The sequence below is a fragment of the Aphelocoma coerulescens genome, chromosome 1, assembly GCF_041296385.1.
Source record: "Aphelocoma coerulescens isolate FSJ_1873_10779 chromosome 1, UR_Acoe_1.0, whole genome shotgun sequence".
Classification (NCBI taxonomy): Eukaryota; Metazoa; Chordata; class Aves; order Passeriformes; family Corvidae; genus Aphelocoma; species Aphelocoma coerulescens.
The window spans coordinates 72,969,326-73,113,504 of NC_091013.1; the positions used below are offsets into that span (position 1 = coordinate 72,969,326).

General features: G+C 40.7%; 2 protein-coding genes across 4 annotated transcripts; one reads left to right on the plus strand and one right to left on the minus strand.

Moving 5' to 3' along the window:
* The first annotated feature begins 19,738 nt into the window (after positions 1-19,738).
* On the plus strand, positions 19,739-24,856 carry GPR12 (G protein-coupled receptor 12). Its single transcript, XM_069030509.1, has 2 exons — positions 19,739-19,818; positions 20,403-24,856. Exon 2 carries the CDS (start codon positions 20,415-20,417, stop codon positions 21,417-21,419), a length of 1,005 nt encoding a protein of 334 aa, XP_068886610.1. The 5' UTR covers positions 19,739-19,818; positions 20,403-20,414; the 3' UTR covers positions 21,420-24,856.
* Positions 24,857-53,611: 28,755 nt separating this feature from the next.
* WASF3 (WASP family member 3) lies at positions 53,612-119,362 on the minus strand. 3 transcript variants are annotated; one of them, XM_069013055.1, is made up of 11 exons: positions 119,307-119,354; positions 115,420-115,460; positions 100,194-100,284; positions 76,664-76,806; positions 70,346-70,480; positions 67,335-67,488; positions 66,344-66,461; positions 61,708-61,883; positions 58,832-59,095; positions 56,891-57,246; positions 53,612-56,183 (listed from the first exon to the last, which is right to left on the minus strand). In XM_069013055.1, the coding sequence occupies exons 4-11, from the start codon at positions 76,794-76,796 to the stop codon at positions 56,026-56,028; spliced, it is 1,494 nt and encodes a 497-aa protein (XP_068869156.1). In that variant the 5' UTR covers positions 76,797-76,806; positions 100,194-100,284; positions 115,420-115,460; positions 119,307-119,354; the 3' UTR covers positions 53,612-56,025. The 3 variants fall into 3 exon arrangements, with proteins under 3 accessions (XP_068869156.1, XP_068869168.1, XP_068869146.1); XM_069013067.1 differs by lacking the exons at positions 61,708-61,883; positions 115,420-115,460 and adding an exon at positions 59,767-59,933 and having other exon boundaries at positions 119,307-119,362; XM_069013045.1 differs by lacking the exon at positions 115,420-115,460 and having other exon boundaries at positions 119,307-119,362.
* Positions 119,363-144,179: the final 24,817 nt, after the last annotated feature.

Sequence of the window (144,179 nt, forward strand, 5' to 3'; positions counted from 1 at the left end):
TACATCTATTTAAAGTTTGCAATAATAAGAAAATAAATTGTTTCAGCAAGAAAAGCTGATACTACTAAAGCTACTGATAGCTACTGCAGATATTTGCTTGCCTTGTAAAAATGATTGGGTCAAAGAACAACTCCCCCAGAGGGAAAAAAATAGAGAGATCCAAATAAAACCAGAGACATAAACAGAAACATGCATCACATTTTTATCCTGGCAACCAGCATGAGGGTTCAACAAATCTGCACCAAATGACATCCAGCTCAAGGTCCAGCACTTTGCCTTTATCATTTAGCTTTTTTGATTAAAGCTTTGGAGTTTTTTCACTGTCATATTTTAAGTGATTGGGACATGCCTTTTACAAATAAAAATGTCCATTTTTCTTAAAAATGCTGGATTTTGCTGGCTGGCAGGTCACATGTATTTCAACAGAAAAACTGGCACTGTCTTCTTACTCAAGTTGACTACATAAAACAGCATCGATCAAACCAAGCAAAGCCCCATGGGAACAATGGACAGGGAAGCACACACACTCCAGAATTTGCTGGATTATTTATAAAATATGATGACTTTAAATAGGCTGTTTCTATAGCAGCTCATGGATCCTCTGTATATCTGAGATTTGTGTTGTTTCCTTTTTATTTTTCATTTTATCTCCTGGGTTTCTTAAAATATAAGTTGGATATTTCTGCTTGCTTGCCTTCCCTCCCTAAACACCAACAAAATTTCTGGAATTGGCACTAGCACTCTGGATGCATAAAGAAGCAACTTTTCAAATTAAGCCATGCACAATTTAATTTCTCTTGGGGTCTTAATAGTCACAATATCTTTCAATAAGGTACAAACCTTCACTTAAAAAAAAAAAAAAGGCTTCAATTTGTATGTGTCTGCCTTATTCCCCTACTAAAGACAAGATCTCAAATTCTCAAAGCAACAAAGGTAGAGGCAGCTACTTAGTTACCTGAGTTTGTTTATCATCATTGTTTACTATTTATATCCCAGTGGCATTGTATTATACACAGTGCAATATAGATGAAGACAGCCCTCTGCATCACATAGCTTACAGTCGTAACTGTAGCTAATAAGAAAAAGGAAGAGCAGGATGGTCTCCATCTCTCTGCCTCAGTTCATCACCTTTAAAAGAATGGTGTTTGTGCTCAGAATTCTTGGACATGTATCTACCATGGAAAAAAGTGATAGTAAAACTTTTAAGTAGGTAGAGACTTTTAGAGACTTCAAGAGAGACATAATTTCTGCACTTCTAGCTTCGCTGTTGTGTGTGGAAAACGCAACATATTAGTTACAAATGTGGGATGCATGTTCCTGGGAATCCTAATGGCTGAAAGACAGAGGGAAAATAAGACAACCACAATTTATTACTAAATAAACAAAAAAGTACCTCATATTATGAAGGCAATTATCACAAACTTTAGATGTGCAAGTCATGGTTTCAAATATTTGAGGTTGCAGGCTTTGCCCCTGCATTCTTCACTGCTGCCTCTGAGTAGAGCAGCAGTCTAATCGACACACTTCTTTATGTTATTCTGCAATATGTCAAGACCTGCATCCTTAAAATCTGTAGGTCTGAAAGTATGAATCAGCAAAATTCTCAGCTTTTTCTTCTCCTGTCAGAGAATGGCTAAACAAACTACCACTGTAATCTGAGAAAACAGGCAATAAACACTCAATGAACATGGAACTGGTTGGTTTCTAGTTTACAGGCTCTTGCATTGTGCTCCCAGCAGCAGGAGGATCAGATATGGTATAGATAAAAAAGTTATTTGCAAAAATAATTCACAGTTCATTTATGGTGGGAATTGTTTATTTCTTACCCCTCAGGAAGTTTCACTTGGTTGGTTAAACAAGGATGAACAATTCTTCATTTAAGGACTTGCATATAGGAAAAGGATCTTATACTTCATAAACCCTTTTTTTCGTCACTTTCTCTTTTCCCCTTTGCTATGCAACACTGTGTCTTATGGGCTGCTATTTAGTTAGGAGAAGATAGATGTACTTTGCTCCAGAACACATCACTATGAGGAAAAGCCACATAAACACTAACTGTGCAGAAGAAAGGACTGAAAAAAGCAACTAAGAGTCAAGCTGTGTGATGAATCTCCACAGGAAACATATATGTAATTAATTAAACATTAAAAGAGAAGCCTAAAAGCTGCCAGCTGGGTCATCAAGTAACAATAAAAAACCAATAAAACAATAAAAAAACATCCAAGAGGCCAAATCACCGAGTGAGGGCAACTTCCCTGATCAGCTAAACCAGAGATTACTTTCACTGCTACCCTAATACATCTCGAGAATTTGCAGGATAAAATCTGCCCAAAAGCGTAATTCTCCCTCCTTCAGAACTTTCTCAGATTCTGCCTTTCATATGTGAACTGGGTCCTCCCTCACCAAGCCACTGTGGCCTTAAATGCCTCCAGACTGAGCTCTATTATGTACTGTAGCTGAGCATACCTAGTAAACAGATACATGAGCCAAACTACTGATCAGGTGTATAAAAACCTGCTGCCCTGTCATCTCCCTTCTCACACATACCACCTGTTCTCCAGTTCATCTGGTTTGGGGTGTTTTTTCTCCCATTCATCTGTTACATTTTCCACTGCCTTCACTGGTAAGCTCCGTGCTACATTGTTGTATAGCAAGTAGCACAAAATTATATCTGCCAGCACTGAGCTATTAATCAAATTAGCAGTAGTGGGATAATAAGAGGACCATGGCTCAGTACAATTTTCACCTGAACCAGCTGAACACATTTACCTAAAGGAAACAAAGACTGCTATTCCAGCGTTTTATGTATTCAGGATTTTTATTCATGGCACAATTAACCATTTCTACCCTTACAGACAGTGCTGGACAGTTTTATTTGAACAGCAGTCTGTCTTTCCTGCACTGACCAGTAAAGCACTGACCTCTTGGCAGGTAACAGCAGACAGGCTTGCTTTTGCTCTGTAGTGGCGACAGCTCCCTGCAATGCTGTAATGAGCATGCTGTGACAACCAGTAATGACACCAGCCAGAAGGTAGTCTGAAAAACACTGCAGTAATGTTGAAGTGAACAAAATATTTAACTCTGCAGTTTCTTTACAGAGAACCTGGCATTGAATCTACATCAGCTGCTTGCTGAAAGCAGGACCCTGTGCAGCCACACAGGGCTGGGCCGGGAAAGTGCCCACTTCAGTGTGCAAAGAATTGTGTGTAAAGACTGGAGGTTTTGGTTCCTTCTCTAGAAAGGAGAAGAGTGTCCCTTCTATGCTACACATGATGTGTGTTTGCACAGATAGGTATTAAAATATATCTGCATAAACTAATTGGGGAACCACCTGCCTTTCTCCATCTCTCCCAGTCAAGAGATGTACAACGCATGTACATCACATAGCCAAGGTGCCAAGTAAACAAGTGGAGTATTTGTAACCCTCCCTTTTTACCTAAAAGAGCTTAAGATATACATATTTTCTTTCTTTTATACTTCCATACTACATTTGCAGGGAGGAATTTCTCCTTCACTGTGTCTGGAAATCTTTGATTTATGGAGGAACTAACCATTTCTCTTAAATTTGACCTTAATTCTAAAGCAATCTGACTGAACAGGGGTTGAAAAAGGCTGATGAGGAAAACACAGCAGCTTTCTAGAACCTCTGTCCATCCAAGCATTTCACTCAGCATTGGCTGTTGTCACAGCCAAGTAAATCCCAATTACCTACTCCCTTACCAGCTCAAGAATGTATCCTACAAAAGATGCATAATCAGGAAAATAACCAACTGCTACATTTAATCTCTCCATTCATGCACTCTGTACATACCCATCCAAGGCATTGAATCCCAACAACCTTAAAGTTAAAAAATACTTATTGATTTCTGGGTTTGATGTCTAAGGCAGCACTTCATCAGAGGCCTGATCAAAATAATATAAACAGAGGGAATAAAAAAGGACCTCCAAACTCCAAGGACTGGCTGAATTACCCCTTATAGCAAGTTTGTGATCCTTGTTTACATTTTTCATACAGAGCTACTGGCACTTTTTGAAGTTCAGTTTACATCTTGACAGCTCCAGCTGTCAGGTCAGTGCTGCAGACCAAGAGAAGCTAAGAGGGTCAGGGCTTTCTCTCAAAGTTCTGCTTGTTTCAAAAAGTCTGTAGCCAGTTATACAGAAATGGAATGCTGCCTTCATGAAGTACTGCAGCACAGACCATTTCCTTTTAATAAGTGAGGACATACAGCCTTCTGATATTTTCTTTCTCATGTATTCCATCCCATTTGTATCAGATTTCCGTTACTTTTTGCATGGCTCTCACTGAAGTTCTTCAGACTTCTTTCGTTCTCATTGTATAGACAGAAGAGCAGATTGCTCTGTAATAAAATGCACATGAAATAAAATGTGCTTTCCCTGAACCACACAGCCCGCTCCACGGAGAAAGAAGCTAAATGCCTCTGCATTGCCAATAGGCACCTAATACAAAAGAGAGTATGCAGAAGAGAAGTAACCTGCTCTACAAACTACTGGCACAGATACAAGTATTACTCTGTGCAAGTATCCAAAATGCAACACTAGAGTCAAATACATATCTGCCTGCAGCTTTGCCAGAGTTACAACAGCAATGCTTTTGTCTCCTCTGCTTTCTTTAATCAGTGTCACATCCATTACTGAGCTGCAGCAAAACTGACATATCAGGAAACAATGTCCGGCTCTTGCTAATCAGAAAGAGAGCTGCAAGTCTTGCAAGGAGAGACTGGTTTTAAATCATGACTAGGAGATTCTGATATTGAAATACTGGCCTTAAATATCTGCTCCATGGGGAGTTACTGCTGCACAATAATTCTGAACTTACCAGTTGTTGAGCTGCAATAAGACCAAAAAAATGAGCGATGGGTGACATAACGCTAAGTGACACGGCACCTGGAATGCTGCAGCAAATGCAGGAGTGCACTCACCCATGAAGCACACCACACCAATATTCACCCCCTACACACAGCCTCTATTATCCACTTGGAGGAGGAACCAGCTTCAGACAGCCCAGCTTCACCAGAGGTCCACTCCTACATACACAGAGAGAAAGTTACATGGGTAACAGCAGCAAAGCCCATCTCTCCCAAGAGAGACTTGGGAGGTCACCATCAGATTTGCCACTTCATGCCTTATTTTCTTTCTTTGGCTATAATGACTCATACTGGGACATTTCATTGAGTCACCTTCCATGCAGTGTGTTAAAAAAAAAAAAAAGGTCAGATAAACTTAGGAAAGATTTCTGAAGTGCCTCTCTCCAGCTTAAGACACTTTTTGATTATGCAGCTTCCTATCTGTTGTGAGATGATATGAGGTCATCATGATTCATTCAGGCTGTCCATGTTTCACTACATTCACTGTTGGAAATGGCACTCCAGAACACAGATGCCCTTCAAATTCCACAGTCAAAGGAAAAATTTCCACACCATATTTAGAAAGTCTCAAATCCCTCTTTGCTGTGGCCCTTCATACAGGAACTTCTCCCAGGGATGGCTGTAAGATGGATTGCTGCTTATTTTTTAAGGTGCAGTAAGACAGTTTAAGGGTTTGTCCTTTCTTTAGAAGTCTTGGTACTATACATACCATTATATTTTTGCTTCTAAATAAGCCTGTAAAAATATGTAAAAATTCAGATTTCACACATTTTATACGCAAAATCTCTCTATTACCAAATGGTAGCAAAAATATATTTGGTAAATGCAAAAGTACAGGACGTCTCAACTAGATGGAGGTAGAAGCTCTCCTTTTTGCATGAGATAAATATTAATATTCATATAAGCTTCTATTATGATTCATAAATATCTCAGAATTTTTAGCATCCTCGTGGCAGCTTCCTGAGGCATGGTAATGCTGCCATGTCTGCTCCAGAGAGGACAGGCTGAAACACTGAAAGACTGAGGTTCACCTCATTGAACTTTTAGTTTCTCAGTCTGAATTATGAACCTGGGTTCCCTTCATCATGAAGCAAAAGAGAAGCCATCACTTTCAGAGTGACTGGTCCTTCCGAAATGAAGACATTTGAAATTACACTCAGACATTAGCTAACCTTAAACTAGACACATAGAGAAACTGAAGGGCTAGAGGGTACAAGACACAAACTTTTTTCCCATGCACAGGGACTTCGTTTACAAAGAAAGTATGCAGCAAAACATGATTTTGACCTCATATTTCTCAAAACTCAAGCCCACATCTTAACAGTTGAGTAACATAAGACAGTGGGCAAGACAGTAAAATAAGCATTTGCTAAAAATCTTCTTTGATGGATTTGATGCAATAAGGAAATTACAGGATTAGTTTAATCTATCAATAATTCTATAACACAGCTATTACAGATGCAGACCCAAGTAGCTTGTTTGAAAATGCTTGATAGCTACAATGATGTATGAAAAAATTGACATATGAGAATGGTAAATCTAGTATCACAGTTGAATACTACAAACAACTGAAAATTGCATGCAGCAAGTCATCAAACACATAGGTGGATCATGCAGTTGTTTATTCTTTTGAATCCACTAGAACAGAAAATGAAGAAGTAAGGTCAAAAACCAGCCTGGATTTCTGGACTAAACTAATCAACTAATAATGCGGATTTAAGGAACCATCTTGCTCATTTGTTGAATATAATTTTGGGTTTTTTTACTTTGTTTCTATTTACTTGAAATATTCCCCTGTCACAATTCTTTCCTGGAGCTTTGGCATGAAATGTGTCATCTTTCAAGTAACACAAGGGCAGGAGAAATGAGCTAGCATCCAAAGAGAAAGGAGAGAATGAAGCCACAAGAGCATAGTTGAGTTTTAAATGTGCTACAGTCATCTTATAAAATTCCCATCAGTTTGGCTAGTTACACTGCAGTTTTTCCCCACTATTTCTTTTCCAGAAGAAATGAAGTGCGATACTGCAGGTTGTGTTCAAAATCAACTGCTATTGCTGATTTCAGTAGAGCTGTTTGGAGTGTAAAGCTAAGTGCAGACCTGTGGTCCATCTTGTACAGCTAAATGAAAACAGGTGTTTAGAAGAGACAGAAAAAGCGTGGCCAAACCATAGGTCTATTCAAACTAGTATTAAATGTATTCCACATTTTGGAAGCGAGTCACAGCCAAAGTGGTTTGGGTTTTACATAGTGAGTGATTTTATTTATTTCACTTTTACAATGATTTGACAATAACCAAGGTAATCAATTATGAATTTTAGGCAAAGTTCTGATTTCTGCTGGGCTTGATTTGGCATGCTGTGGTACAGCTGAGAAACGTATGAGGAGTATTCCTTCTTTTTCTTTACCAAACCTGGCTGGTTTTCAACATTTGTATTTACTCTGAAATCAATTCAGATTGACTCACTTCTAATGAGCCCGCTCCTAAGCCTACTATTTTAAAGAGGAACCGAAATGCTTTAAAATAAATTCCAAACTTTGGTTACTCTGCTAACCAGAGTTTACCTACTACACAGGCAAGGAAATGTCAAAGCACTGAAATAAAAGACCAAAGAAGTCAGTCTGTAGAATCAGTACACGGCTACACCACAGCAGCTACAGAACCAAAAAAAAAGAGCACAGCAGAGTGTTCCTATGGTTTAGATGAGTAGTTCCAGGCAGCTTGTCAATACACTGGCTGTACAATCTCTTGTGCTTTTTTTACGTGATGGAAAGGCATACACGAATATTTAGGTCAAATAAATAATATATATCTCATAAATAGTACAAACCAGCAGGTGTGACCTTGGAGGTTTCACTTTAGTGGACAAACATTTGTGTCTTAAAAACAGAGACAAGTGTGTTTTAACCATTTGTATCAAGATGTGCTGGTTTGGGCTGGGGTAGAGTTAATTTTCTTCACAGTAGCTGGTGCGGGGCTGTATTTTGGATTTGTGCTGGAGACAGTAACAACATGGGGATGTTTTGGTTACTGCTGAACAGGGCTTACACAGGGTCAAGGCCTTTTCCACCTCTCACCCCACATTGCCAGCAATGGACTGGGGCTGCACATGGAGTTGGGAGGGGACAGAGCTGGGACAGCTGACCCCAGCTGACCAAAGGGATATCCCAGACCATGTGGTGTCATACTCAGCATACAAACTAAGGGGAAAGTTGGCTGCAGGCCGCTGCTCAGGGACTGGCTGGGCACTGGTCCTTGTTTTTTATGTGCATCACTTGTCTTTCCAGGGTTTTATTCATCTCTTTTTTTACAATAAGTTTTCAATATTAATATTATTATTTTATTTTATTTCAATTATTAAATCATTCTTATCTCAGTCCACAAGTTTTTTATTTTCACCCTTCCAATTCTCTTCTCCACCATCCTGCTGGCAAGGGTGGGGAGTGAAGGACTAGCTGTGTGCTTAGTTGACAGCTGGGGTTAAACAACAACACAAGAGTACTGATGATTTATATAATGCTCCTTTTCTTTTTCATATCCATATCCAGAAGGGTGCACTTAGCTAAACAAAACAAAACAAAACAAAACAAAACAAAAAACACCCCGAACCAAAACAAACAAAAAAAAAAACCAAAACCAAAACCAAACCAAAACCAAACAAACAAAACCCCAAAACAAAAAAAAAATCAACAACAACAACAACAAACCCAATCAGGAAAGTAAAAGTCAAGGAAACACATTCCAGGCATAAATGAAAATATACTGGGTCAGTTACTGTTGCTAGATCTCTCTCACAAATAGGGCTCCTTCCTACTCTTGTCTAGCTATTGAGTAGTCCAGAATTTTCCTCTTTCATTCTCCAGAGATCTGAATTCTGAAATAAAGACAAAAATTAATACCATAAGATTAATCATTTATAGAAGGGTACACAAAAGCATGGCAAATTAGGAATCAAAATGCAGACAGAGAGGTGAAACCCTCCAGCAGTCTGAGACCAAGAACTGCGCATTCCAGCTTCCATTGTATATGTATTTCTTTTTTCTTTACATCATACCACACATTTTCCTATTCATTATCAGCCACCTGCTATCAGGGATGACTATGTGCTCTTTAACTTACTGCTTTGCTTAATAATGCACTTGCTATATCTTCTTGTCTCACTTACTACACTTGTCACATTTCCAAGCACCCATTTCAAGCAGCTAATTACAGTCATATTTGGGGCACTTTCAGACCAGCATGCATCCCTCATGTTTGCCAGATGGTGGATCCAGATCTCCCTGTCTTGTGTGTACTCAGCAAACAGATAAAACCACAGCCCAACATTTTTGAAACCTGTTGTAAATCAATGTTGCATCAGTATGTCACTGAGAACTGACTTGGCCTACCTACATCAATAGAAGTTAGTTCTGCTCAGCGTGTTTCATACTGAATTTCCCCAAGAGCTGCTCTGATACTAAAAGACTTCAGACAAAATATTACAAAGATTCTAACCCCCAAAAGGTGTAATCTCCTGTAATTTGCCTGTCTGAATTTTAAGAGTGCTATGACAATGAAGGGCAATAACAACTTCAAGGTTCTGCACTGGATTCACCATTCACGATCTAACACGTCTGCAGCTCAGAGTTTCACAGCTTTTGTACTCACAGCTTGTCCTGCTCAGCACACAAGGTAATAATGTAAAGACAGGCTAATCTCAAGCTGACAATGAACATCCATAGAATTAACCAAAAGCTTCTAAGGAGAAGAAGAAATATTTAAGCTAGAATGCTTACACTTCATGGTTTGGAGCACTTCTGCTACAGGAACTTTACAGTTGCAAGGATGTAAGCACAGGTATATTTATTTACCTTTTCCATACAATAGCCACCACACAGGAATTCAGAAACTTCTCATGTTACAGTTGGTCAGCATTGTACTCCTTCATGTTGCCACTTAGCTACCTGCTGTCCTGTTCTGTGCGCTATAAACCATCCCTGTGCCACAGGGCTTCAGGAAGAAAGATGGAAAGAGGAAATGTACCACTCACTGCACCCACAAATGAGGACAGAGTATTGTTATAGCTTCTGGCAGGCCATTTCTGCAGTAGCTATTGGCACATATAGCAATTTTCCTGGAAACAGCTGAAACCTGGAGGATTATAGCAGCCTTTGTGGCACGAAGGTTAAAAACAGACCTGAACAACACGATAAAGATACAAATAGCAAGGCTAGATTCTTCAGTTCTGTGAAAGAGTTTGCTACAATGTTAAGCTATGAGTATGGACTAATTTTACACGAAGGCACTGGAACAGCTTTACTTTAGATTCAGAAGTGGTGCTTTCCCAGGGAAGGCTCCCAGGAGAACCACTTCCAATGGTTTTTGTCCCACCCCCCTTTCCTCTCAACCCTGTGAAGAAGTGCTGTATTTCCATCCCTGCCAGAGAGAGAAAAATGAGAGAAAAATCATTCTACCAGGCTTGAAATCCCAAATGCTTTTAGCGGTTGTAATTTCCCCAGTGAGCAATTTTTAGCAGAATGAGCAGATAAAATTACACTGCAAAGCGTCAGACTGAAGGATAGAATCTTCATAATAATCAGGCATCATTCTTGCAACTGTTTCATCTCAGGAATGCCTTGCATATTCATCCCTCTTAAAGGCAAGGGGACAGAGGTCTCTGAATAGATGCCATACTCAGGAGTTCCTTCTACACTTTATTGCAATAGAAATACAGCTATATTTACTGGGCCTGTATTTGCTGTTCCAGTAGGGTAAGGCAAGGCAGCCCAGTGTTCCCAGTTACATGTGTACAGCAGCTGTACAGTTGCACTGTTTACACCATCACTGTACCAGCCCTGGGTTCTCTACCAGGACTGCGGGATTATTAAATACCAGTCAGGCACTGAACCCGAATATGTACAGGTGATGTCAAGCAGTCACAGATTTACAGTCATGTAAATGAAATCATGATGAACCACCAGCTCTGCTCATCACACTTTTCCTCCTCATCCTCAATCTGTCTTTCAAGTACCATTTTTTATTTCATATGACTGCTGTGAATAATGATGGCTCTTATAAATCTTCACAGGTTCAGATACTTAATCACACACCTCCTGCATCTCTGACCAGGGTAGCAGCCCTATAGACCTGGATTTATATGGCCACATTTCAATTATCAGCTCTATGGTCACGTATTTTACCATTCTTGTTTCCTTTACAGTTTCTAAATGTCAAATGTATAAAGTATTTGACATTTAGGGAAATACCAGCATTATAACAAATATGACAATACACTAATTTTCAGACAATACATGTAATTTTCAAGATTTAATTTCAGCCCTAGTATACATATTTTTAAGTCTCCAATTTTAAAATTTAAGTGAGAACAATTGCTAGTATAAAAAAATTTAATTATAAGCATGATCACTGAACCAAAAATACGAGTGAGTTATAATTAGCATGCCATCATATAAATGCCATAGTAAGAACTGATACTGGTTTCAAATAATTGATTTGTGAATAGATATGTTCTCTGTGAACTTCAGAAATGTGTAACTCAAAATCATTCTCATTACAGAAACTAGTCATCTTAGATGAAAATACTTCTACAGATGAATAAGCCATGAAAATCAATCACTTTTATGGCCACAGAAAGAGGTTGTTCTGGGTCACTGTCCAGATAGTAAAATATTAGAAGCCTGTGATCCAGTTTATAATTCATGATAGGCTATAGTTAGCCCTACAGATATAAAAAACCCTTTCTTCTCCTGAAACAGAAATTGCTCTAGAGACCTCTGCAGCTCACAGAGCTTAAACCCCAAGTCAAATGATTTTGTCAATATATGTCTATAAATTACAAAACTTTTAAAGAAATTTTTAGTAGTAGTTGTGATGGGCATCCTAAAAGAAAACAACCCTATCTCTTAAAATTTCAGTATTGTTGTATTGTCCAAAAAGTACAATAGTAACTTTATTCTATCACTATTTGTTTAACAGAAGAGTGGGAGTGAATGTAAGATAAGGCAACAGGAAACACAGGTTCTAATTGTTACCACACCTTTGCCTTTGAAAGGGAATTCTGGAAGCAAACAAAAAGTTAGAAGCTCATGTGATGATGTGATGAGGAGCAGAAGGATTCTGAAGAGGCTATTTCATTAGATATCACATAAATTAATTGAAAAATACAGAAAGGGCTCATTAAATACCTCTGTTTTACAGAAAATAAGAACACTTTTAGAAACATGATACACAGCAGTAAAACCTAACAAGTATACCCAGCTACATACATGGCACAGAGCATGTGATCACATGCATGAAGATCAAATGAAACTCAGAAATCATTGAGATTACTAACATTTAGGACCAAAGTGTATCTTTGGATCAACAAGTCTGACCTCTGTTAGACTTCATCTACTAATCCTTACATTTGAATTAATCAGCCAACAGCTTAAACAGTCATTTAAAAGGGGACAATGAGGTGGTGGCAAAGATGTTTTACAAGACACACATGCCAAGTGTCAAAGGAAGTGATCAACAGGTAGCAGAGGACGGCTCCAGAAGCTTTTACAGGTGGTGAAGACATCTCAATACTAAATGCAATGTTTCCTGAAGGGTATTGGAAGAGAAAATGAGCCTCTCATTTCTGAAGTTTGAGAGGCAAGAGTCAATGGAAGGTTGTTAAGAGAGGATTAAACTGTTCAAAGCACTGCTCTAGGTAAGTGACCTCTTCAAGCAGCATTTTGGATGGGTATCAGCTGGAGAAGGCTCCATTTGTTGAGCTTGGATAGAATCGTACTTCGGTGATGAGGAACTGGGCAAGACCTATCACCGTGCAGGGGGCCAAGAAAGGCAGTATCATAATCTAAAGGACACAGGTTGAGTCTGAATGCAAAGAGACAGGGCTGAGTTGGAAAAAATCTCTGAAAAATAAGTAGGGTGGTGACCACTGACCAAGGCAGGAAATAACTGGGAAAGTCAGGTAAAGAGGTGAGACTAGCCATGCCAGTCTAGGGAAGTTTTATAACATTACTAAATGTTCCCTTTTAATAAAGCGGGGTGAATAGCTCCTGTCCAGAATTCTTTCTTTCACTCATGCATTCCCTAAGGAATACATACACACACACACACATGTATTTCCTTCTTTTGAAGATGAGTGGATGCAAAAAAAAGCAATTTTTAACTTGTCTTTGTTGTGATGTCCTAACAGAGAACTTAAAAGCAGTTCTGCTACTGCTGCTCTATAAACATGGTCATATATGGTACCCATTGTTAATATTCAAGATTTGAAAGGTCTGGCTAAGAAGTTCATAGTAAGTAAAAGAATATTCCTTTCAAGTAAAAACTAACTATGGTTTCCAGCTCCCCACATTTCCACATCATTAACTATGATCATAGATAATTAAGCTTCCATCTGACCTGTCCTAAATTGCACTTCTTACACACTTGTATTCCCCAGATCTCTGGTGTTTACAAATAAGCAATTCAGAAAGGTGCTGTCTTTCAGACCGGAATTGCAAGTTTTTTCCTTAAGTGGATTTCTGGGAAAAAGAACCCTAACTTTCATTTGATTACATGGATTGAAGTGGAGCATCACTTCTATGCAGGTGATAATTCTGTGAAAGACATGTTGGACCCACAAAGAATTTCTGACATTTTCCTCTTTGACACAAAAGAGGAAGTCAAACTCTTCCATTCAGTGGATTTTGCCACCAACCAAGCTCACAGCTAAACCCCTCTCACTAAACATCCCATGTAATACAAGGCAGTCATCAGACAACAAAGCTGAGGTTTCTGCAGGAGGAATGCATGTTACTGGACAACCCCTCCATCCAGCCTCCTCACACAGCTAGCATTTCCCATGCCATGCACTGTAACACACCTGACTTCAATATTTTTTTAATGACATTAAAATTAAATGACGTTAAATGCTTGATAGCATATCTTTATGATGAGCTTGATAACATATCTTTAAGCATTATTACCACAATTTCCACCAAGGTGCAAGTATGAACATTTAAAGCAACATTTATATATCTCAACAATATGGTCACCTACCCTTCAGAGAACTATCTATTACAACTGAACATGCTTTTCAGAATACTCCTAGAAATATTCCCGATGCTTTTAAGAGCCATGATGCCCATTATCTCCTTATAAAAGAAGCAGAATAATCAACATGCTTCAAATCATTTTCCACTTTGGGATACTACTTTGCTGGCCAGCAGAGCATTCAAATATAGCTGCAAGCCAGCCTTTCTACTCAAGCATGCTCAATATAGGGGTTTGTAGCACAAACTTTTCCCAGGACAACATACACCTTTTAATATCTGTAATACGCTTGCCTTGTTTTCTGTTCCCTGAGAGGTGAGCAGACCACTGGTGTCCTCTGTGGTCTGTTGAAGAACTTCAAGTACTTTGTGGGGTCATAAAGAAGCTAAGTGCTTCTCACTCATTCATCTCATGCTTCAATTAGTAAATGAAGACTGTAATGAAAACACTTGTTGTCGATGCAATAAAAAACTAGCCAAAAGTTGCTTATAAAAGTCAAAGCAAAGTACACTGTCTTCAGTTTCAGAATAATCCACCCATGACAAATCACCCTCCAAGAAAAAAAAGGAAGAGAAGAATGTTATTTAAGGTACCTATGAGAAGAAGTAAAAGAAAAACAGTATGTTGTCTTAAAGGGAGCAGGAAAGAGACACAGCAGCTACCAAGAAAAACGTGAGATATATTTGTAGGGAAACATGCCCCCAAGACAGACAACTTTGAAGACTGAACACTCAGCCATTTGTCAGACATGGGCAAGGAGCCCATCAGGACAGGACAACTCCTCAGAGAAGCCCAGACTACTGAGAACGCAAGGGAAAAGGGTTTGTTTTCCAACATCTCAGACCATCAGAGTATCACGTTCTTTCACCTGAAAAGGACAAAAGTGAGTTATAAGAAACTTCTCCTTGCTCTAATAGCCTGCAAAAAGGAAAAAAATGAAATTACTACTCATTTTGGGTAAGGTTTTTATTGTGGCATGTGCCTGTATAGAACTTGTTTTTGATAAGGGTGTCTTCCAAAAAAAGTATCAAGAGGAAATGCAACCATTACTTGCCCTGGGTGTGTTGATCCAGAGCATAATTATCTTGTTATTAAATTTTTGAGCTTAATTTTGAATCTGAACTTCTCTAACTTCAGCTTCTAGACATTACACCATTTTCTGTTAAATTCAAGAGCCATTCCAAAATAGTGGTGGAAGTATGATGTAATCCAGGCATTTCTTGATCTTCTTTTAGTCTAACTGAACAGAATAACTTCTATAAATCCTTCACTAGGAGAAATTTTCTCTGTTCTTCAGAATATTTTTTGTGATTCCTTCCTGCATTCTCTCATTTCTCAGCACTTTTGAAAACACACTGGCCCAAACTGTATAAAGCTTTCAAATATTGATCTCATCAGTTCCCTGTCCAGAAGTAATAATTCCTTCCCTGCTTCTGTTCATGATTCTCCTTTTATCACAGCAGCCCTCTGTCACAGCTCTGCACAAGGAACTTGTATACAACCAGCTATTTCCCGTGCACAGTCAGTGCTGTCCCGTACTTGGTCCCCTATAATGCAGGTATGACTAAATCACCTTTGCTTAGAAATACAGTTATGTTTATAGCTGTATGTATTAAAAAATAAAGTGCCTGAACAAGCTGTGTGACAAAAACCCCCCCCGCCCCAAATGCTCTGCTGTCTTCTTTGTTTACCATTATGTCCACCTGTCTCTATAACATGTTCATTCTTTGCCAACAGTTCTGTGGGTTATGGAATAACTGCAAGTCTGGCACAGGCTCTATTGGAAGCTAATGTTTTAAGAGGTTGTAAGAAAACAGGTATTAATCCCCTTCAAAAGTATTTTAATGAAAATTGGCACGTCTGTTATAATGGCATATGATAAGACAAGTGCCTTTCAAAAATCAGTTGCATCTGTGGAGGAACAAAATATATCTTCCCATTGTAATAATGTCTGTGTGACAAGACTTATTTTCTATTAAATTGATATAAATTGGCAAGTATTCTTTTATGCTCCATTCTCTTCCTTTCCTTTGGAAATGGACAAAGACTGATTTAGAATAAACCCAAAATATTCTCTATATAACCCCTACTTTAGTTATGCTCCTAATTGTTTCCAGGTTGCCTAGCAATTCAGAAAAAATAAGTGAAGATTCCAATACTTGATTCACCAATGGAAAGGAAAAAAGGAGAAAGTTAAATTAAAAAACAAAGGTTAAATGGGCTGTGCAGTGCCCAGGGTATGCTGGTTCAAAGATTCTGAAAGATCAGTAATAACTGTGCAGTTTTGTGCATGGGAGGAATTTGGTTCATTACATGGTCTGAGTGTCTAAATGACATTCATGTAACACTGAAGATTAAATCAATGTGAAGATGAAATCTCCTGAAAGGAAATTCTAACAAAAGCCATTTCTAAAATGCACCTAAGATGCTGCCATATAATTGTGGTTTTCACATTTCCTTTGTACAGCAAACCATTACTATCTGCAAGAGTTGTTACCAGAATATGAACTTCCTTAATTTGATTTAAATTAGTGTAAGACTACATATGGGGAAAAATAAAATCCAAAGGAAAAATTATTTCAGGTAAGGATGACTCTCACTTGATTAGGTGCTTCTTCAGGGTGGTTTTGATTATATGGATTAAAGGCCAGGAGTCAAAACAAAGAGATTAAGAATAGAGAGAGGGTTCTTAGGAAGGAATAAGAGAGGCATGGGACCCTGTTGGATTTCCTGAAGGGAGGCCTTCTAGATGGTAGGGACCCAGATGAAAAATATGTCAGTGTGTTATTTCAGGATAATTTGTTTTTCTATTTAAATGGGACCATTTAGTTTCTGTGGATAGCTCTATAATTTACTGGCTGGTAGCTCAGGATGTATCCCAAAGCCTGATGCTCCTACTGTTCAGACCAGGAAGGCAAATGGAGCAGATGATGTTTTTCATCCCTCACCTGTATGAAGAGGCTCCCCATCCATGGCACACAGGGTTTTGGAAGCAGACTTGCCCTCAGGACACGGCTGGGGCACGACCCCAGAGAGGACATTGCTGTGTATTCGCAGATACCTGAAGGAAAGAAGTGCACGTCCCTGAATTCACCCAAACCTCCTGGACACAGCAGGTCACAGACTGCCTGAAGAGTGAGAAACTTCCAGACTATGACCAAGACAGATAACAGCACTAGACTTCACAAGTATATTATTCCTCAGGATATGCCATTATTGTGCAAAGTCATGTTGTGTTACCTGAGCTGGGCCAGAGTATCTTTGTACATCACCATGGCAGTCACAGCATCAGACAGAGATCCTAAGATCCTGGGTCCAAAGCCAGCACAGCCTGACCTCTGCTTCCTGTTCCAGTACCAGGCTGTTCTGTGCTAGCTTGAGGGTCAGCAAACATCTCTATCAGCAGGTTTGTGAGAAACAGAAATAAATAGCAAGGCAGTGGTACATAAGATCTTTAGCTATGACCTATCACTAATTTTTGCGTCTGGTAATCTTCACAATACCTAAAAAGAGTTTTTCCTCTAAATTATAAGTGTTCTGTTTCACTGGGTGAAATCCATGCCAATGCTGTTTGCACTAATGACGATAGTCCACTACCTCAGTAAAAAGTGACAAGCTGGCAATACAGGATACAAACATTAGCTTGTTTATAATGTGTTATAATTGGAATGGAAATCATTCACAAATTAACTAAGTGAATAAACACAGCTCTCCAAAGTCCTAAATTAAAATATTCAATTGAAATGCCTGTCTTTGCCATTTGTGAAAAAAATGGCAAAACATTTGAAGAAAAGCTTTTGCATTTTTATTGCAACTGTTCTAAATGAAAGAGTGACAGATGATGAAACACACCAAACATATTCAGTCCAGATCACAGGAAAGTATTTGTCACACTGTCACATAAGAAATCACTGGATAAAACTGGAAGACAATGACCAGCAGCAAGCTGATATCCATTTTTAATCCTTGTTATAAAGCAGGAGGGGCACCTGAAATATGAATGAATCATCTTGAATCACCTAGCAAAGTTTCACAAGGTTTAGCACAGCGACTGAGGTTGAGCTGATGAAGGATGGCACCATGCATGTTTGCAGCATCCATAACTCAACAAGGGAGAAGGAAATCTTCCCTCCAGATTCCAATCATCCCACAGGGCCTGATTTTCCACAGGGTTTTAGCTGTATAGGTGTAAATGAGGATGAAGCATGTTTTCCCAAAATTTCCCAGGCTCCTCTATAGACCAACTCATCCCACTGTTTTGACATGCTCTGGAGGACACATTTCTCTCCACTGACCGTACAGAGGATCTTGAGAGACTATCCTCTTTTCAAAAACCATCTGTATCTGGTGTCTAAAGATGTTTTATATGGCTCCTCTGACCCAGTGGCCTATATCCAAGTTTAGTTCCAACTCACTCCAAGTCCCCCTGGCCTGCCTGCACTACTCAATATGTAACACCTTTGTAAATCTGGCCATGTGTCCATAATGGCACCATCCAAAGATGGAAGGCATCCCCATGCCCACGCTACCCCAGCAAGTTCCCTGCACAGCCAGGAGCTACCTGCTCTAGACCTGACACTGGGCATCGCTCCTTTAAATTTTTTATACTGTATTTTCATTTTCATATGGTTGCAGACCACAGAATCACAGAATGGTTGAGGCACCAGGGTGCCTCTGGTGGGGGTCTGGTCCAGCCCCACTTCTCAAAGTAGGGTCAATTAGAAGAGGTCATTCAGGACCTATTGGGAAAGGCGTTTGTAGCCATGTGGGGGATGGTCTCTTCTCCCAAGTAACATATGACAGGATGAGAGGACATAGTCTTAAGCTACTCCAGGAGGGGTTTAGGTTGGACATAAGGAGAAATTTCTTCACAGAAGGGGTGATTATACATTGGAATGGGCTGCTCAGGGAGATAGTAGAGTCACCATCCCTCAGAGGTGTTTAAGGAAAGACTGGATGTGGCACTCAGTGTCATGGTCTAGCTGATGTGATGGTGTTCAGTCATGGGTTGGACTCAATGATTTCAGAAGTCTTTTCCAACCTAATTGATTCTGGCATTCTATGATTCTGTGATTCATTTTCATATGGTTGTAGACCACAGGATCACAGAATGTTTGAGGCTCCAGGGTGCCTCTGGTGATGATCCGGTCCAGCCCCACTTCCCAAAACATGGTCAATTAGAACAGGACCACAGAATCATAGACGTGCAGAATGGTTTGGGTTGGAAGAAACTTTAAAGACCATGTAGTTTCAAATGCCCTGCCATGGGCAGGGATGCCACCCACTAGATCAGGTCACTCAGGACCCGATTCAACCTGGCCTCAAACACTACCAGGGATGGCGATGTAATCAGCTTTTGAGTTACCTCCAGGGGCAGAGACACCACAACCTCTTTGGGCAAACCCGTGCCGCCAGCACTTGGCCACCCCCACAGTATAATTTTCATTTAAACAATTCCGGGAGGCTCTCGCTGTAAGGGAGAAGCCGGCTGGTCCCTGCAGAGCAGCGAGGGGCAGCTCTCCGGCGGCCGGCGGGACACCCCGGCCGCAGGGCTGGCCGCGGCGGTCCCTCGGGGGCGGGGGACCGGGCCGGGGGCGTCCGCCCCCTTTTCCGCCCTCACCGCCTCCCCCGCGCGCACCTGCGCAGGCGCGCGCGCACGAGGCGCGCCCCCGCCCCCTCCCTCGCACTCCCTCCCTCGCACACAGGGACACGCACACGCCCTGCGCGCGCGCGCGCGGGGGGCGCGCACCTGCGCTGCGCCTTCGGGCCCCCCCGCCCCCCCCGCGCCGCGCCGGCCCCGCTGGCGCCTGGAAGGGACCGCGGCGACCCCTCCGTGCCTCCTCCTCCTCCTCCTCCTCCTTCCTTCATCCATCCATCCTTCCTCCGACCCGCCGGGGGACAGCCCAGGTGAACCGCCGCTGGGGGTGCGTGGGGTCGGGGTGGGGGGGGGGGGGGGGGTGTGGTGTCCGCGTCGAGTTTGTAAGTTCTCAGAGGATATCGCCCCACTCTCCCCCCAGCCCGGGCGGGGTTTCTTCACTGGGGGTCGGTGAAAGATATTCCCCTTCCCCTCCTCCTTCCTCATCCTGTCCGCTCCCTCCGTGACCAAAAATAATCCCGCGTTCAAATCGCGGCTGCAGGAGAGCGGGGTTTACGCCGCCCCGCAGCCGGCCCCCACCCCAAATTGCGGCACTTAAAGGGGGCTTTAGCTGCTTTATGGGTTGCCTCCCGTGCCCATGCCTCCTTCCCTGTGCAAGTTACCCTAAGGATCACTCAGCCTTCGTGCATCCGTCCCTTGGAGGATAATCTCGGGCAGTTTAAAATATCCTCCCCGTCCCCCGTTTTTGTTTTTATTTTCTATTGTCACATTTATGTAACAAGTGCCTGCCTGCACATCAGGCTGGTGTTCCTGTCTAGGGCGTTGCATGCTCCGGGGGGTGATGTATCCAGTGCTGTGGCTGAACATTAAAAATAATGTCTTTCTGTTGAAGAAGACAGGGGTTAAAATGAATGAAGATCTGAAGGTTAATTTGAGCTGGCTGCCTCAGGATCATGTAGAAGCCAGCTCTACAGAGAATGCCTCAGCTGCAGGCTCCTCCCTGGTTCCTGCCGTAGACCCTAAGCCAGAGCTTTTGGTAAACCCCTGGGACATTGTCTTGTGTACTTCAGGGACCCTTATCTCCTGCGAAAATGCCGTTGTGGTTCTGATCATTTTCCATAATCCCAGTCTTCGCGCCCCCATGTTCCTCCTGATAGGCAGCCTGGCACTGGCAGATCTCTTAGCAGGCATTGGATTGATCATCAATTTTGTTTTTGCCTACCTTCTGCAGTCAGAAGCTACGAAACTGGTTACGATTGGACTGATTGTTGCCTCTTTCTCAGCATCTGTTGGCAGCTTGCTGGCTATCACTGTTGATCGTTACCTCTCCCTGTATTATGCTCTGACTTACAATTCAGAGAGGACTGTCACTTTTACCTATGTCATGCTTATATTGCTCTGGGGAGCATCTATCTGTATTGGACTGCTGCCTGTAATGGGCTGGAACTGCCTCAGAGATGAATCCACCTGCAGTGTTATCAGACCACTCACTAAAAATAATGCAGCTGTCCTTTCGGTCTCTTTCTTGCTTATGTTTGCCCTCATGCTGCAGCTCTACATTCAGATCTGTAAAATTGTGATGCGCCATGCCCATCAGATTGCCTTGCAACACCATTTCCTGGCCACTTCCCACTATGTGACCACCCGAAAAGGAGTGTCTACTTTGGCCATTATTTTGGGGACTTTTGCTGCTTGCTGGATGCCTTTTACGCTCTATTCTTTAATAGCAGATTACACCTATCCTTCTATATACACCTATGCCACCCTCCTGCCAGCTACCTACAATTCCATCATCAATCCTGTAATATATGCTTTTAGAAACCAGGAGATACAGAAAGCACTTTGGCTCGTCTGTTGTGGTTGTATTCCTTCTAACCTGTCTCAGAGGGCAAGATCACCCAGTGATGTCTGATTGGCAGCCAGGAGAACACTCCTTAACATGTTACTTTCCAGACATTCTGTCTTTGGTTTAGATGCATTCATTAAATGGTGTGTGATGGGTTCACATAAAAACCACAGGATGGACGGACCTTTTTGTAAACAGAAAACCCCAGCGACCGAAATCAATCAAGTGGTTTAAGGAAGATTTCCAAAATCAAAATAATCAGTGTTCTTACAGACTTATGATGTTGCTCAGGGTCCTTTTTGTCATATTACCCAGACTTTGCCATGTTTGCCATGATTTTACATTAAGTTTTCTAATTAAAATTAGATTGAAATAGCATACTTCTTTAAAATCGTTTATGTGATTGAGTTTAGTCATACTGCATGTTACAATCTGTTGATAGGATATTTTTTCCTCTTTAATTTTTTTTAAAATGGAAAAAAAAACAAACCAAGTCCTGTTACCCCATCTGTATATCATAAGAATACTCTTCAAAATAATGGCCAATTGTACTGATTTATATGGTATTTATTGTAATAATCTCAGTGCAACAAATTTGCTCTGAGAAAGTATTTGTGCAGCTTTTTATTTTACATCTCAGCATGAATTAGGTTGACAATTGTTTTCAAGAGTTACCTGTTCTCTCATGTGGCTGGGTGTTAAAGCAAGAGATATGCGTTGCTTTCCTTTTCAAAAGTCAGACGTATGTTTTCACTTGCATGTTGGACATTGGAGCTATGCTGTTGATTTTAAAACTGACGGGGGTATCTTTGAAATTGATGAAATAATATGGCCTCTTTTGGCTATGCATTTGTAATAGATTGAAAACTAGGTTTCTCAGACAAGTTTATCTTTTCAGAAGAGTATAAGAAATGTTTCATAAAACAACCTACAAATTGTGTGCAGCACGTATTTAGCACTACATGAAATGGTTCCCTTACATTTGTTATCAGGTCAAAACTATTTCCATTTGTTTTCACTGTTCTCCTATGTAATTTTAAATACCAACATTTATAAATTCGCAAAGCATATCTGGTTCAAAATTATATGCAACCAGAACTGCAAGATGAAACAATGTTTTCTCCTTTTCTGGCAGTTTCATTCTTTGCACTGTACACACGTCAGTTCACTTCATTATAGGACTTCATTACAGTTCTGGTCTAGAAAGCAGAGCTTCCTCTCATGAATGGTTTAATTTCAAACTGCTTCTAACCTTCTACTGAAGCCACATTAGAATGCACTAGAAATAAAGCATTGTTTTCTGATTTGAAGACTTGATTGTCAGAGAGGAAATCTTCCTGGCACTTGTCTTCGTGAAACTTACGGTGTACCCTCATGTCAGTGCATGGGAGTTTAGAGTACCACTTCCATTAGTGTTGATGGGAGCTCAGTGTGTTCATGCCCTGGCATCAGTAGGAGGTTATACTCCCTTGAATGTCAAAGTCTGCATATTGTATTGTTGCTTCAGTACCTTCCATTTAAAAAAAAAAAAAAAATCCAAAACTCAAATGTAAAAATAGCAATATTTACAGTTCAATGAAAAAATATACCTGTGTAGTAGAGATAGTAGAGACAACTGTGCTGCTGGTCTGGATTTTTCCAAATGGAATCTGTCCTTTTCATGTGGACATCTGGATGACTGTAGCTTTTTGTGGCAAAGTTTCTGTGACGTTAAGAATCATATGCTATACACAAAGCTGAATCTCAAATGTGAGTTGTCTGTAAACAAAGCTCTGTAGAGATTTTTATGAGCAATAATTAATTTTAGTTGCAATGCTGCGTTTAAATTCCATTATTTATTTGGTTCAACCTTCATGATATTTAGTTCTTACTTGGTTATCTGATTAGTTTAATAATTGCATGGCATGACCCAGTAGAGCTGTGAATTTGAAGCTCCCCTGGCTTCCCTGTGATTTACAGATGCTCAGCAAAGTTAGACTATAACCTCTGCTCAGTGTAGGGTATTGGTGTTCTTTATCTGCTTATGAATGATACTGAAACTCTAGTCATTGAATTTTGTTTCAGTTTTTTGTATAAGAAATACTTCATAAATATCCATGCTACAAATGTGTGCAGTTTTGCAAGTATGCAAACTATTGCGAAATAATGGCAGTAAAAGTCATGAGATGAATAATGTAGAGAGGCTAAGTAATGTAGGATGGTACTTTTAAAAGAAAAAAATAAGTTAAAGTAATGCAAACTTTGCTCCCCCTGCTTTTTCCCTTGTTTGTTCTTCTGTATCAAATTGCTAAAAGTATGATGAAGATGAGCATCTACAACTGTGACGAAAATTCAGTCCTGAGGGCAATTGTTGTTTTCCTTATGCAGACCTGTTCTCATCCTCTTGGATAACCTCACAGGCATTAGTGTTTTTCTCTAGGCAACACCTGTGTGGTAGGGAAGCCAGAGAAAAACAGCACAGAGGGAGATAATGTCGTCTCCTCTTCTCATGCTGTTTCACCTCGTGTCCTTGTCATCTTCCTCACTCTACAGGCTGCTCAATTCCGCAGAGGCTCTCCAGTGTGCCGGGGGAGCTGACCTCTTCCTTGTGCCAGAGCAGAGAGATTTGTAATTGGAAGCTTCTCTCCTGAGGAGCAGAGCAAGTCAAACGGAGCAAAGAAGGATTAATTATAGCAATCCCACAAAGCTAGCTCATAGGGATGTGATTTGCCCTTGTTTAAGGAGTTGTGCATGGTTACCTTCCACCACAAACAGATGAGAAACATGATTCTGCCTCCCAAGCTACTGCTGTGACCTCCAGTGAGGATTTTGCCTCTTCCAGAAATATGTTCTTAAATTGAGACTGTGCAGCATAGGCCAGAAAATCCTACTGAAAGTCAATGACATAGGTTTGCCTGCAGCTCAAAACTTTGCAGTCTGGCCAAACTTGACCGTGGTCTGCAGCACTGGGATGGGTGCTACATAACCCACCTCTGACTGAGCTCTGGGAAATAGGGGCAGAGCTGTGGGTACAAAGCTGCCTACCTCACTTGCACAGAAGTGCTTGACAGCCAGTGACCTTTCAGACCCTGCAGAATTAAGCAACTCTCTGCTGTCCCCTCAGAATGATGGGGAGGCCCCCGTTCTGTATGGTGAGATGCCAGATCCATCCAAGGCCCTCCTGAAACTGGCAGAAATCCAGCCAATTTGCAGTTTCTGATATTTTGTTGTTCCATCAAAGGACAACAGTGCATAAGACCGGGGGGATTAGATTCACCATTCTGTGTACAGTGAAGTCGCTTGCATATCTCCTTTGTAATGACAAAAGATTGGGGGTTTTTTAACACGTAATTTGGTTTAAAGAATTGAAGTTTGTGTTTATTTATTAACACACTTGACCCAAAGTTAATAACATGTTGTATCCTGATGGGAAAAATTTATTTAGGTATACATTTATCCCCAAAGCTTGGGAGAGGATTTTTTTTAATTGTCTTCTTTTTTTTTTTCTTTTTTTTTTTAAACCGTTTCCCCCAATAGTAGTATTTCAGCAATAAGGAGAAATTTGTTCTTAGCACAAGAGCAATAAAATCCTCCATGATGTGGGTACTATAAATTGCTGAATAAACTCAGAGCAATAGAGAGGAAGCAATATATATTTTAGACAAAAAAAAGTAACTTGCATAAGGACTTTCAGTAAGCGTAAGTCTTCCTTTGTTAAGCAGATGCTATCAGACCGATGTGGGACATTATTTCTGGTTGATTTGTTTTGTAATCATTGAATTCCTGAATAGAATTACACAGCAATAACATTTTACCTTAATTCTTAGATCCTGAATTTGTGCTATTTGCTGAAAGAATTATATACTGCAGTGGGGAGTTTTATTCTTTTCATTGTTTGGCATTTAGTTGTACAGCATTCTGTGGATAAATTAATAGTGTTCAGGATTTCCAGTTGTAACTTAATCCCAGGAATACCCGAATTTGTCATGCTCATCAAGATGGCTATGATAAATGGTGCTAGCCCATTCTGAAGACAGCTTGTTTATGATACCAGTGGAGAAAGCCCCTACCAATACCCAGGCTCTTTGGAAGCAAGCTGAAAGGCCTGATATTGCTGCTGTATCTTCCTGCCATGGACACTCAGTGACACAAGCAGTTGCATCCATCCTTTAGTGTTCAGGGACCAGCCTTGAGGCATCTTGGAGTCACTAAAACTCCTCCACGGACAGCCGTGAACTTTGGCTTAGACCAGGGCTCATACTGTCCCCAAAGAGCTATTATTCTCTTGCCTCATTTTCTTAGGGATTTTTTAGCTTTTAAAAATAAAATACGTGTGACTTCATTTCCCCAAGGTGATAAGCAACCTGCTGTGTGACTGGAAGTTGGGATAAAATAGCATTGCTACAAATCAAGCCCCTGAAGCATAACTACACACTCATTACTTAAAAAAAAAAAGGCAGTTCTGTAACATTCAGAACAATGTTTTCAAAATGTTGACCCTGACTTTTATGAAGAGAAACTATATATTTGGTCTGGTTTTTCTATGTACAATAAATAAATAAAAATAAGAATTGGACAGAGTAGTTGCTATTTAAAAACCCACCAGCTATCCTGTAATTTTATCTGAGATACTGAACAGTTCTAGATTGGCTTAGTGGTAGTCCAGAGATGTTCAATGGAGAAAAAGTAAGATCTCTCAATCACTGCTTATAGGGAACTAAAAGGGAGTGGTATAATTTATATCTCATGAATAAGCAATAGGTCAGGAAAGATAAATTAGGCATGTGTATCTCCCTCATCTGTCAGTAAAAGAATGATGGTACTCCCAATAAACTTTAAAAGTCTCCTCTCTGGAAATAGTTTTTTGGTACAAGAGGAAATTACCCCTTAAAACTGGGTGCTTCTCTCTTCTTCAGATCAAGAATGTGCAGTTCCTTTTAATGGATCAGAAATCTGGATGAACTGCAAGGATATCTGATTTCATATTAAGTGGATGAGGAAAGATGAGAGATGGAAGCCTTTATGGCAGCCAGATTCAGTCACTCGGTGCTTGAGCTTGGCCAGGAAGGATGCTTGAATAAATGCATCCCCTGTGAGAAGGTTATTTTGAACTGTCCATTTGGAACCTTACCCGAGGTACACAGAGCACCTGGGAGAGCCCTGGGGCTGTGCCTGTTCTGGGGTGTGGTGCAGCCGTCCTGTGTCCTTGAGGCTGGCAGTACGGCTGCCCCTCTTGAGGGGTGTTCAGAGAGCAGAGAGGAGATATGATCAGAAGTGAGGCCCACCTTCCTTGAAAATATTTTCCGTATTTTATTCAGATTATTACTTTTCTTGTTAGCACAGTCTTGCATGGCTCCACTTGAAATCAGAAGAGGGTTTTTGTGGAAAAATACTGAAAATTCAAAGTGGGACCACCAGAAGATTGTTTTACAGTAAGTCATTATGTATTTCTGTTTCTTTTGTGGAGCAGCTAAGCCTGTACCTTTGTAGTAAATGTTTCTTTGAAAACAATATGCCTTTGCACTAAAAAAGTCCATGCTGCAGTTTATTCACAAAATTGTTGTGATCTTGTAAGCCCCCCAAGAAGAAAGAGTTGCACATTTCACTGTTAATTTCTTATAAAAGAGAAGGGAAAAAACCAAACCTGAATGTAGGTTAGATGAAACCATATTGCAATTAATTAGTGTGTCACTGCTGTGATGCCAACTAATTCAGTGCCCCATGGAAAGGACGGGAGAGACTTTTCCAGTGGAGATTCTTTGCAAATAGGTTGCGAGAGTAAAACTCATTTTAAAACAATGGTCAGTTACAGTTGCTGTCACAAACTCCTTGAATTAGCTTTTAAAGAAATTGTCCTCACCTCCCCAAGCCTTTGTTTTGCACTTTACGTATGCCAAGGCAATTTTTACACACTTGCTGACATGCCAGATATTCAATTGGACAAGATAGTATTACATGTTTCCCCCTCCCAGGTAGGGGAAAGTGTTTTATGTCCCAGAACTGATGAACTGGTTTAGCTATCTGATATCTCTGAGTAGCCCAGACCTTTCTAAAAAGCATGGAGTACTTACAGACATTCATTGCACATTTGGGGGCTTCCTTGAATTACAAGTGTGGAGTATTACTGTTTTAACTGGTGGCCATAGGATTACAGGTTGGGTTATTTTTTTTTCTCCTTCACGTAGTAAGATGTCTGGTGCAGTCCTTTTTGTTTCAAGGCAGGCATTTGTTTGCAGACTCAATGATCGTAAAGGTTTTTTCCAACCTCATAAGTACAGTGGTGCATTCCTAGGAAAAAGCTGATATACAAAGTTTTTAATAGTTTGTTATAACCCTTTCAAATATATCAGCAGTCCTTTTTCATTGAACAACTTAAGTGAGAATTTGCCTTGTACAGGAAATATCTGATTCACCTGTGGGGAGGGAAAGCAAGTGTACTGCTACTGTTTTCTTTATGCTGGTAGTATTCTTTTTCCTCTAACCATTTGATCCCAACCATATGGTCTACCACGATGTCCACAGGCCTACTCCTGGTTTCTGTAGGAAAAAGCAAGCCAATACTAACTGCACATGCTGAAGACTGCATCCTGCAATGATTTACCTTAGAATAGGGAGGGGGCTTCCACTTTTAAGAAATAGAAGCCAGCAAAATAGAGGTTTTATTTTTTCTTTCAAGTATAAACTCATTCTTAAAAGGAAATACCTATGTCCAGGTTTAACGTACTAGTTTTATTACATGCTGAGTAGAGAAACAGTTTCTTAGAATATTTTAGTATGCCATTAACTTGATTAAGTATGATGAGCTATCACTTTTAAATAGCATAATTACATACTTAAATATAATATATATATACACATACATAATTATTACAATTAATTTACTTTTTATATGTATAACACGCCATATATCATGCTCTATACCTTCGTTGTGGATGTGGTTAAAGTGTAACCTCTTTGCTGAGGCAGTTTATTATGATCAAAGAAAAATATTGCCCAACTTGTATGAGTCTTGCAAACACTGAAAGATCCAGCAGTAATTGATATTTCAACAAACAAAGACAGGCTAGAGGTTTGGGAGGGGAAGCAAATTATCATGGCTTTAATTTGGACAAATCCCACTGCCAGCTTTGATATTACAGGAATGTGTTCTATGACCACAGGTGGTACAGAATTCAGGAAAGATATTTGTCACAAGCATGGGCCTACAGAGCAGTTACATCTTTATCCACACACTGTTCCCTTTTGTCTCTTGCTCTTTTTCTGTCTTTCATAGGTGCTTTGGTGCATAGGTGCTATAAATGTGCCTCTGAAATAACGCTGTAAACTCTGTCTTTAACTTAAACAGTCCTTTTACAGGACCGCACAGATCATGATTCCACACAGTCATGGGACACAGGTGTACATTTCTCACTGCCTGATGCTCACCTGGGGAATATTAGAGTTTCTAAAAAAATTTACGCATTCATTTTTAAAGGGCACACAAAATACATATATGCTTCAGGGGCTTTGTGAGAAAAAGGTCTAGGACCTCTAAGAGGTATAGAGCCAAGGTACAGAGCTCTAATGCACTGATTACTTATGGTCCCCATAGAATTTTCCTCTTACTTCAGTGTTCACTAAGATTAAACCCATCAAAGTAATCAGGAATTTGGCTTCCCCTGCTTTCAGGGAAGAGATATTTTATAGTATGCAAATGAAAGCAGCATGACCTGACCCTTCAAAAATTGAAATATTCACATCCAGGAAAGGACAAAAGGTTGTGTCCCCATGGAGTGTGAGCAGTTGTGCCACATCTGCAACACATTTTTGTGTTGCCCCTCTTTGGTTGCCCTCTGACAACATAGTCCCTCAATATATGAGCAACACTCAGTCCACCTCATGGTGCCACTGCCCCAGAGGGCTCACGAGAAAAGAGCAGAGAGGTGAGGCGTTTCTGCAGTGTTGGTCACAGGTCCCAGCATGGTGGGTTTGGAAGGGAGCTCTGCTCTCAGCACAGAGCTTTCTGAAGATGTGATAGAAAATAGGGAGCCTTCTTCAACCACATTCCAGGCACATTGGAGCTCTTTTCTTTTGTATCACCCTCTCAGTGTAAGCAGAGAGACTTTCCTTAGTCTAGGAGGAGGAGGGTAATGGTTGCTGGGAGTTAGCACGCTCCAGCACGCAGCTTTTTACACAGCAGCTATCCCAGAGCCGAGCAGCTGAAGGTACAGCAATCTGCTTCTGAACTCAGGCTGGTTCCTCTAGGAAGAAAATGCACTTTTCCAGAATGCAGGAACAGTGTGTGTGATTTGTGCCAAAAGTGTGGAATGAGGATTGCAGCTGAAGCGGCAGGTAAATTGCCTGTGATACACATACAGCAAAATAGGCAGTCTTTAGGGTTACTTGCATGTGCTCAAATATATTTTATTGTTGAAGCTGATAGCAGTCTCATATATGTATGGAAGAGGAGAAGAATATGGACTTTCCTGTTGGGCCTCAGCCAGGGCCAACCAAAGGAAATGGGCATTCTTGGTTTTGTCGTTGTTTTTAGAGAGAGACAAATTACACCTCTATCCATTTTGATGTCTATAGGTTTTTCCTCTTTGGGGCTAAAGTCCTCCTTTGTTTGGTCTGAGCTTTACTGTCACAGCCAAAATCTACAAAAGTTGATTGTAAATGTGTTTACAAATGGAATTTCATAGGATAAGTGCTATAAGTGTGCCTCTGAAATAACACTGTAAACTGTCTTTAGCTTCAGGCCATGAAATTTGGAATACCCTGGGCTAGTAGAACCACTTGTCATTTTCTAGACTTACTAACTAGACCCCCACATTTTTTGTTGTCAAATGCAATTAAAAATAACCTGTAGTTTATCACGTTCATCTCATGAAATCCTCAGACAGAACTTTTCCTAGGAAACATTGTACATTTCAGGCAGACACTCGATACTACTGACTGCAGTGTAGTTCCGTGCTGAATTCTAAAAGCTTTAGCAAAAGCATCTGCATGGAGGATAGTTCTCATGCTACACATCTCACTAGGAGCCAGGTGGATTGAAATCCTGCATGTTGTGCTTTTCATGAGAACCAGTTACTGGTTTCATACATAAGGGCCTGTGGTTATTTCTTATACTAATTTAGGTTTTTGGTTTGGTTTCTGTTTATTTAACTGTGGTTGAAGTTTGAGCCATAGCTTGCCAGTGTATGAAGTGATTTTAAAAGGAAGTGAAACATCTTTGCCTCAGTTTCCCTTAAGCTTAAAGCTTTGAATTGCAACTACAGAGCTTCTTGTTGTAAACAAGATAGTAATTTAATGCACTTTATTTAAAAAAGGCACAAATTATTTTCTTTATAAAATGTTACAATTGCACTATGCTGTAAGAATTGGTTACTAAATATAAACTGTACAGTTTTGTAGTCAACATTGTAAGTGTTTAGTCATAAATGATTGAAACAATTACATGTTTCAGTTAAATGTTAATTTTATATGTGGTGTATGTAGCCATAAATAAATTTTCCTTTTTAAAAAAAGAATGGTTGGTTGTTTCATTTCATTGAATTCCCCATTCTGTTTCAAATAACAAAACTATATCCTTTCTACAAATGCAAGATTTAAGTATATTCCAGTGCAAAGAGATGACAGATGACACTGACTAAACCTGTGCAAACTTAAGGTGAACTTCTGTGATCCCCTGCATCTACTAACACTGCAGACAGAAATACCAGGCACTACAGACAAAAACTCTGAAAGAAGAGCTAACAGGAATTCTCGAATGTGAAAGCCAGAGTGACCTTCAAGTTAATTTATCTATACTGCACTCTCTTCTGACACACTGCCTTTTATTGTCATAGTATACACTCAGTTTTGGGGAACAAAATGCAGTATGGATTATAAGAGGTTCTGCATTTGGTCTTGCTAAATGGATGTAAATACTTAATATTTGAGTTAGCAATCATTAACTGGGAGAGGTAAAAGTTACTATGAAAGTAAGAAGCTGTGTTAACCTAGATTTTTTTTAGAAGTTTGGTCCTAATCCTTGAATTAAGTAACTGAAAAATCAGATGCACAATCACAGATCTGTATTTCCAATTTGACTGTTTCAGACAGGCTAAAAGAAAATGGTCGACTGTCTCATTTTCCAAATTAAATTTTTCTGTAAAATGTCTATCTTAATTTGTCTGAATGGTTTTCTTGAACACCCAGCTTATTTTCCAGGCATACAAATTGATGGAATGAGTTACATCTCTAACCGTAGGACTGGCTATCGTGTACCATAGCCATTCAAGTGTGGCTTCTAAAAGAAATGGGCCAGTGACTGATATCCAGGTAAATGACTAAGAGTCAGATGGATCCTGAAGGAGATCTCAGGGACGTTTACTTCTACCAGACACAGCTGTCCTCTCCACCTCTCACATCAGACATTAGGCACCACCTGTTTTGTCTAAAGAAGAAATTGGTATCATGGTGCAGGAGTAGAGACCCAGTTGGTTTCTCTGCAGTTAAACTGTAGGCAAAAGGACTGCAGCACAGTGGTGACCAGGAGGTATTTGATAAATGTTTTTTGCTTACAATAAACAGTAACTACAACTACACAATATAGACCCTTAGGAATTTTCAGCCATCCACTTTACTAGACTAGAAAAGAAATAAGAATTAATTGGAAAAATACCAATAGAGAGGGAGGGGAAATAAATGTTTCACCTAATGGAGAAGCCAATATTGAAATCATCTGGCCCCGGCTGTTTGAGGATCAGTTAGGGCTTGATTGCTGGAGCCTAAAGTAGGACAATGAACTGAACCTGTTCTGACCATACAGTGCATGTTTAACTTGCTACTGCAGTCAGGAGGACCAGGAATGAGCCAGGAACAGCAGAGTTGGATGGTTCAAGCATCTTGACATTTCTGTGTTGGTGCCTCTTCCATATATCCCAGTGTCGGCATCAGCCTAACAGAAGGAATTACCATTAAGAGGGCAAAACAGCTGACCAAAACAATAAATAGAATAGTAAAAACCTGCCAAAACTTAATGGTAATCAGCCAGAATTGCAAAGGAGTTCCTGTTAAAATGGTGGAAGTACTAATGACGTTACAGAACTGGTAGATATCCTGGCTGCATTTTAGTTTAGAGCAGGTAACATCCTGCTTATGAAGCAATCCACAGTATCAGAAGCTCAGGAAACAGTTAACTGGGAACCTTAGGCATTGGCAATGCTTAGACCAACCAGTGAAAACTACTTTGTGCCTCCTGCCAATGGCAGAGTGCTTTATGCACTATGGTTGGATATCAGGTATGCCAGCTGAGTCTGGAGCTAAGCAGAGGGTAACAGAATTGTTAATAATGGGTATGCAACAGAAAACTGATATGGCCAATAATAAATGATCACGGTGCTTAGAAGGATAAATCGGTTAAAAGCTGTCAGGAGATGAAATAATTTCCATGCTACAGTAAACAAAAGAAAGGTTCTTTATATGAGGCCCACAAGTGGAAACTAAAAAGTGTAGTTTCAGTGTTCTTTAGTTCAAGGATGCTTGACTGCATCGCTCCAGGTGTGCATGCATGCCCATTCTTAGGTTTATTTAAGCATCTGTAAGTCACATCAGAGATGAGCTGCTGAGTTGGACAGACTTTTGGACACAGAGCAGCATATCTTACCTTCTTACTAAATTCTTACGAGTCTTCTTAGGAATAGCAGAATGTCAGAGAGTGTCTGCTACCTCACCACTGTCCTATACCATGAATCTTTGATGTCTGTGGAAAGTGTGAGGCCTGTGCAGTTAATGGAGATTTTACATTCATTGCTGAAAATGTTATAGGAGAGACCATCAGTGTGGTATGTATGACAAAGACAACTCCATTTGCAGATATTTTAGAAATCCTCCATTTTAAAGTTATTTTTAAATTATCTATAATCATGCACATCCAAGTATTTCATTTCTCTAATATTGCTTCTAAAATTAGCAGTTCAAATCTAATTTTTCTTTTTAGTTTTTTTCTAATTGAAATGTCATCCTCATAACAAAAATGCTCCATAGGGTTGTTACTGCTTTGCATTCCTCTAATGTGGATGTGAGCTGAGCAACCCCACTGCTGTACAGCACGTTACAACCAGCACTTGGGTAGTACATGCAGATCGGCTCTTACTTGAGCATATTCTGCTTGCAAATTTTATTGGGATTTTCTTTCATATCTGCCAAAGCCTTTCATCCCCGTATTTTGCACTAACTGTAAAGCTGGTGGCCTTTCAATGCAGGCATTCTTTATCTGACAGCAAAAGATATTTTAATGTAACCAGGACACTGTCTTCCCAGCAGTGGCCTAGCAGAGTTGCTTTCACCTTCATTTTTATCATGATGTATGGCATTTAAACGGTGCTTGACAGAAAGCCTATATAAACACATTTTCTAAGATACATTGAGTTTGCCATCATCATCATTTTGAGCTGTCAAGCTCAAAAACACACAGTTTCCAGAACAAGGATCAACACATTCCAAATCATTCTGCTTACAAGGGGAATACAGAGGATATGGCAAACTGAAGTGGAAAAGAGCCCTCACAACTCCCATTTCAGGCATCAGACAGGTCTAAGTGGGGCCAGAAGATTCCAGAATCTCAAACTAACTTCAGGATTTCCTTCACTCCCCTGGCTATTCCTAGTCTTTCACCTTTGCATGAGGGGGCTGATTCTTGTTCCCCCCTTATCTCTCACATGGCATCTGTTGCTGCAGCCTCCAGCTCCCCTTCTGCTTTTTCCTCAGTGGTGCCACTGGTGACACAGTGCAAGGACGTACATGGAAATTACTGTCAGCATGGCAAACCATACATCTGCAAGGGCATCGGGCTGGAGAAGGAAGCACTTGCTATTTGCCAGTCTAGCCCAACAAAGAACCACTCCCTGACATCTAAGCAGATCAGATAGCCCCACTGCTTTCAGAGGGAAGCAAGGGCACGCTGCCACTCCCCTGGCCCTGGCCTAAAGGCAGGGGACTGCTGGAGTGGAGGGGCTGGTCCCTGCACAGCCTGCAGACACTCCCTTGGCTCCATTACTCTGGAGGTATGGTTGAGTTCACTGCCTGGCAAGGTATAGCATGTGTTACACTGAGCCAGGGCCACACAGCAGCAGCTCATCTCTCCCTTGATGCTTTGGATCCTTCTGCAGCCTTGTTTCTTGCTCAAATGGACTCCAGGATTTATTGTCAATGCTGGATTCCCAATCCCTTCACAGCTTTTTGTGGGAACTAATAAAACAGATCTGGTTTTTGTTGTTTAATTAAACAGCCTATATTAGTGTCCCTGGAGCTCTCTGTGCTGAGGTTGGTTTTGGTTTGGGTTTTTACCCTCTCCTAGGAAGATGTCACAGAAAAATGGTGTGGTTTCTTAATGTTCAGTCCATTTCGTTCATTATGCTTTTTCTGGAAAGTGTTTGTTTGCCTTCCATCCAGCCACAGCTTGTGCACAGCCTTCACAAAAACACAGTCAGCCTTGCCAATAGATGTGTCTGGTGTTAGATCTGCAAACCCCTGTGTCTGCCATCACAGGGTCGTTCAGGCTGGCTCCAATTCAGCAGCTGCGTGTCAGCTGTGGAATTTCACTCAGAAGCCGCCTCTTCCCCAGGAGCAGCGGCAGCCCTGCTCGGATGGCAGCAGCAACCTGCCTCTGCTAAAATTGGATGTTTCTGCTGGCAGAAGGGGAGGCCAAGAGACTGTTCCTTGGGGCACTGTTTGCTGTTGCTGTGGTCACCACATCCCTGGGGCCTGGGGAGAGTGAGGGACAGACAGCAACAGGCACTGGTCAGGGAGGCTGATTTTCCTTCCCCTGTGATCCCAGGTTGCCAGCAGGTGTAGGAACAGACATTTACCTGTCCAGGATATGTTTGCTGCTCAGCCATCCATGGTGCATCTTCCCTCTAAGATTCACCTGGCTAGCTGGGTGTGTGGACATGCAGCAGGGCTGTGCTGCAGGAGTGTGTACACAGCAGACCCACAGCAGCTTGTTGGCTTCCAGCTCGTATCAATTCAATGTCTTTCCATCGCATTTACCCTTAATTTGCCTTACCAAGGAACGTTGCATTCTTCTTCAGAGATGAGATAAAGCATTCATCAGAGCTCGGTAGTTTCCCTTATTCTCTTCAGTGTTTTTCTGCTTCTGTGTGATTCTATTAGAGGCTTTTTTAATGAGCAGTCATTGATCACACACGTCTGTCTCCAGAGATCTAAACAGCAGAATCTCCATAATTTCCGCTGCTTCACAAAATGATACAGTGTTTCATTAAAGACAAGTTAAAAACAGAACAAAATGCTGCTCTGTGTCCCTTTCAATCTCCTCACCTTCAGCAGTCATTTGCAAAAAGACTGTTCCTTTTTCCTCTGCTTAGAAGTTATTTTTTACACCATTTAGATGACAGCTTAATCATATGATTAAAGGACTTCCCCAAGCACGGGTCTTCCCCTTGTGTCAAAATATCAGTGGATTCCATATTTAACATCAGCCGCAGCTGTGTTGCAGCCGTAGGTGAAGTTTCCCCTGTGAATAGCTTGCGTGATACTGTATCACTGTGGAGAGTGCTTCCTGTTGGAAAGCTGTTCTGAGACAAAAGCCAGCAGGGCTCCAACCCCCACGGTGGAAATCAGCAGCAAAAATCCCAAGCAGCAGCTGAGTACCTGTAAAGATGTCAGTATATGTGGAGAGGTGGGCCCACGTATAGAATAGTTCAGACCATTTATGATAAAGTAGCAATTTTGTTTTGAAAGATACAGAAGCCTTGACAAACACATGAAAAGTGCTCCACAACAGATGGCAACGTGAGCACAAAGAGGTCATATCAAGCATGTGGCAAACACAAATATCTGCTGCTCTTCCTTCTTGCTTCCCTAAGTGTTTGCTGTGAGAATGTGGCAGATAAGACTAGTGCTCTCTGTCATTGTGCATTTGTGGGATTAATGTATAAAACAAATTATTACAGTGAATTTAACACTTACTTAAAAGTTTTGAACAATTTCCACTCCTGAACTAGGCTACATCACATCACATCACATCACCTGTATTTCCCCCTGCCAATAGCTCGTATCATCTGGAAGACTGCACCACCACATTGCAGTTGTAAAATTTAATATTATATTGCCTTGTTGTCAGGCTTAGAGTGTAAAACAGGCTGGCATCAGCCTTCTGCTGATGAAGGAGCAAATAGCAGTGTAAAAAAGAGCTGACAATTTGAAAGGCTTCCAGTAATAGGGTAAGTGAAAGATAGGGATACTTCACAGATTCTGTGAAGTTTTGGCCACTGTGCACCGCCTCCCCTTGCACACTGCAGACATGTCTCCAGTCTGAGCCAGGGAAAACACAACGGGAGAGACAGCAACTGAGAATTTCTGGGCAGTGCATCAGGTTAAAACCTATGAGGCCTAAGGTTTATTTGACCCATTAAAAGTTCCTAAGAGCCTCACTTCCAAGAGGGTTTTACCAGATGCTTTTCTTTCCTGGTGAAGCTGGAGCACAAGAGGTATTTTGCAACGAGCATCCATTGGTTCAACCGCAGCAGAGGTACAATTTCCTGCAGAAAGGTCACAGGCCATTTGCAGCTTTCCGAGTCAAAAGCAATCCTTAAAACTCCATTTAAAAACCACCTGGCAGCAGTTGTCAAGCACTATAATTCCCCCTGTGCTGTAGCATCTGACTGTGAGAACCAGAACTCGAAACAAAATCCTGCCCAGGAGAGATTACGGCTTTGTTACTGATGGTAAAACCAGAGCAAATGTGTAAGTGGAAGAGCAGGATGTTGCTTTTGAGTGCACAGCATCACGGCTGGGATAGTCTTCCAGAAATAAGTGGGGTGATGAGCTGGTGCCTGTGTTATGTGAGAGCTCATCTTGTCTACAGTGAACATTGTAAAAGAATTCAGGAAGCAATGCGGAAACTTTTTGATAGCTCAGCTTTTCATCTGGTTCACCATCAGGAGAAAGAGAGGTCTGGGTAGCTGGTGAGGTATGGAGATGGTATTTCAGATCACTGTGAGACAAAAAGCTTGGAAGCCAGCAGGGCAGCTGAGAGAGACTCAGCTTGGACCCGCGTGGAGGAAAGGATTTCAACCTTCATGCGTGAGTTTCGATATAAAATCAAATTTAGCAGATGAAATGGCTAGAAAGGAACTGTTTGCAAGTTCTGACATTTATATAAAACATACAGACATCCATCCTTTTACCTACAAAGGTTTTATAATACCTAAATTGTCATCAAGATAACAAAGGTCAGACTGCTCAACAAATTGCCATCATCTTGTGCTGCATTTGGATGTTGAGAGGTCTGTTTCTTTATAAACACACACCCCTACAGGTAAGTCAGAGGTTGTACAGCAGCCTAGGGAGTTTGAGGGAGTTTGGCTTGGGGAGTTTGGCTGGGGGAGTTTGGCTCGTTCAGCCTGGAGAAGATCTGACTTCACAAGGACCCAGCAAAGCTTGTGAGGGCGTTTTCAAGACAACAGATACAAGATCTTCATGGTGCATGCTGAGAGACTACAGGCCCAAGGGAAACAGTGAGGAGGAGACTGGATATAAGGAGAAACTGTTTCCCCATCAGGACAGCCATGTAAGGGCACAGGTTGGCCAGAGAGGTTGTACAATCTCTCTTGGAGGTTTTCAAAACCCTGAGCAACCTGGTCTGATCCTGCTTTGAGACAGAGGTTGGACAAGAGACCTGCTGAGGTCACTGCCAACCTGAACTATCCTGTGGTTCTCATGGAGAATGAGACACAGGTTTGGGTGTCTGTACCATGATCTGGAAGGCTTAGACCTTGACAGAGCATTATCATAGAATCATAGAATATTAAGGGGTTGGAATGGACCTTAAAGATCACCCAGTCTCAACACGCCTGCCATGGGCAGGGACACCTCCCACCAGACCAGGTCACTCAAGGCCATATTCAGCCTGGCCTTGAACCCTGCCAGGGTTGGGGCATCCACAGCTTCTCTGGGCAACCTGTTCCAGTGTCTCACCACCCTCACAGTGAAAAATTTCTCCCTAATATCTAACTTAAATTTCCCCTCATTCAATTTGTACCTATTATTCTTTGTCTTATTTTTAGTTTATAACAAGGAGGAAGATAGAGATCAAGCCTTGGAAGACACTCCCTAGGAAATGGAGGATTTCCATCTCCTGACATGTAGATCAGCTGCTGGGATGGCTTGAGGCAAGCAGAAACTACTGGATTTAGTAGAAGAATAAATGCCTGACAAATTAAAAGAGGCTATAAAATGCTGGTGGTCTGGCTCAAAGATCTAGTGGACATTTCTGGTGTTAAACAATAGGAATCTATGACCGTGGTCACAGCAGAGGTACTGACAACCTCCACAGGTTACATATTGGATCTTCCTTCTCTGCCTCTTGGTATCTGCTGCCTTGAACAGTAACAAACAGCTTTGGTGCCTACCAAAGTGGAAGGGCAGAGAAAGAATGGGCCCCTAGCCATTTTTTTCACTTTTTACACTATGTCCTTCAGAATTTTAATTATTTTCCCCATTATTCATAACACTGGGTGCTCACAGAAGGTTACACACTTTAAAATTTCAAACATTATAAAAAGATCTGCCTTGGGACATGAGCATTGGAAATAAAATTAATTAAAATTACACCAAGGTCTTCATTCACCCACAGAGGGTGTATGTCAGATCAGAGGCAGAAACAGTATTTAAAAGAAAAAGTTAACACTTGTGTGCCAGTCTACTCAACAGATAAACCAGAACAGCAGAAAGATCAGAGTTACGGCACAAGGCAGCCTTAGCATTTGGATTCGCAGTGGGAAGAATTTCCAGTACCATTAAAAGCATGTTCTTTGTGAAACCAAACAACTCCCAGTCACTCAGCTCCAGCCCAAGTTGTAAGCAGATGTCAAGTCTGCAGGGCCATATCATCTGAAAGAATTAAAGCAGAACCTTGTGTCTGCAGGGTACCTGGCACAACATACCCTGCTCCTCCACCTTAGAATCATAGATAACCTGTGTTTAGTACAAATAAAAAAATAGAACTATCAATCACAAATATGAATTCACCATTATTTATTTCTCTATTTGAAATTAATTTGAGGGTATCAGTCTAGTTGGTGGTGACTGATCCATTTTTCCCTTGATGTTTGACTTTTTTATTCACAGACTGGAAAAGAACCAAGAGCACAAAAGTAACTTAAAGACGTTCTGTCCTCCCGAGGACCAAGGTACAAGGAAAAGCTTGCACAATTTCTGGATGGAGTGAACCTTCCAGTCATCAGGACTACCAATGCTGAAGTCACAGGGGGGAAAATAAGGGAGGAAAAATATCCTGCCTCTGCCAGCATTACTAATCAAGTACTAATGGTTATGACATGAACATTTTCTATGGCAGCTGGTGCATTACTAAACTAATATATATTCCTTAATATTATTTTCCATATTATTATGTCTGGCATTATCTCTAGATATAATACAATTTTGCTGCTATAACAGAATAAAATACTACACATCCACAGTTTATAGAAATTCCTCTTCCCTGCTCTGTCTTTGCAATGGACCAAACCACCTGAGTAAGTGAAGTAACAGCTCATTTGTCACTGTCCCAGCCACTTGTAAAAACCCCTTGCTAGGAATCATGTTCAAACTGCTTTTAGGCTTTTGTCCTGCTGAAAAGATTCGTTGAAAGTCTTGGACCTGCAGCAAGAACTTGTTCCTGACTTACACTGCATGCATGTTTAAGAAACCTTCACACTCAAAACTATCTGATGGAAGTCTCCATATCAGCCATCTGGACCAATTGCAATGGGCCCACCACCATCCTGCCCAGCCACAAGCTGCTCACCTGGCAGCTTCCATCTCCATCAGCCAGAGAGAAACAACCCCAGTTCATTGGCAGTTGGTCACTGGAAACTCTGAGTACTAACTCCTGAGTGGCATGGGAGCCCACCCTGAAACAGAGCAGAAGGTGCCCTACAAACGCTCAGCAACTCAGCCTTGGAGGGTGTGAGGCTGCCAGTGAGAGTCAGCACTTAGCCTGGGGATGAAGGAGGATGGGAGGAGGCTTGTCTTCAGGAGAACGTGCATTATAAACTGTGCCAGGTTTCACCTTAAAAGAAAAACATTATTTCCTAACTTTTCATGTAGGGGGAAAAAAAATATACCCACACAAAACAGGGTAAAAAAAATGTCCCTCCCTGCCATTGAAACCAGGGCTCTCTGACCTGGGTTACTCTACTGGCCATCAAAGGCCACCAGACCTCTTTGTTTTGGGTAGGAGGGAAGTTCTTGGGAAGGTGTAGAAAGTGAGAGATGGGGGACACATGCTCACATCACTCCCTGAACACTTCTGAAAATGAAGGTGTGTGGAGAATCCCTTCCGTGTGGAGTGTATTCCACAATGGAGACTAACAACAGAGAAAACATGAAGCTCCAGATGTACCAAAAGTAATAGTATTACACACACACATTTACACCCATCCATAAGGTAAAGCCTGTCCATCACCACTCTGCTCCCTGACAGGAGAAGGAGCAGCTGAGGAGAGTTCCTGGGGGAATCTGCTTGTCATTGGTGTTTTTCCAAGTGGGGTCTGAGCAACAAAATGAAGTAGAGCTTGCACAGCCCAGCAGAGCTGCACACCAGCTGTGCAGGGTACCTGCCACCTACCTCTACTGCAGCACAGAATCTTGCATGAGCTAATGCATGAGCCCTGCCAAGAAGTTGATCTGAGGTGCACCAGAGCACATTCTCACTTGAAAGACAAAGAAACTGAAATGAAGGAAGAAGTTTTGTCTTTATGACTACAACTCCCAGGACACCAGGGCTTTCCCTCAGCTCTATATAACCAATAAAAAGGAATTACAGAAACCACATTTCTAAAATTATCTCAGGCGCATGCATATTCCTGCAAGCATTAGGAAAAGATTAAAACCAGAGCAGCTAGTGCTGTCTCATCCAAAAGATTTGCTTACCAGTGAGAGACTGCTTGTGTAACACTCTCTCGAGGAGAAGCCGAGCGCCAGGAGCTGAAGGATCCCGAAGCTGCTGCAAGGCAGCTCTGGTGTGAGCAGCAGGGCAGAGGTGCCCTTACCAAAGCCCAGGGGAACGTGCAGGACAAGCTGCAGTGCCACCTCCCTTTTTGTCCTGTTTTTTTTCCCTGCCCCATTCTGGCAGGTATCCTCTTCTCCCTTTCTACTTCCTCTCTGCCTCCTGCCAAAGTAGTTCAGGAATTAGCAGGGGATGCTCTTTGGCCTTCTTGTCGTTACATTTAATTAGAAGACACCCTCATTTGCTTTGGTTTTGCTCTCCTACCTGGCAGAGTAATTTGCATATCGCAGGCCATTCTTGAGTCTTGTTCTTCCTCTGCCTGAAGTGAGCAGCACAGAGGGTCACACTGAGTGGCTCAGCAGCAGCAGCTGTGGCACAGCCAGAGTCGACAGCTGAAAGAACACCTGGAAAGTCTACAGGACTGGTTAAAAATTAATGAAAAAGGAGAAATGCTGAACATGCAGTAGGCCTGGGCTGTCCAAGGTCAGTGCAGACACAGAGAGCATCACAACTAGGTGGCACTCTGAGAACAAATCAAGCCCTAAGCATCTCTCCAACACAGAGAAGTAAGAAATTCATGGCAGTTGTACCATCTACTCCCTTAGTGTGTGCCTGGAATATCTTGAGAGCAAATACAGTTCTGGAATTCCCACTTCCCCTTCAAATGGCACCGCAGTGAGGCAGCAGTTCAGTTTCCAGGTCCCTTTGTCATCAGGCTGTGCCAGTGCTACCAAGAGCAGTTAACTCATACCAGATCCATGCTGAGTCACTTTTTTGGCTTCACTGCATGATTTGCATCAGCAGAATCATAACAAACCATCTGCTTCCAGACACCAGATACCTTTGCAACACCGTGCCCCGTACCATAGGTTGGTAATACAGCAACTGTCACAGGCGCCCAGATGAAGATTAATCACAAACACTTCCATAATGTATGAAATAAATCAGGCCTTCTCAGTGGATGCTAAGAGCTTTTTGGATCTCTGCTATAATGTTACAGTTTACACTGAACCATTTCAGTTGCTCTTGACTTTGCTTTTGTCCATGCCTATCCTTAGGCCATGCTTCCATGGCTGAAACTTCCAGCCTTGAGTACTTACAAGTGACACTTGCAACTTTGGTGGGCATAAGTTTTTCTTCAGGTCCACTCTTAAACTGACCTGGAATTATTAAAAATACTGGTGGGCCAGGAAAAATATGTGTGTTGTGACATCAAATCCTAAAAGAGACTCATTGCTGAGGAGGCAATCTAGGAACAGAATGATGAAAAGAATCCTGTCTGCTCTATTTCTTGCCACCTGTTCACATGAGGCTTTTTTAACCTGGTTCATTTAAAGAAACAGCAGTCATCTGGCAGAGCTGAAATGTGAACACAAATCAAAATGCCAGCCCTGGAATTTGTTTTGGCTAGAGATCTACGGAGATGGGAAAATATGATAATTGTACAATTCACAAACTCTAGGCATTTCAATAGAATTATCTGTAAGCCAAGCTAATTACCTTGAAAGAAATAGTTCAGAATCTGCTCTCTTTCCTAGAAAACTTCAGTATGTTTCATGAAATTTGCAGTCTCTAAAGTTCTCTTCCTTTTTTTTTTTTGGTCTAAATAGGGCACAACCAAAGAAATCAAATTGATTTCTCATGACAGCATGGGAAATAAGGAATGCATAGTAGATACAGGCTTTAAATGCTGCAGTAGAGATGCAGTTTTACAGAAAAAAATTGTCTGTCTGTACATGGTTTTGCTATACACACAAAAGCAGATGCGTTACAGAAGGTTATTAATCAAACTGGCTCAATGCTTTAATTTCTATTCCCTGAGAAATTCTGAGAAAACCTCAGTCTAAAGAAGTCACGGTTTTGAGTAAATTACTTGGAAGTCATTATGTGTTCTCTGAAAAAAGTAATTTTTCAAGCTATTTAAACAGCCCATCTGAAAAGCCACCTATTCTCCTCCCACTCCCACAATTTTGTCATCCTCCTCCCCCTACGTCAATCCTCTTGCACCTGCTGGTTCTTCTTGCACCTTTGTATGCGCAGCAGGTTTAAGACAGACCTAACTTGGTTGTGCAAAGCTGATTAAAACCAGAGGAAAAAAGGTGATGTGAAGAACGTGAATAAAGTTAATCTTGGATTAATGGCTGTATTCATCATACAGAAGAAGAGAGAGCATTTGGGGGAGGTGAAGAGTGTGAAAGAGAAATAGAACGACTTGGAGAAGCTACAGAGAAACAGCCAGAGAATGTCAATATTCCAGCACATCATGTTCACTGTGCTCCGCTACTGTGAATCAACAGCACAAGGTTTTATGTACCAACCATGGGCATTCAGTCAATTTTAATTGTATTTCCTGTTGTGACATGCCTTTGGAAAGAGACGTTGTTCTGACTGAAATGTTTTCTTTCACTGTCACTTTTCCCATCTATTCAGAATCAAAGCAAATTGTAGAAAAATAGAGCCTTCAGAATGGCTGGAGCATATTGTTGTATGGCTCAAGTTAGCTCAAAGGAAAGAACAAAGAAAATCAAGTGGCAGCAATGCCTTTCCAAGGCACAGCAGAGATGGATGCTGGACTGGGAATCACACCATTCTCTGTAGGAATGCAGTGGCAATGGGCTCTTTGCAGAGAAGGTTGGGTTTAATCTGGATCCACTCCCTGCTTGGTTATCAGTACAGCATTAAATTGAGTACAGTTTGGTCCATAGCAAATCTCTCTGCTCATAGGTGGGTTTTGAATCAGGAAAAAGCCAAGGCTCCTGTTCAGATAATGTGGCTGCCCACCAACTACCCCTCAAATTCAGATTAGACTGCAGGGATCACCTTTTCCTTCTGTGTTTATACACCAGCTGCATCACAAGCTTCTGGCCATAACCTCAAACAGTAATAAAATGACAAAGCGTGCAACACATTTCTCATTCTGAAAAAAATGAAAACCCCATCTGGAAACTGCAGATATATCAAGTTTATTAAGAGAGGATAAAATGATCCTTTTCATGCTATTAGTACTATTGACTTGTAATCTCTTGATGCAGTTTAGATATTATGAAGTTTCAGACTTAATATTCTACCCAGAAGATGATATAAAAGCCATTATTGATTTCCACTCCCTATAAGCAGACTTCATCTCTATGTAAATTAAAGATTGTATCATATATTTCACAATAAAGATTAGTTGTCATTCAAGCCTAGATCTATTCTCATACCAACAGGCAAGTTCCAGGCAATAACACACCCAGTGAAATCCGGTTAGGCCTTTGCCCATTACCACTCACATCTACAGGCACATCATCAAACACTGTAAGGAAAATTTGGGATGTATTTCTTGTGAGAGAAGGAGTGGTGTACACAGCAGTGCTGCAAAAAGCATCACTCACCATCATTGTTCTGGGGGAATAATTACCCCCTTTCTTTTCACCTGAGGAGGACAGGGGAAGACAGCAATGTCTTCCACCTACCAGCTATTCAAATCCTTCAAATACTTGGAGAACTTCCAGAGGAGAGACAGTAGAGCAGCAGCATCAATGTGGTAAGGTCTCCCACACAGCACCCCAGCCAGCTTCTCCCCTAACACACACCTGGGGATCAGGGAGCGTGAGCACTGCCAACAGCAATCCCTGTACCGCAGCAAGGTGTTTCCTATGTGCTTTTCCCTTAGTAACCAGGAAGCATTTGTTTTCTCCTCTTCAGAGCAATGAAGACAGCAGTGGGACCCACATCTCAATCATTTGGCAGGGGAAAGCTTAACCCTGCCATGAATGTCCTTGTCACATGCTGTGGGGAAAAAACCAAATGTTACTGTAGGCATTGGAGGCCACATCAAGCCTGGAGCAGCTTGGTTTGATCTTGCTGTGAGCAGGACATTGGCCAAGAGAACTCCCGAGGCCCCCTCCTGCCTGAACTACCCTGTGATGGAAAGAGCAGAGCAAAGGCTTTCTACTAGGACTGGCTTCCACCACACAAAGCAGCACTGGAGTCTAAGAAAACAGCATTAGTTCTTGTTGCTGAATGTACTCCCCTTCCTGACTAAGGAGATGGGTTTCAAATCTCCTCCCCATCCAAACCTGTGCTGCACACAACAGAGTATAGGAAAACTTAAGTCTGCCAAAACCCTGCTCTGACCCTCCAGTCCTTTTCTAAAAGACAGCCACAAAACTCTCACCTCCTTGAAAAACAGCCTTATCACACCCAACAAGGCCCTCAGATTATTTCTCATTAGGCTGCTGATAGGTATTAAAAAACCTCACTGTGTGCTGAAATTCAAAGCACATCACCCAAGCAAGGCTGGAAAAGAACAGCCGAGGTTTTCTAGTTTCATATTAGGCTCAGCTCCAGCCATTGGAAGTCTGATGATGAAACTTGCTGTGCAACTAGCTTCTTTCTTTAGTGATTTTTATTACCATGTCACTCAGAAGCTGAACAGCACATCCACTTCTAGTCATACATCATCTTCTCTGTAAGAGAAATTCACAAGATTTTTAACTCAAGCATTGCATTTACAGCAACACAGTTATTAAGCTTTGATGGGCAGCATCTATAGGGCTTAAGCACACAAGTGAAGGCAGCAAGCACAAAATGACACAGAGGTTCCCTCTGAACGTCAGGAAATGCTCTTTCACTGTGATCCTGACTGGGCACTGGCACAGGTTACCCAGAGATGCTGTGGAGTCTCACTCCTTGGAGATACTCAAAAGCCAGCTGGACATCGTCCTGGGCAAGTAGCTCTAGGTCAGTCATCCTGCTTGAGCAGGGTGGCTGGATCAGACAACCTTCAGAGATTCCTTCTCACCTCAAGCCCCCTGTTATTCTGTGAATGAAAAGTTTAAAACATCCAACATTAACATCTGCTGCAATTAACATCCCTCTCCTAACTTCTTGGAGGCCTCCTCTTCATTTGTGCAAAGTCACATCACCTCACAAACAGGGCAGGCTCAGGGGACTTTTGAGGACATTTACAGGCAGGAGCTCAGCCAAGGTGCAATAAGTTCCTCAGCTGTCAGACCTTGTTACTCCAGTCCTTTTAGCTTCATGGCAGTTTTACATTTCAGAGCACTTTGTTCCAAGTTTGTCAAGGACCCTGAGACTCTGAGCCTCCAGCAGTCAGCGCAGTTGCACATTGTGCCGGTTTGGACAAATTTGGAGGAAAAAATATCCTCTGATAGAAGGCAGGTTAGAACCACCCCTCCGCCACCAGGTTCAGGAAAAAAGAAATTTTCCTCGGAGGAAAAGTGAAAGAGATAAAAAACTATTTATTTAACAAACACACAGGAAAAGGATAATATTGCTGAATAATAAAACCTCTTGCTGTGGTGAGAAACCTGGGAAGATTTCAGAGTCCTTCTGTAGGTATGGTCTCTCTCTTCCTCCTGGGAGCTGGGTCGGTGTAAAATTCTGGGTCCTCGGTGGAAAATTCTCCCGATGTGTTCTGATGTTGAAACAGACCAGAAGAGAAGAAGGGAAAAACAGAAGTCCCAGGAAAACAAAGTTCAACTCTCCGTCTCCCTCCAGAGAAGAGGAGCCGAAAGCTGCCTGAAAAGCAAGCAGGGTACTTCCTCTGCTCTTGCTACCACAGCAGGAGAACGCAGAGGAGTGTGTATCTGTACCCTTGAACAACTGCTTTGAAAAGTTCGCTCGGTTATTTTCCTCTCCCCACTCTCGGGCTCAGTTTAAAGGCACAGAAATGCACAAAATTAATTTCTGGGCATAGAGCAGCGATAGGGGATATGCATCATAAAGTCACCCCAAGACACACACGCACTGAGATTGTGCTGTACATCCACTTTTACCACACTACGACTCAATTACTGAGAGAGGAACATCTCTCTCTCTCTATTACTAGAACTTTTTCATCTCCTCTCTCTGTCCTCATACAGCTGAATTTTAATTAGAACAAGCTCTTATGACTGCCCCATCTGTCCACTGGAGGTCAGTCTCTTGCTACAGAAAGACTGTCCCTCTTACCTGGTGGGTCTGCAGGGGACAAAAATCTTACAGCAGCACCTCATACTCCTGTCACAGGATTTTAAGCCTTTGGGTACAAGATGAGGAAAAAGCCCAGTGCAGGTCCGTAATGGAAGCCTGCTCCAGGCATGTCCCTTCTCAATCAAAGTGACTCAAAGAATTGCTGGAAGCTCACATGTAGTGTTTTCCCAGCTATTGAGCAGGCTCGATCCAAAAGCTGCAAGTGCTCTCCTGCAGCTCTCCTGCCACCACTGCAGCGTTGCAGGAACCAAGTGCCAGGCTTCTCTCTTGGGTAAAAAACCATCTCATTGAGCAGGGAATTCATAACTGATGAATGACCATTTTGAAACACTTTCACACTTTCTGCATTACCTGGCTTTGTATTTAAATCAGATACTAAAGTGTAATTACCAGCCAATAGATCTTTACTATCTAGCTAATCCTACTTGGCTCGTGTGCCAGGATGAGCTCCAGAGAAGGCGGCTGTTTCGGCTGCTGCTCAGGCTGCGTAGGAGAGGTGCTGCACCACGCTGCTTTCAGCAACACCCGCTCATTAGCAAGGCTTCCTCAGCTACTGCCAACACTTTGCCAGACACTCAGCACAAAGATACGGGTGTTTGCCTCTCCCAGGCTGAGCAACAGATGATGTTGGAGGATGGCAAGAGCAGCGACCAGGAGTGAGTGAGTGAGTGTGCCAAGGAAGGGTGAACAGCCATGAGAACGGGGCTGTTTGGCAGTCATACACAGAGCACAGGCACTGCTCACACACTGCAGTCCATACCAGCACTTCAGTGTGGATCAGAAGCGCTTTGGAAGCAAATCTGCTCACTCTGTTTCTCCATGCTATAATTCCTGGCATGGAGCAGCACATGAATTCAATTCCTGCCAGATGCAGGTAGGCACAAGACCTGCTGTCACTGCAGCTCCAGGCATTTAGTCTGCATGAAGCAGGACTGAAGCCCAGGACGTGCCTTGCCCTGGTCTACAGACAGGCTCCCTTTGAGCCCCACTTCTGAGTCACTTGGACATGATCTCACCAGCCAGCTGACATCAGGGCTGTCTAGGCTGCAGTTTCAGGCATTAAGACTGATGAGACGAGACAGTCCCCATGCTGAGGATCTCAAGACCTGCAACTTTCAAGTTCTACTTTATCTTCTTTAACTTCCATGCTAAGAAATTAATGGTGCCTCCTGTATATCTTCAGTTCTGTCCTGCCAAGACCACTGATGTTCTCAGAGGGAAATTTTGTTCTTTCCATCCCACTACCTCTCCATTTCATTCCATATATGCTTCCTGAGGCAACAAATTTTTCTGCACCCTTTCTACAGCATTGATAATCCCTGTTGGCATTCAAGCACTTGGGTGAGAATAAATGGTTGCTGCCCAAACCCAGAGAGAAGCAGGCTGCAGCAGGCTGGTAATTGCAGCAATTGTGCAAAGCTCACATCTGGAAGCCTTAAAACAGAGCAGCACTTTAGAGGTGTGCTTTACCCACATATTCTTTTTATATATCCTACCACCCTGAGTATTTTATGTTTTGCTGAGCAGAACACATTACCAGTTCACTAGACTCCTTTAGCAATTCTTGTATTCATGAATTTTAAAAAAGACCTATTTACTATTTAAAATGTCAGCTTAAGTCTATTATGGTATCGAGGCCAGCAGCGCCGCCAGTGCCATTTGTACCCTCATGTCTCATCTGATCAGTGAAGGAAATAAAAGCTGAAGCAGGCAGATGGCTGAATCGAAGAGAAAGGTCATTGCATACTGCAGCTGATAAGGTGAAGAGAATAAAATAGGGAAGGTGATCTTCAGGGAAAAGGTTAAAATGTAGCCTCACCATTTGGAGGCTTCTGTATGGAGATAAAACAAAGAAGTATCATCAATTTCACACTTTCTCCTATTGTTTAAAACAGAAAAAAAATCCTGACCTTTCTCTTCCTCCCCATCTCTGTCCTAAAAATCTTTATTTTCCTACCTCCCATTTAAGTGACAGAAGAAAGCCACAGATCCTGTTATTCTCCCCACGTAAGTGTGGCATCCATGCTTAAATGCTTTTACTCTGCTAACACAGTAAATAAGCAGCAATGTTATAGGCAACTCCCACATCTCCTATCTCAAATAACTCTAGCTGCTGGCTGGCAGCTGCCTCATCATTTGGTGTATTTTAACTAGGTTTGAAAATCCCTAAAGGATTTATTATCTCTTTCAGCAAAGTACAAAGTAAATCTATCAAGCCATATAAATAATTCACATAAATTCTAGAAACATAGCAAAGAATGTAGGACAGGAGAGGCACCACTGGAGAGGAACGGAACATCCTTTACTTAAAAGCATGTGGTAGACCTAAATTCAGTTTTCTAGGCAGACCATGTCAACTTATAAAGATGGCTCTTAAAAAAATTTAAAAAGCATGGGTTGTCATGTTCATAACTGAGGGTTTTGAACAGAGTACAGGGGAAGATCAAAAATGGGATACTGCTTTCAGGTAAACACTTGTCTGATGGCAGTCGGTTACGTACAAGGCAGCAATCTTGCTTATCTTCCTTAAAACATTTGTGAAATGTCTCAGTGGTGCTTTGCATCACTTATGGCAAATCAGTGACTGGTACTGGGAGGAGCAGTGAGCCAGCAGGATCCAGGTATTTTAAGGTAAACTCCAAATGTCCCAAGGAAACACAGACGTTTATAACTAATCAAGATCATCAAGATCACATTGCAGCACAGCACTGCACACATTATACACCTTAACAGTCTCGACAGTTCCATTACATATTTTGATGAACCTATACAAAAGTTCTTCACAGCAATACAAAAACTTCATCATCTGCTGTAAGAAAAACTTCTAAACCTTTGTTACAGCAAAATGTGCCGTAAATACAAATCACGTAGAAATAAATTTATGGGGAAACTTTAACAGCCATCCTTGAAAATGTTACTTTGGTCGTCATTCTGAGAATATGAAACAAACAAAAATCCTTCTTCCTGAAAGACAGAAATAATGATTACAACATAATGGCAACCATAAGCAGTTTATCCAGCTGTGTGAAAGCACCCTAAGAAGAGTTTTAGGAAGCATACCAAATTTGGAAGGAAACACAAACAGAACAGAAAAACAAACCAGTGCAGGTATAGCTGAAAACACCCCAAAATCTGATGAGAGAAAATGAATACAAACAGACCTGAAAGTGTCCCAAGTAAGGCTAAGGTGAGGCCTCACATGGTTGGAATAAGCAGCGAACTCAGGAAGAGTCGCACTTTACCAGTAAGCTAAGCCTATGATAAACAATCCTACTACCACCACTCTCCTCTGTGGAGAGGAAAAGCCTTGTGCCCTGAAGCAGCACCCCTTTTAACACCCACTGGTACCAGCACAGTCACATAACAAGGATCCATTCAAGGGAAAGACTTCCTGGTCAACCAACCAAACCATAGGTCCTGCTGAAACAGGGAAGGGGAATATCCTTGGCTGGTAACATGCAAACCATCTACTGAAAACCAGGGGGATGAGACTCACAAGAGGAGGAGGCAGAGGGACAGGCTGCAGGTGACAGCCCATGCTGGGCTGTGGAGTTCAGGAAAGCAGGTGCACTGCCACCATGGCTGGTGACAGCATCCAGTTTGTGAGGGGTGACAAGCAGTGGGCATGGGCCATTCAGCAAGTAGAGAAGGTGACTGGTAAGGGACTAGAAAGTTTAACTCACAAGAGAAATCAAACATTAACAGCAGGATGACTCAGGAAACTGACTAAAAAATTCATCAGCACTGGCAGATACCAAGAGAGCACCTGATTTCCAGGAACAGAGGAAAGAGATGAGTTCTGCCACCCCCTTTAGTGAGGTTTGGCAGGACTACTGTTCAGAGTTGCTGCCCCAGACAGAAGGGACAGGCTGCCCAGTATTAGCTGGTATTAGGGTAACTCGGGCAGATTCCCAGGCCTCTCTTTCCTCCTCTACCCCACACTTCACTGGCAATGAGTGACTGCTGAACGGAGCAGTTTCCATGTGGTGCGACAGCGCAGAGTGATTGAAATGCCGAATGACTCAGAGAGGCAACACGCTTAAGACAAGCTGCTGAGACATCTTAAAACAGTTGCCCTCAGCTCTAATCTCCAAATCAGTCTGCACATAACAAGAGAAAAGCACAGAACGCCACCCTGCTCCAGCTAATCAGATAAGAAGTTCTCTATCTGCAGCAGTAAGAATTAATCTCCAAGAGACTACTATATTTAGCTAAGAATCTTAGGAGCAACTTCTCTTCCCATACAGCTGAAAAGCCTAGCCCAGCACAAACCTGAGAGTGCTTTTCACTTGTAGGAGTGCACATCTATGTCATCCATCGATGAGAACACATTCCTCCAGAGAAATCTCAGAGACTTGACAGCACATAAGACATTCTTCATGTGCTAGTAGAGAAAGCAAGATATGAAATTCCTTCTGCCTGGTTTGTACCTAAAGGACTTCTTTTTCTCAGTGTTCTTGTTCTTTCTCTTCTTTTTAATGGAAGTTGACAGTCAGTCGGGAACCCACAGTCCTTCTGGAGTACCCACACTTCCTTTAAAGTCCAAGGAAGCTGGGAAGGGTGTTCAGTGGTAAGCTCTAGTCTCTCACGACTATTCTGTGGCAGACACCAGCACCTGAGGGATTCTAGCAGGGATCATAACATATTTTCATTGCCTGTATATCACTCTCAATGTTTAAGTACCTGAGTGCAGATTTGCCTCAATATGCTAAAAATCCTTGGACTTTGGTGCATGTGTGCATTTATGTGGTATGGACTCACTCTTATCAAGAATGCTTCAGACTTAGAAGTGGAAATTCACACCCCTGCAGGGCAAGCACCTTTCCTCAAAGCAGACTACAGCAGGCTGAATTTGTTTATTTGGTTTTTCAAAAGGAAAAAATGTGTAATGTCACCTTAAAAAAAAATTCAGGCTATAAAACCATCTCTAGCTAAGCTGTTCTTTTCTTTTACTTCTTGGAACTAATACCTCAGCTCAAAATTTAATTTGTGCAACTTCAGCTTCCAGCCAAAAGATTCTAATGAAGTCTTCATTATGATGAGGTTTAACACTCACCTCAGTTTACAGTGAGATTTTAAACATTTTTAGAAATTACTTTTTTGCTGTATCCTGAGGTATGTTGTTTCAAGGGGAAGAGAATGCCTCTTCAATATTTAAACAGTGCCCAGCACAGAGAGAACATAGCTGAAGATCAAGAACCAATTTCCCAAGGAGACATTTCCCTTCCTCCCAACTCCATCTGCATACTGCAAATGAGCTCAATTTGGAGCTTATTCTCAACACCATGACTTCGACACGACTACTCATAATAAAGGTGTTTTTCTTCTCCATTCATCTTGGTAAACAAAAATCTCAAATACCCAAAAATCCAGTTCAGTTTAGTTCCATGAAAATTCTTTAAAATTCAAAGGACAACCACAAAAGCTGTAGAAGCAGCATACTGAGTGACCTTCAGTCCTAACTCCAACCAAGCTCCAACAAGCAGCTATAAATGCTTCACTAATAGAACCTTTGAACCAAAAAATGTCAAGCTTGCACGTTCAGTTTCTATGTAGAATTGATGTCTGTGCTCTAAATTACCTGAATTAAGTTCAAATCAAAAAGTAGGAAATTTGAGAGAAGTAAGAACTGAGTGCCAGAGGGACTGGAGTTTTCAGTTGAACAGAATAAAGATTAACTTATTTTCCAAGAAACAATGGAGCCTAAGATGCATAAACAAATCTGTTCAATTTACAATTAGGCTACTATATTACACAATTGGTTTATATAAGTTCTTCCCAGCAGGATGAAAAGCCTCTCCTGGCTTTAATCTGATTACAATTAAAAGATTAAATTTAAAGTACTTTTCTAGTAGGCCTACATGGGTTTGTATTTTACAGTATTGTGCTTGGTGTCACTAACCTACAAAAATGACTTATTTAAAGAGTGTGCAAGAAGACTTGCTGATATAGCTTGTATTTTCTGTCTTGCTCTTTCCGAAAGCAGAGCTGGCATTTAATGCATTTCACTGAAAAAAAAAATCCCTAAAGCTACCTGTAGGGAAATTCATACCTGCTTAGGCCAGCCAGGAACTTGGAGCTTGAATCAAGGCTGCAAAAGAACCAAGTATTGATGTCAGGAGGAGCAGCAGTACCTCAAGGGAATCTGGTTTTGTAGACTCCAGCCTTCCTCCCAGGAACCTCATGGTTCCTTGGGATCATAGACAGCATGTGGAAGCCTTACATTTTCATTTTTCTTATTGGTAAGTTAAGATAAAGATTACCAGCAAAATCTTATTAATCTAAGGAAAGAAACACAGGCTCAAAAGTGAGATTTTATTCATATTTGTTACTTATGCACAACCCGACATATGATAAAACTGATAAAAACAGCCTAGAAGAGTGTTTACATCACTAAATTCAATTCACATTTCGTCCATAAAATACCAAAAGGAAAATGACAACATTGCAGGTTTAGAAAAACAGGTCGGCTACTATGACTGGTTGGCTACTACACTATCTTCACTGGTCACAACTGATTGCTTTTTTAATGCTTATTATTTAAAATAAGCACATATTACAAAATTTCAGACACACCCAACTTCTGTGCTCATAAAATATATCTTCTGTCATATCAAATTTCAGTAGATCGGAAGGGATTTTCTGCTGAGACATTTCATTTCAGCATGTATCAAAAGAACATCAAGAGTGCTCTCACCTTGTGTACCTACACAGTGATGTAACACTGAGGTCACAGTTGCACCTTCAGCTACCTCTCAGAAGAATAATTCTGCAGGCCACTGTGCAAGCACAGCATGATGGTAAGGACAAGCCATCTCTCACACAGTGATGAAAACCACCATCAGGCTACAGCCTAAATTCTGTCCTCTATGGTGGGGACACAGACCTCAGACTCCAGGACACAAAATAAAGCAGCCTTCAGCTCTGCATTTTAAGGCAAAGACAAAACCAGCTCCAGCTGGGACGGAGATCAGCGAGTACCTCCAGCTGCCCGTGGTTACCAAGAGCTGTGGTTGCTCACCACTATGCAGAGATCTGTCATACTTTGTGTGATACATTTTAACACCAGCACTGAGGCAGCACGTCACCCCTCTACCATACAGGCAGCCACCACGGATTGAAACATCATATGCAGATTAAACAGCAATGCAGTAGCCAACAGTTTGCATGCAAACATCGTGTTAGACTGTTACATTCTCGGGACTAAAACTGTTAATGGTGTAAACACAGGTTAGACAATCACCTTCCATTTCTCTTCTTATTTTACATACTTCTTTTAAGAACAGACAGGGGGCCTCACAGAACAAAGGAGCTCTACCAAATGTTAGGCGTGGAATTACACAGACTTCTGTCACAAAGATTAAAACTGTAATCTGGTAAGGAAAGAACTCTTCCCCTGCTATGAATAAAATTTAAAAGCCTCATTGGGCAAAGCAGCAGCCTGACTCTGAGTCCAGAAGAGAGGGAAAAAAATATTTAATACTGCACTGCTGATTTAAAAAAAAACAAAAAAAACAGAGACAAGTCAAAGCAGACTTTATGGCAGCAACTATTCCTAGGAAAGGACCAAAAAAGTGTGTGTGTATATATATGGCATAGTACCTCAACAGCCATCAAAACTGCTTTAACTGCCCGTGTTTTATCCATGGGGTGTACTGGCAAAGAAATACATTCAAAGTAAGACTTCTGAGTAAATGTGCTACATGACTACACATGTACAAATCAACAACAAAACTTATTTACACACATCTATACCTACAGGCATAAAGACCAAGTTTAATACTTGTGAAATATATCTGATTGCTAGATCCAGACTGTTCCAATCTTTAGTCATAACAGTAGCATTTCTGCACTGCAATAGCCACAGGCTTTCAATCAGGTCTATCCTGCATGCAGTTGACCTTATCATAAGACTGAAAAGCTCTACAGGTATTTTCATTTTCAATTATAACATGGACATGCATCTGCTACCCAGCAGAGACCCCCCCAACACTTTTCAACAAGCAGCCAGCAACTTAGAGCTGGTACTGTTACAGATATATCCTGTCTGCTCACCAAATGTTCTTCTTGGATCATGTGGATTCATTCTTCAAAGTATACATTTCATCATCTGCTACATTTTTAAGATAAAAATGAAGATAGTATAAAATCAATTCTGTATGCATAAAAACTTAAGCCCAGAAGTAGTTAAAAATAGACTAAGGTGGGCATAATTAGTACCTAATAAAAAAGCTAAAAGTCACATTTATGGAACTCAACACTTCACTCAGCCATACAGTTAACTGCCCTCAAAGACTAACAACCAGACTAATTCACAAGTATCTATGTTGCTTACATAATTAAAAGAATAAGATGTAAAGTCAAAAAAATATATTTTATCCCTTCAAGAACAGGAAAGTAAAATAAAATGCTGGTTCTGTAACAGTGCAACAACTGCAGCATATTTTGCACGCAGCACAAGAGTTGCTACATTTAGTGGCACTTAAGTATTATGCAGTAAATACTGAAAGTAAGACAAGTTTCTGATCTGCATAAGCATAATCACATCGTTATTACCAGAGTTGCTAAGCTACAGCATTCTGAATAATACCAATTCAATTTTAGCACTTCCCTCACTAGCCTTAATACATGTCAACGTCCTGCTTTACATCTTGCTAAGAAAGCAATCACTGAAGCCGAGTATTCAATGTAGTTGCCCGTAGGCTTGGACCACGTTCAATCTGACCAGTCGTTCTCATCAAACTCGGAGTCGTCGTCGGAATCGCTGTACTCCACAGCAATGCGCCTGGACAGGATGGTGGCCACGTCGTTGCCAACGGGCTCGCGCTTCGCCTCCTGCTCACGCTGCTCCTGCACCTTTTTCAGCTGGATTCCTGCAGAGACAATTACTCTCAGACAAAGCTTTTCAGGCAAGAGATTTCATATTTCACACTGCTGGTGGTGAGTTTGTTGTATTCCAACAATACACTCAAGAAGGAGGGGAAAAAAGAAAGCAAGCACTGAGTTAAGAGAGCCTCCCTGAGCAAGGAAGAGGGAAAGACAAAAAAGGCAGATGGGAATTACTTCTCAGAAACTGAATACTTCTGGACTTCAAAAACTGTTAATAGTATGTTGAAGCTAAATAATCAAGACTGTACAGGTCATTTTGATCTGAAGATGAAAGTTTTCAAAACTGTACTTGGAAATACCATTAGACCTACAGCTCCATATTGTAAGGTCGGGAAGAGCCATTAGTCACTGGTTGAAAAACACTGGCTGAAGCCTGGTGTTGGGTAACTCAGTTCTTCTGAACAGAAGCAAAAATCCACGTACATCTACTGGCACTTAACATAATGAACACAAGTGCTGTTTTCTTTAGAGTATGTCCACACAAACCCTAGAACATGCCTGACAAAGCTGTGCATCTTTAGGCGTTAGAAAATGATCCAAAATCATGGCTGACAAATGTCAGAACAGGTGTGTGGTACCTGTGGTTAGTGAAATCTGCCCAGCTGGGAAAAGAAGCCATAGACTCATTTCAGTGGAAAAGACTGTGCTCTCATTGAAAAAAAGGAATACCTAAAACTCAGTGTGCACTTACCCATCCTGATGGCAGCCAGAAGATCGCTCCGTGCATCGCTCATCGGTGCCTGCTTCGCCTCCGACGCCGGAGGAGCGTGCATGGGGGAGGAAGAGAGGGATGCACCTGCAGCAGGTGGGCCTGGAGGGGGAGGAGGTGGGCCGGGAGGAGGAGGAGCAGTGACAACAAGCCCACCAGAAGGAGGAGGATGAGTAGCTGCATATGTAGAGCCAGTCACCAGTCCAGAATGGGAAGGTGGCACAGGAAGCTGAAGGGGACTGACAAATGCAGTTTGTGCTGAAGGAATCATAGGGGGGGGAGGCGGAGGGGGAGGACCTGTAGGATTGTAATAATCCACCATCTGAGCAGGGAGCATCCTATATAAAACAGAACAAAAATATTTAATGCATTCAGAGTTAGAACTTACAGAATCATCGCCCCTTAAACTACACTCATCCAACCTCAGGTAAAACAAAAATCAAAGGCAATTTAAACTAGTGGCTTAAATATGCAAGTGATTATATGTGTATGAATTGTCAAATATTGGTGATACATTCAGATTTAAGAAAAATGTTGAAGTTAAAGACAATATCCTTTCAGCACTCTACAAAGTGAGCTTTTAATCTTAATTCTCCTGCCTAGTTAAGTATAAAGCTGCATTTATTATTAAACTTCTACTCTGTGGGACTGTTAAGTACTAAGTCTTCAATGAAGAAGGGACCAAGAAAACTGCAGACTATGCCCTTCAGTTCCATAGAAGGCCAAGAGACAACAGAGGACACAGACATGGAGAACAATGGAAAGTATGAAAGGAAAGATTTACCCAAAGGTAAATGTATCTCATGTGCTTCTTTGGCCAAGTTCATCAGTTTAAATACCATTTAATTAAATTGATACATTTGATTGATTCTTTAAATAGGAAGCACAGGGAAGAGCTCATTTCTTTCTTAAAATGTAATCAGAAGAAATCTTAGGCAGAAAACAGATGAGAATTGATAAGTTTTGAAGTAGGTAAAGAACTAGATACAGGAGACAGGAGTTGAACCAAGTGACTGATGACACTGAGTGACACATGCCAATGTATGACAACTGCAACACCCCAACAATGTTATGGACCTGAGGACTAAGCACAACAATGTCTTACACACTGGAAACAACACAGAAAGGGCAGGCTGGAGCAGTCACTCCTAACTGAGTCATCTGCAGCACGAATAGCCATGAATCAGAAATGCTATCCCAGGATGCATCAAGCAAGGATGACAAACTTTGGCCTGCATAGTATAAAACAATACAGGCAAGAATGACTACAGCTTTCCTGGGGTTACAACTTCAAAGTTTTACACAAAAGGACAGACACAGACTCATTAGAAAACAGATGTTTTGTTGCTACAGGAGAACCAGTAGTCTGGAGCAAGCCTTCCTTCATAATGCATTCAGGCAAAGTATCTACACAGGGGTTTGATAAATCTCTTATCTTGAATTAAAAAGTGGCATTCCTCCTGTGGCAATATGGAATTTGTGTCTGAGGAGACCCCTTCCAACTCAATCACAGGCTCCTCTAAAAAGTCATTTCAGGGATGCAGGAGAGACTGCCACAATCAACATACTCTTTCTGCACATTTCCTGAAGTTTAAAATATTATCCAAATTATCCTGTAACTACTTTCCACTTTAAAGGAAAATTATTCTCCCTTCAATATTGTATTAGGCACCCTTAATATTTTACAACCATACTGACTTCGCCATATTCAATACACACTTGGTTATTTCTGCTTTCACTATTTCTTCACTTAAATTCAGTTCATACATAGAAATTATACCGATTTTCTTCTGTCCTCCCCAAGGAGGTAACTAGTGTATTTGGGGTCTTTTTGTTTGATGCATCACACATTACAGTGATTATGAAAAATGTGCATTCCTCTGGTTTTGCCAAGAATCCACTGGAATAAATCAGGAGATTTACCCATATTCTGCTGGTACCACAGGTACTGAGCTGTGCTGGCCATCTGAAGGCTGGGGTGGAGGTGGAGGTGGTTGCTGAGGTCTGTTTAAAGTGGCGTGTCGTACAGTGGTGGAGGGTGGTCTGTATTCATGCTCATGGCTTTGGGATGCTGCCATGTACTGGGGACCATCTCCTGCTCCATATGACGGCATTGCTATCTGCTGATGGTGGGAATGATTCGGAGTAGCAGGATAAGAATAATCTGTAACATCAGATGCATGGGACCTAAAATTAAAGTAAATTGATACAGAAGAACAGATTATGTGAGTGTAACAGGGCATTATCTAAATAACTGACAAAAAAAGCTAAAAAGAATACAATCAGCATTATTTTCCTTGCAAGAGGACTCCCCGATTTATCAAGCACTGCTCCCTTTTAAGTCCACAGAAAGCACAAGAATTTTAGTAGCCATAAGGAAGCTTATGGTTTTTGTCAATGATTTTGACAGTCCAGTGTTGGAAATTATAATACTTACCAGCCTGCCTCAAGTTAACAATGGCAGCAGAAAAAGAAAAGCAATACTACGAGCACTTGCAATTATGCAGAAGTACAAATTTCACCAATGAAGAGAAACCCAATTTCCAAAGTTAGAAAACGCTTTTTATTTTCTTTGCACAATTAATTTTGTTGGAAAGGCTTAAAGAAACTGGGAAATGTAAGTATTAGTTGAGCAGAGAGTTCATAAAGATACAAAGTCTAGGATGCTCTGTCAAATAAGCCCAAGAGAGGGAGCAAAAGTATCTTTTCATCCCATTACTGTGAAGACTTGTTTTAGTAATGAACAATGGTGCAGCCTGGCTTTTAGTGAACACAGTAAACTGATGCACTTATCTGTGAGACTGGAAGCAAGGTAAGCAACAAAAAGCCAGGGCTTTGAGTAAAACAAAATAACAAACCCTTTGGGCATTTTGTCCTCTTTCATGCTTCCTGCCTGTTCCATTTTCTTTGCGTCACTCATGAACTCAATGCCCATTTTCCTTCTCTCCCACTCTTCTTTTCTTGTTCTTACTTTTCTCACATTAATTTGCTGGTTTCTGTTTGGATTCAGCTTGTGTTTCTCTCTCTAAAGTACAATAAGTATAACAAATACATTGTAAATTGCCACAGTCCAAACACTGCAATGTCAACATTTAATGCTTAAGTCTTACAATTAGCAAACAGTAAAAAGTAAGAAATACGAGCTTTTTTTTTATTATTATTACTTTAGCATTAGAAAAAAACCCCACAGTATAACCAAATCCACTTTTTTGGGACCTGACTTACAAAAAACACTGCTTATGCAGTAGCTGGCAGCATAAAAACGTCTCTCAAACCAGTGCATATTTCTACACGTATGCGTTTTTATAGCTTAAGACTTCTCCAAGATGAAAAAATAGAAAAGCCTTCCCTTCACTATCATTCGCAGAATTAACCCTTCATGGATATGAAACAGACTTCAGGATTCAATCTCAGATATCTGATTCACTGAAATGTAAAACACCCCATAATTTATAAAAGATGAAAGGCTTATATAAATACAAGGTATCTGTCATGCCACAACATCAAAATCCAACACAGAGATGCATCCCTACAATTTCTGCTTGAAAAAATCCTACAGATTGCAAATACCGCAGATATCTGCAAACAGCCAAATACATGTTGACATTGCAGGGAGACAAAAACAAAGCACTTCTACACGATAATTTAAACTCAGGAATCCTGGAAGCAAGGTGTTAAATCTGAGGGGGAAAAAAAAAAAGACTCAAATAGTGTGAAACAGATCTCCTGATGAAAAAATCCACACCTTTTACTCTTTTACTAGATCAACCTATGGAAAGCTTTGTCAGTCTGCAGTGCTTCATTAAGACTAATAGGAGACAAAAGTTTTGCATTAGAAACTGTCAAAAACAAACAAGGGTTTTCAGACAGGGAGGGAGTCTAATGCATTATTCAATGACCAATAGCAATATCAAATACTATGTTTCAATTACAAGTTCATTACTTTTCACAAAGACCACAGTGTTACAAAGTTCTGAGTAGGTTTTTTTTAAAAGTAATCCCCACTGGACAGTGGACTATCAGTCCATATTCTTGCAGTGGTAGCTGCCTCCTCAACCTGGCCATTTAACAATTTAAACACTTTTTCCAGTGGTCTCTATTATTTCTATCTTTATTATAGAAGTTAATCACAACAGACAGAGGAAATAAAATAAGTGGGAAAATCCTCTGGAGAGACCAGCTTAGTGAAAAAACTAAGACTTCAATGCACATCAAGTAACTCCCACTGAGCTCAAAGGGAATCTCAGTCAATGAAGATGAATTCTGCGGCATATCTCTAAGCAGAGATTTTTGTTATTTCAAGCAATAACATCTCATCTGGTTTTGTAGCTTGCTTTTTAGACTAATGTAACATCAATAAGCTGAACTCTTCTCCCACTGAAGCATTCTGTTACAGGCAAAAGTATTCTCGACTGAGTAGATCACAGAAAAGTATTTATTAAGCTACCAGCAGAGCACCAAACCAAATGAGACACTAAGGATGAGCTACTGACATTATATAGTAGAGGATTAAATGCTTTTGTAACTACAGCTACTGAAGATCAAATAGAAAGCAAACACTTCTTCCTCTGCAGTGCATAACATTACGGTGACAAAATGCTCATGTGAAGCTGAGGAAGAAAAAAATCATTACAGAATCTGTTATGTCATTTATGCTTTAAAATAATTTTGAAAAGAATGTTTTAAACATGCATTGTATGTTTTGTGTAACTATTCCCATCCTGTAGAAACACCTAATTCTACTCAGTATGGCTGAACATACAACTGTGGTATAACAAACAGCTTTGCTGGAAACAGACCTAGTATCTGGGGACAGTGATCCCTCGGAAGATGCTCCATGGTACACACTTTGAGACAACCTGTTGTCAGGTCTAAGCTCTTTGTCATATGCCATCATATTCCACTCCTGGCGTCTGTTCCTGGCTTTTCTAACCTTTTTCACCTCACGGGTGGTGCCATCTATACGCTTTTGCTCCTAATGTCCAAACAAAAGAAATAAAGCATGCAAAGAGAGAGAAAAAAGGAAAGGAAAAAAGCTGGTTAAAATGCAGTTAGAGTGCATGAAAATAAGACCAGATTTATAGATGAAGCCATGTCTTCATATAATTTCTCTGCACTGAAAATAAGAATATATCCTTATGCTATGAACTTCATTAGCAGCAGGACTTTTGATTTGCCTTTGTTCTGTATGATACATGTGCTACTGTGATACCAATCTACTGGTTTTCGTAATACAGAAATATGACCAATTTTAAAAGCCAGAAAGTTTAACATCTTCTGACATCATGTCTTTTATTTAGACCACCCTGAAGCACTTGTGATTTCATCTCCTGCAAATCAAACTTCTGAGAATGCTAAATAAGCTCAGGGCTATTCTGGTTATTCATTAGGGTCACAATCAAGAGGGCCTGGGGAAGCATGGAGAAGGACACACTTTCCTATTCCATAGTCTATGTGAAATTACTTTTGTTTAACTTCCTCTCCCTTCTTAAATATGATTAGCTACTGAAATTCCTCCTACTTTCTCCTCATCATTGTTTCCCATTATCTTACATAAAAATGAATTACACTAATTCTCTCTGCAGTGAGTCAGTAATACCCAGGCCAGCAGTATATTACAGCTTGATAGGTTCATGGCAAACTTGTCTGCCTGTATTTTTCAATATAACCTCAGGCTCAACCAATGTCAGTGTTTATGTTACTTATCTATCTTTACCTCACTGATAGCAAGATCTCCTAATATCGGGACTCAATGCTTTCACACCTCAGAAATGTTGTCCTCACCTACTTCTGACTACTCAGTATGAATATAAAAATCATACTGGTGCTTCAGCACAAAAAATGAACGAGTTTGCTCAATTCAGACTGAGAAGGATATTTATCTGCTACTCTTTTTCTCAGTATTCATGAGTTCATAGGGGTTTTTTTTAATCAGCTCTAGAACCCACACCTTAGAATACATTTTTTCTATTAGTAGGTTGGCATTAGGCTTTTGGCTGCCAGAAAAATAGTTTCTCATGAAAGAACTATATTGCTATTCTGAGGATGCAGTCAATGAACTGTACTGAGAGAAGAGCTTGGTCAAACTCTGGCAGGCAAGCCTTTCCCTGGAATCTAGACCTGCAAAGTAGGGGATAAGAGTTGGAAAGCTAGCTCAACAAAAAGTGCATCACAGATGAACACAGGTTTTTTACTCCAATTGTAGAACAGCACTGAGTAAATAATTCTGAAATAATATCTGGCATTACATAACTAACAAAAAACTACAAAATGGCTTCTTTGCCCCTGTTTTGGATCTCCTGCTCATTCGTGCATGTTTGCATGAGGGACCTGCTGATCCTGCTAACATTAAGAATGACAGGAAAGACTTCAACACCAAAATGTTTTGACAACTCTTGCTCATTCTTACAGTAAACAGATTTTTGGACTGATTTATGTTAAATAAAGATGATCATCTTGGTTCTTCATCAGTTCTCCCAAAATATTTTTCCTCCGCAAAGTTTTTAGAATCACACCCTTTTTACGTCTGATAACCACTTTTTCACATCAAATTCTGCCAATATAGGATTTGGAGCAGAAAGGACACAGATTCAGTCATGCTTTATTTTAAATATATAAAGTTTTTCTAATTGCCATGATTGCATATAGGCTTGTTAAAAGCTTTACATCTCTCTTTTTCAATTACTTGCTACAAGTGTTTTGGGTTTTTTTAATTTGTGACTTTTATCCTGATTCACTTATTAAGATTTTGTTACTGAGTCATGTTAGATTTGAGGAGAAAGACCAAGTAAGCCTTTTGGTTCATTGAAAACACTTAGTTTTATCTTCTTTCAGAACAATAATTTTGTCATTTAGGGGCCACAATTACATATTTCTTGCAAGATTCTAAATAAAATAAATATCCACCTTTTGATGCCACTGGGAAGACAATCATTTTTATACAATTCCTGTACAACCACGAGTGCTTACATGACTGCTTACAGTTACTGCTTACTATTTAAAAGGTTAAAGAGATCATTGTTTTTTTATGAAAAGGTAAATACATATGGATGCATAAACAACAAAAAATAAACACAAAGCTTAGCTGGTTTTAATTGGATCAGATTTCAGCTGGATAGGTTGTTCCAGACCAGCATCTGTAAGCATGCTAATGAATACATACATTGGAATCCTTTTTACTCAAGCAGTACGAAACCCTACTGGTAGTGATTTTTTGATTAAATACTGTATTGATACATCACTAAAACATTAAATGTCTTCCAAAACAGTGGGGCAGCCCTATTAGTAGCAGCTGACAAAGCTAAATATACCTGTAAGAGTAATTTTAAATTGTTGCAGTAGCAGTTTCATGCCCTTGACAATGGTGATAGCTCTAGCTTTACTACCCAGGGCAAAGATGACAGAGTTCTAGGGGAGCTGAAGCCTTTCTAGATAACTACAGTTTGAAATATTTCTCAGGAAATTAAAGTAATATTAAGAGGAGTTACTTTTTTAAAACCAAGTGTAAGAGAAGCTATGGCAGACAAGTGGGTGCTGTAGATCAAGCCAGAAAACAGGTACATCATTGAAGTTGTCAGGAAATTATTTCAGCAAACACAAAACATATTAGAGCCTTCAAACAAGGTTGAGTTAATTTTAAGTTTGGTATTTGCATGAAGAATTAGCAAATGATATTACAAGCATCTTAATAAAGAATTAAGAGCTAGTTAGAGGAAGTAGCTTCACAGAGTATTTTCAATACTTTCAAACAACTGGAAGCAGGAGGCACAAATTTATAAAATCCTATCAAAACACAAGTAATCAAGAATGATTTCTGAGATACAAGTGTTCCAAATTTAAAAATTTTTACTTGTTTAAATAGCTGATTATTCTCAGATAAAAAGCAGGAACAGTAAAAAGCAAATTAGAACAACTTTCCTTTGTTACAACTGCCCCACCTACAGTCATTCAATTCAGAATACTACTGATACATACCAAGTCAAAACTACATTGAACCTTCAGACACTGATCTACTGAAAGGAAAAAAAACCTGACTACACAGATTTTAAAGAATCAAAATTACAGTTTTCTTCAGAAAAAGGTTTACCTGAAGGAGCCAAATCAGAGGAAGCCAGTTAGAATTTTTCAATCAAAGTGTATACAGAAACAAAAAGCATGGTATTTGAGGCAAGAAAATTAAACTACTCACAAACCTCCTGCTGCAACAGCTTCAGCACTTAGGGCAAATTACCAAAATAATACCGGAAAACTGATTCTCTGGTGCAGGGACTCACTCAGATTTCACTGAGCACCTGAAAAATTGAGGCTAAAAACTAGCTGCATTTGATCAGCTGAGTAGGATGGCACATGGATGTCTAGCTTGTAATTTGCTAAACAATACACATTCATTTCACTTGCACAGCTCCTCAACATCTATCAAGTTTTGTGCTTCTGCAGAGTACAAATTGAGTAAAGAATTCTCATTTAATAGATTGAAAATTTAAGTTCAGCTACCAAATTGTTAACAAATGCTCTGGATTCTGCTATCATAAGGGCAAGAACAAAAGAAAAAGGACGTTTGGCTCAGCAACCTGTGGAACTAAGTGTGCTTGGGAGACATCTCACCCAAACCATCCTGCTCTCTAAGGGACCCAGATCATGAAATGCTCATTTGCAAACCATCTTCAGGAAAGCTACAACTGAGATTTCGTCCTGTCACAAAGTGAATTTCATCCATGCAAACTCAAGTCTATGCTGCTTTCTTCTTAGTTGGACTTGGCATATATTTAATCAAATGAAATAGAACTTCAGCTAGAATTTATCAAGGGGTATTTCTGTGATGTATGGCTATAATCCTACATGATTGGCATTGAGCATATTTGCATTTAGTTTGTAGACTGTAAGAAGACAATTAAGATCTACAAAAATATACCACGTATGGAAATAAGCAGGATGTGTTGCCCTAAGAAAAAGTCTAAAGGCAACTTAAATACATAAAGTAGTTTTGTAGGAATCATTCTAAAGGAATAAAGAAATGTTCAAGTCATTTTATAAACTCTTGTAAGAGCATCTGTATTTTTTCCTTTAAAATCAGAATGGAAAAAATGGGAAGTCAGAATGGAAAAAGCTGTCATTCCAATTCCTTTCCTCTCCCATTACAATGTCTTTTTCTGGAGCACAACAAGGCCATTTTTCTGGGTACCAATAAGCAGATATTGGCAAAGGATTCAAGGAAGTATCTTGGAAGATAACTACAGTGCTCCTAAAATTCAATTTGCTGCCTTCTTAAAATAGACAGGATAAGCTATAAAAATGGAATGCTCTGAATCTACAGCCACACAAAGAGGAACAGTCTTTCCATGCACACAAACTAAGTATGACCTGGCAATTTTTATGCCTGGAAAACTGCACATAAAATTGTAATGCACAAATGTGCTATTATGTTTCTGCTTTTACCTTTTGTCTCCTCTTTTCTTTTCGCTTATCTTCAGTATCTTGTAACATTTTTTCTTTCCAAAGATCAAAAAAATAGGAAGGATCGGTATAAAACTTCAATCCATCTTTCTTATCATCCCTGGAAAAACAGGAGAAAAAAAGCTAAAAATACATGAATTAGTATGTTTTAAATACAGAAAACTTACCTTTGATGATCATCCAAGCCTCAAGCTGATCAATAACAACCCCTACTAACTGGATGTCCATAAACAAGTACCACCACTGTTTGCAGCAGCAGAAAAAGCACATCCTTCAGTCATAAAGCCTACAAATTTACCTTCCAATTAAAAATTCTTAAAAATTAAATACACTACAAATGCTCTGATATACCATTCTTAAAAAATATATATCTATTTATTGCAGATTGAATTTTATACAGACACCTCACAACGTAGTACCTCTCAAAAGTTGAAGAACACAGTAAAACCCTGTTGTCCACAACCCTTCAGACAAATTGCACTCATTTCATGAACAACAATAATGGAATTGGGAAAAGGAAACAGAAAACACAGTCCTGCTTGCTGCTCTTCTGTTCACCAGCAAGTAACCAGGAAAAGGAAGGGTACAGATTGTATGCACACCTGTGTATATGTTGGGGACAAGAGGGAGAATAGTGAGAAGACAAAAGCAACAAATACAACTTTCTGGATAAAGACACCAAGGAAGCCAGTTTAGTGCATTAATTTTTTCCCTTTTTTACATAATCAATGGCCCATGTTCTCTGATTCCTGTGCTGCCATGTACGACTTGTCTTGAAATATGATGATTTTTGTTAGTATGACTTACAATTTTAAGTGTGTCAATAGCAATTTTTGTTTCCATGAACAAGGAAGTCCTTGAAAAATCAAATCTCAGTAACCAATATAGCATTTCCCTTCTGCTATAACTCACTGCATAGAATTAGGAAATAAAGAGCCAAGTACAAGAAGGTAAACAATCAATATTTCCTTACCTATAAGGTGAAAGAATATTCAGAGGTGGTGGTTTGTCACTTTGATTATAAATATCAGCCACCGGGTTCGGAATGCTGTTCTTTGAAACTACCTGCTGGTCTTGAACTGTTGAGCTCTTGAATGCTTTTTTCATGTTGATGTCCTGTAAGGATACTGTTAGAAACAGAAATACATTTACCACAGGTCTGAAACAAATGGAAGTGGATAAACAACATCCATTTTTCACGAATTATTTGAAATATTTTCAGCAAGATACAGAAAGACAGGTTTTTCCTTAGTGGACAATCCTGATATTTAAGTGCAACGGCATGTAAGAATTACCACAACAAAACAGATCTAAGTCCCACTTGGTCCAGAACCTCACTTAAAATAATGGGACCATGGACTGTGTCTTGGAAGATGATGCAAGAATGCTGTCACATGCAGATGTTCAACAACTTCCCGTTTTTATGAGGTTTATCATGGAGTTCTAACAGCAGAAAGACTGGCTTCAAGACTGAAAACGCAAGGTCTGGTATTCCTCTAACACAGTGTGTTTTATAATTACACATGGTATCCACACACATTTAGCCCATTCTGAGTATAATTAAATTACAGCTGCAACAACCTCCTGTGAGAGACAGAGTTCCACTTATTTTACTCTCTTTCAACTTCTAAGTCTTCCCATATAATTGAACACTCCTTGCTTTAAAGTCTTCCTCATGTCTCTACAGAGAGAAATACTTGCACTTCTCATACACAGCTCTGGGGTAAACAATACCAGGCTTTTCATTCTTCCTTTTCAAATGAAAGATTTAAGTTGGTTTTAATTGTTCCTGTCACTTTTATCAGGACTTTCTTTCACTCCTAAGTTTTCATGAGATGCAGCAATCATTGTTAGAGAAGACCCAGGTAAAGGCCAATCACAATTTAAAAGTGGCAGTAAGCTCTTGATACCATCTTCCACTCCTAAGCACCCTGAAATACGGGTTATAGATTGCAGTCAAACAGGATGCTGAAGTCTTCACTGGGTTGTCTATAATTACACTGACCTCTTCTGGATTTGATCCAAGTGTTTTATAAGAGTGCAAGCTGTAGGACTTGTGCAAACAAAATGCACTGGCTTAGTGTCTTTTTATTCCCACTGACACTTTATGTAATATTTCTCACCCATTCATCTAATTTACTGAGTCTCAAGGACAAACTGTGAGAAATTTCACAAGGTAACTGAACAGCAATGGCCAAAAATGTAGTACACTAATGACCTAAAAAAAGAAAAAGGGATGAAATTTTACACTGTTATCATTTGTCATGATGGACACCAAATCCCACTCAGACTTCTCTGCCCAACTATTTTTGTTATCTGTGCTGAGGTCTTGCATCTGACTCCAGGAACTACCGAGTTTCTTCTGTAAGTTTTACAATAGCAAAAAATTAGAGTAATTCATGTCTAGTAGTCGTTCCCCCATTCACATCATCTGAAGTATCAAAACATCATTTTTGAAAGTAGTTTCTATTTAAACCTGCCTGTAAGTATAAGGTTTTTCAGGCAGAATTTTTAGATGTATGTATCTGAATTGTTTCATTCTTGTTTATAGGAAGACATTCAAAAGAGTAAAAAAAAAAAAAAAAAATTTTCTGGGGATTTTTAGAATAAGTTATTTATCTGCTTTTGAAAGCTTAACCTCAATTATTTTAACGTTTTTTTTCAGCTGTAGTATTATGTATATTAAATATTTTTAAATACACTGTATTAGTTACAGCTAAGAATATATGAAATCACTGATGCAATCAAATCTGAAGGGTTTTTTAAAACAATGTTGCAATTGACATTTTGCTTAAATGCCGAAGCTATCCAGAAACATACTATTTCTGACAGTACAATGACTTATTATAAAGACTTCAACTTCTACAGTGAAATAGCTAATAAAATCTACTACTGACACTAAGGTGACAGCAGTTTGTATACACAGCTTATTAATATGAAGCATGATTAGCAATGCAAGAGTAACAACTGCTATCAATTTAAAATAAACACTGATTAAATTCTCAGTCCATACACTAGTTTCCTCTTCCAATAGATTGCTTTTAATTATTCTCCAAACTCTGAAAACTACCTGGGTGGTACCGTATAACACTAATGAGACATTAATGAGGCACTAAAAAAAAAAAAAAGGGGGGGGAGGAGGAAAAAAAGAGGAAAAAAAAAAAAGCCAGTAGCAAAACCAAGATGAGAACTGCATATCACAAGCAGCATTAACTACTACTGAGTCAATATTACACTATTGTCCTGATATAAAAAGCTTTTACATTTTAGTAAATGTCAGGAATCATCTAAACAGGAAGTATATGCAGTGGCTGGCTCAGACATGTAGCATGGAAGCCAAGATGCATGTTAACAGCTTCTAAAGCTAGACAGAGAAATGCTTTATCTACTCAAATAAGTGCTTTCAAACAATATAATGGTGTTACTTAAATCCTTTTGTTTTACTGTGTATTTATGAAGTGAATGACCAAGCGCATAAGCAGGAAATATTTTTAAAGGAAATACAGTTTCTAGTGAGTAGAACCCTCTAAAGAATTTCACCTAGTTCATCCAAACAAAGTACCTTGTTTAGATACAGAGTATTGTAAGATCTTTGACGACCACAGAACAGATACTACTAATGTACTTTGTGACTACCCTACCCTGAAATTAATAGGGACACCCAGTGTCTCAAACCTTTTCCAATATTCTGACTTACTTCCAGTAAGGTCTATATTTATTCATTTATGATTTACTACACTCACAAACTCAAAGTTTTCCTAGTGAAAAAGGCAGCTTAATAGCTCCATTACTACAGGGGCTTCTTGACTCAAGAATATTTTTACTTGCTCTTCTAAAGTGATTATTCCCAGCTTGCCTTACTGAGACAACAAGATGAAATATCGGCACAGGATTACTTTGAAAAGACAAGAGGTTATTGTGCAATTAAATACTGTTGTCTTGTCAACATCACTTCTGGCTCAATGCTTTCATGCAATTACCTACCCTCTTCCACTGTTGAATCCAGCTGGGTGACTTTGACAGCAAGGCGATCAATTCTGTCTTGGAGGGAATTTGCTCTGATGTAGAAGCTGTTGGCCTCATTAAACAATTCACCAAATATGTCTTCAGCATGTTTGCCTGTGTAAGAAAATAGACAAGGAAATCCCTTTCCTAGTGGCTTACAAAACACAAGACAAATGGCTTCAATATCATGAAGTATAATAAAACACAGTAGCTGTAGGATTAGAACAGCGCAGTTTGTCATGCAGCAAAATTTGGGGCAACAGATTTGTACAAAAATGTCAAAATACACCATAAATTCTGCCTGATTCTTCTGGACATCCTGGTTAGTAGTCTTCTTAAAAACACAGGGAGACTTAAAAATTCTAATCCTTATGTAACTGAACTAGTGCCAACTGACAGACAACTGAGCATTAAAACCTGCCTCTGTGATGAAAAGGCCTAAAGTTACTGCAGTCCATAAAAGCTTCTGAAGTACATTTTGAAATTAAAATCTTGCAATCCATAGTAGCTAAGATTTAATTTTAAGCATGAGCACAGGCCAACATCAAAATTAAAGCAGAGTGAAACAGATCAAAATCAGGATTCTCCTGCAAGGCAGCCCACTTATCTCTACAAATGCCGAGTGCATATGTTGCTGTCCCTGGCATCATTTGAGAGAGGGTCAGGGGGCACTGACCACATCTACCCATGGCCACACTGGACTTAGTGCACAACCTTTTTAGCCTCCCTTTCACATGCTGTATGTTCTCAGTCACTGTGAGAGTGGATAGTCCAGTCCAGATCACCAAATCACTGAATCAATTAGGTTGAAAAAGACCTCTGAGATCAATGAGTCCAACCTATGACCAAACACCATCAGGTCAACTAGACCATGGTATCAAGTGCCACATCCAGTCTTTCCTTAAAGACCTCCAAGGGATGGTGACTCCACAATCCCCTGGGCAGCCCATTCCAATATCTAATCACAGTTTCTGTGAAGAAATTCCTCCTAATGTCCAACCTAAACATCTCCTGGAACAGCTTAAGACTATGTCCTCTCATCCTGTCACTTGTTCCCTAGGAGAAGAGGCCAACACCCAGCAGGCTACACCCTCCTTTCAGGCAGTTGTAGAGAGTGATAAGGTCTCCCCTGAGCCTCCTTTTCTCCAGGCTAAACACCCCCAGCTCCCTCAGCTGCTCCTCACAGACTTGTGCTCCAGACCCTTCACCAGCTTTGTTGCCCTTCTCTGAACCCGCTCCAGCACATCAATGTCCTTCCTGAATTGAGGGGCCCAGAACTGGACACAGTACTCCAAAGTGTGACCTCACCAGTGCCTAGTACAGATCTGCAGCCTCAGGCCCTTCCCTAAAAGTGCTACAGGCGACAGAAGGTGCCACATGATAAACCAAATCCCTCCTTGATGCACAGATCATTGTGCACGGCCCTTCCTTTCCCAGTCCTCCCACAGAACTAGGCATACTCATCCACAGTTTGACTCTCTTTATGCCCCAGTCCACAACTCTCCTCCACTCCAGATCAGTGGTTCCGGATCCACAATTTAATACTTCGCCTGCCCCCAAATTTTCCCTGCAAATTTCAGATTCCACCCAAACTCATTGCTCCCACTCACTGAACTGATGGTCCTGCCTACCCAGATACTGCTATTTTATTTAAGATGTCTCCCTCTACAATTTCTACAGCCAAATGCCTTCAAGAAATCCTTGTAAAAAGGAAAAGTCCTGCCTCCTGCATTTAACCTCACTTTTTAAACAAAAATAAATGTTAAACCCCTACTTCTGAATTAAGTTTATCTTGTTATGATCTGTATCAGGAAAAGAGCTGACATGGGGGGGGCAAAGTAAAACTATCTCATAGTTGGAAGAATATGGAATATGCATTAACCACCTAAATGACAGTGACTTCCAAAAGAACAGTCATTATTGACATTCAGAGTAGGGTCCAACAACCAACCTTAATACTTCACAAAGAAAAGTAAAAATACAATGAAAATTTCAGTTAAGATCCCATCCTTAGACAGTAATTCACTGTAAAAAAAATGGCCACCCTTAGGAAGTCAATAGGACAATCTGCCCCTTTCTTGGATCCCTTATGGGGGGGGGGGGGGGGGGGGGGGAGGAAGGAAACAACAACTAGACTAAAACATTTTTGGAAAACAAGTTTGTGAATCACAAAAGAAGTGATTGCCTTCAAATGGAGGATTTTACCAATAATAATTTTCGTTACCATGTGTAAGATCAGCCAATAACTAAACCAAAATGTTAAGATATGCCAGTGTATGCAAGCTCTGCTTCATATGTATGCAGAAGGTGGATAAGAAAGATATGCTGTCTACCTGCTCCTAATCTCCTCCCCCTCCAAAACAGAAGTCACACACAACCACAGAACAGCTGAAGTTCAAAATCATCTGGTCCAATTCCCTGCTCAAAGCACAATGAAACAAAGAAGATTGCCCATGGACTCTGACCAGCTGGGTTTTGAACACTTGCAAGGATGGAGGCTCCACAGCTCTTCTGGGATACCCGTGCCAGTGTTCAACCACCTTCACACTTAAAGTGCTCTCTAAGTGTTTCCCAGCAGCCAGCTGAAATTCACTTATAATCCCCACTTGATTTAGTTGCTTCAAATGAAGATGTTATTCCAAGCTATGGAAAAAATAAGCTTTTCAGCTCTTCAACTAAATAAAGCAGTTATTACATTCTTCAGCCACCAGTATTCAGAGCTCAATCAATTTTAATAGATGTTAAGTTTATGTTAATATATTGAAATCAGCCTGCTGAGGGAGGACTGCCACATTCTAGGATTAAACACATCAGCCCTAGAGAAGTCAAGGAGATGGATGCTTGTCAGTTATCTTTCAGAAGGCAAAGTGGGAACATACTTCTTTAATATTTGATTTTTTTTAAACACTTGCTAGCCTAGAACACGTGGAAGACAGATTGTCAATCTCCTGTCTGTGAAAACAGTGACATAGTAAAGCAGTATTGGACACGCTGTTGTGATTAATCTGATGCAGTAAGTTTTAGAAATAAAGTAATACTTCAAGTGTTTGCTATGTTGCCATCTTTTACATTAGATTTTTAACAAAACAGAAACAAGCAGGAAAAAAAAACCCTATCTGAAATTGCAAGCATATATCTTTCAATTTAAGAGCTGATTTTGGTACTGTAAGACAATAATTTTAAAACATTAGGTGTTGCCCAACATGTGGACAACCTACCCATTAATTTAAAAACCCACCAAAGAAATTATGCAATCTTTCCTTCTAAGGTTCCCTCCAACTACAGAAGACAGTGATTTCACCCACCCATTTGTAACTGGATTAACTAGAAACATTAGAATCATGCTTTCCCCCTCCTCCTTTTTTAAAGATGTAAAATTGTAGGCTGTTACTGACTAGGTCTTGATTCTGATCTCCTTTCTCACAATACCACTAGCAAGATACTTAAGGGCAAAAAAGCAACCTTTCCAACCCAGCCTGATTCAGCAGTACTACAGAGGGTAGTGACACGGATGCACTGTGCTCAGGCCTGCATGAAAACCAGTGAAACTGAGCCAATGGCCAATCTACCCAGGAAAATACCAAAGGGCAAGTTGGTGGGTGTTCTTCTCTGCATGAAAGAGAAACTCTTCCAAGTCTCCACAGATTACACTTCCTCCAGGGTACTTACAGGTACAGCTTGCAAATGCTCCCTGTCCTTCCCCTCCAGTAGATTCTCTCCTCCCAAGTGGAGGCGAATCCCCTAGACAAGATTCTGCCTTACATAAAAGTGCACAGTTTCATACAGAATGCTGCTCACTCTGCCTGTGCTCCAAGCCAGCTGGCTGGAAAAAAACCCAAATCTGAAAACATAATACAGAAAAAGCTCTCCTGAGAGCACATTCCCTTTGGATAGGAACTTGTTAACATCTCCTGAAAAGAACAGAGGTAAAGCAAGCCAAATGTGTATGCAACAGTACAGACCTGCCAGTTTTTAAAATCCACACTGAACTCACAGTGCAACACCAAAAAAAAACCAGTGTGACTGCAAGATAGACCTGAACTTGCTCACTCTATGCCTCAAGCTGTGGAAACACCAGCCAGCTCTGATGTTGTCAGCGGGACATACTACTTCAGCTCCAGCACAGCATTTTTCTACAATCATTTCCTTGCTCCCAGTTGGCTCAAAAGACAGGCAAAGCAAATGCTGCCTGCAGAAAAAACCCTCTGCAAACATGACATTTTTCAGACTGTGGATGAGAATGGTGATACATTTCACTTGTTAAATACCATGTATTCATCTGTTAAGACTAAGGACACATCATTTATTTGCATAGATCTCTAACCTGACACTAACAGAACTTTAGGGGCTGTCTACAAAGACTTCAGATGACCCTAGAAATCCACTAAGGGAAAACTGCAGGATATGGATGTAAGTAGTCAGTTCCTCAGCAACAATCATAAGAGGATGTAAACAGGCAGTATAACAGATTAGCCCCAAGACCAAATCTGGATAAATGAAAGCTGCACACATTCCTAGCAAGTCAGACAAGTAGAAAGTGTATTATCTACACTTGGACAATCATTGCACAATACCAAAATGAGGTCTTAGCATGTATCCTTTAGTGTAATTAGAACATTAGCCATTCTTCTCACTTTTCTGAAACTTAAGGATGTCACTACTATGCAACTGCCTGAGAAAACAGTAAATGAAACTCAATGACAATACAAACACAAATTAACTCTAAATAACTTTAGACACTAAATCATCAGCTGCTGTTCAAGAAAGACCACGGGATAGCTTGGAAGCTTATCTGAAAATAGTACCTCAATGCTTAGCAACAATCGAAATTCTACAAATTTTTAGGGAAATAATGACAAAACAGAGAAAGTCTGTTTTGAATATTATCTGAAGTCCTCAACACTCCACCTTAAAAAACCCACAACATACCCTAACTTACATATCCAAAGCAGAAATAACAGTGATCAGAAAAACAAAATGGTTTCTATTCAAAAAGATCACTAACAGATCAGGACACTTCAACCTGGAAAAATATCACCAGGAGAACAGGATAAACACTTTATAAAATCACAAATTATTATGGAAATGCACAAGATGAAAGCACCTTTCATTATTTTTTCTTACACCAGAATGAGAAGATATCAAAAGGAAGAAACAGGTCAACTTCTATTGTGGGACATTCTGCCACAGGTCACTGGCCAAGAAAAAGCTGCAATCCCTATTGCAACAGATCTAAGCACCACCACAGGTGACAGTTTTACAAATGCTCATTACATAGGATGATTCAGATGGACCTCCAGCTCAGAAAAATCGCTAAATCACTGACTACTGAAAAGAGGAAATGCTGTGTTTCTTGTCCTCTTTCCCTAAGCACTTTTTTCTATCATCATAAACTGAACACCAGTGGGCCCCATAGTCTGAGCTCCATACAGACTCTCAGTCTTAAACCACTTCCATTTACAGTGAAGCAACTGATGAAGCAGTAATTTCTTTTCTAGGACCAGCGTTATCAGCACAAACAACAGCTGCTGGTTGTTAAACACTGTCTGAAAAACATCTCTGATCCCTTTCATTAAAAATATTGTTCATCTTGCAAACACTCCAGTCATGCTTCTAGAATTGCTAGTGGTGGTGTCACCTGACAGGTGTGGTGTGTAGGCTACTCTGTACAGAGCTGATGTTAGCCTGCCTCAATGGTAGCCTGCAGGCTTGTTCAGCAAATGGCATCCTTTCAATGTGCTTAATTTCATTCATATGAATTGAGCACACATATATATATAAAAGAGGAAACTTAAGAAATATTAGCACATTACGAAAAACCAAAATTTCAGTCAAATGTGTCATTTGATGCCAGAAGGCAGAAGAGTTTGCTGGCTCAATCCTGTAAAACTGCAAGGCAAGAAGAACTCGAGTGCTAGTCTTGTTTCTTGCACTAATTTCTCTCACCTTAGAAGTAAGTTCTGGTTTTCTATGCTCCAGTTTTTTGGTTGGGGCTTTTTTTCGTGGTGTTTTTTGGTTTTTTTTTCTTTGTTTTCTTTCTTTGGGGTTTTTTTGCTTGTTTGGTTTTTTGCTAATTTGCTTTTTGGAGTGGGGTTTGGGGGTGGGGGGAGGGTTGGGCTGGACTTTTCGCTTCTTGAATAAACTCCAAAATACAGAAGAGCATAAAAGTAATGAAAGAGCATATTACTACAATACATAAGTGGTAATGTCCCATACCATAATTTTGCTATTTAAAACAATCCATCTTAAAGTTTTTCATCATTAATCAAATACTTGCAGGAAGTTACAGATACTTACTTAAGCTGCTTAGCTGGCGTATGATAGCAGCAAGGGTGCTATTTGTTACACATTCCAGTTCACTTGTAATTCCCTCTGGCAGAGCTCCTCGGCAGAGATGCCGTGGTTCAATGTTCCTTTTCACCAAAGGCATGGCTCACAGTCTGGAATTTACAAACAAATACATATGACATTTACAAAAACGAAATTAAGAGCTCTGAATCAGTGTAGCACACATTCAGGCTTTTTTCTCCAGAAAACACTTCACCATTTTTCTTTTGAAGCCCTTGCTTCAACCTTCCCACTGTAAGATCCTGTACAATTCCTACCAAGGCACTGGAGTTCTGCACTCATGCCAGAATATGACAAGAGCACTGCAGGACAGCAGAGAATACAAGCAATATAGGTAATATAGGTAATGTAGACTTTTTGCCTTAGATTTGGTGTAAGATTTACTGTATGCACAGACTTGTGCTGCAGTTCCAGAATCGCTGGACTTCAGCGCACATTTGCATTTATAAAAAAAACTGGCAGTCCCCACAGGAGTGGCAAGAAAGGTCGCTGTCTGGAGCAAGCTGGCATCCTGCCTTGGCAAGCTGGCCACCAACAGACCAACCAAGGACTGCAGCCCCCTGACTACATCAGACACCGACCTACCCCAGCTCTGACAGTTTTCAGTAAAAATGATAAATTCATCTGACGCGTAAGGGCAAGTGCCTCTCAGAAACAGGCTGCATGAGGAAGAAGATGGTTTTCCACAGGTGGTGCTGTATGGCATTCTGAATGGGGTAAGGGCATGAACTGAACAGCTTCTGGGAACAGGCCAGATGCAGGAAGACATTTATCTGAGAAAACGAAGGTTGTCAGAACTGGTTTTCTTGGAAAAATGAAACAAATGAAGATGGTGCCTTGGTTCCAGCCCAGACCAAGGGGAGGGACCAAGACATTGTGTTATTTGATACCATCTGACATCATTGCCAGGGGCAGGGAAAAGGGATTCCTCTCTCATTTCCAAGCAGCAGGGCATTCCTCTACAGTCAGGAACAACCTGGCTGTGGTCAAGGCAGGCTCTGCAGGGCCATTTTTGCACATGAATCATTCTCTCTTTTTATATTCTTTTCTAATTAATAGTGCTGCTGCTACTGTTTGTTTTCTTATCTCATTGCTGTTTCCAGTAAATTGTTCTTATCTCAAGCTGTGATCTTTGCCTTTTGTGCATCCAGTTCTCCACTCTGGCCACCCAGGGGGTGAAGGGCAGAAGATGGGGAGAAGACGAGCGAGGGAGTGACAGTGTGGTTTGGAAAGTCTCAGGGGGAGAACTAAATTGCAGAGTACCATTCCTAAACCACGACAGATGGGGAAAACAAATACAAAAAGAGATCTCAAAGCATCACAAAAGAGCCCAATGGCATAGAAAAACACTGTCCTGCAGAGAGCAGCTTTGAGAACAAGGATGCCCATGTGAGACAGAATTCTCCCAAAAGGGAAGCAATATAAACCAAAAACATCTAAAGCAGTTTTCTTTAAAATGACATTAATACAACAGTCAACTTGATTACAGTTTTAACACCAAAAATTCAATGTCCATGTACTACTCATGAATAATATGCCATGTGGCATTGAAATTTTCTGGAACAAGAAGTTTAATTATTACCAAGGACATAGTTCATTTGGGAAAGACATAGCTGAAAATTTCATTTTTACTGTACTAAAGCAATTAAAGTAGCCTTTCAATTTCTCTAATTAAAATCACATTAGTAAATTAAAAGATCTCTTTGCCTTTCAAATGTTGCACAGTAATTTTTGTAATGACTTCCTTCCCAAAGATTTAAAATATTTTATTCTCAAGAACATTTCTAAAAGCTTAACAACTTTAATGAACAAAAAGCAAATTATTTAGCTGTAAGACTATTTCATAACAGGTCAGGAAGGAACAGGCTTGTGACTTCTAAGCAGTAGTCTTGAATTATATTTTATGTCTTTCTTAATATGAGACAGTTTGAGTATGCCAGAATTTAAGGTTAGCTGAGTTTGCTAAATTTTACACAACACATCAGAGGTAACAGAGGAACGATTTTTATATTTGATAAAAAAGCTTCCTGTTTCTGTTCTATATTTTTGTATTCCTTTACAAAGATATGCATTTCAAAATATTACTTCATATCCATTGCAAACACTTTTCTGAACTTGATCAAAAATAAATCAAAACTGGAAATTCACTGTTACTGAAAAGCAACATCTAGCACCAACACTCTGCAAACAGGCTAGTGCACTGCAGCTATGAAATAAAAGTCATTATGAGGAATTCTTTCACTGTAATTTAAATGCTATAGTGAAAATACATTTCATATAAACATAATTTGTAAGAAATAAATTAATAGAAGCATAAATTAGTGCTAAATGAAATTTTTATATGAAAAGGCCACCAGAATAAAGCCTGTTTTCCCATGGCTTTCTGTCTAGCATTCTCAGAGCTGCCTGCCCCCCCCTTACCTTTTGCAGTTCACCCAACTTCCTCACTAGCCCACACAACACACTGGGCCCAGTGGGAAGCTAGCTGCAGACTGCCCAGCTAATTGTCTGCTACGTCTTGAAACACCTACCACACTGAGTACAATCAGAATGCCTTCCACCAGGAGCTCTTATTTAAGTCCCTTCTCCATATAATCTTCTTTCTTGCCTGTAAAAGCTAATTTAAAGAAAACTACAACTTCAGTTTGAGCTTTTCATTTTCTTGTCACTTCCTGATGAAATGGTCCAGTGTGTTCAAGACCTACCAGGAGAGTGACAGATCAACCCAAGAAATCCCATTTCTCTAAAGAGCAGGCTAAAGCACACACCAGGGCTGAGGGTAAGGGAAAATAAACAACTTTCATATTTGAATGCATGATTTAAATTATTATGTAGCAACCTCATTTCAGATTGAAGTTTAATTCCAAAAGGTAAACTGAACACTGATGAGTAAATACATGCAACAAATTAAGCAATCCACTACCTGCTCCTGATCAGAGGAAAAGAAAAAAAGAAATTTGCAACTGCAATTAAGTTTCTTCTAATTTAAAAACTTTACCTAACTGAATTAAACACTTACAGACCTATTCAGACACTAACCCATTACTAAGGAAAAAACTTGTGTCCTTACTACTAAAGCACAACCACCTTTTTCTTCACCACACACAACTCAGATGAATGTAATATTTTTTTTAAGAAAATGCATGAGAAGTGAGGCTAAATTAATTTCAAAATCTATGTAACAAGAGGTTAGACAAGAAATCAAGACAAAGTAGGCCTCTGAATTACAAGGTCTTCATGAGACACAGCCTGACTGAAGGGAGTGTGTTACCAGGAGCAGAAAACAAGAATTTGCAACAGCAATTCCACTGCCTTCCACATTCATCTTTCACCTGTTTTGAGTTGCATTTAGTCTCAGTTTCTTCCTAGACAAGATAGTCACTGTGATGTCACTATATATAGTAAACACGCTGGCATTTAGAAATCATATTCAATTTTGCAATACAGAGGTTTAATAACTTCTCTTCCCTTCTGTCATGGTTTAACCCCAGCCAACAGCCAAGCCCCACACAGTTGCTCACTCCCTACCCCACCAGCTGGATCAGTGTGAGAATCAAAAGAGTAAAAGACAGAAAACTCATGGGATGAGGTAAAGACAGTTTAATAGGGAAAGCAAAACCTGCCCATGAAAGCAAAGCACAAGAACTAATTCACTGCTTCCGGGCAGGCATGTGTTCAGCCATCTCCAGAAGAGCAGGGCTCCATCACACATAACAGTGACTTGGGAAGTCAAAGTATTGCAAACATCGCCCCCTTCTTCTTCCTTCTTATCCCCACTTTATACACTGAGTATGACACCAAATGGTCTGGAATGTTCACCTGGTCATTTTGGGTCGCCCGTCCCAGCTGTGTCTCCTCCCAATCTCCCAAGCACCCCAATATTCTCCTTGTCAATGCTGAAGTACAATAAGCAGAAAAGGCCATGGCTTTTTGCCATGCTAAGCAATAACATCTCTAGTTTATCAACCCTGGGTTGAGCACAAATCCAGAACACAGCTCCCTACTAGCCCCTGTGGAAAAAAAATAACTCTACCCCAGCCCAAACCAGAACACCTTCCACACACAAATAATTGAAAACTCTAATGCAAATAAATTATTATTTTCAAAAATTGTGTCAGTGCAGTAGATTGGTCCCAATCCTAAGTTTGTAATTTTTTTACTCATTTTACCCCAGCTAAGCACACAATGAAACCAGAGACTTGCAGTTTGGATAAATAGGTTCATCACCACTGTGAGGCCACCTATGCCTGACAGCCGCCTTTAAACCATCAGCGGCATCTAGCACAAGAGATGAAGAATCTAGAAAGATGCTATATTGCACATATACAACTGGCTGAAGTGGAAATGTATGAGACATTAGTGTCAGACCAGAAAGAGGAGGCAAAAGGGGAGGGAAGAAAAACTGCAAGGGTGAGATGTCGCTTAACATCTCACTAAACCCATGCGTGCCTCATTGGACATGGATCAGATGCGACATCTGGCTGGACTGAACTATGACTGAGTACAGACGGACACTGCTCTCCAAACCCTCCAGGCATCAGCAACTCGATTGCCACACGCATTCTGAAAGGACAGGACATCAAAAGCTTGAATTAGCTTAGATCAACCCATTAAAATTCAGATTTTGCATGCTTCTTCAGTATTCTCAGCTCCCTTTCTCTTCTTTTTCTCTCCCCCTCCCATAACAACTTGCATAACAACTCCATAACAATTTGCCTTTTGTCTTAAAATTAGAAGGCACTTATCCCAGTAGTCACTGCTGTAGAGGCAAGTGTGGTACAGAAGACTTAATCGAAGCATTTTTGCTTTTCTTTGCATGCTTCCCCCGCAGCCACAGAAGTACCACTCCAGGTCTACTCAGACCACCTTCCCCTGGACAGCAGCTGTTAAACTGCATGCAAGAAGTCTGACACTGCCTTGGCAAGTCAGATTCTTTAAAAATTATGTAGAAAGCAGATGTACAGTAACAAACTTGAAAGATGACAAACACCATGTGCAATCTTTCCAAACAACAGCAGAGCACAGCTATTACAAGAGACAAACTGGGTTTTTCAAATACTTGAGCTACTGGCAAAAACCTGAAGTACCAGCTGTCCCCCAAACCTGCCTTTTGTCCTTTCACATCCCCAAAAAGGCACTGCAATTTACACATGTGCTAAAAATATGTACCTGAATTCCATGGTTATTTTAAGTTCTTTACATATTCACTAATATCACAAAACAAATTCCAGTTCATTACACAGCCCCTCTACTTGTGAATGTTTACTTATTATATTTTCTCAAAGACACTGTACAATGCCTTTTTTAAGCTCTTCAGGGGTTTCTTCTTACATCCTCTAGTAAATATGACAAAGCTGAACATTTTAGCATAAAAAACAGCTTACTATGCATCAATTCTAAATTCTCCCTGAATATAGTCTATTCTTTTCAGAGAGCTTTAGAGCTTTCCATTGATGAATCTCCCAGACCTCTATAAAAAGAGAACACACCATAATTCTCCTTCCATGGAGAAGAAAAACGAGATGGACTGAATACGCAGCTTGCCATGAGTAATGTACCAGATGGGATTCCATTCAAGATTAAGCACCTAAATTTGTATGAATACATCTATATGAGCTCAGCAGAAGCCCAAAGAACAACCAAATCCCTGCATCTCCTGATAGATACAAGAATGACACAGTGAGCTCAAACACCTCATGTGTAAGCTTTGATAGGCACTCACCTGAATTTCAGTGTCTGAATCTAGAACTGCATTTCACCTCATCAAAACCAGAGAAATACTGTCGGTTTCCTCACCTCAAGGCACACAATCAAGTTACACTATGTCCTAATCACAGTCTCCATGTCTAGGGCATTTCAATATTTAAAACTTTTACAGACTGTTAAGTTTTCTCATATCTAATGTCCTAACAATCAATTCAACACACAGTTTCCATCTCTGAATGGCATCCAATTTGGTAATATTGACCATTTTCCTGTTCAAGTTTGTAATTCTAGATAGCCTGCCATCACTCACCTTCAAGATTCATGTATGTACTAAATTGGAATAGAAAGGAAAGCAGAAAGATGAAAGACCCCAAGCACCAGGTCTGGAGATGCTCTCCCATCCCCGTATTTTTTTTTCCCCGTGGAGCTGCCATTGTCACAGATCTCCATGTCCTCCAAAGGATCTTCATCCTTCCCAAGACAAAAGGAAAGGGCTACACGGAGTGCAAATACTGCTATCCCTCTTATCCTAACGGAAGGAAATGAATAAATGTGCCTTTAATGCATGCTCCTTTCTGGTTTTTCCTTATCCCAGATGACTGAGAACCTGATGTTCATGAACCTTTCCTACTTGTCATCGCTGAATGTTATTTACTACCTGATCAGTAATGACAAGTTAAAAACAAATAAATCATAACTAGCATATATTCTGGAAGCTATTGAATTCAAAATTCGTCTAATATCATTCACCTGTACTTTTTGAAGTTCCGTGGTTTTTTTTAACTGGCTTCACTCTAACAAGAATCTGAATCCACATTTTGTATACTACAAAACAATATAGACTATTTAGTCATCAGTTATTGCTTAACAGTGCTCTCTATTACCCCAGAATTTTTTATCAAAAGGCATCCAAACAAATAGTTTCTTCTAGCTATTCAAGTTCCATCAGGTGTGCCATTCCTCTCTCAGCCACATTACTATGTAACGAGTATCAAAACAAAATATGGTTTTACTAAACCACAATCATGCTTTAAGTACCAAGTACTTTATTTTTATTAGAGCTACCCCAATCTAAGGGATGGTGTATTTTTTAGTTAATATACCATTTTTATTATGTTTTACGTGATTTTTAATGACTCTCTTCATTTTGATAGGAGTTTGCTGATGCAAGGGCAGACTTTTGATACGAATATACACAAGGTCTAACAGAATTCTATTTCCTAAGGATAACTAAAAGTCAAGAACATTTCTTATCCACAACAAACATCTTTCAACAATACATGTAAAGTGAAATGCCTAGAAAATGTCCTCCTCACTACAATTTAATATATAGCCAATTCTATCACCATCATTTTCACAGATCTTCCTCCTGATTACCAGGTCTACATGAAAGAATGACAGTCAAGGTTGGAACAAAAGCAGGATTTTTTCTCCTCAGTATCAGATCACCACTTCTGATCTTCCTCTCACATCATACCAATCTAAGTATTAGCAATGATGAAATGGGCACAGAAATCCCTAAAGCTATTTTGTTTCTTTAACAGAGCTCTTTAATGTCTGTTGCAATGAAATGTTCCTGAAGGTTCACCAACTCGGATCGTTGTTTTGTTTTCTTTTCTTTATTTGGCACAGTTTTTGTCTGTGCTGAGATCTTCGGGGCAGATTTCATGGTCCACTGATATTATGAAGGAAATCAAGACATTAAGCAACAAAAAGAGAAAGGACAACAGGGGAAGGGATGGTGATTAGTTTTGTTTATCTACAATCTAAAATTTTATGGATGTACATTCTCCTAGTCAACCTTCCACATCTCCAAAAAAACGTGTTAAGAAGCAGAACAATAGCTACCTCTGCTAACACAGTGGGCCTGCAACACGAAAGTCTGCAGAACCTTTAAAAGGCAAACGCATTAATTCAGGAATTTCCACCAATTATAAGGTTGGGAGAGAAAAAGGTAAACAGATCTTCACAGTAGTGAACACTTACAGGTACTTTAAATTTAGATCTCAGTATTTCACATTAACTATGAATATGCACAGAAAAGATAACATTCACAAATGCAGGAAAGAAGAGGCCCTGAGGATAATCCAATCTAAAATTAAGTAGCTATTTCCTCCTTGACACTACAGACTGTAATATAAAAGGCTTCAAAATATTATTAACAACTATGAAGTCAGAAATTGCTGTATTTTCTCTACAGCTTCCAGGATGAGTATTTTGGGGCCTTTTCCCCTTTGTTCTACAACCCCATGTTTGCATTACCTGTCCACCGTAGCTCAAGATGATCTTTGGGCACCTGCTATTCTCTGATATTGTCAAAGCTCTCATCAATTTCTGCTTAAAGTAAGAGTCCCTCCATGAAGAAAAGGAGACTGAGGGACCACTTCAGAGTTACTGCATTAACTTCTTCCTCCCAACAGAACTGGACCATTGCAAAGCCACAATCCCAAGAATATTTTTTCCCATTCACAATACTTTTCACCACAGTTTCCAAGGAAATAAAAAGCTTATCATCATGAAGTACATACAGCCAGATTACGATGAAGTTTCATCTCCTGCTCCAAAATAAGGGATCACACACATGTCACCCAATTAAATGGCTCCATCATTGTTCCAGGAAGAAATAAAGGTATTTCACACTCTCTGCTAATGAAGCCACTTAACTGAAGGTTAACACCAATTTATCTCAGTTTATTTAGCATGCAACTTTTCTCGCCCAACTGCAATATACGTATGGAATATAGAATGTATTTCCTGTATTAAGTTCTCACTGTTCAAATTAATGGACTTTGCCATTTATACTCATAGCATTTTTTCCAGTGCCCAGTATGCAAAAATCTTTGCCAGCAAATTACACTGGATTTTTTTACTCCTCTCACTTAAATATTTATACTTTTTAAACATGCCTTATCATTTTCATGAAAATACAGGAAAAGCATATACACAGAATATTTTTCACATTGAAGTACATTTTTTTAAACACAAATATTTACTTAATTCCATCACCCCATTTCTTCACAGAATAAGTTTTTCCCAGAACATCTATGCATATCCCTCAGCTAGTTTTACCCTCACTTATTTTTCTCATGCTTATCTTCACTCTGAAAACAGATGAAAGCTGAGATCTTGGGTTGTATCACTTTCTTCTGATTACCTTCTCAATTAGAACAGCTTACAGCACTACAGTAGTAGTTTCAGACTTTAAGCATCTCCTTTTCAAATAGCCTTCCTGAATCTGTTTCAGATTTCCATACCTTAAAATTCTCTCAGTTGAAAGAAAACACAAAACAATGTCATAAATACGCTGTGGTACCACTGAACCTGTGTGTTAAGCTTAGAAATACAATTTTTTCTTCACTGACACATTCTAGTCTTCCTTGACACACAATGTTACTCAGCTATCTATTCAGAAACAGATTTGCTTACCTGAAATCTAACAGAAGTTCACAAGAGTGCACAATACAATAGCCTGCTGTACTGAATCCAATCACTCTGCCAGTATCAGATCCACCCACCCTTTTCTACTCATTCTGTATCAGAATACAGATGATCCAGGGCACCTTCACACATGACTAGAGTCCCTTGCTTCTAGACCACAAGCTGTCCTTTCTGAAACCAAAATTTTGTTCATTAAGCCAAAACACTAATTATACTTTCTTTCAAAAGATGTAAGGCTAAAGGGTACTAAAGAAACCCAACTGAGTAAACTGAAAGACATCAACACACGGTATACCTGTTGCTGTAAAAAAGAAAAATTCAGGGTAAAAAAATAAAGTTCATGAAGAGCACGACCTGAAAAACCCCGGAAAACATGTACAGAAGTTTTTTCACAGATAAGTAGATTTTAATCTGTTTTAACAGAATGCTATTACCTGACACAGTGCTTAATGGTAAAAGGTGGCTAGTCACATCACTACAGCTGAATGGGGAAAAAGTTGGTTTCTGCCTGTACGGGTCTAAGTCCAGACAGACTACCATTAAATTTATTAATTGTTCTATATAAATCACATTTTCTCTTCTGCCTTCTTTCCACAGCCATGTGAATGATCTTAGCACACAGGGGATCATGAGACCTCACATTGTTTCTTTCCACTGAACAAACAGCAACCAGTTTAAAGTACCAACAAAAGATGCCGACACGTTAATCTTGTTCTTAGTGTGATGGCTGCTCATCCTGCTCACAGTCCCTTCCAGATGGCTCGGTGTGAAAGGGATGGTGGGATGGGGAACAAGGAATATTCCATGCTGTTCTGAACATCTGTTCCACTGCATTCATACATTTCAAAAAAACAATAAAAACCTTACTGCCACTATCAATTTTACTATGTCAACCTAATACTGCTAGACTAACACCAAATACAGTGTAAATGTTATGCATGCACATGAGAAAGGAAAAAATGTCTTTCCAAATCATCTAAGAGCCCTTGTTTCATTTTTGCTATCTTAAGAACGGACTTGTTTCAATCACAAAGTACTTATGCTGCACTGAAAATACGGTTTTCTTCCATATGACCTTTCTGTATTATACCCCAAGAATTTATTATTGTCCCTTCTGCTGTTCAAGCAAACAGAATTGAACTGAGTCACCATTTGTTTCCCTTTGGTTTTATTACTTGTCTTTACTGCAAAGGTGCACACTATGCATTTGCTGGAGCTTGTTTAAATTTTATTTGTCCAGTTTGGCCCAGCAGCTAAAAAAACATTTTGCTTGTGCATATAAAGAAATAGCGGTAGCCTTTTGTTTTTTAAGCACAGTTGAAAGAAATGAAAATATAAATACCTTACTACAGTATACTGTCTACCTCTCAAGAGACATTTACCTTTTAAAAATAACACTTCTTTCTTGAAAAGAAGCACCCAGCCAGAACTAGGAGAAACTCAGAACAGAGTTAAGAAAGAGAAGAAAGCAATGCTTTGTCCTACAACACAGGAAAGAAGACTTAGATTGATCATCCCCCCCCCTTTTGTATCATCTTGACATGTGCAAGCCATACGGCTGCTGAATTATTCAGCTCTTTGTACTTGGAATACCCAATGATCACATGTATGAAAATTTGGAAGTACTGAAACGCTGACTGGAAAAGCAGCAGATTGTAAAACCTAATTTTGTTTTGACTTTTAGTACCCTAAATGGTAACATTCAGTGAGAAGTATAAACTGGATGAAGTCAAAAGGAACAAAATCACAAAGCAGCAGAGAGCTAGTCATAACACCAAGCTAATTAGGTCAGGAACAGCCCTCCACTAGCAGGTCAAAATGTTTCCAGATGTCATCTGGAAACAGGCTTGGATCTTAATCAGATGTGAGCAGAGTTTGTTATGCAGACAGAGCCACACAGTTCCCACTTTCCACAGCAAAACTCAGCAGCCCAGACAGTTGAGAAAACGTCTATCAGCCACTATCTCAAAATCCAGAAGTACTCCCATGAACTGGTGAAGATGAATTAAGCCTTAAAAGAAAATCATGGCTCAAGTAACTTGCGGTGTACTGCAACACTAGTGATTCCCACCTGTTTAGTACCTGCTAATTTTAGTTTAGTACCTGCTAATTTTTCTAGCAGAGTAATACCATAAAGCAACAAATAATAATAATAATAATAATAATAATAATAATAATAATAATAATAATAATATAAATGTGACAAAACCAAGAGAACTGCTATTTATTTAACACTCGTACTTCATTAACAATTAATCATACCCACCTGAAGGAAATTCCTTTGTTCACTACCCACCTACTCCAGGATCTTTTTGGACTGCAGTCCAAAAAGCATCATTACAAACAAGCTCCTTCTTCATCTATCTGACAATTAAAATAGTAAGACAAAGAGTGGCTTTTCATGTTCCAATTTATAACAAACCACTAAAAAACTATTTTAAGTATGATTCTTTCAATAGTCTCTTGAATTATGGCATTAAACACCTTGCAGTGCTTACTTTAAGCCTGTTTTGGTTATCTGATGCACATTCTTTCAAGTGTTTAAAAGTTACAGACAGTCACATTTTATCTACACTACAGAAAAGGAAAAATTCTGCGACAAGAATCATTATCATGTAATTTCTTTATACTACTTCGAAAATTTGGTGCTGGAACAACTCATAATAGAATATTGAAAATCTGCAACTATAAACAAGCCTTTTCTTAGTATTCTAGACAACAATAATGTATAAATAACTCCTGCAGACCATTTGAAGTACATTTGTCCCAGCCTTCCTCCTTCACAAACAGCAAGGGTTATCAGAAGCAAATGCCTTGATTATATAAAGAAAACCTAAGTTGCAGCTAGGCTTGCTGACTTACATTGATCCCATTTAACAGAGCCTTACTGGATTTAAAGTGCTCAAAATAACTGTCTGGGTCACAGTCCATGTGATAAAGGCCACCTGGTGAGGCCTCAGGAGCCCTCCTGCAGGGACAACTTGCCATTCAGATCCTCCAATGACCTCAAGCTAAACCAGAAGCAAATTCAGTAATTTGTTTCTCAGAACTCCAATTAACCTTAAACTGGAAGGGAAAGTAAAAAAGGGATCAAGCATTCCATTTTATGTCAAATAATAGCCATTTTATGGCAATACACAGTGTTTCTCATTTCCCATATCTAATATTCACCATGAAAAACCTTTTAAAACAGGACTTTTCAGAGAAAAAAACCAACTGTTCTTAAACTCTCTTATCCCCAGCAGTTGATCTAAAATGTCACATGGAAGTGTTACGTTTTCACATAATTCAGTTAATCCAAATTTTAAATGTCACAGGGAAGTCTCAAGTTTTCTTACAGTTCTTTTCCATACAAGAAATCCTCTGGATATCATTTATGCATATACACACAAGTACAGTTCATTCATGTGTACATTCATGCTCTATATATACACATAATTCATACACATTTATTATACACATGACACACAGAGATGATGGAAAAGACCAACAATGTAGGTCAAACAGCAAAAGAAAAAGCACTTAAGATTAATGTTGAATTGTCATGATACATTCTCCACCTCTATTCCTAACAAACCTGCCCCACTCCCAGTTCTCACCAGGCAGGAGACACTTTACCACTGGGAAACAACTGCAATGATGCTTTTTCAGGCTACCACACTATGAATCACAACACTTAAAATACCTTGCAGTCAAAGCAACTTTGATATCCATCTGAACAGCCAGACAACAGCAGCAGAAATTTCCTGGTATGTGTCAGGAAACGCATGGACAGCCCATGAAGATTTTAATTACTACAAAATAAAGCAACATCCCTGGAGCTCCTCAAGGTGAAGCTTTACACCCACACCACAAATTTTCCTGATTTTGACACTCCTACCAACACTTGACTTTCCCTATGTATCAGAAACCTGGAAAAGGCAACTAGTCTATGTGGGGGGAAAACAGATTTATTTTGGGTGCTTTCATGGAAAAAGTGAACTAAATATTTTGTGTCTGGATCCAACAGCTGACTCTAAGTGAATTGACAAAAATTCCCAACTATTTTTATCCTAAGCCAAGTGTGCCATCTGTTCCCATGAAGTCCATCTTCTGGTAGCTACCGTACTACAGCATTATCCCAAAGTGCCATGTGATCAAGGACTAGTGCATATATCAAGAAAGATACTATGAGTGACACAAAGCAACACTCAAAGACAGTTGTAACAATTAAAAAAACAACCTACCATCCAAAAATAAAATCACCACAAAGCGCAAGCAGCCTTACCAAGGCCCCCTGTTAATACAGCTTTTTGTGTAGTGGTTGTTTCACTCTGGTGCCTAAGGAATGCTGAGCTCTGGTCAGAGACTTTCCCAGGGTGGGGATGCATTTCATGTCTTTCCTACACTTGATCTGCCTGTGCACAGTAACCTGAGCACTAAGGATGCTACTTCCCTCTTCTAGGTAATCTTCCTCACTGTTTTTCCACACAGTCAACATCTTCAAGTTAATCACAGAAGCCATTCCTGTTTGACACACGAGAAATACACAATGTGTAATTTTTCAGTTCATAAAATGAAATAGTAGTAGTTACAGATGGCACAGCAGAACATCCAGCTATCAGAAGTATAGGAGCTCCCCATACTCCAACAACTGAATCACAAGCAAGTAACATAGGGTCCAGCAGAAATCAAGATGGATCATACTCCTTTTCCTGCCCTTATCAATACTGAACACATTTTTTCAAAACTAACCTACATGGGCAGATATCCATTTGTTCCTCTCACCAGAAACAGAATACTAAGAGAAATGAAACTGCAATAAAAAACATAAATCTAAACATACTTGATATATTTGTTACTGATATGTGAGGCACACCAAGATCGCAAGCAGCTACATCTCCCCAGATACAAAACACTACCTTCTCTCTTGGTGTTTCTGGCTCTTTTGTGACAGATCCTCTCTCTAGCTAGGATCACAAATTCAGATGTCAAGGTTCTGCCCACCATTACCTTCTTAATAATTCAACATATGATGCTGGCCTCAGATTTTTCTTTTTGCTGCTGTTTTGAGCTTATAGTAGCATTCTGGGTTGGAGTTTTGTGGGTTTTTTTTATTGGAGTTTTTTTGGGGGGGGTATTAAAGTCAGTGTCAGGCAGTACTACAAGTAACATGCTTTGATACAGTAACATTGGCGTACAAAACCTCATTTTCAGTATTGAGGAGATTTCCTCGTTACCCATACAGTAACTCCTATTGTGAGACAAATAAGCTACTATAAAACCATAGTGAGTCTCAGACAGAATTCAGCAGTTACTCTTCTGTAAAAATCCCCTTTCAACACTTGAAGGCTGGAAAGAAAGTTGTGTTCCATGAAATCTGGCATTGTATCAACACATCTCCATGGAGCTGGCAGGATAGAAGTGCTCCAGAAACCAGCTTCAAGGAAAAAAAGCATTCTTACCACATACAAATAATCGCTAAAAAGAGGCTTAAGCAACTTTTTCTCCTAGCTAAAAATCATCAAATCACAGCTACGATTACTGGGGATGCAGAGGTTATCAGTGATAACATCAAATGTTTTTAATCTGCTTTATTCCTGTATTTCAAATCAGTGCATTAAAATACCCCTTGTGGAACCTTTTGTCTGTCTTTCTTCAAGGCATATATGTCTTAGCTTTTTTAAGGGTCTATGAAATTTCAGAACCTAACAATGAGTATTTGAAAGCATCACGCTGATTTACACCTATGTCTGTAATTCTCCTCTTTTAGTCAATGTCAAGTGTGGGTGAATGTTAAGTGTGAGCTGGGATGAAAATAGTCTTACATAGTATAATAAAAGCACAAACCATCAAAATACATCAACTCCATAATAAAGAATAGCATGATCCATCAGGTTTTTTCACCTGTGAGCCTCTGGGGATGTTCAAAGACTTCAGAGACTGCATTAGCAAGTTGTGTGGTACAACAGGAGCATAGGCACCTTCAGAGCAGAATAGCTGCTGCTGCTGATCCTGAGTCCATCTTGCATACACTGTTTTTGGTAGGGAAACAGGAATATTTGTTCCACACTAGTGCTCTTCCAGTCTACGGCCTGTTAGATGCTGACACCATCACATCTGCTCCTACAGACAACCTTTTGGTTTTAGACTCATGTGAAAGAGTTCATATACTTCACATCTGGGGTATTTGCATCATAAATATAATCCTGGATCCAAACCAAACCTGCACCATAATACACCCTACAATGTTGTTTCAGCATGCTTTGATTTGCTATATAAAGGCTGAAAAAGAGCAGTTTTATTTTGTTTTAATTTTGTCAGGACAAGATAGCAGAAGAGAGGCACATACAGGCTAAAAAGAAAAAAAAATCATCTTAAAGCTGAAAATACGTGACAGTATTTTTTAATTATGCTTTCCTCCAATACTTACAGATGAAGGCTCCTTGGAAAAGGAGGGAATAAAAAAAAAACTATGTACAGGAGTCAGAGCTTCCTTGATCCTCTCACTCTCGATAATGCACTCAGCCACCCAATCCTTGGGGAAGGATCTCATCTTCCTTACTAACTGGCAGTCAAACACACAGCAAAGTCCTGGCAATACAGCCAACTAAAACCACTGAAAGAGGAACAGGCTGCCTAAACCTAGCAAGGCTGTAACTGCCAAGGAGCATCACAAAGGTCACCGTAAGGTAACCTGTTACAGTAAGGTTACCAAACACCTGCATTCCTACAATATCTGTACACTCTGACATTAAATTTACTCTCCAAATGTGAGAAAGGCAAGAAGCAGCACCTCAGTTATACCACTGAGAGGCAAAAAGCCACTTGTGTGCTGGTCACCATCATCAAGGCCTGTACAAGAATCAGAAACTGGACCTAGATCATATCAGTACTTACCAACAAATGTTTCAACCACAAGATGAGTTATGTTTCCTTCTCAGAAGCAAAACCCAGTCATTGCCTTAAGATCTACTCCACTTAAAGTTGTGCTTTTTAAGACAGCTGTAAGCCAACCGCTCCTTGTTTTAATTAAATGGATTCTTTCTCCTATTCCTATTTCAACATTTGTGCTATTGTAGCTGCTGCTCCTGGCTGAGCTGCTTCTCGTGCTGGAATCAGATTGGAAGTCAGCAAAAATCTAATCCAGAGGAAAGAAGTCAAAGCAGTTTACGGCATTACTACCCTTGTATCTGAGAGCATGGAAGTGATAGTGAGAGCATTCAATCTGCTTCAGGACAAAAAAAAAAATACCCAACAAACAAAGCAATTCAAGCCAAACTCCCATTTCATACCCAGTTACAGTGTTCAGCTGTGTAGGTAAACAGCAAGCTAAGCACAAGTGACTAGGTAACAAGACCTGAAAGACTAGCGACTGCTTCCTACAAGAAATGGCACCAATATTGTAACATTAAAAGAATTTTAGTTGAGTCATAGAATACGCTGAGTTGGAAGGGACCCATGAAGATAGTCCAGTCCAGCTCCTGACCATACAGGGCAATCCAAAAGTTAATCCAGGTACTTAAGAATGTGGCCTAAATGCTTCTTGAACTCTGGACAGGTTTGGGGTCATGACCACTTCCCTGCGGAGACTGCTCCAGTGCTCGACCACCACTCTCAGTGAACAATTTCTCCCTAACATCCAATCTAAACTTCCCTGATGCAGCTTTACATCATTCCCTTGTGTCTTGTCACTGGACACCTGGACACAGGCTGGACCAGCATCTCCCTTTCCACCTGCCTCACACGGAATTTGTAGACAGCAACAAGGTACCCTCTTCTCCAAGATAAGCGTCTTCAGATGCTCCTCATAAGTCAGTCTCTCTAGTCCCAGTCCATCCTATTGGTAGGAACAGAAACCAATGACACTAAAAGCTCAGAGCTCTTGCAATTTTCAGCCACTTTCTGCTGCCACATTTCCCAAAATCACAGAAGCATCCCAGCAAACTCTGAGTAGGCCAACAAAGACTTTACTGAACAGAAGAAAACAGACATCCCTTGCATGCATTACAAATTCTGCTTATCTTTTTAGCCACATAAGTAGTTTATGTCTGTATCCTTTCCATCTCTTTCTGAAAACCATGCTTTTAGTGGATGCTAACCTGGTATACATTGATTTCTGTGGTTCATTTACAAAAAGAAACAAGCAGCATATACTCATAAATATTTAAGACCAAATTTCCTTTCAAAGAATGAAATATTAAATATGTACTTTTTGTAATAAATATACAGTACTCTGAAACAGGAGCATGGATAGCAGCTCAAGACAAAAATTGGTATCCTCTTCTCAGGAACAAGAAGTCACTTATCTGATGAAAGGTACCATCACATCTCAAGAAAAGTAGCTGCCCTTAGCTCCTGGTAAATTGTGAAGGTCCCTTTTTTCTTTTCCAAGAGACTAAGACAGAATCAAGGATAAACCATAAAAAAAATTAAGGAACCATTCTCTCCATGTTTTCGATCTAAAATCCAAATTTAATCCAAACTGATCTTGTAATTCATAGAGAACAGAACATTTCTTTACCTGTTTACCATTAATCACCTGCCATAAAATGCATACAAGTAGATTGCATGTTGAACTGATCACATTCATATTTCCCAACTGCATCTATCAGCATTCAGCCAAACACCTGACGCCGCTCAGTTTTATACTGGTGAGAAGATGCCCTGCCCACATTTTAGAGCCACAGTCCAACCTTCTCTTCCTTTATAGCAGCCCTACTGACAGTGCTTCATCTCCTCCTTCACTACCATTGCTTCGTGCATACTCTCCACTCCAGTTGCCAACACAGCAACCAAGACTTGTGCCCTTCACATGCCCTACAGCTGCTTTCCTCTACTAACTTGGACTCTACTCTCCATTCCTCACTTCTGCAATGTCACATCTCACTATTACTTTGGAAGCTGCCAGCTGGTCCAACAAGAGTTGGAGGCATTGGTAACTGAGAGATATAAACTAATCCTTCCGACTACGCTTTCACCCCTCCAGTTTTACAATCCAGTGTCTGCCAACAAGCCCTATTTGGTACAAAACTTTTCTCTTTTTTTTATTATTATTAAAACTGTTTACTATTCAGAGACAGATTTTGAAGACTGCTTCTCACTCTCAGAAGAAAGAGTCCTGTAACTAAAAGAATGCTGACAGGCTAGACCAGGCAGCTATCTGCAAAGACTCAGTGCTCTATTTTTTAAGTATAAGCATCCATTAATACCTATTTTAAATTGTTTTAATGTATAGCTTAGGCTACTTTGTAGCTGCAACCAGATAATTTAAGGGCAGTCTGTTTTATCTTGAAGGCTCTTCTCAGCAGTGCCAAGCAATGGGACATGAGGCAACGGGCAGAAACCAATGCAGGAAGTTCCAGCTGAACATGAGGAAGAACTTCTTCACTGTGCAGTGACCACTCACGGGACCAGGCTGTCCAGAGAGGTTGTAGAGTCTCCCCCACTGGAGACATTCAAGCACTATCTACACACAATCCTGTGCCATGTGCTCCAGGATGGCCCTGCTTGAGCAGGGAGGTTGGACCAGATGCCCCACTGTGGTCCCTTCCAACCTTATCCACTCTGTGAAATACACACACTGCACATAAAAAATGAGGAAGCTTTAAAAGTTAATGTTTTATTTACAAGCAAAAATATAAGACCACAATGAGTCTTGATGAAGCAGATTTTAATTTTATTCCTGAATTTAAAAAAGAAAGGGCAGCCATCTAGATCCTGATGATCACTGCAGTCTCTAGTAAACCTAAAGAAAGCAGCTTCAAATCAATTAGGGCACCTATTCCTAAAGAAAGAAAACCCCAACTGATTATTTTCTCCCCTCCAGTTCCACAAGGGTTAGTACTGAACTTTGCCATGAGTTTGCTTCAAAACATTTTGCATACTGGACCAAAATACTTTCAATATTACCTATCATTAAATTGCTTTGAAGAAAAAGATTTCCTAGATGTCCATTCTTAACACTGGTAAGTAGATTTTGGACCTAAAACATGCTGAAGTGAAAACGGGGTTGGGGGGGGGGGGCAGAGTTAAATCCTGGAATGTTAATGTTCAGGATGCTTTTGTTTTTCTTTAAAACATACAACAGAAACGAAGAAAGATGCAGAATTCTGAAGTGAACCTAATCTAAGCTTGCCTCCCTCACAGCAGTGCTGTTGCTGTTATACCAGTAATAAAATCTTCTCCTGTGAAATGCAATTATTAGTTTAAAACCCACTGAGCTGATGAGATCCCACAATCCAAGAGGAATAGATTTCTTAACTACAGCTGTGACCAGCTGGCTGCTAAACAAAAAAGGGACTGCCACTGCCATCTCTGTGATGAGGCTCCAGTGGGCAATGCTATGGTTGTTGGCTTTCCTCCTGAGGTTGAGAATCACATTAAACCAAGCAAAACCTGTTGTGACTGGAGACCAGGTTTTTTTATGGACTGACAGGGTAACTGTAGGCACAAACACATGGACTCCAACTCTCAAAGACTGTAATTTAAAGTTATCTGTGGTTACATGGATCTTCCATACGCCCCACCAAATTATGTAACAAACCTATCAATACTTACATTGCTCTTAATTACACTTTAAAATAATCAATGTAATCTACATAGACTACATGAACATATGGAAAAAATCAAGCCATTAGAGACTAATCTACACACAGTTCAAAAAGTAATTTAACTACATCAGTTAAATTTAGAAACTGATTTATTTAATCACTGCACAGACAACCAAGATTTAAACCTCATCTTCAAGCAGAACCCTGTGCACTAGCTGCATAATTCAGAGGGAAGTTATTATGATGCCAATCACAGAAGAGTTCAGAGAAGAGGCCAATGACTGCATTTATTTGCAGAAATGAAAATTTCCCAGTCTCAGACAGTGATAACAAAGAATATATCTATATGTGATGAGCATGCTAAGGCTCTCACAGTGCAGACACCAGTTTTAATACACAAAGAGAAGAAATTTGTTTACATCAAACCCATTTTGCCAGGCTGCAATTGAATTCAACACCATGCAGTCAAGTCCAAAATGTAAATAAGTGCATACTGAAAAGTTTAACCCCAGACAGGCAAGAGTTAAGCCCAAATATTCAGCCTCTCCTGACATCAAAAACAGACAAAACAAGAAAAGCTCCTAGAAAATGCATGTACCTCAAGATTGAAATTTGTGATCACTTCTCTAGCCTAAGTTAGTCTCTCCCAAAACCAGTTCCACCTCATTTTGGCTTTACTGTTTGAAATGCAAGAATTCTGTAATACTTTTGCCTTTTTCATAGGTCTTTTTCCATCCCCAGGAAACCACTGGGAAAACATTTGTCTTCCTACTCCCCCCATCCACTGCTATGCAATTAGTGATCTGCAGCTTCTGGCTGGTCAAGTAGTCCAAAAACCTTCCACCATTCTCCAGAGACTATTTGTCTCCTGCCCAACCTACTTTTCATATTCACCCTGCCGCATTCTCAAGAGTTTTCCTTCCTTCAGGGAACTATTCTTAATGGTTTATTTTAAATCAAAAATTGAAGTTACTAAATAAATCTATAATTTAGCAGCCATGAAGATTAAAGGATACAGGTCACACAACTGAAGAGCCAGATAGCACAGGCAAAAGTCTTAGCATATAGATTTGATTTAACCCTGACTAAAAGTATCCAAGTTGCTTTCCCAGTAGAAGTATTTCCAAAGACTGCAAGAGTATTCACAGCACACAGCAATCACAAACACACTTTTAACACCTTTTTTCAAAATGTGTAACTGAATATGCAATATTTTATCTGACAAACTAAGTGTAGAGGTGTATTTCATAGAATTGCTTGTATGTGATGACAGAAGAATTCTTCTGGTAGTCTACTGAATTGACAGCTGGGGCTAGTAAGCATCAGAGGCTGTTTTCAAGCCCTGAATCTGGTATTTAATTCCCCACTACATGCTAACTTTCTGTGGAAACCACTTTTGTACTGTAGTGTTGTAGGTTTATAACAGAAGTTTAGAAAAGCTAGTGCATGCTACTCACACAGGATGGTATTCTAAGCAATCAGCACCGTTTACAAACATTTAATGTAGTATTTTTATCAACCTGACAACTTTTGGGGGCATTTATATTAGCAAAACACAGTAGGAAATCCAGAGAAGCAAGACAAGGCACAACTATAATCCAAGTGACAAACTGAGTGACTTAATTTCAAATGCCTCACTACAAATGCAGAACGGGTGAATTAAGCTGTTTAAATTTTTTATTATGACTTTTAAGTGTAATTCTTTGAATAGAAATCTTAAAAGAAAATATATTACATTTCTATAGAAATCAAGCATTATTTTAAGTACAAGTTTCTCATTTTATTGATCAGGTAGTTTCCAAATTGTATGTTCAGTTAGAATGCTTGTGATACATGAATGATCAATGTTCAACCAAAAATTAGAACTTGTTTACTAGAATTAGGTTGTTGGGGTTTTCTTTTAATTTAAAGGCTGATTATTTTCAAATATGTTCAGCATTGTCTTTATACCCTCTTCAGTTACATTTAACTCCAGACTAGTTAAACACTAGACACTTTAATTAAACCCTACATGAAAGTTTGGCTTAAACTGCACAAAGAAACAAAATATTTGATAAAACTACACTGAGAACGAACAGCAAATATCTCAAAATAACTTTTAAAGTTTTACTAATAAATATAACCTAGGTAAAATATTCCAAACCCAAGGTTCTTATTCTTGTAATAACTAATTCCTATAGCTTCTCACAAATAAAAGCAATGATGTTTCTATGCAGCATGAAATGCAACTCAAATATAACAGTGCTGTAACATTCACTGCTTTGTTAAATAATAAGCAATATGCTAAACTACTAATCTAGTAGCAAAGCATATTTTCAATCTTGGATATGTCCATTTGGTTTACCCTTGGGGTTTTTTTTGCAGACTACTTACATTCCCTGACACAGTTCCTCCACTTTCGACATCTAGAGCAAGAGATCTTTTTTCCAAACGATTTCAGTACATAACTATCAGGTTACCTTTCCATTTAATGGGTAGTGCAAGAGGGGTAAAGGGGGAAAGAGTGGGTTTTCTTTCACCCTTCTCCTTCAAAGGCTGTTGCCATATCTCTCCCATTCCTCTGTGTTCCATATTTCCTCCTGATTCCTTCACTCCTCAAAACAGTTTTCTATTTGACATTGTGAATGCCCACATTTTCCAGAATAATTCTTTTTCCTAACTTAAAGTGCAATCTTTTTCAGAACATATATGCTGATAAGCATCTTGAGTACCATCAAGTATATACTCAGAACTCAAAACTGAAATAAGCATAAGCAAATTTCATCTGAGGGGAAAACTGTGGCAAAGGATCATAGCCAGGGTTATAGACAGAGTCAGCTCTAGGACACAGGAGCACAGTACCCTTAACAACAGTCTCCTAAAGCACTGCTGCATACTTTACTGGTTTTCAGAGACCTTGAAGCAAGGCTGGCAGTGGTTTCTGCCAAAGGCAGCACTGTGGTGTGCAATACAGGAAGAAAACAGTCTCACCTACAAGTACCTAATACTACTTTTAACCTCACCCTCTCAGAAGGAAGAGCAACAAATCTGCTTTTCAGCTTCTTCCCCTGCTCAAAAACTTTCTCGTTCCCACTGCAGAAGCCAACAAGCTGCAGCTCCCTGGAAATATACATATACACACACTTATCACCTTTACTTATTGTAACAAAATTGTCTGCACTTAGGCAGTAGACCTTCATTAGCACCCCCCCAGGTGTGTCCCACCTCTTATGTCACACGGGGAAGTGCTACTCTTCCAGCAACACAACAGACAGTCCTCATCTAAAAGGCCCCTGGTGCTGAGTGTGGCAGCTGAGAGAGATTGGGGGCAGTGGAATATTTCCCCACACAGCTAGTTTAATATCAATAAATATAAATCTTTTATTATCCGTTGCACTTTGAGGCAAACGAACATTCAACCTCAGCAGATTTAGTTTAAATCTCTTAGACAATACATGAACAAAGTACAGATTATACAGGGTAAAAGTAACTAACAGATGCAAATTTATAAATCCAATATCTCATGAACAACCATAAATAAAGTAAATTTATTTTGGTTTTCTACACAATAAGATTAGTATTTAAATGCTACCAGTCTCCTGGGTTAGCAATGCTTTTGACATTTGTTTCAGGGCCTAATACAGCACATCATAAACCTCCTTCGCAAGGCTAATTTATAACCTTCTGGACAAGTTTCCAAAATTCATCACTGGTCTTCAGTTCGAGGGACTTATCACAGTCTTCAAAGCTATTTGTAGTAGATTCACACAAATGCAAAGTAAGTGACAAGGAATGTTCCTTAAGAGCTCTCCTGAACAACTTACCATTTACAAAGGAGTACAGAATATCCGTACTGTTTACACGATTCAGAAGACAGCTGCTCTCCAACTTCCCAGCACACTCAGGTGGCTTTTTCTGCAAACAAAGACAAATTTAACTTAGTCTTTCAGTAACAGAATAATTAACATTATGCATTAAAAATAGGTTTTGGTTCAGTGATCAGCTGGAAAAAAAAACTTAGTAAAATATACATGAGTAGAATGCAGACAGTTTTAATTGTTTTGTGCTAAATATTTCATGTTACAGCTTAATTTTTTTTTCAAGGTAACAAAATAGCTTATGTTATTTTATAATCAATTTTTAAATAGAAATATCTGCAGAGAAAGTAACATTTACCCACTTTAAAACTGTGGGGATGGAAAAATCATATAATGGCCTACCTATAAAACACAATAAAACAGCAGGTTTAAGTCCCTCTGAGATTCTTCACAGCAAATTAAATATTACTGAACACAAACCCACAAAAACAAGACTCAAAAAAAGCAATGAGAATCGCTTGCAAAATTTAAGTATTGAGATGTTTCCATGAAAATATTACCATTCCTAGCATCAAGAGAACATTCTGACTTATAGATTAACATTTAGTCATACACTAAATTTTTATAAATTAAGGTTTTTTGTAGTTAAGATATAAATGTCCTTCCTGCAAGAACTGTAGAAAAATGATCTCTAAAATAGATCACTTGCTTATAGGAGGCTAATACTACTACCAGATTTTTAAAGGGTGCTATTATGCATTATTTTGCCTAAATATTTTAGACTATTACAATTTCCAAGAGAAAAAAAACTTATTGATCTTAAGGACACAATCATAAACCAGGATTTATAAGAAAGACAAAGCATCTAGAAGAGCAAGACACTGTTAAAGTCACCATATGACTTCTCAAAGGCAAGACAGCAGTATCTTGCTTGCTCACTGTCACCCCCTGCCTTGCTCACTTTCCTTCATCCTCCCTCAGAATATTAGAACTTTAATGTGCCCAAACCTGGATTCCAGGAAGCACTGGTGCAGTAACTACCTATTCCAAATAAAATATTGTCCTCTAGTTAACTTGCTAGCAAAATCTACCAGTTTGTCAAGGTCTTGGTGCTCACTTAAGTGTTTATGTGCTTAGAGAAAAAAACTGTTTTGAAGAGACATTACAAAGGCTCACATACATATCACTAATTCATGTTCTCATTTCCAGGATAGGTGTACTACACAGGGGAAGTCCCTTCCAAACACAGCTTCACAATCCCAACTAAATTATGTCAGACAGGATCCTATTAGCCTAAGTTAACATAAGACGGACATGGACCTGCTGAAGAGATTCCAGGAGGGCCCCAATGATTATCAGAGGGGCTAGAGCACCTTGTCCTATGAAAACAGGAGCCTGGAGAAGACTCCAGGGAGACCTTATAGCAACTTCCAGAACCAAGAGGAGACCACCAAGAGAGCTGGAGATGCATTTTTTTTTTACAAGGACATGTAATGAAAAGACAAGGGTGACTGGCTTTAAACTGAAAGAGGGTAAGTTTAGGTTATATATTGGAAAGAAATTCTTCACTGTGAGAGTGGTGAAACACTGGAACAGGTTGCCCAGAGAAGTTATGGAAGTCTTCAAGGCCAGGTTGGATGGGGCTTTAAGCAGCCTGGTCTAGTGGAAGGTGTTCTGCCCATGGCAATGGCATTGGAACTAGATGTTCTTCAAGATTCCTTCCAAGCCAGGCTATTCTGTGATTCTGTAAGTGACTTCAACCAGCAGTGAATTAAGAATGCTCGTGGTTCAGAAAACAGTACATCTGCTTTAGAGCAAATAGCACTACATTAAAAACACTACAGAACAGACACCATAGAGCACTTGTAGTACAAGGTGACTGGAACTTCATGTAAATCTTAAACTCTCTAGTACTATCAGGGTGGTTGAGAATGTATTGGCACATTACATTATCCTCAGCAGCAAAGGCACCTTATGAAGTTCTCGGTTCCCCATATTAGCTACACATTTTTGTCCACACACTTTACCACTTCCATCATTTACATCTACACATCGTCTGTAGCACTGCACTACATAAACAGGATACTTGCATCCATCCTGTGATGAAAGAACTCCTCACTCAGATCAATATATGACCTATACAGGGATGGAAAGAAAGCTGACAATTACCACACAGTGAGGACAATTCTCAGCTTTCACAGTGAAATCAAATCAAATCAACTTGACATATATTTCAGTATAAATCAAGATATGGTCAATGTCAAGCAGTTTTAGATTTCTTTTCTGTAATCAGATTTTTTTTTTTTTTTTAAGTAGAACATTGAAAAAGACCCAGGATAAGCCAGAGAAAAAAGTGCTGCACTCTCTGTGTTCCACATTTAAGATACACAGCTATGATGAAAACACAAGATACAGACAGGAAAATATATTTTGGCACACCACTAACAGTCCAGCAAAACCTATCTACTGCCACAACTGTGAAAACTGACACATTCCCTTTTGAATGGATTCCTTCCTTCTTTCCCATTAAATCCCCAAGATGGGGGAGAAAAAAAAAAAAAAACACAACAAAAGCCAGTATAAAAGGATAAAAGATTCTTACTCATTATCAAGTACATCACTGACTCCTCTGCCAAGTGCCCCATTTGACGCATTCACTGACTAAGTTACAGAAAGTACTAAACAGTTTCAACAGGATAAGAATTTAGACATGCAGAATGCGTAACAATGACTTCTGGCAAGAAATGTATATCCAACTGAATTTTGTTTAAAATCAATGTTTTAAAGCTTTCTAAACAGAACTCCTAGAAAAGAGGGTACTGTAGGCAAGCAATTTGAAGAACAAGCTATATGGCGCACAGAGGATTACTTCAGAAATCCACATGAAAACAACCATAAAGGATTTAATGCAAGACATAACTTTTACACAGATTGAGGATTAAAAGTATCCAAATGGCAGGTCATCATGAAAATGGTGAAAAAAAGGATTTTTTTTTTAAGTCTGCTTTCTGGGGTGGGGGGAGGGTTTTTAAAACATGCTTTCATATATAGAGATCCAAAACTTACCACTATAGTTTGAATTCAAATAACTGCTTTACCGATGGATACACACAAAAAGGAAGTGGTTTAAAACCTCAATACTGGTTTGCGTTGTTAAATTCATGCATGTATTCAATCTTAAAAGCATGAAACTCAATCTTGGAAACTAGTGTAACTCTGCAACACACATTTGGAAAATCCAGACAGATTCTGATATCTTCAAAGAGTAGAACCACACATCAATTAGTAATTAGGTCCCCCTCGATCTTAAGAAGTTCTACAGTGGGATGAGGGCTTTTCTGTAAAAGAGCCATACAGTCAATTTCTTAAAACTAAGGGGCCTCTCAGTAGCACATCCTAAGGAGCTTTCATGAGGTTGATCAAGACAACTCAAAACTTTCTTATCTTTAAACTAGACTTGTTCCATATCCCAGTCTTAAATTTGGGCGCAGAACAGGAGCAGCATAAAGACACAGCAGTTCATGTTTTCCAGGTGGTCTTTAATTAAAGATTCTCTTGCTGTTGTCTAGTCCGAACTCTTGAGTCTCCACAGCATCCAGAAATGCAGAATTAGTTGGGATAAACACTGTACTTGGAGTGCAGAGAGCAATCTGCCCTTTGACAAGCCCTCAAAGGACAACTTCCCACTCTGCATGTCCTTGAGAACCACTCTGACAGTCAGACTTAGTCACAGCACCCAGTGTGTCCTTTGCCACAAATTCCTTCCAAGGAATGAACAAGTTCAAGCTCTTGAAGTTTTTCTTCAGAGCATAGGCAAATAAATTAAAAATACCAAACCTGTGTGGAGTACCTGGTGTCTCTTTTATTCCTTTTCACTCACTGGATTATGGTACAAATATTCACTACTCGACTGAGTATAGCAGTCCTTCAGTACTGGACAGAGGAAACCCTCTAAAACCATCTAAACAGCAGGCTTGCAAAATCCTAAACATCCTGTGGAATTTAACTGAGGTTAAACACTTGATCATCAGAGATTTTGCAATCTACAAAAGCCAGCCCATCAAGCCTATGAGCCAGCCAGTAACAGCAGTGATTTGTCAGACATTCTGTGCTGGTAAGAAGCACGACCATCCCTACATCTATCACCTGTTTGGTGTCTCAACAACAAGAGGCTTGCCCAGGACTACACTCTCTTCTTAATGGTCAGCACTGACTCTAGTGCAAATGAAGCCAAACAAAGATTATACAGCAAATTACTAGTACCAACCACAAGAGACAGGAAGTAGCTCTCTTATCTTTGATGCAAAAAGAAAGGGTTCTTCCACCACCAGGAAAGAAAAAAGGCCAATACCTCTGAGAAGGAACAGATTTCAGATGGGATAGCAACATCAAAATGTTTTCAAACACTTGAAAAGGTTTGCTGGCAGCGTTCACCATCCCTAAATCCTAATATCACAGTACAAGTCTTCTGTACTATCAGCCTGCTCCTTCTCCCAATACAGCCCTGCACTCTTCTCCAGAAGTACAGTGTACACATCTTTACAGAATAGCAGAGAGTTCCCTCCTAGCTCCATTCCCAGCCTGTAGAGATATCTCCCTAATGCTTCACGAAAGGAATGCTGATGGCTTTACTCAAGTGCATCCCCACTCTCACATAACACTAAAAATGAGTCATCCTCAGCAGACAGCATCTCTGTAACTTTAGTTGTTACCCACCCAGCATTACACAGCACAGTTTTTCAATTACTAATATTTAAGAAAATGTTTCTTAAAATACAAAGGTCCCTTAAATTCTACTTTCTGGACCATTCAACCTCACTTTTCTTGTTAGCCGACACTGCTAAAAAGCATGAACATCTAGACAGATGCTTTGTGTAAGTATTCCAGACAGAAAACCTGTGGGTTCATTAAGGGCATTAGTCCAAGGCTAGGGGATGGGACTCTCAAGTTATTTGCTTAATTAAAATACGTAAATTTGGTGACAAAATCAATACAAAAATATTGTCAGATAATTAACAGCCAACATTCAAAGCAAATACCAGATTTCATGTTGTGCTGGACAAAACTTAAGATATTCTTTACTCATACTTCTCCAGAAATAGCAGAGGGTCATGCAGTTTGTACCCTACAGTTTCGTAACGTTAGGGAGAAGTGGCAGAGGAAGGGAGGTGTGAATCAGCACAGGCCATAGAGCCCCGCTGAAAAGCATTAGCCAAAATACTATATATACACACACACATAAACCACTAAAATGAGACACCTCAAGATTGATAAATGAAATCTAGTAGGCTCCAGAATGTCCAGAAAAAAGAGGGAAATTAAACAGAACTGATGTGATTTTTAAAAAGGGAAAAAAATACCACATCTATAAAGAAGTGCAACAGGGAAGGAAGCAGCACCAAGGTCCTACTAAACAACTCAGCACTGCTGGAGCTGACAGCCAACTTCAATTCCGTGGAATCAGAATTATGCAGATGGTCACAGCCTGGATCAAGTAAGCAGCTGCTCTCTCTAGCACACCCCATTCAGGGCCAAGACATATTTTTACATCTGGATCTAGCTGAAAGCAACCACTCACATCACTCCATAGCTAATTCCCCTATAGCTTGGTGGTGAAAGAGAAATGAAAAAACATAAGAGCACACATTTAATGTTTGGAGAATAGAAGGCACATCCTTCACCCTAGCAGACAGAAAGGTACTTTGTGGTACAGAGCTGGGTACATAGAAAAAATTTCACCTTCCCTGTTATTATGTCCTCCTAAGAGGCCACATCCTTTGTTAAAAAACCACAACTGAGATATGAAGCTTGCTTCCATTGGGAACTGCTTTAAAGTACATAAATAGCAAGAGGTCAAAAAAAAAAAAAAGACATTGGACTTGTGGGAGATGATTAAGTGACTACTAGGGGTGAATTAAAAACAGTGGTATTCAGTGCTTTTTTCATAGAATTACAGAATGGCTTAGGTTGGAAGTGATTTTAATGATCATTTTGTTCCAACCCCCTTGCCATGGGCAGAGACACCTTCCACTAGACCAGGTTGCTCAGAGCCTCATCCAACCTTGCCTTGAACACTTCCAGGGATGGGGAGTCCACAACACCACTGTTCCAGTGGCTCACCATCTGAGTAAGGAATTCCTTCGTATCTACCCTCTTTCAGTATAAAGCCATTACCTCTTGTCCTGACACAAAAAGCGTTCTCTTCCCAGGCTGAACAGCCCCAGATCTCCGAGCCTTCCTTTACAGGAGATGTGCTACAGCCCTCTGATTATTTGCATGGCCTTCCTCTGGACTTGCTCCAACATCTCATCCTTCTTAGCCTAGGAGCCTCAGAGCTGGATAAAGCATTGCAGGTGGAATCTCACAAGAGCAAAGCAGAAGCAAATAATCACCTCCCTCAACCTGCTGGAAAGGCTGCCTCAGTTATAACACTGATAGACCTGGGGCTGCCCAGTCCCCTGAGTTGGAAGGCCGTGAGTGTGGGAACAGTGACTTTCCATTTGTGGACACTGAAATTATAAGGGACCAGATGCATCAGCTGATTAGTCACAATTCCATGGGGCATGATGGGATTCATCCCAGAGTTCTGAAGGAGCCATTAGCCAAAAATACCATATATACACACACATAAACCACTAAAATGAGACACCTTCATGAGACAGGGGTGCTACAGCAGCACCCCTGTCCATCATCTACCAAAGGTTATTGGAGTCAAGAGAGGTCCCTGCTGATCAGGAGCTAGTTTTATTCTAATTTACAAGAAGGGTATGAAGAAAGATCCAGAAAACTACAGATCTGTTCATGTAGCCTCAGTTCTTGGAAAAATTATGGAGAAAAAGATTATACCAGGTAATACTGAAATGCCTTTAAAGAATAATGCAATTAACAAGGACAGTCAATATGGGTTCACAAAAGGGAAGTCCTAACAAATACACTAATTTGGTAACTTTTTCTGATAAGGTCACATCCAGTGGGTGAAGGGAAGGCAGCAGATGCAGTTTTTCTGGATTTTTAGGAAGGCTTTTAATACTGTCTCTCACAGCATCCTTCTGGACAAGTTGTCCAGCTGCAGGATGAGTGGGTTCACGGTATGCTGGCTGAAGGGCAGAGCTCAAAGGGTTGTAGTGAATGGGGCTACACCCAGCTGGTGACCAGTCCCCACTGGTGCTCCTCAGGGATCAGTTCTAGGGCCAGTCCTGTTCCTGTACTTACCAATGATCTGGATGCAGGAGTTCAGTGCACCATTACTGTGTTTGCTGGTGATACCAAACTGGGAGGTGCTTTTGGCTTTCTTGAGGGACAGAGGCTTTGCAGAAGGATCTACATGGGTTGGAACATTGGGCTATGATTTATAGCATGACATTTAACAAGTCCAAATGCTGGATTTTGCACCCAGGACAAAGTAATGCCAGGCACAAGTATAAACTGGGAGAGGAGTGGCTGGACAGCAGCCCTGCAGAGAGGGATCTGGGGTTCACAGCAGGCAGCAGCTCAGTCTGGGTCAGCAGTGAGCCCTGGCAGGCAGGAGGGCAAACCCCATCCCAGGGTGCATCAAACAGCAGCACCAGCTGGGCAAAAAGAGGGATTGTCCTGCTGCATTCAGTGTTGGTGTGGCCTCACCACAAGGATTGTCTGCTGTTCTGGTCTGCACACTTTAGGAAGGTTGTGAAGGTGCTTGAATGCATCCCAAGGGGCTCAACAAAGTTGGAAAAGGGGCTGGGAGGAAAAGTCCTGTGATGAATGGCTGAGGACATGGGGTTTGTCTAGTTTGGAGAAACAGAAGCTGAGCCATGACCTTATTGCTCTCCACAGCTTCCCAGGGAAGGGATATGGAGGGGGAGGTACTGATCTCTTCTCCCTGGGACCCAGTGACCAGGATATGCAGGAATGGTTGAAAGCTGCACCAGGGGAGATTCAGGCTGGACAGTAGGAAGTATTTTGTTACAAAAGGGAGGGGTCACACACTCAAACAGGCTTCCTGGAGAGGTGGTTGATGCCTCAACCCTTGACAGTGTTTAAGAGACATTTGAACAAGATCCCTAACAACAAACATGCTTTAGCTTTTGGTCAGTCCTGAAGCAGTCAGACAGTTGGACTGGATGATGGCTCTAGGTCCCTTCCAAGTGAAATATTCTATTCTCATAAAAAGCTCTGTCATATGCACGTACTTAGGTATGCACGTAGCTAATATTGTAGTTTAGTTCTCACTATTTATAAAGCCTTGTGTATCTACAGATACAGATCTCTCTCTATACATAAAATTAGTATGTTTTATCACTAGGACACCGATTGGAAGATATTTGTGAAAAGTGTGGGGTTTTCCCCCAGTTTTAAAGTCTCAAAAAGCACATAAATTGTTTTCAAACATAGGTATCACAGAGATTAATAATTAAAGAGCCACCATTTATAAAATTAAAACTCAATGGAATTAAAGAGTCACTCCTTACAGCTGACCTATGGGGTTTAATCAAGGACATAAATAAAGAAACAAGGAGGGTGAGAAGGGAGGGAGAAAAATGAAAGCGTTTTAACAGGTGAAACTTATGTGTTTAATTACTCCATTCTACACCCCAGCTGGAAAGCAGCTCTTGAAAGAGACTGAAACACTCTGCATGGTTCAGGTCTATCCCAATTTCTCTAGGGTTTTTTTTCCCTCCCTCCTCCTGTTTTTAAAGGGCCATATGCAACAGGCAGTTTTGTTTGTTTCTTTAGGGTCTTCTTTGTTATTAACATTTTTATTTATAAGCCAATTATACTAAAACAGTTTTGCATGGATCTGTGCCCTCAAATCTTACTCAATGTTAGAGAAGCTCAGCAGTTTAGGAAGATCAAACAAATCACCAGAAATCCCAAAGTATGTGAAATAAAGTCCACTTTTTCTTTTGAAAGGAAGACTGAAGTGGCTTAAAACCATCATGCCTGCTGCTACCATGAGATTTTTATGATTTTAATTAAGACCTGTTTTCCTAAAAGGGAATTTAAAAATACTTTTTTAATATGGGTAATGAAAAGTATCAACTTCATTATCTTAATCACATAACCCATCCAGGTCATCTACTGCCTTACCATCAGATTCAACACCACACAGACACTAACTAAAGAGATTAGTTTTACCTGTTCCCACTACATATTCCCATTCAATAAATTCAATAAATCCTGTCCTTCACATTACTTCACTGTGACATTCACAGCCATGTTTAGTATTTTCTACCGGGGGGAGGAAGAAGAGGCAGTCAGCTGCCACAAATGCAGCATCTTACAAAGTAATTTCCATTAAGAGATTTAGAAACAATAACAAAGATATGATGTGACCACAAAGAAAACTTAAATTACTTAATTCATACATACAATACATACATCTTAGATTTCTCCATAATAATGTGACTGCAGGTAAATTATCCTATTCTGAATTGGTTTCTTGTCTGCATCCCTTCCTCAGTCTTCCAATAACCAGAAAATACCCATTTCAATTTTGCCTTCCTCTATTGAACATTTTGAAAACTATAAATAATTTAGATTTCCAATAATTAAATACAGATTTACATCATGTAAGATACAAAATATCTTGACTTTTGGGGGAAAAAAAACCAAATCGACATTTAATGTGGCACTGGTTGCTGAAAGACATGGGCTGCCAATAAACATGCAAGGATTTTTTTTTTTTTCATTTGAAGAGCAGCTATTCTGTTTAACCCTATGTGGGCAGGAGTGGAGGCACAGGATGTATTGCAGGAAGGAAGGCATGCCATGTCCCAGGGCAATGCCACGCCTGCCGAGGCAGCAGCTGACAGCTCTAGAGCAGTGTGCAGCTTACATGCGGATACGGAAACAACCAGCTATTTTGGTTATTAGTGACCACTTCGCTTTAGGGTGGGAAGAGAGAAGAGTCAGCCGGAAACATGGCACAGCTTCAAACCCACCTCTTCCCACCTCCACATACAAAAAAGCAGAAACCACACAATGCTTTGAAGAGTAACAACTCCACTTCGCAGAGGGCAAGGCCAGAGTTGCACAGCTGTGACACACGGCTTCCTCTTCCCCTCTTCATTTAACAGCTGCCTGGTGCTGGCAAAAGAGCAGTAGAGGAATAAATACAACCAAACAGGGATGCTCAATTAAAACTACTGATATCCAGTGCATGAAGCTTTTGTTCAAAGAGCACCAGCACATGCACTGCAGATGGGTGGAAGGTTGCAACTAAAGCCACACCAGATCAAGAATGTGATGCCTTTACTCTTCTACCACACCTGACCTCGGTTTGAAATGCTCATGTAGGTCTTCAGACGTGACCTCTGTGACCAGTAAGTGCTGAGGTGGTGTAAGCACCACGTCATCTGAGCTGACCATTGATGTTATTACAGGTTACGAACCCCTCCGCAAATTCTGCATGAAGCACAATGAACTGAAACAGCTCATCCAAGAAGGCATGGAACCTTGTCTGTTTGGAGGTTTTTGTTGATGTTTGGGGTTTGTTGTTTTTTTCAAAGCCTCCTTTATGAAGTACCACTTAAAACTATCATCTGACCCCAAATAATATAGTTTTTCTTTCTGCATTGCAGAAATATAGTTTTTCATCTGCAGTGCAGATGCGTATTGGCTTTGTTATTTTTGAAAATCTTGTTGCAGATTACCATGGGAATCACACTTTTTTTTTAAAGAGGTGAGTGCCCCCAACACTTTCAAGATCCTACGTTTTCACAACTACCTCATTTTCAAGTATAACAACAGTATAGAGATATTTTGCCCTTGAGAAAGGCATTTATTTAGTAGTGGCCTTTTACTGAGTTAACATGTAAGTAAGCCCGTTCTGCAACAAAACTACTACTTAGGGGCCAGCGGTTCCATAGGTCATGTTCTCTTATATCCAGAATCACCAAAAGTTGTTTCAAGCCTACAGGAAAACATACTGCTTAAGCTTCCCACTTGGGCCAAGCTTGTTCTTCTTTTAACACCTAATAAGAATCTGATTTAAAGCAGCAAGTCCTGTATGCTTTGAACAAGAAAAGAGGATGAATGCTTCATTAAACACCTGCAGAAACGAGCAAAAAGTATGGAAGGCATATTTTAAAGAACACTAAATACTAATATAATGCAAATTAACTAATCCACAATGGAATTCAATTATTCCTACAGTCTTATCTTCTTACAGTTACATTTTAGTATTTTGTTCAAAGTGGATTTAGAAGTCTCAAAAATACTCTTCTGACAAAAGAACACTTGTCCTCCAAGCTTTGTATTTCAGACAAGCTTTTGTTTGCAGGTTTCCTCCGTATTTTAGCTCTAAAATATCAGGCTGAACATCTTAAGAGAATATAACAACTCTCAGTAACCCTCAATTAAATTCACTTGTTTTATTCCTCTAGATTCAACACCCATACTTCCCACCCTCACAGTTCAATCTCCCTGATGTTTCCCACCCAGAGCTAAAGCAGGTCATTTTTCTCCTTTCTTAGCCTATCCCTATAACTGAATGAGCCTGACAAACTTCTTTTGAGCAACCCGGACTGCTCTATGCTGTGTTTATTGTTCTGTGATGAGGCATGAAGAAAGTTATCTTTGACCAACAAATCAAAGCTGTTCACTATTTAGACTGTCATCTCTGAGGTTCAAAAAACCTAAAAAACTAATTCAGTGTATTTTCTAATGCTTCATATTCAAAAGCATTAACAGCCATAATTCCACCAAGATGAGTAACAGTGGGGATACTCAAACTAGAGTCACAGATCTTACAGCTAACATCACTATTACCAAAAAGTATAAAACGAAGCTGCATTTATTTATACCTGAACCTCAACATTTAAGTTTGCTTTAAAAAACTTGATTATTACAGGCTGCCTACGTGCTTCTCCAACTTCCTCAGCTAACTTGGCTGAGAAAAACACTTGCCAAGCTTGGATTAGCATTTAGCAGCTTGGGGCTAACTGTGCTTGTTGTTTCAACCTTGACAACCAACTGCATGGACACACTATTATACTTAAGCTTCCAGAAGCATTTAACATTTGATTCTGCTGAAAACACAGCTCTACTATATGTTTTGAAAATAAAATCACTTTTTCCTCTTTTAGAGATCCATGATGATGCCAAACATATGCTTGTTTTCTAAACAACAACTGTTTAAAAGAAAGAAAACTCTTTCTGATGTTCCTGCCAAAAAAAACATTCTGTGGCTTAAAGAAATTTGATAGTAAGCAGTTCACTCTGCTAAGGGAAGAAGGATTTACATTTGGCAAGGATTTACACTTCGTGTCTTGCATTTATTTCCCTCCATTTTAAATTTTTTCAGGGATGCATGTGGCACTGGGAAGAGTTTTTGTTGTGGTTTGTGTTTTTTACCTCTTCGAGTATTTCACTCTCTAAAAATAAGGCATCTGTGGATTTTACTAGAAATGACACAAAGCAGAAGTTCATCATAATGTTTTCCTTTTTTACCAGGAATACTAGGATACAGAAGAGAGTTTCAAAGGGAAGTAAAAGACTTCAGAAAAAATGCATCAGCGAGAGTTTGCAGCAAGAGGAAGTGGAACAGAAAATGCAAATGAGGAAGTGGCACACAAAACATTAACAGCTTCATTTTAAAGCATGGAACAGGGAGAGAAGGCAATGGATTTGGGGTTTCAGCAGCTGTTGTCACAGGCAGCAGTAATACTACATACCCAATAAAGGTGGTTATTTCACTGCTGCCTCAATAGTTTTAGATTAAGAGACAAAATGGCTAATAGAAACATGCAAGTTGGATTATATACTACATAAGACTTATTTCTGTACACTTCAGAAAGCCAGAATTTTAAGATGAGGGTTCAATCTGCTACAATATTTGAGTCTGTCCTTCATTAGTAACTCACAGAAATAGTAACTGTACCAATTTACCAAGCAGCTAAGACAACAGAAATTCTGGAATTTTCCCCAGCTGTGGAGTATTACCTGCCTCTCCCCAGTTTTTGCAAATAAGAGTTCTAAATCCCATTGAATAGAAACTAGCCATCACCCTCCAAACTAGAGAAATTACTGAAGCCTGCTAAACTTGCTCCAGCATCAAGCAAACTAGTCAGACAATGGTTCAGCCAGCTGAGTGACCAAGCATAACAGCAAGCTGCAGATCCATGCAAGCTTCAAGGCCCTCAGAATTGTTGGTACAGCAACCAGAACAACATTTTGCAAAGGACACACTTTCCCCAGTAAGCTAGAAACTAGTCTAGAAAAAAAGATCAGAATCCCAAAGATGTCACAGTGGTAGTTCAGATGCAGCTTTTTCAGGATAAGAAAAATCCTTAAGGTTAAAAACTTTACCGCTTATTAGTCCACCAACACGGAAGCTTCTCGTGTCATTACCAGTGCAAAACCAGTACAGAAATTCAGCCACTAGACACGAAGGTCTGTCTTTCCAGCACTAATAGCTTGAGCTATAACCAGGTATAGCTCCTAATGTTCACTTTGTGCTTGTGTGGAGCTATCCGCTCTGAATCAGAGGATACTCGAAATTTCAGGATAGTCTACAAGAGCATGAGCAGCACTTGATGACAGAGTACGTAAATGTTACAACAGCAACATTTCATGTGAGGGCTGAAAGATTATACCTTGGTGCATTCTCAGACACTCCTCTGGAAGGCATTTGTAGCTCCTCGTTTCAACATACAGGTATATCACACTTACCATGCCCAAGCTTTGCAACTCTTCACTTGCTATAACCATACAGTGATTGCTACAGTGAAGATGTACAAGACCTGTAGGATTTGAAGAAGGGAAAGCTTCAAGAGAAGCAAGCTGGCCAAGCAGGAGGAGACAGGATCTCCTCCATCTAAGGAAAAAAAAAAAAGAAGTCACTAAAATGCTAGTTCCTGGTTCCTTCTGCCAAAAGAAGGGTGGATAGAAAGCACATGGCTTGCACATCTGCTTGTCTAGAAATGCAAATACCCTTCTCCTACTATTCAGTTAAATAACCTGAAACCGTGACCAAACCATTTGTATAACTGTACCAAGACATCCTCTTTAAACATGACTTAAGATTTAACTGCAGGCCCACTCCAGCTCAAGCTGGCACACAGAGGTGAAAAGAAATGTCAATATTCCACGTGTAAAAAACACTGATACAAGAATGCCTTCAAATCCAGCATGAAATAAAAGGCTTCATTTGAAGTGATGTATTCTTGTCCACGTTTATAGCTGTTTAAGCACTCAAAGCAGCAGCCAAGCTTTAAAAAGAAAAACTACTTTCCCTGGAAATAACTCTGCAGTAAACCTGTGCTGATATAAGTTCCAGAGAATTTCAACATTCTATAGAAAACTCATCAGCAAGATCTAACTGCTGCAGAAAAATGAACTAAAAAGCCACACTGCCACTAAAGCCCCCCTTTCTAATTCCCAAGTCTAACTTCATTTATTCATTCACATGTAATGAGGCAGAAGAACTTCTCAAAGAAGTGTTTCCAAAGGCTGTTTGAAGTTTCAAAATAAAACAAGCTTTGCAGGCCTCGTCTTCTAGCACATTAGTCCCCACAGCTGCCTGTTGCTCTGTTAGGACAAAATCAAGTCCATAGCAGATGAAAGGTTTTCCTCAGCATCACTTGATACTGACCTTTTCAACTACGGGATTTCAAAACAAACATCAAGAAATCAATTCCAACATTCACTGGATACTATTAACATGTTTTGATGTATTATGCATCACCCATTACATACATACACAAGCTCTCCAGCTATTACTTGTAAGGAGCAAAGTGGTTTGCCATTGTGAATATGCCCAAGAAACCTGGGATCAGCTGAAGTACTGAATAACACTCAATTTTTATGCTTCTAGAACATATACTTGAAAATATAAAAGAGTAAATCAGTTCAAGCATGCAAATGGCACAGGTATAATGAATATTCAAACCCAAAATATTTATTAAATCTGGCATACTATGCTTTACACTCAATAGAAACACACGCTGTCCCAATCACTGAATTTGGCTACCAAATCTCTGTTAGAATAAAGAGATTTTATTTGTTAGCAACAGATAGGAAGGGGCTCCAAGAATCTTGAAGGAGTAACTAAAATTCTGCTGAATGGAGAAGTCCACAAAAAAAAAAAATCCCCATACATTCTGGGTCATTTCTAGACCCAGAAAACACCATCAGTTCAATGGCAGAATATTTCAGTATGTGAAAGGAAAAACTAATTCACAACGTGTTGAAATTCCAGACACCTATAAATCCTTAATACAAATAAAAACTAGCAAATCCAACAAGTATTTACCGTACTTAGAAGCCTTCAAAATAATTCTCCAGCTACTTCACCTGCCAAAAACAAAGAAACCAAAGATAAGCTTCAAGTTTGCAGCTAAATCAGCACAAAGGGTGCCATTTTGATCTCCAGCTGTCTGTACAAACAAACTTCTTAATTTCTTCCCAAATGTTTTGGTTTCTCTTGTGACAGGACAAATTACATCTGAGTAACTACAAATATTTCAATTATTTGAATTTTCAAACGAGGGTTGAAAAACAACCGTGCTTTACCAGTTAAGAAAACAACCCAATGCAACATTTCAACAGCTTTTACCAAAGGCTAGCTTGGATCTAAGCAATAGTTTAATGTGAAGGAAAACATTCGGTTAAAATTGAACAAATAAATCTGGTGTAACTTGAGGTTATTTTCATTACTGTATCTAATGGGAGACTAAGTCCTCAGGAGAGAATATAAGTGCTATGGCAGTTCTGCTACTGAGCTAAGGCTCGAGGTGCCTCAATTTAATTCTCAGTCGAGACACTAAATTTTCTTAGATTACAGGTATTCTGTATGTGAGTCTTCCATATGGAGAGGTTAATAGCCACCCTCTACCTCCACCTTTTAAGAGAAGAAGCAGTGGCAGCCTGCAACTCATCATACTCCTTGTACAGGGAAGCTTCTGAAGGCAAAGTACAGTTATATGCTACACTGGAAGACATTTGTAATCTGATCCTACCAGTGATTTCCATATATGAATGCCATTAAGATTAGAGAACTAAGAAATTAACCTGACAAAACCAATTGCTCCCCATCAGTACTGTCTTCTACTGTATTTCCACTATTGAGATAATTAACAAAACTTAGTATCATAAGCCACTGGACATGCACAACCTGGTCAGTAATTTATACCAGTAGTGCAATTCAAGTGATACACTGCCTGTAGCTCAGGAACCTATGCAAGCAAAAATAAAATAAAAACAAGTCAAAAGTAATGACCACAATTTGTCCAAAAATTTTAACTGGAGCCACACATGAACCAGGAAGTAATAACACATCATATTTGAATTGATAAGTCCAAGAAGAGTTGTATTATACAACCTGTATCAGATTCAAGTGCAGTTACAAGACAACATTAAGTACATCTGCAAGAGCAGACAGAAACTAACTGCAACGACATTTTTTGCTCCTTCCTCACAGAAAGCAGTCAAGAGAACTCTGGAAGACAGTGCTCTGGGACTGCTCAAAACAAGTACACAAAGATGTGACTGTCCATGCAGGAAGTTTAATCCAAAAAGGAAGACTTGGAAAGGCATGAAAGCTAATTCACTGTCCAGGTGACGCTGATACAGTGACTGAAACACTCGGCTACCATAGCTCTTCTGGAATTCTTCACCAAAATACCTGCTCTGGTTTGGTTAGGTTTTCAGTAACCCTGTCCTCATCACTGCGTAAGACACTTCAAAATACTCTATCATCTGTCAGACGATGGCTTTTCTTTCTCTTTCCTCCATACAGAAATACTGCCCACAGACTGTGTTATTCTTGTTTCAGAAAAATAAATGGCATGTACCTTCTCATTGAAGAATAAAGTAAATGAACCTGAGCTAAAGCAGGCACACCAAAGAGTGGCTGATGCGCAAGGAGTTTATATTGCTACTCCTAAAATCATAATCCCTTGAGGCATGTTTTACAGACAAGGCATATACTGACAAACAAAACAGGTTTATACTGCTATTAACTATGAAATGTCACACGTGTTATAGCATATAAATCAAACATGCAGCCATGATAACTTATTCCTGCTATGAAAATACCTTTTTAAAGCACCAGCAATGCTATTTCTGACATGTAAAATCATTTTTAATATTTCCATGGGCAAATGGAAAGATTAACAAAGACTATTCAATTTCTGTAACTATTGAGTATAATCAAGACTATTGTTTCAGTATCTGATTAAAAAAATGTTTTCTGTTTTCTCTTTATTTGAGGAAAATAGCCATGGAAAACGAGAAGAGGACTGGCTCAATTATACATTATTTCACATACAACAAAACCTCTGTGTTCACTGCCTAATAACTCCATTCATACTGCCGCTAGCTATATAAACACAAAACTAATCTTCCAGCAAGGGATAGAAAAAGTTTGCTTTGCACAACTCATCCCCAGAATTTGGCTGGAAACAAATCAAGTTTCCACATCATTTAAGGGAAACATAGTATGGTCCTGGTCTCAAATGAATAGCTGCAGATAAAACATCCTAATTCTTACTAAGAATGACTTGGGGCCTGTGGGCAGATAACTGTCCTTCCATCTTAGCGTATTTTCTTCTGATGAGAACTTAAAGGCAAGAAGCTGTAGCGTAACAACTAACAAAGCTCAGTTCCATGGTTCAAACACAGGGCTTAATCCTGAATCCTTGAAGTTTGCAAGCACCATAACCTGTAACTTTAACAGCTTTCCAGCCTGAGCACTACTCTAGCATGATTATTGCATATCGTGTCAGCCTCCATATATTAGAGGCCACATAACTTAGCATCTGAACTACAGATCACAGTAGTGTGGCACAGCATACTGAAGGATAACAACTGCAGCCTTATTCCATTACTTCATTCCTCTCAAGTTCACTCACTATTAGTTTATGGAAAATTCTGTGTCAGCCAAAGTCAAAACAACAGTCTGTCTCCTCTAAAAGTAACATTTTTTGATTCCCGATGTAAAGTTTTAAAAAGAAGGCCAGTCTTGCATGATAGGCAAGACAAAACAACCTCCTCATCCCCAGATGTAAAGTTTCTTGAAGTTCCTGGCTTCTTTCATAATTTGCCCCCATCTTTTTCTAATAGGAATACTGTCCTCTCATTCCCTGTAGCTTACAAAAGGGGCACAAAGAACTACACACACTAAACCATTTGTCCTTTGAAGCGTTTTCTATCAAGGAATCTCACAACTGTATCCAATAACCCATCACTCAAGTACTGGCCCCTCTTCAGAGATTACTGCTCAACCTAAAACTATCAGCCCTTCTCCTGTTATCTGCAGCGATTACAGAACTGTATCAGAAAGAAGGAGAATAAACAAAGCATTTCTTAACTGCTTTTAGGTCAGTGTTAGACATTCAGCAGCTGAGATACATCCTTGTCATCACACGCCTGCACTCACTCACACTCCCAGCTTCTTCTCAGCGACACATTTACTCAAGAACCAAGTAAAAAAAAATTAACCCACAAAAAAAAACCAAAAAACAAAAACGTGGTGGGGCGGGGAAGGGTTTAAAAGTTCCCGAGCTGTCAAGGACTCCCAGCGCCCTTCAAAGCCAAAGACGATTATTTCTAAGCACTTGAAGAGCGCTGGACATGAGAAAGCCTTGCCGGTGCCACGCCGCGGGGGCCGCTCTCGGGGGGCGAACACGAGCGGGGAACGAGCCCGGGCGGGCGGCTCCCGGGAATGGGCGCCGTGTTCCCGCTGCCGGACGGAGCGCTCCGGGGAACACGGGGAACAGTTCGGGGGCCTGTCCCCGACCCCGCGCACGGAGGGCTCCGGAGCCTCCCCCGAGAGCGGCGGGGGGAAGGGGAACGCGCCCCGCGGCTCCGGGGACCGGCGAGAGGCCGAGGCCAGCGGGAGGACTCGGAACAAAGCTGAGGCGAGAGGGCCCGAGGACGGGCAGCTCAGCCCGGGCCAGCGAAGCACAGCCAGCAGCTCCGAAGCGACCCACCGGCGCCCCCGCCGCGACCGGGAGGAGAAAGGGGGCTCCCGCAGGGCAGCGCCGGGATTATCCCCATGGGCTGGAGACCGCTAAAAAGCGGCTGCTCCCCCTCCGCGCTCCTCCCAGGCGGGGAAAGGACCTCCCGAGCACAGCCGCCCACCCTCCTGCCGGCCCTGCACGGCGGCTGTGGGGGGCTGGAGTGGAGCCCCGCACCCACCTGGCACCTCGTTCCGTCCCATCCCGCTCCTGCCGCGGCCACCGCCGTTCCCCCGCTCCAGCCACCGCCGCCTTCGCGGGCTAAGCCGCCGCCGGCCCCGCCCCCTGAGCCGCCGGCCCCGCCCCCTACCGCCCCTTTGGCCCGTGCGCGGGGGGCGGGGCGGCGCCCGCCAATGGGGAGCAGGGCCCCGCGGCGCCGAGCGCCGATCGGCGTGGGGAGCGGCCAATGAGGGCTCGGCGGGCGGGGCGAGCTGTCAATCAGCGGCCGCTACCTGGGGCTCGCGAGCGGTCGGGAGCGGGGGTGGCCGTTCCCTCCCTCCTCCAGCCATCCCTTCAGCCTTCCGTCTCTCCCGTGGCCGCCTCGGCCGTCCCCGCCGCTTGGACCCCTGCCAGCCCCGGCTTGAGTCCCGCCTCGTCCCGTGCGGCCGCTCAAGCCCCCAGGGTGAGGCGGCTGCCCTGGGGCTCCCAGACGGTCCCCGAGACCCACGTGCCCATCGGGAGCAGCCGCCTCCAGCCCCGGTGCCCGAGCCGCCCCTTCCCCACCCGGCCCCGGCTGCGGGACAGCGGTGGCCAGTCCCTCGCAGCCCCCGGGACCATCTGGCGTCTCCCCCACGTCGCTCGCGGGGTCTGTGCTGTCACCCTCCCACCTCCCTGGCCCCTTTTCTGCCCGCAAGAGGCCTCTGCGGCGCTCCTGCCCTCATTCCTGACTGCCACAGGCACACCCACCCCTCCCCTGCCCTTTCCTTGCCCTTGCGACCCAATTCCTGCTGAATCCAGCTCCTGGTCATCCGGGCCCCCAAGAGATCCATGTTTATACAGACGGACTCTGCTGCCGGCGGGGCCCTTGTCCCGCTGGGCAGGTGCCTTGCGAGGGCTGCAGCTGCCGACCGAGCCCCAACAATGTGCCCCTTCCAGCTTTGCCTGAGTTGCTGCCCTTTGTGGTTATCCCTGGAGCGGGGGCTTTTGTTGCGCGCCGCAAAACCTCTAGGAAAAAAAGTAGGTGGGAGGGTATCATGTGAATCAGATTTTGGAGGGGCAGGGTGGGTAGAACAACTGCTAGATGGATTTTAATGCCCGGCGGGGCTTCAATACCTAATGATAACTAACACACTGCATCCAAAAGCAGCAAGCTTGTGAAGATGACGACCAACTGCTCTGCCCAGCTGTCCAGATGGACAGTGAGTCTCTGCTTGGCCTTTATATGGGACAAAGAGGTCAGGAACGCCACCGTGATCATGGACTGGGAATAATGCTCTACAGAAGAGGACCAGGCAATAGCCCGCCGCGATGATGGGCAGCCAGTCTAACCAGCTCAGCAGCCTGCCCTCATCCATGGAGGCTCAGGCTGCTCCGCTGCAGACACTTGGACTCCAAGGAGCAGTGAGGCAGTGGTGCTTCAGGCTATGGAAAGCTGAAGGAGCAGCCACTGTCTCGGTAATAGCATTGAATAAATACTATTTAGTCAATAAAAATAATCACAACTGAAAGTTTTAAACAGTTAAAAGAGTTTTTTAAACACCATCTCCAGTCAACTGGCAACCAAAAGTTTACTGAACTCAAACCCAATTGTACCACTTCAGTTACCCACATCTTGCCTTAACAGCAAAGTTGCAGGCTCAAAAGCACCTTCTTTTCACAAAAAAAAAAAAAAACCCAAAACAATATATGGGATTGCTATAATTTTCAGAAAAATTATTTGTATTTGAGATACTGGTATCAGTCGAGGTAAGAAGCAACAGCTGAGAACCACTGCTGTAATCACTCCAGGTTACACAGCAAAAAGCAGCAAGCCAGCTTTGAACTGCTGATGGTGACAGTTTTATGATCACTAGCAAAACAAACATAAAAGAAGTCTTTAAGTAACAGAACCCTAAAAGAAGGAAGCAGCAGGCTTTTTACTCAGCATAAGGGTTTAGCGGGACAAAAATCCTAACAACAAAATAGTCTCAAGGTTTTCAGAAAAATTCGTTCTCTATCCAAAAAAAAGGGTATTTTTCCTAAAACACATATGCAGCAAGTGGAAACACTTCATAGACTGTAAAATAAAACAGAGGGAAAATGACTTGCTATTGTTAAAATACAGCTGCATTCATGCTCATTCAGTGGTCCTTTTTTCATGCTGAAAATGGGATCTTGCGGTTTGAAAAATATTAATTTCAAACAGTCCTATCTCTACCAGTACTTTTTTTCTGCTCCATCAATACAAGTAAGTAGTCTGTGTGATGCAAGGTATTAATTAACATTTATTTCGTTCCAGCTGCTTCCCAGTCTCCTGGATTACTTTTTAGCTTTCATTTTTCTGCTCTGTATTCATGACAATTTTAATGCTATTTCTAATAACATCTAGATCTTGTAAAAAAGGAAGTCAGGCACAGCTTTATTACTGCTGCTTTGACCTTGCTTTTGAATTTGCAAATAAGGCAAATCTGCCAAACAATTTACGTTGAATTTGTATTGAGTTTTCATTAAGAGAAAAAGAAAGGTGGTTAAATTAAATGCAAGGAATAATTGAATCAGCATTTGTATGAACCAATATTATTTTTAAGTTAAATCTTGCTTCAGAAAAGCCTTCTGAAGGCAGTAAATGGAGGTTTAGACTGGCACACCAAAAGATATCCAGGACTGATCTATTAATTTCACTTGAAGGAAGAACCAGACTTCAGAGGGTAATGAAAAGGAAGGGTTATTGGAGACTAAAACCAAGATGAGTTAGTGGGAGTGAGCATGACATTTTCTTAATGTCTGCTTATAATATCACTGGTTTAGACCAAATTTATAAGGACCTCCTTTTCCTGAATAGTTAATTTCACACACACACACCAAAAAAAAAGATACAGCATAAGAAGAACCGATATTTTGAGAGCCTGTTATATAGCTTGTTGCTTCCTGTTGAAGAGCGTATTTCATGATATGAAAATTTTTTTGTCTTTCAGGAAACACAGAATTGCTGAATAATGTTAAAATAAATAGTGTTGCACAAATTATTTACAACACCACTGATAATCATTACAGCATCTCTGATTATTAATGGTACATTGATAGGCCCCTGCAGAGTTTCTTGCTGAATCAGCTTTTGAAATAAATTGCTTTCCCTCCATCCACAGCCGCACCCCAGAGAAAGGGGAACCATGTCTTGACTGATGGAATTGATTTAGGATAGCCAGCAGATACAGACACTGCACAGCCTAAGATGCTCTATCAATTACTCTGTCTCTGTTAATGGAGTTTATTTTCCTTTATCACAGAACTGTTTAGCCTTGATAAAGCTGCGTCCGTATTTCTCATACTATTCATATTTTCGATGTTACTGATATTACCATATGACTCATATTTTTCAGGAATATTTTCCTGAGACTATTAATTATTTGTTTTTTCTTTATTGTTTTCCTTCTGCTATCCCTGGATTGCTGGAATACTGAAAGACTAGCAAAGAATATGAAACCAAGAGGCAAGCAGATCCTCAAAGGAAACATTCAATATAAGTTCAAAGAGTCACTGTGTAATCAATCTTGAGGGGAAAAAAATACAGGGAAGCAAGAACAAAAGGAAGCCTAATAACTTTTCAAGACAGCTACTTTCATCAACTAAACAGGAGTTGTAATTCTGCCAATTAATAGTAAGGTCCATTAACTGTAAGTCATAAAAACTATTTGCTATGCAAAGCACTCATTTTTTCTTTGCTGGTCCTGACATTTTGGGAGGGCAGTGTAGCAGGATATCCTATGAAGCAAGGACTGGTGATCTGTAGCGGGAGTGGACAGACTCTCTTAATGGTTTTACAGCTTGGCCAGTTGGACAAGCTCTGTTAATAAAAATAAACACAGGAAAGACATGATTCCAAGTTCCCTGAGAGATTAAAAAATTATATACAGAAAGCTGTAGTTAGTAGTACACTTGATTTAGTGTGGTGCAGGGCACAGCTAGGACTAATGGGATGAAGCTAAAAATTGGGAACCAGGGTGAATATCTAGGGGAAGGGAAGGGAAGGGAAGGGAAGGGAAGGGAAGGGAAGGGAAGGGAAGGGAAGGGAAGGGAAGGGAAGGGAAGGGAAGGGAAGGGAAGGGAAGGGAAGGGAAGGGAAGGGAAGGGAAGGGAAGGGAAGGGAAGGGAAGGGAAGGGAAGGGGAGGGCTAGGATAATTGGGTTTCTGCAAACAGGACAGTGTGAATGTTTCAAAGAGTACTGTAACAAACACTTTCCCATCAGCTAAGGATGAGCTAATTTTTTAGCTAATTTTTTTTCCCCTGGCTGGATTCACTATAGCTTTTTACAAACCCAGCAGTCCTTTCCTAAACTTCTGTGCCTCTTTGTATTGTGGCCACCAATTGTAACACGGGTGTAATGTCAAGAGAGAAAAAATCTCTTATATAGTTTAAAATAGGCTTTCCTGGAGAAAAATAAAAGGGTAAGAAATAACAATATGTTGCTCAGTGTCAAAGGATTTATTCAGTGTTCTGGGAAGTCCCTAGCCGCTTTCTCACTCTACTGAGCCCATAAACAGACATGGTTATTGAAAGATTCATGATAACTATGTTGGATTGCTCCCAGCCTGATGTCCAATAGTTACTGGTAGCCTCACTCCATCTGATTTGTCTGTCTCTCTTGTCTCTCTCAAGGGTAAAGTTTACCAGCACAGATTGCAACCATCCATTTCCCACTGACTTTCAGCAAGAGGTTATCATCTAGGTCCTTTAGGGCCCCTTAGAAATCTCTCTTCTCATCCACAGAAAAGACTGAGTGCCTCAGTGTTGTCCTCCATTACCATCTCTGACTTTGGGAAAGTCAAGGAGACGGAGAGAAAATAAGCTATCAGAACAAGAAGTGACTTTGGCTAATATTTGAACCCCTGTGATTTGCCTTAGACATGAAAGTACTTTGAATGATGCATGGATGCCCAAAACTGCTGGGCCAAACCCAAGCTTGTTCAAGAGCTTGGAATGTCCCAGCAGCATCCCACCTCTTTGGACAGGCATTAGCTGCAGCCTAGTATGTGAGATAAGGTGACCTAGGAATAATGGAGGAGGTGTCTGTGATGAAAGGATTAGTTACATTAAATTATTTTTCATTTTTTCATTCAATTATAAAAATCATAGTGGGTTCCAATAAAAAATATGCTCCTGGCATATCCTGGAATTGTTAGGAGGCATATTACATAGCAAACGAACATGAGGAGTACAGTACAAAATGAATAAAAACATAAAAAATATGAAATACCTCGCTTTTAACCATACATATCTCATGGGAATAAAGCAGTCATGGGAGCACCCTAACTACTAATCTCAGAGTCTGCCTCACAATAATCTATTCTCTGTATGCACAGCCATTTAGATGGCAGGGACCAAATGTGTGTACAAGGATGCACAACAATGAGTACAAAATTCTTCTGAACTTTCCCTGGCCCATTGTACATGGCTTCCTCTTAGGAGTCCTGTGACAAGTGCGCTGTTATATCCTGTTATGTGACAGGGGAGTGACACAAGGCCAGTGAGACTGTCTCCTTCCAGCAGCATGACAAAGGAGTGTATTTTCCAGTTGAGATGCCACTCTCCAACTCCCTGACCCCAGCTGCTAGATGCAGTTGGATCACCAGTTAGACTTGCCCAATGGACTTGGCATCTGGTGTCCCCGAGTGGAAGAAGTTGAGTTGTGAAGGATTAAGGTGTGGAGGTAGAAGTAAAAGTTGGAGAGCATGAGAAGAAAATCAAATGTATGAATCATAGAGGTGAGATGAAGTTTTACTGAGACCACCTTTCAAAAATATATGTAAATTAACTGCAATAGAAAAGTTCACACTAGAATTAAATTGGAAGAGTAGTGATAGAGACATGGAAAATGGGGCCAAAATGGCAGAAAGGGTTATCTTAATCCACCTTCCTGTGCCAAGTCTGCATAAATGAGAGAGATATGGTTATGGACTGATGTCTGCTGTATTATTTTAAGGTATTTAATCTAAAGCAGAGAATTTCACCATTTCCTCATGCATTTTTGCCTAGTGTCTATCATCGAAAACTTTTTGCTAATATCTAATGTAACTCTTCAATGATGTAATTTTAGCACATTCTTTTCTCTTGATATCCACAATGGAATATGGAGAACAGATGACAATGTGTGATTATTGGAAAGCTTCTCACGTCTTCCCAGTCATTCATTCAATAAATTAAACCCCTAGCTCTTTCATTCTTGCCTCATTGGACATGTTTTCTAATTCTCTGGTCATTTTCCTTTCTTTCTTTTGAATTGCCTCCACATTTGCTGAAGTTGACTGCACAGAACTGGACATGCAGCTCTCAATAGCAAAGCCTCATGTTTGCTTTTACTGTAATACTATGACATTGTTGATACATATCCCACTTGTGAGTCACTGTAACCTCAACATCTTTTTCAGCAAAACTTCTGCCTAGTCAGCTGTTTCCCATTCTGTGTAAATGCACTTAATTTTTCCAGATTAAGTGCAGACCTTGCATTCTCTTCTTTGAAGTAAGTTCATCCTAGATTTTTTGGCCATCTGTCCCATTTGTCAAGATCACTTTGATTGCTACTCCACCAGCTTTGTGACATCTGCAAATGTGCTAAACATACTTTCTACTTCATCATCCAGGTCCCTGAAGTAAATACAAAACATTACCAAACTCAGGACACGTCCCTGGAGAATCTCAGGCAACAGTTTTCCATTGTAGTAGTGAACCTTTGCTTACTATTACCTGATTATTGCTTTCCAAACAATCTTTTCCAACTTCTTAAAAGAACATCTAGCCAAGTTAAAAATGTCTCTGTATATCAATGTTTTAAAGGGAGCTGAACTTAAAAAAATTCCTTAAAATTCATGAGTATATTAAATTTGATTACTTATCTCTTGTTTCTAGTATGGAACACTAAGTATTTACATAAGAGACATAAAACCATATTTCAGAATAGACAGTAAAAGCTGGGCATTTTGGATACCAGACAGGCAAAAGTTGAATTTTCACTTGTGGAAGGTCCTTAGATTTTGAGCATCAGAAAGTAATATGTATTTGAGTGTTGCTCACATGACTGAAGGTCAACATCGCTATGATTGATCTTGAAAACGACAATTTTCTTTGTAATGAAGTTTTAGAGTTCTATATTTATTGGATTCCTTTCTTGAAGCTTATTCTTTATTGTCCTTAACAACATAGCTTCAGCATGTGAATTCTCTACCTTTTATTCTTTTTGGCTAGAGCTAGTACAATTTTGCTACATTTTAGACTCAAAAGCAAGGGAAATCATGTTCTTCCTCAAAGCACAATGCACATGTCATTATGCAAAGTTGAAGAGCAATCACCGTGATAGGTTTCCATCTTGCACATTATATCCTAAGCCTCCTGTTGTCTCCAATTAGACCTGTGTACCCGTGAAGCATGAAGCACGAGTCCCTTCAGATATCAGTCATGAGCTCAGTCCTGCAAGGCTCCCTTGCCCTTGCGTTATCATAGGCCCTTCTGCCTGAGTTACATGGGGGTTTCAAAATTTCGCCTGTACTTTCTGGGTCAGCACGCTCATTTCTTTGCAAGATGAAACCTGATATGAAAAGAGCACAAAAAGTATAATTTTCTCTGGGTTTTACATCTGCCTGAAAGCTGTATGGATGTCTACAGTCTTCAGGGGACATGCCTACGCTCTCCTTTCTCATATACAATTCATATACACGTGCCCCAGTGCACAATCAAATCTTATCCATGTGCATGCAAACTGGCAGAGGCAAGAGGCATTGGCTGCACTCTGAGTGCTCGCTGTGTCAAAAGGAACAAGAGTCCTTACTCCCAACGGTAATTAAGCCTTGCTGGGAAATCGAGCATATGTCATACAGAATAGGCTGCCTCTTCCATTTTCTTTCACTCCCTCCCCCTCTCAACCCCATTTTGGATAGGAAGGAATAAAAAAATGGAATGAGGGGGAGATTTTAAGTAATTCTTAGCAGCAGTTTTTCAGTTGTAGGAAAATGTTTTGTTTGGATAACAGCATTACAAGAGGAATTCTTAACTGATACTGGAAGGAAATAACAGCAACCACATCAAGACAGAACAAAAACCTGTCAGAATAAAGAAATCTTGGTCAACCCACAGAGAGGGCTGTTGGGAGGCTCTGTTGCAGAAAGAGAGTGGCAGAGCCTTTATGTAGATGCTCAGGGAGGTGAGGCAGCAAGGAGAAATAGAGGCTATTTGCTCACTCAGTTTTAGCTGAAGTGGGAGATGGCTGTCTTTCCTATCATACATCAAACCAAGCTCCGGAACTCCGCAACAAAAACAGTTCAATACAGGCTGTCTGCAGCTATGTCTTTTTTATTCTCCTTTTTCAACCAATGCTGCATGGGAAACCACATCTCACACATGCTCCCCCAACTGAAAAAAAAAGTCAGTTTAGAAACAACTGTCATTACATAGCATATTTTCCTCATTATAAGGCACTCAAAGAACAAGAAAAAGCCATCTGCTGTAACTTGGCTGCCCTTTCATTTTTAGGTTAATACACATTTCTGGCTTTTTCATCATCATTCCCAATTAAATCTTTCTCAAAAAAATTGATGGTTTTACAATTTGTATTTAAACCTTCTTATTCAATTCCAGTTCCTTTGGCAGAGTATCAGACAAAATCATCATATCTTATAGAAAATAGTTCTGCCTAAACTTTGAACATGTAACTGATCTTCCATTTTTAGGCAGATCTCTGGGGAAAAGGGTTTAAGGTCCCATAGGATTAATAGTCCCAGCTTTGTGCTAGATGCTGAAGTACAATAGCATCGTAGCATACCTTGAGTGTTAAGTACTTCCTTGTACAGAGTTCTTGTGTGGAGCATTCTGTTCACTTCCACTTTACATCTCTAGGAGGTTGCTAGAAGCTGTTGTACTGTGCTTTGCACAATCGGAGAATTTCACCATGTCTGGTCTCTCGGGGAGGCATTTGATTTCTGTTCTACTTGGTTCTATCTATTGTGCCTTAATCTAATACAAAAGTATCTGTGTGGAGAGCAGAATGGTGGGAAATGTTTGCCCTCGAGTTCTAATGCTGTCTCTCCTATTTCAGTCTTGTTAATGAACAGCAAAACAATGCTACAAACCGACAAGTCTGAGTTTCCCTTTGATATCACAGCAGGCACATGGAATGGCTTCTCCCAGGCATACTGATCGCTTTTACCACATTTATAGTGCTCTAATAAATGCTGCTTGGAGCTGCTCCAGGCAATTGTAATTAATTCTCAGTGGGATGCTCATAGTGGTCACCCCGGATCAGAAAGGTCAGGACTTTGTCTGTGCCTTTACAACATCAGTAAAAATTAAATACCCGCTTTCCCCAAAGGTCATCACAAGCCAAATACACAAAACGATCAATCTCAATCAGTTTCTCGTTCCCTGCTGTTTCTCATTATTTCTGCAGATATCCTAAAAATTAAAAGTAAACACACAAACAAATCAAAGCAGAAGGCGTTTTCAGTGTTGATCTAATCCTCTCTACTATGCCAGCAACTGATGAAGATACAACCGGGGAAAGTGAGAGAGCCCCCTGAGCGCGTGGAGAGCCAATTCACCTATGGGGACTCTGGCTTTAATTAATCTCCCTGCCTTCTTAGAGGGGCTAAAAGAGGAAAATCCAGGCTGGAAGACATCTGTTGCACCACGGAGGGAGCAGCAAGCCTATGGAAGCCTACGGAACCTGAAGGCAAAATGCTTCTCGTGGTGCGGGCGCGGGGCGAGGAGCGAGGGCTGGAGCCGCAGCTCAGCACCATGGACAGGGCGCGCCGGCAGGGACGGGGCACGGAGGAATGGCAGCGAGGGGACAGGCAGGCAGCGGGACAAGCGAGCAGGGAGCGGGACAGGAAGGCCGGGAGAGGGGCTGCCCTCCCCGCGGACCCCCGAGACTGCCTCCCCATCCCCACCAGGCCCCCCGGCAGCCGGCCGGGAGGGGCAGCAGCCTTGGTGAGACGTCTTTCTTTGCTGCATGTGTTTATCGCCAGCGCTCTGCTGTATTTTCTATAACTTGTCATGTCCTTTGAAAAGGGCAATGTGAAATTGGTTGTCGATTTTCTTTGTGGTTTTTTTGTTTGTTTGTTTGTTTGTTTCGTTGGTTTTTTTCGGTTTTTTACTGCTGCATATCTCGGAACCTGGCAGTTTTGCAAAGGAGGAGGAGGAGAAGGGAAGAGTAGACCTCAATGCAAGCGAAGCACAAAAATAAGGAGGAGAAATAGAGCAGTGTGTGCTTCAGCCAAGAGAGGAAGCATCCGCCAATATTATGCACAAAATAAAACAAATTCTGGACCATTCTAACCACACAGCTACTCAAAACCACAGCCTTCCTGAGGGAGAGAACATCAGTCAAATATTCCTCATTGACACTGGTGTAAATCCAGGTGTCTCTTTCAATATAAATGTTTTTTCTTTACAAGTGCCAGAGAGTGCAAATTTGACCCTGGTCATTTCATTAAAATCGGCTTCTTCTCCTGTATTGTTCCTTTATCTGACAAATATTATTTTCTTTCACTGGCATGGTGGAAATCCTGAGCACATTATCACTTCTTTCAGAAACCATGTAATTTTGCTTGCAAATGTCAAGTCCTGTTGTTCAGTATGGAAAGTGCCAGCTTCGGGGCCAAGGCAGCCAGGTTGGCTTAAACAGCTGCAAGAAACAGTCTTCAAAGGCTATCAGACACTAGGTATCATTACACTGCTATTTTCCCTTGGAATCATCAATCTCTGCTCACAGGCTCCTCACAGTCCCCTGCAAAGTCTCCATTTTAGCCTCACTCTCTTTACATCAATCTCTGCCTCCCTCTCCTCCACCATATTCTCACTTCTGTGCATCATCTCTCTCACTTTGTTTTTCTTTTTAGTCATTGTGCACCACCATTAAACCAGCCAAGGAAGAGAAAATGTTCCAGCCTCACTGCTTTTTCCTCACTGCTCTACATCCTTCAAAAAGCCAGGGAGCCAAATTAAGGGGGATACCATCACATCATACATGATGTTTTCAGGGTCTCTCTCTTATATTTTGCTTTCTTTGACTGCAAATCATTGGGCAGTCAAACCCTGAACAGTACAATCTCAGTTATCTTTGTCTACTCCTGAAGTACAAATGAGAAGAAATTATCTGCCTTCAACTTGTACACAAGATAATTTCATTTTCCATCAAATAGTGTGTCTTGTAAGAGATGCAGACAGATGATGGACTCTGGCTGGTGTTTATTATATGAAGTGCAACAACTCCTGTGATGCAGCCCTCCTTTTCTGCTCTATCTATTGATTCCCATCACATAATTAAATTGTGAACTCTGAAAGGGAAAGCTATCTTTCATTTCAAGTACTGCTCAGCATCTGGCCCACCAGGGCTCTGAGCCCTTATTAGATCCCTGGTAAGCCTACAATGTAAATTGGAAGGGGGCTGCATCTGCCTGCTCACCAGCCCCAAGACCCCATGCTTGCCTAATGCAGGGGTCTTATATATCCAATAACACAATAGCTGGAGTGACAGATCACTACAGTGCTATTGTGCCAGAAGTGTTGTTATGAGTACAAAGGATTGAGCCAGTTATTAATCATCTGAAACACTTCACACGGGCACAAACATAAATCACAGCACTCCATCCAGTTGGGTAATTACATTCTGCCACAATAAATTCCTTCTAAAATTTCTATCAATAGTAGTATTTTTCACTTCCTGTCCTAAACTTTTTGCTTTGTTGCTTTATACCACTAAATAGCTGATGTATTTCTCTTCTGAGGTGATCAATTGCTTTCTATGGAGATTCAGCTGCACTATGTTCTTTATGCAGCTGTCAGAGAACTCTAAAAAGTCATTTCTTCATATTAAATTATGTATAAATGCACAGGTTTTTTTACTATAAAGAAAATGCATGAATGATGTTAAGCAACAGGGTTCTTTAAGAAGCCTTTTTGAATGCCAGAAGAGTAAACAAGGATTCCTAAATGATATTTAACCCATTGTGTCATCAAATCCAAAAGCATCCAGAAAAGAGAGAAAATACTCTAATCTCCTCTTCACGCACCTTTCAAAATCTCCACACAACTTGGACGGTTCTGAATATAAAATGGCAACTTCATTTGCAACTGGCTATTTATTATTTAGTATACAGTCTATATAGCTGTGCATTGCTTTATAATACATGAAGGAAGCTTTTAATTCGTAAAGTAGGGAAGATTTGGCCCTTTAGACAGCCACGCTTGAGGGCATTTGAAGAGCCTTGTGGAACTGCAGTTTCTGAAGCCTTGCGATGCTATTCGCAGCTACCACTTAGGGATTGTTCCTCAGAGAGAGCAGTTACCCCTGAACACAGTGAAGTGTTTGTGTACAAATGGAAATGGCATACTGGAGCATTCCATGCTGGTGACAGTGCAGGTCATTTCCTTTGTTAAAAAGATTAAGTAAAAATCACTTTCCAGCTGCCTTACACAAGTCCCGGTGCACTCTTCCAGCTTCCAAAGAGAAGATAAATGGACCATCTTTTCAAAACAATGTCTTCGAGATTATGTGTAACACCTGATATCATCAGTTTTGCAGCTATCTTTGGAAGCTTCTCTGGTTAGCACCAAACTAAAGAGATAAGCAAACACGTACTAGGATCTGCGTCGTTGCTTGGAAACAATCAGTTTGGGAATGGCATAATCCTATTAGTCTGAGGAAGACCAAAATTTTAATAGACTTCATGCAATTCAGATGCAAACTCTTCCTCTCAAATCAAATTTTACTACACATGTAACAGCTTTCCCCTTTTTTCCCCCCCTCCCTACTAAAGGGCATACAAAATGCCTCATGGCATTGCAGCAATGAATAATGATGTGCTAAACCTTTATTGATTTGCTTGGCCTTCTCATAGACACCCCACTCCCAAAACATATGCACTGAATTACACACTCATGTTTGCAGTATTAAAAATGCATTACATTCAAAAGAGAAGACTGGAGAACTTAAAGGACTGCTAATGGAATACAGAGGTCCAGATTATTCAAGCTGGGCTTGGCACAAGAGCACATCTGGGTGCACAGGAGGGATGCTGACACCACAGTTTTAGGCAAGACAATCAGTTGGCACGTCTGATTAGAGTCCTGCTATTGGGAATTGGGAAACACAGGGATCTCCTGTGACTGAGACAGAGCAGGGGCTCTCTTATTGTCCTACTCTTTCTCTGCTGAGTACAGAAGGAGCCTCACTACCTGAAAAGATCATTGAAGTTGAGCAGAGCCTCAGGCCTACTCTGATGTATTTTCAGCTGTCTCAGGAGTCAAATTGATACCCTGGGACTGCTGCAGCACAGCGAAGCCCCATGCTCGTGCTGTGGTGCCAGCATGGAGGGTCCTGACTCCTTTCCTCAGCCCCAGGATGTAGATAGTTCTAGTGATGACTCATGAAGACAACTTTCCAAATTCTAAGTGATGCAGAGCATCAAGAAAGAAATAGAGGTTGAAGTCTATAGTCTTGCATAGCTACATTTCCAATTTCAGGAGTACAGAACTAGGCATTGAAATCCATCTTTATTCAGAGGAGCTCTCATTTATATGCTGAACTACCTTCCACTTCAGTGGAGCAGAAACTTGTGTAAAGTGTACCATTACACACAATGCTTTCCCAGTGAAATTACTCCCTGCCTCATGGTGGTGGCTGCTGGCTTCAACCCAGCCAAGAAGGAGAGTTATCTAACCTTAGTGTGCCACTGTGAAATTCACCTATTGGCTGTAGGCAGCTCCTTCTCAACAGATATCAAGATCAGAGCCACTACAACGACCCAGATTCATCCACAGAAAGGATGGGAGCAGCCTTACCAACAGACCTGCTTTTTCACCCCAAAACACTTCTCTCTGAGGCAGGGTTGAGACTTGCAGGGCAGGAATAATGCTGAGATACTACTGATGTTGCCTGGACTGAACTCCATTATCTCAGGCTGTCAAGCAATCTTGCACTTTTGATATTAAAAGCATGAATTGCAAAAGTACAAATGGGAGATGATTCTCAAAAGGCATTTTTATAGCCAGCAGAAAGCTTCATGCCAATTGCTTAAAAAGGCTTTGAAAGTTTTCCAAGACAGCACAACGCAGGCCCAGATCACTCCTACTGGTTTAGCTTCATAATTGCCTTCTCTTTCAATACTTATTTTTGTCTTCAGCTGAGTGTCTCCTACCCTGCTGCCCAAGTCCTCTCTCACTGCCAGTATCCTTCAGAAAGGGATGAACAGAGCTTCCTTTCCCACACCACAAATGTGGCCTGGCTGTGCTGCAGATTGCCATGGGCAGAAGTACAAGGTGCACTTACCCAGCTGTGCCCAAAAATATTTCCAAAATTGCCAGCATGAAGTATGAGGAAGAAAGTCCAGCTCTAAGGTGCAGCACAGGTGACTGCCAACTCCTAAAACCTGGAGTGATCCCGCAGCATCTGGCAGTTTCTACTTGGCCAACACAACACTCACAAAGCTTAACCTATTCTGTCACCAAGAATTACACGACCAGCTGAGAAGTGGAACTGTTTGTGTTTCAGCCAGCCCCTCCAAGTACTGGGTTGTACTGAGACAGGTTTCTGCAAGTAACTTGAATAAAAGGTCATACTCTAAGCTCTAACACTCATTCTAGAGGTTCCCGGGAGCCTTTCTTCACCTGCATAATGTCTGTCTTCAGCCAGCCCTGGAGGTCCCATGAATTTTAAATGCAGCTTTTGGATCAGAATTTTTCTAACCTTCTTTGCTGCAATTTCTGCACATGTTGCAGAAGAGCTAGTCTGACCTGAGCTCTCTGAGACTATCCTAGGCTGTTCTGCTGGTCTATACCTCCTGGGCACTTTCTACCTTGAGATCTCCAGTGGTGCTGTCCTCACTCCTACATCCAAGCACTGAGAAAATTTTGAGCTAGCTGCTTCAGAAATGCAAAGCAATGGATAATAACCTTTTCTCACTTGTGTTCCTTAACTACTTTTTTATGTTAGTAAGAAATCTTTCTTTTTTCTTGTATTTTCTACACTTTCAGCACTTTAATGATTAGCCCACTTCTTATTTCTTGCTCTTTGGAATTTTTTATATATTGTTAATGATCACGTTTTTATCTTGGAAAGATTTCTTGGGTTCTTCAGTGTATAGCCACAAGATTCTTCCTTATTAATATGTTATTGTTAGCTGTCTGTTATGTATGTGGGGTAGAGCTGTTTGTGCAGCTGGCTGATCTTGATGGTCGTCTTTTGCTGGGAAGACATCAACACAACTTGAGAGTGATGGTGTCAAAGTAGCTCAGCCCCCATTTTTATTTTCTTCTCTAACTTTTCCTGGCCACAATCTGCAAGAGCCTTTCTACTCTGCAGTGGTACCCCCCCACCCTTCCAGTCCCCACCCCATAACTGCAAGGAGTAAGGGGGGGTCTTTCAACTCCACATGTGATCTGAGCTCTTTCTACTTTTCTTGACCCTGCAGGAAGCCTGGGTTTGGGATGGCTGTGTATGCTGTTCATATGGAAATGACTTCAGCAATCACAGAAGGTTCTTTAGGGTATCAGGGGCCACCATGGGGAGCAGAGGCTGACATCAGCAAGGAGAGGTGGGTGAGCCAGTGGCATGGAGCCAGCCAGGTGAAAAGGGGGACAGCCAGGGAGGTGAGCTTCGTAGCACCAAAGGAATAACGTGTCCAGTACGGCTGGAGGCAGCAGATCGTGGCAGAAGGTGAGTGTGCACGTGCTGAGGGGGTGAAGAGCTTGCCCTATTTGTCACAAAGCACGACAGACAGGATGAAGGATGAGTCACAAGTGCTAAGCTTCGCTGAGAGGCTTAAACATTTCAAGCAGGAGCACCCATAACCCTGTAACCACAGCACTGCCACTGCTCATAATGGGCCCTTACGTGCGGTGCTGAGTTTCCAAGGTCTCAGGACTGAGGTTCACTAGCCCTTTTTTGTCTGAACTTTCCTTAATCTGCCTAGAGCTTCCTTTTAAACACGGTTAGCTGTATCTGCTTTTTTTTTTCCCCCCTAATGACCAGGCGGCTATGCTTGATTAGTTTTCCTTTTGCTTGTCTTTGCAGGCTATAACCATAATGTTTACATTGACAGTAGCAACAAAGAGCTCTTCCATGCAGAATGAAGCTTTCATGTCTAAACACAGTGAAGTGGTGTAGAGGAAGGCAGGATGATAAGAAAAAGGGCAGAGTCTGACATGGAAGAGCCCAGAGCTGTAAACAACTCACCAATGGTCGCTCACAGAAATGAAGATCTGGGAGCTGCGCATTTCCGGGGTAGCAAACAGCAAAGAACAAGTGTCTAACATAAGTAAGATACAGTTGCAATTTAGAGCAGCAAATCAAGGTGTGAACCAAATCAGCAAATTTACAGAAATAATCCCAATTGGCTCCTAAGAGGAGGAGGAAGACACTATCAACTTGACAATGTACACAGGGGTGTGCTGTTGCCCCTTATCCCCTTGGTATGAAGACATCAATCTGAGCACCCAGAAGGGCAGTGGGAGGGGTTGCAAAACACTGGAAGAAGGACCAGACACTAGGAGTGGATATAACCATTTTAGCTGTCCATAACAAGATTTTGAGCTTAACACGTTCAATAAATCCCCGATACTTTGGGGACTGAGGGAATTACGGATTTCTCTCTCTGTTAACAGCTACACACACCAGGCACCCGAAGGCACTAATATTCTCACCATTTTCCCAGAGCAATGTGAGTAAGAGTGGGAAAGAGATGTTCAGCAGTTGCAGAGCATCCATTATGGTCGCTCAGCTGGAGTAGCAGTTTCACTGAGGCCCTACAAAACCTCCCTCCTACAAAGGATTTCTAATTCCTGTAAGAAACCTTACTTTTTCCCATGGCTCTGCAGTGCATGCAGATAATTCCCATCAGCTCCTAACAGCTCTATGCTATGTGTTTTAATGTGCTTTTCTGCGTATGACAGAACAAGGTCCTGAAAACTGTGAGATCATCCCCAGTACCTTTGGTTTTGCACTGTAGCAAAGGTAACACTGTATTGAGATGGTTTTTAGCCAAGCACCACAGAGCAGAAGAAATTCCCAGCTGAATGGGCTGTGTAGGATCCATTATCCCTGTTCCTTGCCCACAGAGGCAGACTCAGCTCTTAACTGTTCTGGTTTTATGGTCATTTTGCCTGAGGAGAGCAATTTAAAGCAGGTGCAGCATCACCAAGAAATGAGGCCAGTGACCTGGAGTTTCAAAAGGATTTGAGCATCTAGATACAAGTATAACCTTGCTGAAAATACCCCACACTCCTCGGGATACTCCTCCCTCTACTACTGACTACTTGGAACAGTTTTTCCCCTGGTTATTTCAGCCCTTCCAACATTTGATAAAAATTTCCAGATCTCTGATGAAATTGATGAATTTAGGAGACAAAATGCCAGCATTTCCTTCTATAATCACTGAGATAATCCACTGAATTTCCAAAGCTGCTACCTGCAAATCTCACTCAATATCAGCAGCTCCAGTGGGAATTCAGTGCCTCTGTGAGTCCAACAATGAACAAAACCAGAGGCTAAAGACAAACTGCAGAGGATATTGGTGAAAGAAATGGAAGAATAATTTTCTGAGAGATGTGACATTCCCTGGAGAAAAGGCTGTCCAATCTGGCTGCTGTATAGGTTTTTAGGTTGCTTTTGAGAAACAAAAATTCTGATTATGAATATGTACAAAAAAAAGTTTTCATTGGAAAATTATTTTAAATTTATGCTAAAGGATTTATGCTAAATCCTTTGCAGAAAAAGTGAATTAAAAAGGAATCTGAGTGGGAAAAGGACTGTGCTTGGGTCAGGAGATCAATCCCCTATGCACAGTGTATATGCCTTTACAATGTGCATGCATTTTCCCTGTGTTTTCCAACTTTCTTTCTGCCCTTTAATTTAAGGTTGCCTGTTCTGATAGTAAATGTCTCACAGCTGCAGAAAGGAAGTCGCAGACAGCCTGTAATTTACTGCCAAGCATCACTCTGAAGAAGTTTGCAATTTGTGATGATGGTATTGTTCCTTCAATTCTGTTCTCATAGCTCATCCTTCATTACACACAACACTTTACAAAGCCTTCTGTGTTTAGCAGCATTAGCCCCTCAAGCAAGAGATTACAGTAAGAATATTTAAAATTTTATTACTGCAGCTTTTTTCCCAAGTCCCTTGTGGCAGTAAGTACAAGGTATGAGTGGGTTGTGCCAGGAAAAGTTGTCCTTGTTTGTGTCAGGCAACAAATAAACCCCACATGTATAATACAACTTGACATAATAAACCTTCAATGCAATTAGCCCTTGGATTAGTAATTTTATAATTCAGCTGTTCAGCAATGACTCAAACCTGTTGTATGCCATCTTTCAAGTCACGAAATAAATAGCTTTAGCAAGCAAAAGAGACACCTGCAATTTATTGCTTCCAAATGCACTTTTCCATTCCAGATATCTGATCTTTTTCCTGATAAGACTGAAGATGATTTGAATTAAATGGATGGGCTTTACCCAAAGCAGTCTGAGGCTCAGCCAGGAGTGTATAATCTGTGTCAGCCCTGGATGGACTGGGGAGGTGCACCTTTGCCCCACAACAGGCCATTTCTCTGGTAAAGAATTTGCATTTTACTGCTTTCCCAGGCAAGAAATGCATCATCTCTTGCCTCTAAGGAGGGGTGTGGGTGTGCAGAGAACCACTGCACAGAATCACACTGGCAATGTTCAAAGCAGACAGATTTGCTGTTTCTTCAGGTTAAAGCTTTGGTTAGCTTCTAATTATGATACTGGTCAAATCCACATGGGATTCAGATTGGTGAACCCCAAATTTATTTTGATGTGTGATATTGGTCTAGTTGAGTTTTCCCATCGATGACTCTCTCCAGACACATTAGTTGGTGTCACCAAGGGCGTCTCGAGGCCCTCTGCTGCAGAGCCACCATTCACAGACCACATGCAATTGCCCAGGATCTGTGACACTGCACTTAGCTCACAGATTATTCTGCATTATATCACTACCCAATGCATCCTCTTGAGTGCTACAGTTAAATAGCTAAGCTTTTCCTCTTCTGTGTTCCAGTATGATTTTTTCTTTTCCCCAACCAGGAGATACATTTCCTCTAGAGAAATCATATCCAGTGCCTTTTGAGGAGTCTCTGGTTTACCTTGTTTATAAACCCACTTTATACCATAGCTGAAACCCCACTGCCTTATATCCCATATCTTCCTTTTCATCTTAATATGATGAGAAAGAGGGAATCATGCAAGCAAGATCTTCATCTACTCCATGGGGAACTGAACCAAAACATGGCCTATGTTCAGCCAAGAAAAGTTTTTCTGACTCTTGTAATATACATCAAAAGAAAACAGAAACAGGAATGTGAATGAACCACCTTTTTCCTACCAATCATTAGCTGTATTTAATTGAACACCAGGTAAATAAAGTTTTGTAGTCTGATAATTTCTTTGAGTGGAATGAACTCAGACTAGGCAGTCAAGTTGATATGGTATTTGCCAATTTAGATCTATTTTTCAAGACCAAATTTTGTCAGGTTTTGTAAAGCTAATGTATCCCTAATGATGTTAAATGTAGAGGTGATATAATTAGCAGGTAGTTCATCGTTAATATTATAAAGATCTCCAAATGCTTTGGTGGATAGATCATCATATATGGTTTTAAATAAAAGTACAAGTAAGATTGGTTGAGAAAAAGTCATATTTTCAGAGCAATTCTTTGGAATTTTTTTTTCAAAATGCAAAACTTTTTTCAAAAAGCATTTTTTCAAAATACTGTCTTGTTCTGACAAGATGAGAAATTCAGCTGCAGAAAAAAGAAACTATAAGACTGCATTGTGAGAGGGCTGAAAAAAATCTACAGACAGAAAATGCTTCCTTTGCTTTCTGACTTCTTACAGAAATCTGTAGCCTCTGCCAGTGATTTTTGTGTGATTCATCAGGAGTAAATCTGGCAGAAGTTTTACCCAGGCTCTGACTCATTGCAACATAACAGAAGTAAGAAGTGTCCTCTGTGTAATTTTCTCCTCTTTTAGTATGAATATTTGCCTACTAAAGCAATTTCTTATGTACAATATGCTTTCCTGTACCTCTAGCATATCCTAACATAGAACTTTGATTTCTACAGGAGGTGGTACCTTTGGTTTTCAGGGGTTGGTGGCACATGCAGCTGTGTAAGTATGAGGCATCTTTGGGCAGCAAAGTCTGTCTTGGCAGCCCTTATATTCTAGGTATTGCCCAGATTTCCTCAGTTAACAAAGAGCTCCATAGCAGCAGAGAACCCCAGAAGACATCATGAAACCTATATGAACAACACATTGAACACCAGTTGCAGAATAATTACTGTCATCTCTGAATGGCTGGCCATATGCAGTCTGACCAGCAAGCTGTGACTTCCATCTCCTCTGCGAGTGAGCACGATTAGATGGGGTGATACTTCAGGCTGGCTGTTAACAGTGGGAGACATTTCAGTGACTAGTCCCTAGAGGAGAAGAGAGGCTGGGAAAGATGTTGCTTCTGCTTGCTGAGGACAGTTTACCACCAGAACTCAGCATTAAGGTACCAGCCCTAAGAGTAGCCTTTTCCAGATATTTTGTGAGTTCTTAGGGACCTGATTGCATCTCGGGGTGAAGACTCCCTCACATCTCTCCTCTCCTTGTTAATGCGTTTCTGATACCTGCAGATTAGCAAGTCACCCTCACCAGGCCCCTCTGAGCCCACCCCAAGAGTAAACACAGACATTGCTGGTAAGACAAAGCCCCATTTACCCACCAAGAGATAAGTTCAGGTTTTTGTTAGATGACTGCAAACTGAATTGCCAGCAAAGCATAAATAGAGTTTTAATCTCAGCCCTGCAACACAATGTGTCTGTTTGCTTAGGCTCTCTTACCTAAAACATATCACTGCTCTCAGAAGAAAGGGCTGAAGGCACCATCCCACCATCAGTGTCGAGCTCTGCCATCCAGAAACAGAGACCTCTTCCCCAGTGTGGAGCTGTTTATAGACCTTAGGACTGGAGTTGGAGGTAAAAAAGCAAATGCTGAGAAGGATATTTAGGAGTCAGACTAAGGACTACCTTAAATATATACATAGTGTCTTTTCCGTGGTCTCAAGACAACATAATGTAATACATTGCTATAACATCATATGTCCTATAACTGATCACAGGGGGAAAAAATGGTGAAACTCATATATTTTGCTGTCTACTTGCAGCCCAGATGCCCATTTAAATATTTCCTTATTTCTATCCTTCTCCCTCTGGCAAATGTCACAATCATCACAACAGAGCTTCTGAAGGCCTTGTTTTCCTCTGAGAGCATGAAGTAACACAAATAATATCAATGGGGCTGTGGCGAGAAAGTTTCACGAGGGAGGAGAATTAAGCCAGTTGAATAAACATGGATCAGCTTTGGCTATCACCTCAGGGTGAAATCTCTAGGTCACTTTGGCTGAAAATGACAGTATGAAATGGGTCAGATATTCAGGCCTTGGCTCCCCATTTTCGAGGCACTAAAGTCAGTCTTCACAGACAAAGCAAGCAGGGAATGTTTTCCTGCTGACCCACTGGAGTTAATGGGCTCGGGGGAGGGGGTGGGGGGGGGAGGCACAGGGGAGTGATGGAGCCTGTGGAAAAAAGGATGGGGACAATCCATGCTCAGGGAGGACAGAGAGGGGGCAGAAAAGGAGCAGAGCATTGTTGCAGCCATGGTGAGCTCCTGCAGCACCATCCTACTGCACCCCAGCTCTCTGCACAGTCGACAGAGAGGAATAATTGTGTTTTGAAAAGGCTGGATTTAAGAGACACAATAAATTTCCTGACTGACACCTCCCTGGTAAATGTGTGTAAATTCCCTTGGATAACATGCCACTCGGAGAATTACAGGCTGTGAGTGCTTGGGTAAGTTTTACTGCTTTGGTTTCAGTAGGCTGGCTAATGGATATGAAATTCCCTCCCAGCTCCTTGTTTGAGCACTGCATCCACAATTTAAAAGCACTCACATGTTTACCCCCATGTCAGCTAAAGAAAGAGGCTACATGGGCTGTATGTTATGTTATACTCCTGGATGGAGCTAGAGGGATACCAGAAAGCCCACTTCAGCAGCAAAGACGTAACCTTAAGTGAAAAAAGACACAGGAAACCTTCTCCAGAAAAACAACAACAAAACTAAACCAAAAAACAAAACACATGAGCTTTGAGCACCAGGAACAATAAAGTCCTAATTCTGCAAAGATATTATCAGCAGCCACTGCAGCACCTATTATTTCTATTCATAAGCTCCCTCCCATATCTTTGTCTCTTTTACTACATCGGTTTCAGGCTACTGAGAAATTCCTTGGTTCCCAAATCAGGCTGAAGCCACTGTAACCCCTGGATGCACTTGAAAGCAGCTGATCCTGATTTGTTTTTTGCTCTATTATCTCACATTTCCTCCCTTGACCTCTTGAAGAGATACCATTCAAACACTCTGAAAAGAAGCTCTGACTTGCTAGTTACATAAACTTTCAAACAAAAGGCATGCATAATTAGATTGCCCAAATTTGTGCAGTAGCAGGAGCCTTATTAACAGAAAGCAACGCTAGAAAGACAGCTTTTTCTTAACCAAAGCAGAACTACAGTGCTCTGAGGCTGAAATGCTGAGAACACTTGGACAGTACTTACCTACTGCAGTCTTGTAGATGACATAATGCTGTTAATTAATGGACTCTAGAGAGTCTCTTTTGTTTGTCTTTGTCTACAAGCTCATTTAAGTAAAAACGTTTCCCTCGCTGACTTGAACTCTCTTTTAGGGGCCAATTCTGCGTTGCATTTGCAGATGAACAGCCAGCACATAAACAGAGTAAAATAGCTGTATGGCAAAAAAGGGCCATGGGGAGTTTTTCTCCATCCCAGTGAGCTCAGCTCATCTGGAAGGAGTCCAGTGGCCTTGCACAGGCACAGAGTTGTGCCTTTTGAAGGTTGAAGAGTGTGTTTGATTCTGATCTTGCATCCCTGAAGACACACAGCTTTGGTGTATTCTGGTGAAAGCTGTGGGTGCACAAAAGGAGAAGTAAACCTGCCTTTATAGCCAAGGCAGTCTCTGGCTTTTGAGGACAATTTTACTTCTCTTAAAGCAGACATTGGCTTAGGTATGTTGGATGCTTGGCAAAGGATGTGAAGGATGTGTCTATGCTATTGTTCTGATTTGGACCACAAGTGACCTTTAGAAAAAATGAGTCTCCTGATCAGCTCCATGGAGTTTCCCATGGATCCTGAGAATACCCAAAACACTCCTCCCAGGATCCTTCTCTATAATTTAGGGGGAGCTTCAGGCAATCAAACAATTGTCAAATTTCAAAGCTTGACAAAGCAGCTGTTTCTCTCCGAGAAGGTGATACTCTGTTCTTCCTGAGCAACAGCCCCAAAGTCTGATCAATGAAGTCTGACGAGAACATTAAAGGAGAACCTGGTCAGGGTGCCAGTGGCAGATGAGGTGAGGATGGATTTAAGCCCTCATGAACTTCTTGGATCTCGAGCAAGTGCAGAGCTGACTGTTTCCTCACGGAGATGTGATGAAGCCCAGGGTCACCAAAGCCCCAGTCCAGCTGATAGACTATTGAGCACCTCCCATCATTCCTTAATTGGGCCAAGGGCACAGCTCAGAAGGGGAATTCGAGCACTAAAGCTTGGTGAGGAAGTATTGATTTCTCTTTCTCTTTTATTTCTGGGTAGACATTTGTCACCCAATCCTATTTTTTTCTTGGAAAAGAGATACTCAATGGACAGTCCTCTGGAAGTTACAAGGAAAATATTTTCATAAAAAGAAAATTAATTTATTTGGGCTCAAAACATCACTGGAAATTAATGTGCATCTAATAAGTTCAATGTCCAAAAGCAATGATGTTGAATTTTGGTGTTTTGTTTGGTTTGGTTTTTTTATCTGTGTGGGTATTGTGGAGGTCCTCCTTCTCCTTCTTTGTCAGAGGGAGATGAGATCTACATGAGTGCTCTGCCTGCCTGCACCAAAGGCTCAATCACCCTCTTGTCCTCCATTAAAATGATTCAACTTTCTGCAAAAAGACAAAGCAGGGCCTGCTCACAAGCAGGCTCTGCTGCCCCTTACTGATGCATGTTGCTCTGGGCCAGTCCTTTACAGAGTTTGGAACAGTAGTTCCATCTTGGCCATGTGCCTTGGAAAACAACAGGTTTCTGGGAGAGAAATGTGGAGCTACTGTAAACTCCCAAATAGCCCTAGCCATGTCTCACGTTCTCCTGGCTCTTCGGTGAGCCCCTTGGACACATCCATGTGGTTGCTGCTTTCATGTGCACTGACTGCAGCACCTTACCATGGAGAACAACTCTTCATTTGATATTTGTACAGAATTTCGCAGGATGATGTTTAGGGTAGCTTGGTTTGGGGGTTTTGGGTTTTGTTGTTTGTTGGGGGTTTTTTTGATTGTTTGCTTGGGGGTTTGGTTTTGTTTTGGGGTGTTTTTTGGTTTTTGTTTGTTGTTTCAGAAGCTACCCTAGAAAGAAATACAAAAAGAAATACAAGAAGAAAGCAGAAGATTATGTTAACACAAGCTCTTCAGAAAAGCTATTGTCCTTTGGTAAAATGTCTAACATAAAGCAGTTCTGACCTAGGTAGGTGCTCACCAGAGGAACAGGGTGATCCTACCTTTTGGAAACTGGTTGGCTGCTCACTCAGCCACTTTCTCTAGCAGCAAACTAGGAATGGAGCTGCCTTGGTGCTTATGGCTTTCAGCTCTAGAGAACAGGTGCTCACAACTCTGACTTCCTGGCCATAAAGGGAAGGCAAGAAATGTATAAATTTGCCTTCACTCCCCTGAGCAAATCTGCTACCAGTTTTGGTGCAGCAATCTCCACTTTGTGCTTCAATGTGATGCCCTCAGAGATCTGGGAGAGGGGATCCTTCTCTCTCCTGC

Bases quoted from the DNA above. Each gene is read 5' to 3' on its own strand.
- WASF3 (XM_069013045.1), bottom strand. From the start codon at position 76,796: ATGCCTTTGGTGAAAAGGAACATTGAACCACGGCATCTCTGCCGAGGA. The intron at 70,481-76,663 runs GTAAGTATCTGT...TTTCTTACACAG, and splicing joins ACGCCAGCTAAGCAGCTTAA to GCAAACATGCTGAAGACATA. The intron at 57,247-58,831 runs GTAAATCTCCTG...TGTTTTATATAG, and splicing joins GTGGTACCAGCAGAATATGG to GATGCTCCCTGCTCAGATGG.
- GPR12 (XM_069030509.1), top strand. From the start codon at position 20,415: ATGAATGAAGATCTGAAGGTTAATTTGAGCTGGCTGCCTCAGGATCAT.